We start from the raw sequence: 110,232 nt of genomic DNA, 5'->3' as shown, positions 1-110,232 counted from the left end.
TGGCGAATGTAGCTATTGCTGCTAAGTCCGCTGTTTTTCGCATGTCCGCGGGTTAAAGCGACCCCAAATAACATGATATTTAGCCCCTGGAATCCGAATTTTACCAGGGGAACCCTGCCAAAAACACGGGACTTGATTTTGTCCATCAGGAATTGATTGGATGATTGTGGTTTGCTATTGCTGTGATGTCATGTGAATGACAGCTTGTCCTGCCAGTAAACGTCATCAGAGAAAAGACGTCACTGTTTGAGGATAAATGAATTCCCCAAAAAATTATGTGCACGGATAAATCATTTATAATAAATGCAATATTTAATTTCAAAACAAGAATTGTCCATTTTAATATAATGGTGTCTTTAAGTTTTTTTATATTTTATTTTATTTCAGTTAAAAATGATTTTATTTTAAGTGACAAAAGTTTGTTTTTAATCATTTTAGTTAACTGATAACACTATCTACCCTGATTCTCCAGCTGAAACCTTGAGAGAGAAGAAATTGTGTGAATTTTCAACCAGATATATATCTGGGCCACCAGATGCTCAGTATCTGTGATGATCTAGCCCTTTTCTAACTTCAAGAAATAAATCTTTTCATCATCTGGTGAAGTATAATTGATCAGTTACAGTGTCCTTGTAAAGTTTCATTTGAAAAGAGCGTCTTCCACTTTTAGTACAGAGTCCCATTTCCTGCAGAGCCCAGGGGACAGTTATAATGGCAGGTAACTCATCATTAGGAGACACTTCTGCAATATGTTACAATACTTACGAGAAGCTGCTTAGATGCTTGTTTCCATTTTGCTCTCTCTCTCTGTATATATATATATTTTAAATTCTTATGAAATATAGTTTTTAAATGACTTTGCATTATGAATGCACAAAAGAACAGAAAAAAAGATAAGTTAAATTATGCATTTTATTAAAATGAACCACTATTTGCACTATTTCTTTCTAGAATTATGTGTAAAATATTTTTATAAATCAAATCGGCTATGTCACCTAACCCCAATATAAACTAAAATATTTCATTAAAAGCATCAGGAATGTGCCGCAGTGAAGGAAATTGAGAAAGATGTTGTCTGAAGTAATGGATAATCCACAAGGGGAAGCAAATGCAAGCCAGTCTGTCCTTTGAGCAGTTTAACTCTGGCCTCAAATAAAAACTAAATATTGAGAAAGTGAGACAAGCCATCTGGATGTCAAATCTTCAGCTATTCTAATAAATAATATCTCATCTTTCATCTTCTAGTCTTGGAATAATAAATCCAATCATGCAAATAAATAGATTCTTTAATTCCAAGTTCAATTTGCTTACGGATTAGAGGCTTTCTGAGCCGTCAGAGGGATTCTATACAATGTCCCTATTCACTGGATGTCACATTCATCATGGCTTTCATTACAGCTCGGCACAGGCTCAGCACTGAATGATGCGCAGGAAGTCGCTTTACACTGTCACTCCACAAAATCAAGGTGTTGTGATCATCCCTGCGTTGCTTTGACTTGTGCAACAAACACTGTCATGCCACTTTAGAAAGAATCAAACCAAGGTTTCTTTATTTATCCATGTGTTAAAGAATACAAAATATCCACTGTATAAAATACGGTGGCAATGTTTCAAGCATTACCGATGACATTTTGGTGCCTATTTTATGTTTCATAACCATAGGCTCATATTTCATTAACCAATATAATATTAATACACTAACCTTCTTAAAATACTAAAATCTGGTTTGTGCCATAATAAAATACTGATAACCACCATAATGTCAAATGTGGTAAAACAAAATTCCATGTGATGCATTCAGCATAATATCCCTTTCCATGAATAAGAGCTAATGCATTATTGCAAAATGCCATCAGTGTAACACATACAATGTAACATAACCAAAATGTGCATAACTGATAAAAAAAAATGTAACAATAATATTATTTAAATAAGATAATCAAATGATTTAATATTAAAGGGTTAGTTCACCCAAAATGTGTTATTAATTATTCACTCTCATGTCGTTCCACACCTGTAAGACCTCATCTTCATCTTCAGAACACAAATTAAGATATTTTTGATGAAATCCGATGGCTCAGTGAGTCCTCCATTGACAGCAAGATAATTAACACTTTCAGATGCCCAGAAAGCTACTAAAGACATATTTAAAACAGTTCATGTGACTACAGTGGTTCAACCTTTATGTTATGAAGCGACGAGAATACTTTTTGTGCGTCAAAAACCCCCCAAAAATAACGACTTTATTCAACAATATCTAGTGATGGGCGATTTCAAAACACTGCTTCATGAAGCTTTGAAGCTTTACGAATCTTTTGTTTCGAATCACTGGTTCGGAGCGTGTATCAAACTGCCAAAGTCATGTGATTTCAGTAAACGAGGCTTCGTTACGTCATAAATGTTTCGAAATTTCAATGGTTCACCACTGGGGTGTGTGACTTTGGCAGTTTGATCACTCTGAACCACTGATTCGAAACAAAAGATTCGTAAGGTTTCAAAGTTTTGCCTCTTTGTCGCCATCTCTGTTTGAAACCTGCAATTGCAGTTATTTGCAGAATTATTATCGTTATGTGCGTTGTGCATCGGCAGGACTCCTAAGTGCGGATGAATCTAATGTTTGCTGTCAGTCACCACACTGGTGTGGATACTGTACTTCAGAATCACAGATTCTACTTCTTGGAAGTATGACCAATATAAGGATTTTCACCGGAAAATGTCATCTGAACAAGTAAGTAGTTAAGTAATAGTTTTGAACACTGGCTGGTTATGTACTCACTCAAAAATTGATTTTAAAGAATTTTTAACCAAAATAAGTTATGGACTTTAACATAATATTTACATTGATGTTGCATGTATTGTCCTTGTTAAATCTAGTATAATTTTTATTGAATACAGTAAGGGGTACAGTATGATTTTCAGTTAACTAATTAACAGCTTTTTTACAATATCATTTTAAAAGTGCTAATATTTAACTGCATCTTCTGTATTAATATGCTAAATCAATAAATCTCATTATTTTGATTATTATAAATTCATTTACTCATGTTATTCAAAACCTCACACTCGTATGACTTCAAAAGACATGAACCTCAACACTAGATCAACATTCAGTTTCATTTGTATGGAAAACAGCAGCTTCCAAACAGGTTTGGAACGACATGACGGCGAGTAAATGATGACAGAATTTTCATTTTTTGGGGCAGCTATCCCTTTAAGTGGCTTCATTGGGACCATGATGTGATGCACAAAGGCATGTAATCATTATGTCCTGAGACAAAATGCCAATTTCCCACTAATGACTATCTTATTATAACATTTGTGTCATAATGACACCTGAATATTCTTGTGGGAAGATTCTCTACAGGCCCTAATCCTCTGACTCATCTCTTCACAGCCCATTGACCTGCTGTCTTCATTTAAACACAGCGTTGTGTCAGTTGTTGTAATGTGCACATAAGTGAGTAACAGCAGCTCTCCTGTGCTCAGTTTGCATGTGTTGTCAGGGAAGCTTTACTCCACAAACAGTGATGCCTTTACCAAGAAGCACCATGTGCCATATTTATTTTTTGACATATACAATTTTAATAGCATGGTATATGAATATGTCAATCCACGGTACCATCGCTGAATGTTGTATAGGGGTTTGTGAGAGGGTGCCCAGATGGCACAGCAGGTGCAGAGTCCCGCTCTGGGTGCATGGTTAGAATGTACCTGTCAAAAAACACCTTCCATCCTGGAATCCATACATCTCCCCCCTGTGTTTTCACTCACACAGCTGGAGGTGGCATCCCTGCAGCATCCAAGACATTTACAGTGCAGGCACGATATGGGAAGGTTGAATTCTCAGGAAATGGCAGGCAGCCTCCCCAAAAAGGCTAAATTATCTTTTGCTTAGCGGTCAGCCTTTTTGTCACTCCCTTGCTGTGTGACATTTACAGGCAAAATGACAGAACAGAAGCTATCAGACAAATAATGGTGTGTTTGTTGAGGTGGGCAGCATCACAGCTAACTAACACATCACAGTCGGGACACAAGATGGGCCTTGGCAAGTGCGTCACAACGTAGCACTCCACTGGTGACACCGGTCGAACTGCACTGCTTCTAAATGCAATTTCAATGAATACGGACTGAAGCTTTCAAGCTTAAAAGGACACAACAGCACCATTAAAGTAAATGCACTCTAAAAGTGAGCCATATTACTTGTGCACTGTTACATATTCTTTTGAAGCCATATGATACAATAGCTTTGTGTGTGAAAAAAAAGTATTATCAGTAACTAAAACTATTTAAAATAAAGCTGAAATTAAATTAAATTAAATCTATAAACTTATTTCAGTTAATTGCCAAAGAAACATTTTTTTAATTTAGTTTGAGTTGAAACTGGAAATAAATAAAAATTAAAACTGAAATAAAAATAATATTAATATTTTTTAAAATTATAATAAAATGACAGAAGCATAAAACTACTAAAATTAAACTAAAATGAACAAGAAAACTGAGAATATAAACATAACTTTTAATTCAAAATATTAATAAAAACTATAATAGTATATAAACAATACTAAAATAACTGGTGAGAATCGGGCTAAAAGTTAAGCTCTTAAATCATTTTTTTTTCTGCAGAATATTAATTAAAGGTGCTAAAGAGGATGTTTTGTTTTATACATTTTTGCAATATTACTTGAAACTGTCTTTACTAACTGATAAAAGACAATTTATTAGGTGCACTGAAATGAATAATATCAATATACATCATCTGTGCACGAGGTAGGGCCTTAAAAACATCAGCCAATCGTTTGTGTGATCATCGCGTAAACGATTGGCCCTCTGGCTTGTCAATCACTGCCATGACGTTCCTTGTGAGAGACGTACGCGGGTGCTCGCTCCAGTAACTTTCCACACTCCACAGGCGCCGCATGCAATGTTTTTGTCAGGAGTAACAACTGCAGATTATGAGTTACCTGCGGTGAGTCCGACATAATGAATCCACTAACACGACACAGCAAATGCCGGTAGTAAACACTCGTGTTCCAATACTCGTGCACGAGTTTTGGGAGGCGTTCCCTCGAAAGGAGGGGTGGTTGTTCTTACGCATGCGCTCATTTCAAAAACTCAGTAACATTCTTTGGTTTCTCAGTCGACGAAAAGATCCTCTGTAGCACCTTTAAGAAGCATATACAGAAGTAGTCCTTCATTAATTAAAAGAAATCTGTCAGTCATTATACTGAAACAAAACTTGCTTGATTTCAATACGGACATCATGAAAAATAATGATTAATTGCAGTTGAGTCAGATGATTCAGTAACCGCTTTGCCAGACTGATTTAAACAAGTCTTTTTGCAGCAGGTGCTTCAAAAACTTTTCATTAAAAGAAACAGTTCATAATGTCTTTAGCTATTGGTCGTGGCATATGTTTTTGATTCACTAAAAACCGGCTCATAGGAATCATTTATTTGCGAATTGAACTACACTGTTAAAAGGTTAGTTCACCCAAAAATGAAAATTCTGTCATTAATTACTCACCCTCATATCATTTTACACCCATAAGACCTTTGTTCATCTTCAGAACACAAATGAAGATATTTTTGATGAAATCCAAGAGGTATATGACAATATAACCACCACTTTCAAGGTCCAGAAAGGTACTAAAGACATTGTAAAAAAGTGTTGTGACTACAGTTGTTCAAACTTAATGTTATGAAGTGACAAGAATAGTTTTGTGCGCAAAAAAAAACACAAAAAAAAGAACTTTATTCAACAATCTCTTCTCTTCCCTGTCATTATCCTTACGTAGTTGCCGCAGTAAGCATGGTGAAGGCTTCCATGTTTACATCCGAATGCCGGCTCAGTATTGGCCAAAGCTGATCACATGAGCAGCACGACGCATGCATGTGATGCTGACGCAGGAGCCGGTCAATAACGAGTCTCCGTTCTGACGTACCTGGAAGTGGTGAACGTAAACAGCGTATGAGAATGACACAGAAGAGAAGATATTGTTGAATAAAGTCATTATTTTTGTTTTGTTTTTGCGCACAAGCGTCGCTTCATAACGTTAAGGTTGAACCACTGCAGTCACATCAACTGTTTTAACAATGTCTTTAGTACCTTTCTGGACCTTGAAAGTGTTGGTTATATTGCTGTCTCTGGGGGGGGGGTAAAAAAAACCTCTCGGATTTCATCAACAATATCTTAATTTGTGTTCTGAAGATGAACGAAGGTCTTACGGCTGTGGAACAACATGAGGGTGAGTAATTAATGACAGAAATTCAAACTAACACTTAAATGTTTTCTTCAGTCTGCTACACCAACTCAATATAAAAATGTTTCTTACCATTATTTGTCATTAAATAAAGTTTCACTGAATTACTGCCAATTTAGACTGCGTATTCACGGCACAACTAAGGTAAATAGGATATTATGGTGCTAAAGATTCAGCAGTGTATAGAAGCAACACAGTCTTCGAAATTTCTAAAGAAGAAAGAAAGTCATATGGGTTTGGAGCGACATGAGGGCAAGTAAACGATGACAGCACTTTCATTTTTGGAAAAGCTCTTCCTTTAAACGCATTTTGGAGATAATGGACGCCTTCACTATGTTTATGTGACTCTCCCCGTCAAGCTGTTGAAAGCTTTCAGAAATGTTCCAGACACTGTGAGAAATCCACATCGCTCATGGTCACTCACTCCAAACGCCGGGACAGAGAGCAGCTGGACTCCACACTTAATGGACCCTGTGCTGCAGCACAATCTCAGCTATCCTGCTGCTCTCCAGATGCTGTGATCTCCAGATGAAGGTCATCAATCAGTCTGTAAGGACATTGGGTGTAGAATGAAACTAATGAGCTCAGAGGGAACACTGAACCTCTTGGCCTCTCTGCCTGTCTCTGTTCATTTACTCAGGGTTGAATCAGTTGAATCAGTTATAGTGGATTGTGAAGTCCGCCGCATGTATAGAAAAAGTGCTAGTACCACAGGTAGAGGTGTTATACATTCAGTGCAGTGCCTGTGAATGCTGTGCGAAACTAAAAAGGCTATGGTGACTATGATGGATTAGATTCTTTTCAAGTTAGAAAGTGCAGAGCTGTGCGAGGCTTGATTGAACATCACAGTGGCCGTCTACCTGCCTGCAGGGAGCAGAAAGACAGTTTCCGCCCAAGTCTCTTGGCAGGCCTGGCACCGCAGGGCAGCTGAAAGGAAAAGAGGAACGAGGTTTACTTTTTCACATCCTGGCGTCAGTCGTCGGTGAGTGAACTCAGCTTTCAACACACAGTTTACAGGATAAAGCTCAGCGCTTCAGGTGTGTTTACAGTGGTCTGGACCATCTAATGCAAGAAGGTGAAGAACCTCCAGGCAGTTTGGGTGTTGACAGCTCCTTCTTCACTGTTTGTTCTCTTTAGGGGCACAGCGGCAGTGGGATGGGAGAGCTCCATCTGGGACTCCTTTTAGAATATTTGAGGCAGACCCGACGGATCTGGCAGGAACAGAGACCCTCAGCCCTCCAGGCAGCACAGATCAATGGCCTCCTCTGCCTCTCTTTGAGCAGATGAATGCATCGTATGTTAGCATGCAGCGAGAGCGCTCAGAACCTCAGTGTGTAGTTTCAGAGCATTCACTTCACATGCGCTCTTTTACACACACAAAAAAAGCATTAGACGAGATTTGATTATTCAAAACCATCCTAGCACTTTCCTGAGTGCAAACTGCTTATGCACTCGCACTCTCGGTTTGCATATTAAAAAAGCGTGCTTTGTTATTACTGGCAAAGGAGCTGTGCTGCAAGTACTTTCAGTTGATCTTGGTGGAGATGCTTTTGTCAGATTAATAACCAGATAGTGAGCAATTTGAGAACACAGCAGTCTTCTATCTGCTTCTTTATTATGAGGTAGTAAAAAGAAAATGTCTCGCAGAATCAAAACATTTGAAAAGGCACATAATGGAAATGAGAGAAAGAAAAAAAAAAGACGATGGAGACGGTTTTCATCATTCCCCATTCGGACTGTTAAGATGTGGAGTGAGAAGAATTGAATTTTGTTCTAAGCTAAGCATACATAAGCTAAACACAAAGAAGTCCTAGTCAATCAATCCATAAGTACCATAATCATGACAACACAGACAGAAAAAAAAAAAAAAAAAACATATATATATATATGTGTTTTGAAATCGCCCATCACTAGATATTGTTGAATAAAGTCATTATTTATTGGGGTTTTTTGGTGCACAAAAAGTATTCTCGTCGCTTCATAACATTAAGGTTGAACCACTGTAGTCACATGAACTGATTTAAATATGTCTTTAGTAGCTTTCTGGGCATTGAAAGTGTTAATTATCTTGCTCTCAATGGAGGCCTCACTGAGCCATCGGATTTCATCAAAAATATCTTATTTTGTGTTCTGAAGATGAATGAAGGTCTTACGGGTGTCGAACGACATGAGGGTGAGTAATTAATAACATAATTTTCATTTTTGGGTAAACTAACCCTTTAATAAATCTAATTCTGTGTGTGTGTGTTTGGGGGGTGGGACTAGTGGCCGTTTTCAAGTTTTTATTTATTTTTATTTTTTTATTGAAAGACACTACCTAAATAACTTCATAAAACTCCAAATGAGTTCCTGGGCCAAAATGAATTAAAATGATGGAGTGGGTCACATTAATCCTAATCTTGTTTGCAGTAAATCGGAATATTAATTACATTTTAATTGTGAGTTTTGCAGAATAAGGTTTACCAAATAATCATCACCAGATTGAAATCACAATCCCATGGATCCTAAAAGAAACCTGGCAGTGCTTTAAGACAGAATGTAATAGCATCCTAGCCTAGCTTTTGTGAGTTATTCTTCAGGAAAATAGCCAATGTATACTGGCAATTGCGCTGAGCTTCATTATGTCCTACCGTTTAAAACAGCGTCAGTAAATACGCCAAAATGTTCACTGGACTGATTGGAGATAACTTCATTTGAAGCGATTTCCTGTATAAAAACACTTAATTCCAGGCCAAGCTTTGACGGATGCCTTGAGAAACCAGCCCTTGATTGCATGGTTTGTGGAGTCTATTGAGGGCGAAAATTCTCCTCCAGCTGATTTTCTCCTCCTCAACAGCAAACCGAAGGGGCGTCACAGACATCACCCCCACCAATGTCAAGCCATTCTCTGCGACACAGAGCCTGAATTACTGTTAAATGGCCCTCTTCAAAAGACATTCATCCCAGGTGTGTGCGGCGTGCTCGTGGATCCTGTGGCCGCTAAATTCGCTCTGCTGGCAAAGGAACATGTAGGTGGCCTGTCGCTGATTATTGTTCGCCACAATCATCGCAGCTAGAGGAGGTGAGCAGCCTTTATTAACACCTCTGTCTATCAGCCCCACACCAGACCCAACTGCTAATTCCCGAATAGATCGGCAGTAATTTGTTACCGTTGACTTGATGGGAAGGCAGCAGAAAAAGCAACCCTCCCAGTGATAGATCTGCGCTTTTTCCCACCCAGCCTCCCCTCAGACCGTGCACTTTGGCAATCTTTGGGAAAAGTGCTCTGCAGGGTTTGAAGGTCCCATTTTGTCGAACATAATGGCTCTTGATCCAACCACTGCAATCACCCCCTCTCCTCTAAACCGCCTTTTGCTCACGTTGATTTCCGGTTGTCTGGTTCTCACTCACACACAGTCACCCTGAAAGAAAACGCTGAGCTGGAGCGTGGCTTTTCGCCTCCACAAGTCAACTTCGGCACACCTGCCCTGCAGTTTATTACCAGCGTAGCTGATGTTGTTGATGATGATGTTGTTGCAATCAATAGCAAAGCATGTGCAACTAGGTTGAATGCTGTGAAATCATTGACTTGAGTCGCATGCAAAGTTCATCATACAATATGCAACTCAGCAACAGATTGGCCAATAGAAAACCAAGAGGGAATGCTTGTGAACTGCATTTTACATTGGCCTTTAAATTGCCATGGAGCATATGCCGCCACTAGATAGCCAACGCGCACTCAAAGGCACCATCAGAGTAAATACATCTCCACACGTCAGCGCAGCTAAACAAACGCCCCTCTCCGATGAAGTACTGCGAAACAAATTGGAAGCGCTTGACTGCAGATTTCATTATGAAGTCTGGTAATAAGTTCAGTACTCTGAGGGCTGAATAACCCACAGATACTATGATTCACTTCCATCATGCAATTTCCCCATGTAATTGTACTTTAAAAAACACATGCAATTTCAGCCAGGCCCTTACAAGACAGCTTGTAATGTGCAAAAGCAAAATACAACTGGTCATTTATTGCTTTCCGTTACAAAAAAATACCATCTTTTCCCTGTAAATGATAACATTTCAAGCAAAATGACAGTGTGATATTACTATGGCTCTGGGTGTCTCTCTCTCTCCCCAGAATGGGAGCCCGGAGATTCGGTGACAGTCGGAATAGGGAGTCTGCCACTAATGTATCCACACAGCAGGATATTGGAACAACAAGGCAAATGGCTCTCCTGTGAGTAGCCGAGGTCCATTGCACACATTTTCTTGGTTTATTTCTAACAGGTGCACACACACGCATCGGCACTGAGTGTTGTTCTCTCATTTTGTCTTAATGCTGAAGCAGTGATTGCTATGCCCTGGAGATTACAATATGAATGTGGCCCTCCCTAAAGCGGTTTGTTCAGCCGAGAGTGCGGTCAGACATGCATCTCTTCGCTTCATACTGCCATAAATCCTGCTCCTGTTGAGCGGGAAGCAATTTGGTGGGGAGAGCGATATGGGCCATGACAGGACCGGGTCCTGGGCCTCAGAGCCGTGACAAAGGCCTCGTGGCCCCGAGCGATGCCGGTCGGCTTGTTTGCTGTCAGCACACGCTGTAATGAAGGAAGGCAGAGGCTCTGGACTGAGACTCCTTTCCATCCACAGACCCCAGAGGGTCAAAGCACTGTTTCGCTGAAATGAAGCCATTTTCTATACCCGGCAATCACTTCTGAATTATTCCACTTCCCCTTTTAAACTGATGGACTGAGACTGTGGGTAAATGTTTGTTTTTATACTGCAATCATTTTAATGGGTCATAAATGGTAAAACGCTCCCACAATATGGACGACCCTTGCTCCGAGGACCTTAATGTTTTAATGCAGTCCTAAAACGAATACTCAATCATATCTCCAGCCGAAGCAGTGAAAGGTAACAGTGAAAATCGGAGGCCATTTTATGGTGGCCTTGGTGATGTAAGACACAAAATGGACCCTGGATATTGAGGGGAAGTGTAAAAGGAAAAGTCAACCATTAGTGTGTAGAACTTCAAATGGCATCCCTGGTGAGAGATTGAGCTGCCGACGTCCTCTCCATCACAGTACGCTTCCATCGTTCGCCGTGCTTTAATTGTTCCACGCCTCAGTTCGTTAAATGAGCATTCCAGCTAAATGACTCCTGAATAGTTTATCATGATGGAGGGTATGAATATTGCATGGCTGCTTTCTGCTTTTTTGGTCTTATTAGCATAATGATTCTTTGCGTTGCGCAGTGGCCCCTTCTGACAGAGGATCATAGCTTGTCGAGAGAGAGGAAGGTGGCCTTTGCTGGGTTTATTGGAGGGTTTAATTGCTTTTATGAGCTTTGACAGCAGCGGTTGACTCCCGCAAGGCCGCAGCACTGCTCTTAAAAATACTCACAATGGCTTTTTTTTGCATCATATTAATGCGTGTAGCCATAGAGTATGAATGTGTCGAATCGCATCTCTTTGACTGTTGTCATTTTCACACACGGCGGGAGTCACCAATTACTCAGGGCACATTATTGAGCCGTAGCTGCATTTGCCCCAGAGCTCCTGTTCTCTCATTCATTTAAATGAAATTCCATGATAATTCAGAGGTGATGCACCTTTGAATATTCTTTAGTCGCATGTGAATTCTCTCATGCTAAAAGCACAAGCCGAAGTGTGTAAGGGCGAGTCATTAGTCTGTGATTTCTCATAGGACTGGATTCAGCACCCATACAAAAGACACAAAGATCGTTACTACACATCACAGGGTTCAAGTGCTACTCTTTTTTAAAGTTATTGTGTGCTCAAAGAGAAGCAGAGGTCGCTAAACAACTTTTTTTCTCATGTGATGCCTCTACTTAAGTGATTGATATAAAAACTGCCTGAGTTGACGACATCAAAGCAGCAGGTTCAAACATATCTTTAGCTTGAATGGATCACAGCACCACAATATGGTTGTGAATGACTTTACACTGGAGATATGGAGGGATTTGTTTCCCTTTGTGTTTATGAAAGTGATCCATGGACGGATCATGAAACCATGGCGAAGTACAGCGAACCCAAATCTGGGTATTTAAAGGATAGTTCGGTGCGAAATGAAAATTCATTCATCATTCATCCTCACACTTCATGTTATTCCAAACCTGAATTACATCTGTCTAATGCATAACATGAAAGATAAATTGTTTTTGTCAATACAATGGAAGCCAATAAACCCAACTAACTTTCAATGTATGGCCAAAAAGATGTACTTAAAGGGGTGGTTGATTATGTTTTCACTTTTTTAACTTTAGTTAGTGTGAATGTTGCTGTTGGAGCATAAACAATGTCTGCAAAGTTACGACGCTAAAAGTTCAGTGCAAAATGAGATATTTTCTTTAAAGAATTCTCTGTTTAAGGACTACAACAAACGGCTGGTAGGAAATACAACGAGCTTCTTCCCGGGTTCGTGACATCTCTAACCCTAAAATTTACATAAACCCCACCCCCGAGAACACAACAAAGGGTTGAGGCCATGTTATTGCAATACAGTATAAGACAAAGGCAATAGCATGTCATAAAAGCAAAATGACAAGAAGTTATACCATAATTAAAGCAAACTATACCTGTTCTGTTTTCATGCAGCATATATTCTCTGGCTCTGTACAACAACTCTCACATGAGCGATTTATAAATTATCATGATAGAATATGACTTACCTTAGTTTTCCTTACCTTAGTTACCTCCACATCAGCTACATAAATTCATCAACTAACCATTCAGAAACGTCCTGTTGCATTCTACATGTTGTCACTTCTTCTTGAGTCTCTCCATCATTGTCCGACTCCGGTTTGAACATAAAAGGCTGAGCAGTTTCTGACATTTTCAGTGAGTCTTCCAGAGGTAATCGGCGCTGCTAACACGAGCTCTTGAATTTGCATTTAAAGGGACACACACAAAAACTGAGCATTTTTGTTCACCCTCAAAAAGTGACAAATTTAACATGCTATAAAAATGATCTGTGTATTTTGAGCTAAAACTTCACATACACACTCTGGGGACATCAGAGACAGAAAATGTGCAAAAGTTTGAAATTACATGAGGGTGAGTATAATGCTGACAGAATTGTCAACTATCCCTTCAAGGTAAAATATTTCAGGTAATCCTCTTTTGCAGTCGTGTTCTAATCATAAACATTCTTTTTGCTTATTTTGAGCTTTAAAAAAAGAATGAGAATTCATGATGTATGCCTCAATAAGCAAGATGCATTTTGTCAGTAATAAAATTTAAGGAGCACTTCCATTAGATTGCATTATGCTAATTTTATGCCACTACAAGCAAAATCAAATACATGCATTTTCAAATCTCATCTGCTGTGTTAATGGAAATTGAGAAGTTGTGCTTTTGATGGATAAGAAATAAGCCAAGGGCTTTAAATTCAACATGATTTTTGAAACACAATGCAAGCATTCTTTCCCATTTCACCAGCACTTAAAAAGAAATCTCTTATTTAGACTAGGATGGTGAAACAGCAGCTCAGATGATTTTAAACAGCAAAGTCACAGTCTACTAGCCCACTTATAATAAGAGTTCCCTGTATAGCTCCATTTCTCCACAGTAGACCAAACCTCAGCATATACGCAAACATTTTTTGCCATTTTGGCTGGGAGGATGACTCATTTCCAGTTGAAAAACTAATTTATGAATGGTCAACAAAGCAAATACAATTCCCTTTAATTGCTCAGGAAACCATTTTTTTTCCATTTTTGTTGGCGAGTGGAGAATTCACTAAAGATATGTGCAAAGTGAGCTCAGCTTCAGTTGAATGCTATAACAACAGCCGCTATAAATTGTAAATTGTTCCAGGAAGCTCTAAAATGGCATCCTGATGAATTTGATTGCTCACGAGGGAGACTCAGAAACCACCTCTTGCCTAACAAAACACCCTGGTGACCTTTTGAATCTACTGCGCCACTGTGAACAGCGCAGAATGTGCAATGAATCATAACGCATGCTGAAAAAGCTCTTTCAGAAATGGGATTTTTTTTTTAAAAAAGGAAGTGGGGAAAACATTCCATTGCGAGTTAAATGGCTCAAGGACTACCATAACACAAATAACACTCATTCAATAGAGCGCCACAATATTTTCACAGAGGACAACATTCGTTTTCCTCATGGTTTTCCTCAGCGTGGACATCAATATGCAATTCAGCCAATCCCGTTTACAGCATTCATGTGGTCACATGACCGAAACTTCAGTATGATGGCGGTCATATGGAAGAGGGCGTGTTATGCCAAGTCATATTACTCGGTTCTCACACAGACATCTTAAAGAAGCACTTATACAGCAAATGACAGGAGCTTGTAATAAAAGTTCTCCTAAAAGGTTTGGGATCTGCTGATTTGTTCATCTGAACTAATACAGATTCAAATACAACACATATTATAGTTGCGATTCAGAGACACGCTCAATTACTGAAAAAAGAGACAAACACAATTCCATTTCATGACATTTATTGATGAACTAGAAAATACTGCAATACTAAAAGAATTGAAAAACACTGATAATGCTGGTTGCGTCTGTAAAAAAAAAAAAAAAAAAAAAAAAAAATTCCAATCCCATTAAGTTTACACACACACAAGTCAACAGCAATCTTTAATATAGGTTTCAGTTTTTAAAAAATTTATTTTGTAATTTTGTTTTTTTACAAGATTAAATGTGTGTACAAAGTATATCCATACTCATCTCCCCCTCTCATAAAGGATCATTTACAAAACCTTGATGCTTTAAAATTTCAAATAATAATTTCAAAACTATAGCTTTTTAAAATTTTATTATTATTTTTTTGTAACAGGACCATACCAATGCTGAAGGAACAGCAGATGAAGACCAGTGAAGGACCAGCCTCCAGTCCACACTAACTTTCTCTCTCTCGTCTCCCACATTCATGAACACGTTCCTTCCCTCACTAGCAGCTACCTCACAGAATCCAAATTCAGCAGTATTGCACATTAAGCATGGAGGACGATTGTTCAGAGAGGGGGAATGTCATAAAGAAAGAAAAAAAACGAAAAGGGTTGAACAGAATCATGCAAACAGTGGACTCTATTACGCTTCTACTCGGCTATACACCGTTTCCTAGTAAGCCAGTTAAACCTTATACATCATAAGATACACACTCAAACAGACCCTGGACGAGTAGCAGAGGACATGAGCGATTCATCCCACATGACTGCTGCCAGCAGAGGCCACTGTCTCATACAGTGACCCGAGGGGAAGGAATGGACTCCGACCTCCATTCACGTTACACTACGTCACAATAAGCAAAATATACTTTTGTTGATTGCTCTAATATTATTCCTAGAAGCATATAAGAGGTTTCTAAAACATGCAGGCAAAAATACTCTAAAAAGTGCTTTACAGCTTGACTCAAGCTCTGAGTAAACGTTTGTTTTGAGGGGCACTTAAAATGTACAACTCTCTAAAACAGGCAAAAACATTTGACACAAAAGACTGCGTCAAATCAAAAAGAGCTTGCTTAATGTTGCTTCAGATTCACTGTGCATTTGAAGATCATTTGGCATTTGAATTAGCTTTGGGTATGTGTAAAATCCTCAACCAAATTAGGTGACTTAGAAAAACAGTCCAAACCGGATTAGGCTGAATATCGTTTTAAGCCTCAAGACGACACACATACAATGATAAAACATGTTAAGAAATACAACCTATTGAATATCAACAAGATAATATCTCTTTAAGAGAGACTGGGCAATGTAATATGAAACGTACATGAAAAAAATATATATATTTCAGACATTTCAGACCGTTCTACTTATACGTAATAGTGTCAACATTTCTATAATATAAAGAAATTTCCAAAATACTGAATAGGCCAAATATTTTCCAATCACAAAGACTGGAAGGCTCTAGTGTCCATACCCTTCTTGATCTCACTATCCTCCCTCAAAAAACGGGGGAAAAAAAACAAAAAACAAAACAAAATGACAGAAAGAATCAATAAGTATCAAATCAACATCATTCACAGAGGATATTCATCATGGCAAAAGAATTAAAAACAGGCAATGATTTAAAAGCCCACGTGCAGTACGTGTAATAATACCACCAAGAGAAAATATCAAACAAAAACATGAAACCAATGTGGGAGGTAGAAAGAATTACAGTTAAAAAAAAAATTTGGCTAGGCAACTGCAGAAAAAAAAAACGTAGCCTCTAACCTCTAATCTTGGTAACCATAATTGTTTAAAAAAAAAAAAAAAAAGATTAGTACAGATCATCTAATTGTTTTTCTTTCATTACTTAAAAACATGTATACACAGACATGAGAAAATGGTTTCCTTTTAGCATCAAACACAACACGTGGACTAACCTTAAAACATTCATACCCCCTTTGAACCATAAAAACGAGGCACAAATAAGAACCATAATTACAATTAAGCAAATAAGGTGTTTGCTAGACTATTCATCCATGTACGGATGCCATAAATCAAATACATTTCACTGGTCTTGATTAGAGAAGCAGCGAATACATAGCCTGGTCCTAACAGCCTCTGATGACTGATGGCACTTTCTCCCGAGCACAATATCAATCAGTAGGACCTATTTTCAAAGACAACATTCAGACTTTGATTCTGCCGGTGCACGGCAGCTTTTAGGGACCAAGGTTAAGGCTATTAAGAACGAACCAGAAAATGGCTTGGAATAACGGAGAGTAAAAAGTCGACATGGAGAACAACGCAGACGTGAGAAAGGCAAAAAACAACTCGGCTTTCAACTTTCAGCGCTAACAGATAACGTCACCTGCACCGCTGCTATTTGTTTATTCGAAGAAAGTGCTTTCATGCGTGAGATGTAATTGCTTTCTGTGAGGGATAATTCTAGAAAAAAGGGAAAGTCGAGTAAAACGGACATGATAAGCAAGCGTAGCCTGATTATATGGTGCTTTTAAACTCTCCATCTCTCACTGACCCTGAGAAGCAATGAGAGAACTAAAACTGTTTTGCTTCACGTCCACCTGAACAGGGGATTGTCAAGGGAAGTCTGTCCTGTGTAAGAGCAAGGGCAGAATTTAAGTGCTTTTTGTTGTAAAACTGCATTATGGGACAACTGGCTTCGAACAGTGTCAAATCCTACAAACCATTTGTCCTGTAATAGTAGTTTTGATATCAAGATTACATTACGTCGTCAATGTAGTGGGCATCTGAGATTCCAGTAACGACTTACAAGATCTGTACTCTAAAACTAGTTCCTGATATTTGTTAACGTTTTAAATTTTATTCACAGTTTATTAAAGCTTTTTTTTTTTTTTTCATCTTTTGCTGCTTTAAAAAAATTACCGTCACATAAATCTATGGTACACGAAAATAAAATGTTTTTGTCCATATCATATATAGCTCGTATGCATGTATTTACAAACGGATGTCATCTGCATCTGTTTCCATCCTCTTCAAAGGTAAAAAGAAACCTTTCTGTCGCCGCGGCTGAGGGATGAGGATCGTATATAAATATTCGGATAGATCTTCTGGGCCGCTCGGTGGAAAAGTGACTCACACTTTCCTATTAATAAACAGTCCTTGCTGGCTCACAGACCACAGTTCAGTCCTTTCTTTTAAGTGCTTCTCACATGGGCCGCAGCTTTACGTCTGGTTTCATTTTACCCGTTTGAGTTCATTAGCCAGCCCTTGAAGATCTGGCAGGGTTCAACCAGTAGTAACTGGACAGCGGAGCATGTGGTGGGAACGGCTCTCTGGGCAGAAGTGTGACATGGCCTGTCAGCTTTAATTACTCCTTCCGTTGTTGGTCCCACGGCCAAGGAAGCTGGTTCCAAGCAGGCCTTCTCACCCGGAGAACGAGTCCTGCAGAATTGGTGTCACCTCCATTCCAGCCGCACCGGTGATGGCTGAGGCAAATGGGGCTCAGCGGCGCAGATGCAGTTGACCTTCGAGACATTTTTGACGTGCTTTCACTTTCTTTGACACGTTTTACTCTTCAGCTGGAGATTCCTGAACATCATTTGTCCACTGCAATCACTTCACTGGGTCAAACAAGGTGCTCCAATAACAGGCCAAACAACTGAATCTCTACTAACGCAATTTCACGATACCGACACTATCGACTTTACGTGTTTGAAATGATGTGCAAACATGACATCTGTTGAAGTAGTCTCTGATCTCAGCTGATGCTTGTGTCTTTGTCAGGACATTTCCATACTTTGGTTAAACCCAACACACATCTGTCTAGCCCTTGTATCTCATTGGTTCTGTTCCACATGTCTCACTTTGTTGATTCTCAGCAGATTACAGGAACCCCATCCGTGTTGAATATCATTCCAGTGGTGGGTTCATAAGTCCCGGCTAGGTAGTAGAGGTCTTCACTGTCTTGGTACTTCTTAGTTTTAATCATCTGCTCATATTGCTCAAGGCTGACCACCAGACATTTATGAGAAATGGTTTGGACGTCATTCTCATCAATGTGAGAGGACTGGTACAGTGCCCGCTGAAAAGAGAAAGCAGAGCGATCTATCAAGTCTGTTTTCACACGGAGGAAGATGATCAAACCATTTACTTGATTGGTTTTCTTACCTCCATGAAGTCTTTCCTCTGGTTGGAAGCCTGCAGAACAGCAGGAAGACTTTGGCCGGACATTTGATCCCAGTTCTGCCAAACAAAATTTGATTAGTTACAAACCCAGATTAAGGCAAGACTGGGACAGATCAAGTCCAAGTAAAGTACAAACACCATATTACCATGCCCACAAACCATTATTATTGTTTAGCAATGGGAGATGAAAGTAACCTTTCTGTCATGAAGTTTCTTTCCAGGGTTGGTTTCCTCAGGATGATAGAACCATTTGACACGGACCACCATGTTGTTTCCCCAGGACTCCCACATGCTCTGGATGTGTCCAATAAATGGGAGGTTGGGTCGTCCAGCAGACAGGAACACGGCACAGTCTCCAATACGGATCATTTCCTTCCCACGCATTATGGCTTTGTAGAAAAGCTTCTTTGCCTTCCCTTTCATTCCTCGCCTCTGTCAGAAGTTGAATGGAAAGTAAAAGGATATTTCTTCAGGCAATTTTATGTCCCAGGGGTTGATTTTTATTAAAACTAACAGATTTCAACATTTTCCTTTTAATATATGAAGGTCACATTAAAATCACCTTGGAAAAGTTTTACCAGGTCGTCATCATTTAAATTGGCAATTTTTAAAAAAAAAAATAAAAAAAAAATAAACAAAAGTTTTAATTTTTAAATATGACAAATATATAAATAGAGTAAAATTAACAGTAACCATTTTAATATTTGCGAGAAAATTATCTTTTTGTTATAATTTTTCACAACAACAAACATTTACACCAATAGTAAATGAGTCCAAAATGTGTCTACTTTTTTACCAATGAGACAAAGGTGTCCAATAACCCCTTTTACACATACAGTCTTTACTGGTAAATTACCGGTAAAGTACCAGTAAGAGATCATGTGTGAACAGGACCTTTTCAAAAATACCAGTAAATCAATTCTGGCAAGTAACTAGTAAGGGAAGTTGTAACATTACCAGTAAATAACCGGTATGATGCTGTGTGTGAACACAGAATGAAGATTACTGGTATGATCACGTACAAAGTCAGAATGTGCTTAAGACAGACGTCTGCTTTGGGCCAATCATAAAGTTCTTATGGAAATGACGTGATTACTCCGTGTTGTTTACAGCAAGCTCTGCTGCTTTTCTATTCTTTTCTATGTAAATATGTGCTAGATGGACATCTTGCACCACGTCTCGCAGCTTTTTCAGCATGTCGCACTCGTGACCCTGCTTTCTTTTCCATTCATCAGCGCTGCATCTCTGCAGGTGGATACTATTAGGCGCGACTCTTGTTTTTAAGAGCAAAAACGCATTCAGTTTGATCATTCCCTCATGCCTGTCACTCAGTCAAAAAATGTTGTCAAATTGAACAGATAGTGAAACTAAAGTGTTTCTTCTCATGCAGATGAATGAAGACAACCGCGTTTAAAGATCATTTCCATTGACTGATATCGCAGAATTTACCAGTATATTGGTGTTGATGTGTGAATGGTCTCTTAACGGAAAAAAGCATATCCACATGTTCACATATGTGTGAACAGCATATCTGTGTATTTACTGCTAAGGTCATTCTGGTAATTGCTGGGTGAAAGGGGCTAATGAGGAGCATGTTTGAGGTAAAATATGACGCGTGTGATATGTGAAGAAAATAAAAAGAAATCAAGGTAAATATAACTTCTAGAACATTATATTTTCAATATGTATCTGTCCATTTAAGCTGAAATTTTGTGCAATTATGCAAAAAGTGTGGAAATATTTGTGAATTTAGTATACATAAAATGCTAGCTTTAAAATTAACCTTTTCATTTTATTCTAAAAATACAATGTCCTTTCCACCACTGCCATTTCAGTCATGCCCAAATTATACTTTGGTTTTTATGCTTATTCTAGGATATGCGTACAGTGTGCACTTCACCAATACACTACACATGCATCCAGATTTTTCTAACCGCGGATACTCGGTACACTGAGCGCCCATATGCAGCTTGAAATTTTTTGCATTAATTCAGTAACTAGTAAGCTGGCCCAGCTTGTTGTTTCACAGTTGAAAAACAAAAAAAACAGGAGACAGAACAACAACAAACCTGGTCATAACTTCTGAAGAGAAATAGTACAGACACAGGACAACTAAGAAACCTTCTAGAGTTGAGCACCTGTGTTTGTGAACGCTACCAAATTAAGTATACTTTGAAAGGGCATGTATTTGGCTGTACACATTCCCTAAACGTTTGTGTCAAAAATAAAGTACACTTTAAACTTTATACTATGCCATTAAACACATTTGAGATGTGGTAGAAATGACACTGGTGGGACTTTCAGAAAGACTCAATCCTAAAATCCATGGGCTCACCTGAGTAGGCTTTCCAAACCACTTCCACAGCTGTCTGGCAGGAAGGAAAGCGGAGATCTTGGGCCTGTTCTCGACGGAGGGAAGCCTCTGTCTTTTTGCCAGCTCCTTAGTTGTTGGGAGGTGGATTCCCTCTCGCCTTTTGGGGCGACCAACACCCTGCTTCACCTTCTGCTCTCTCTGGGGCTTCTGCTGCTGAGTAGCAGATGCTTGCTGCTTCTGGAGCTTATGGATGCTGGCAGCAGGCCCCGTTTTCGCCTTGGCCTTCTCGTCTTCCTCCTCTTGAGGTGGTGCATGTTCTGCAGCAGGGGATGGTTGGGAACCAGTGACCGGTTCTTCATCTGAGCTACAGGAGGATTCTTCATCGCTTGTGGTGGATGATGATGAGGAGGAGGAAGAGGAGTGGGATCCAGCTGAAGATGAGGAACTGCTTGTGGATGAGCTGGAAGAGGTGGGACTTGATGCCCGAGAGCTATTGGAGCTGGTTGAGTCTTGTTTGGGCTTCTTTTCCTGCGAGGTCCCTTGCTCCTCCTCTCCATCTGACTCCGAGCTGCTGCTGCTACTGCTACTGCAGTTGGGACACTCCAGTTCCTCCTTGTCCTTCTCTCCAGAGTTGCTTACCTTGATCAGACCTTCGCTTCCGCTCCCCAGCTTACGAACGCTGTAGGTGGACACGTTCTTTGCAGTAGGTGGATCTGCCTCAACCGCCTTGTTTTTAGCCTTCAGTGTTTTGTCAGCAGTGGATATCGTAGTGTAGCTGACACCCATCACAGACTTATTCTCTCTTTTGGAGATGTTCTGGCCCTCCATCATCATCAGGGCTTTGGTCTTCTTGGTTTTGGGTGACATGACTCCCTCATGGTCCAGCTTGATAAGGATCTCAGTCTGAGGTTGCTTGCGCTGCATTTTCACACCAAACCCAGACGCCTCCTCTTCAGGTTTTCGCAAGCGTTTGACTGGCTTTCCTTTCCCTGCGGGACTCAGAGTCTCATTGTTGGATATAAAGGAGGCCAGAGAAGTGGAGGGCTCATTATAGAGATCCACAGACAGAACTTTTCCATAGAGTGGCTGCGAGTAGACAGACTGGGGCTGGGAATGCACTTTGGCTGGGGGCTTGATTCCCGTGGTTTTCTTCTGGCTTTCATTAGATACGGGGATGGAGGGGCTGGCTGTGCCGACTTGCTTAATTTTTCTACCTGGCCGTGGGCCGCTTTTCTGGCTGGACAGGGGCCTCTCAGGGACCTGCGTCAGGGTTGGTGTGTCAGGCTTTTCATGCTCCTTTGGAGCGACTTCAGGCTCTGGAAAGCAGCACAGGAGGGAAGGTTTTAATATGCCAGACCAAAAACACACTTACCTCTATAAAAATGCTGGGAGGCTAAAAGCTGTTCCTGTTCTGACAGTAAGCTCTTTCCAAGAAAAAGAAAGTGATTTACTATCTATGAAACCACCAATCCAGTCCACTTTTGTAAGATCACTGCATTTCTCATTTTCAGTAACACCAGTTCTGACTGCTTGATATTTAATCTGAACCAAAGCAATAACCGCTTTTACAAAAATATGTCTCTTCCATACTAGCCAAAATGTCAATGGTGGTAAATGTTTGGTTCAAAAGAAGTGGAAATTACCAGGCTTAGGTTTGGGTTTTCTTCCTCTGCCTCGGCTTTTTGGAGCAGACTCCTCTGTGTTTTTGGGTGGTGTCTCTTTGCCATCAGGTACATCCTTACTGCACTTCCTTCCTCGCCTTTTGGTACTGGCCACGAGGAGGGCAGGGGACGGTTCTGCACCTGTTCAGATAAATTCAGTGTAGAAAATATTAATAATAGATAATAGACATTTCTGTTTGACAATTGATAAAATAATAACAATACCAAAATATTGGAACATTCCCATGTGCTTTTGGCTTCATATATTTTGAAAATGATCAAACACTAACATTTTCACAGTTAAACACACATTAATATTTGCCCAGCACTCTTAAATACTACACACAAACCTTCAAAAATCTCAGTCTCGCCCTCAATCATATGCAACCCCCTGGAAACTAGTGAAAAAACATCTTTTACTGAATCCATCATCAAGCTTCAAGAGCAAAACCAAACAAAAATCAGTGGCTGCATGGACTCCAAATCAAACAGAGTACATATGGGCTGTTTACATAACTTGGACATTCAGGTAACGTTTCATGCGCTCCTTCATGCCTCGGCTTTTACTCCCTGCTTAGCTGAATACTCACACTGAATCTTGTAGTCTGCCGGCAGCAGTCTAATATGAGAGAGAGGGATTCGGCCAGTGTCTCCATCGTCAAACTCCACTGTAATCAAATCGTCCGTGTCTTCCATGTCTGGAGTCCCTGTGGACACGTAACAGGGTTGATGACTGACGCAAAAGAACACGCATCACCTCAATTTACATTTCCACTGAGTGAAACAGCAAATACTGCTGTGCGAAAAGAGCGACCGCATATTTCTCAGCGGTGCGGCAGCGGCTGCAGGGATTCATACAGGGCCTTTTCATTCTCATTGGTTGACAGCGCCAGTAGCAGCGACCTCCCTTTAAGAGTTTCTTGACAAGCCTCCAGCTCCCTCCTTCCTCAGCAGGAGGGAAAATAAATAATAATAGAGCAGAGCTCTGCATGTAGCTAACCACACCATCCTTCATTCCCCGGCTCGGTTTATCTGGCAGTGCTTATGGGCTTGGCTAAAAGATTTAGATTAAAGGAAATGAAACAACCCTGAAAGGTTCTCTTACTGCGCCTCTGCGCGGAGGACATTGGACATTTGTGCATATTTTTCCATTCCAGAGACTTAGATGCAGTAAAACGCGCAAGTTAATAGTCTGTAATAGCCAGTGAAAGGAGCTCAATTAAGCGTAAAAGGAAAGCTGTACCTCTGACGACCGTGCCAGGGTAGAGACAACGGTACTGCTGGCTCCAGTAGGCTGCGATCCGGGTCCCCTGGGGAAGGTATCTGACGGAGGGGGGTTTCACATCAATAATCTGTAAAACAAAAGGAAGTGTGGATCAGAGAGGATTATTAAATCAACACCTGTGTGCATTCAGACACTTCGCGGTCATCTATCTTCTAGCATGAATAACTAATGAATCATTTTCTGGCGAGGAAATGTATATTTTGTGTATATAATCCATCTTAGAGAGGCAGTAATGGCTAAGGTTGCTCTTGGCGGTGGTCCGCTTCCAACGGTACATTAGGAAGGAAAGGCGGTAGCCGCAAGAGCGTGTGCCTAAACCAACAGACAGAGGTACTGGAGCAAAACATGCCCTTAGCTTAATAGCAGGGGAAGGCGCTAAACAGCTTCTATATTACAGCGTGCCCCGGGCCTGTTAGCAGAGAGAGGAAACTGAGGAGTGTGCCCGGAGTAAAACACACAGGCCCGTTGTGGTGAGCCGTAACGTGTATGTGGGTCAACGAAAGGTGTAGGGCAGTGTGGCGTACTGACCGCCTCCTGTAGCAGCTGCTCCAGGCAGTAGATATGTGGCCTGTTCCCCCTCTCGCCCTCCACCACCACACTGTATCTGTAAGACAGGACACAGTCATGAGCGCAAAATAAAAATCTAGGGACTGTGCATCCTGATGTTAGGGTAATATTAACATCAATATGAAATTTGGAACCCATTTTACTTGCATAATGTGAATTATGAATCTGGATAGTCAATGGGGAAAAAAAAATGTTGATTGGATTTAGACAGATCTAAATATGAAATTGTACCCCTGGATAGAATAGCTAAAACAGAGTCATACAATAATTTAAAATTGCACAAAAGGCAGTTTTTATATTAACTTTTTAATTGTTTTTACTCCAGTTTGTTGCTGAAATATAAACATTTAAAAAGGACAATAAACTGTAATAACAATAAACGTGAAAATAACTTTTCATGACAGATTTATTCAAACACACATTATATAATCAAGACATTACTAACAGGTTATTTAGCAAAATGCTCTTCTCTAGAGTATTTGTTTTCTAGCTATTTTTTTCTAGCCTTAAAAGTAACAAAGCTTTTTGTGACTATTGGATGGCCGGCGCATTACGAATGTTTAGGGAAGTTTTGTTCAAGCTCCACATCAACAGAAAACAGCACAGACTAGAAGACTTTAGATTTAAGAAACGTCACTTTTTTTTTCCCGGGACAGTATTTTTAGTGTCCCAACTTAAGAAAAAAAATCATGTTTTGAACCGTATTTCATCGGTCCTAAAAATTCGTTATGACTGATAGAACGAGTAATAGTAGTGCTCTGTCATGCGAGAATATATTTGTCATTAATGTTAATCAAACAACAAAATATGTTAAATAAATGTATACCTGGCAAATAAACCTACTGTATCTGAAAAAGTTTATTTAATTTGTATCTCTATTGTATTTGTTGTGTTGTTTGTAAATTTATTTTTTATATATAACAATAATTATTGTGAAATACAATTTCTCATATTACAAATAAAATGGTCATACTGCCCACCCCTTGCTCACCCGTCCCGTATTCCACTATGAGAAATATGGTCACCCTATGCATTAACCATAACAACATCCCTAGCTGATGTCTGCAAGAAGTGAAAGTTGAGCAAGTTATTACAATGTGAAGAAAGATTAAGATGACCATTGTTTTGATTCTTTGGTATAACATACACAGATGAATCATTCACTAAAGAAACATGTAATAATGAAGTAAATGGGGTCAATTTGGTCAACTGTGGACAGAAGCTGTCTATACACAGTACATAATGGTTTTGTCTAAAATTATATACTTTAGTAGTAGGCTGCAGAGGGCAGATACAGAGGGTCTAAACCAAAAGACTGAGCAGCCCAAGAGCATGAAGACAGCTCTTTTGAGAAAAACACTGAGCTCTGAACCGGCCTTTAATTCACAATGCACAAAAGGAGCTTGGCTTTCTCTCCATCCACCCTCCCCTCCTTATTCATGCTCAACCTCAGGGACAAACTTTGGAGGGGCTTACCCTTTAAAATATAAATTTAAAAAAATCCTTGCCTGATAAATTTAGCCTTTTGCGGCATTTTTATTGTCTTTACTGTCAAGAAGTCAGAGCCGTGGGGATATGCAAGATAAGTCAAACAGTTTCTTGACATCACATGTGAGAGCCAAAATGAGCTCTGATGCAAATGGAAAAAAGGAATAAAAAGAGGCAGACAAGGCTAAGTCAGTGTGTAGGCGGAGCACAATCCAAGCATAGGTTTCTCTCTTGCAGATCTGGAATATTATTGGAAAATTATTTCTGGAAGTTGGCAGTTTTCGCCTTTGAAAAAAACTGCAACACCCACTTCCAACTAAAAAAAAAAAGTTTCCACTGCCAAAGTGAACCAATATGCAAACGTATCAATATTGTAAAAAAAAGAAAAAGAAGAAAAGACAGCTATTAAAGTTGTACTGGTTGTCTGAGAAAGAGAGAAACAACAATGACCGGATCTTTAAAGTGCATTTAAAGTGTATTTTTGGATGAGAGTACATGGGTGCATACATGTGTGACGTCCAAAATGGGGCTTCTGGGTATTAAAAAACAAAAAAAAAAAAAAAAAAAAAAAAAAAAAAAAAAAAAAAAACAGTTGGATGTTTGGCCTTTTTTTCATTTGGATTCATGAGGGTGCCTGCAGTTCAAGCATGGACCCAGAGCCAGGCTTCAGAGGTGTCCATCACAGAGTGGCAGCCTTATTACTGTGACATGGACCTGGGAGGTGATGTGGGACAGCCTCCCCCCAGATCACTTTCTCCTGGATCTGGCCTGAGGGGGAGGAATCTGCTGGCCAAACCTGATTGGTTCTGTCTGCAAAGCCTGGGATAAATTCACACCAGCTGCCTCAGGGGGGAGAAAGATTGACCGGCCGAGCAGGGTTAAATATCTGTCATGTTTGTGGATGGCTCACCTGACGTGGGCTTGGGACATGGGAAGGGTCGCCCTAAAATTTGCTTTTGTTTGTTAAGTGGAAGGGAAGGTATTTGGTAGTAAAGGTCAGTATGGAGTAATTTGTCATTGTAATACAATGTCCTTTGGGAAATATTTGATTTCGACTGGTCATTCTGCAGTTTGTATAATGACCGAAAAAAATGAAACTGTTTTCATAAATAGCTAGTATAATCTTTTATTACTCTGCATTGTGTTTCTTCTCACATAATAAAAATAATTTCAGCTTAGATCAATTTTTCCACATCCATTGATTTATTTTGGAAGCAGCCTTTTCTTGGTCGCCCCTGTGTGGGTTTATTTTGCTGTTGAATATCTTGAAACTGTACTTGATGAGTCACACACACTCTGCAAAACATCACTTCATATAAATAAATACTTCAGCATTTCAACAGAACAGCATAAAAAGGAGAAGGTTTAAAAATGACTGTTTACATGTCATTGGGAAAACCACTCAAAGAGAGTACCAAAAAAAAAAAATATATATATATATATATATATATATATATATATATATATATATATATATATATATATATATATATATATATATATATATATATATATATATATATTTCTCAGTCTTGTTTTCCAGTACAAATATTTACATTAGGGCTGGGCAATATATATATATATATAAAAAAAAAAAAATGTATCTCCTCGATATTGTCAAAATTTTTACGATATTCGATATATATCTCGGTATGTTTGCATTTGCTTTTAAATATTAAAAAACATGATTTTCTTTTGCCCTCATTAAAGAAAAACAATTTAGATAGAACAGCTATTGTTACAAAGTAAATACAAAATGTTTAGTGCAAATTTAAGCAGTTAAAAAAAAAAAAATCTACAACAAGTTATCACCTACTGCTTTTTATTAAATGAACACATGTAAATGAAACTGAACTGAAGTAGTGCAAAACAAGTACAGAAAATGTATTTCACAAGTGGATTTCAGCTCCCAGCCATTAATAAAATGAATGGTAAGACTGACGTAGGGTTCGCAGGTTCGGCTCGTCCATAGATCGGAAGTGGTCGCGAAGTGCATTATCTGAGAAAGCTTATGTGACAGCTGTTCGCGAACTTTAAAATACAGTTTCGGGAGCGCATCCTGGGCAAAGTATTGACGGCAAGGCAAATTGTATCGATTGTCTTTAGCAGCCGTTTGAAGCCAGGTTTTTCCACGGTACTGACAGGTAACATATCTTTGGCTACGTGAAACGTGACCGCCGATGTAATTTCTTCCCACTTTTTACTATTTCTCGCATATGGCACACCGCTAGAGGAGAATGAATCGACCAGCTTTATTTGTTTAGGGACGACATTCCTACCAGATTTTTCGGCAGATGAAGAAGCCGAGTCTAGTGACGGTGGCTCACGGAGTTTCATGCATTGCCCGTACTGCACAGCATGCTGCTTGAGGTGATGAAAGAGATTTGTGGTGCTACCACCCTTTGTAGCTATTATCTTGCACACCTTGCAAATGACGGTATTTTGATTGGTATCTGTTATCTGAAAACCAAACCACTCCCATATTACAGATTGTGCGTTCCTTTTGGAGACTAATTCATCATCTGTCTTGTCCATCGTCTCCATTTTGCTAATGTGTAAAAAAAATATAAATAAATAAATAAAAAAGACCCTCCCCCACCTCACATCTCTTGCGTGGTAATACGTAAGGGGACGTAATATTGGGAAAGTATGCTTGAATTTGAAATATTCGATATTCACAATATTTTCAAATTTTACATCGTCAAAATTACTGCGATATTATATCACCCAGACCTAATCTAAACATTCTTGAATCAAGACACATTTACTTGAGAAGCAAAATGACTTAAGATATTAAAACTTGTTTACTGAAAAATTTATCAAAATGGAGTTTATGCTTAAAAACAATTATTTTTTTCAGTGCAAAATGTGCAAAAATGATTATTTTTTTCAGAAAACAGTAAGTTATTTTGCTTCTCAAGTAAATTATCTTGATTTAAGAATTTTTAGATATTTTTAAAATGAAAAAGAGAAAAATACTAAGCAGGAAAAACTTTTTTTTTTTTTTTTCAGCGTAGATGTGTAGAGGCACAATACAATTTTCCATGTAATATTTCTCTGAGATGACGTTGACATTCAGAAATCTTCGATTATTGTTTGAGCAGTGAGACTGAAGGAAGTTTAGTTGTGAAAAAAAACACATTTCCCTCATCTTTACATCTCTAAAACAAAATTAAAGACACAACAGAGGGGAAAAAAAAATGGCGAGCCAGTGAAGGATGGAGTGAAAGCTTCAATTAGTTTTCCATTACCCATAAATAATGGGCCTTTGCCATTAGCATGGTCTTCACGTCGGAAAGTGTGACAATGGCTTTGCCAAAGGACTTTTCTGAGCAGAACACACAGGCTTCATGAAAGCCGAGGCTCAGGCTGAGAACAGACACTTTTCCTTACCCTAGATTTCAGTTCCAATTCAACACCGGCTGTGTGAGTTATTGACTGCACAATTAACCAGCCTGCTCTCATGGACTGCAAGTATGTTCATGCCTGCAGAAGCCCAGGCTCTCCACAACAGGCTCAGTTAATGAAGACAGGCGAGGCATATAAACAGCAGAGGCGGCGGCGACGGTGGCGGCATATAAACATCTGAGTGCACAAGCACGGATTTTCAATCTCTGGATGCGTTAAAAGGTGTTGTGTTGCACAAGCCGTCACAGAATTGCATTTCCAGAGGGCAGGGTGGACAACAAGCGATCTGTTGCAGTCAAGCCCTCCACACTAGCGCCTGCTCTCGTCATATTAAATCCTCTGGCAACCAGTTCTCACAGTCACACTGAACTACCCGCTTTGAAGAGCTGCAGTAACACAGTCCTGCACAAAGGCACCTTCCTTTCCTTGGCTGGAACGGGCTATTTTTAGTACAAGAGGCATATGCAGAGCGAGAGATAGAGGGAGAGATATTTCACTTCCAAAATATGACAAACATATCTCATTATGCCATGCAAACGTGCTGCAAATTAACAGATAAAGCACCACCTTTCTGCTCCCTTAATTTAGGAATACACGTTTAGTATTAAACAGGAACTAGCATTCAGATTTTCAGCATGCTGCCTGACCTCTGGCTCCCAGACCGCTGGAATTTGGTAGAAGGATTGTGACGGGAGTTTGGGGGATGGCTGCTCCTCGCTCTCAGACTGATAAGAGGAAGATGTGATTCTGTGCTGAATGCTAAACACAGTCATTGAGCAACCGTGGGTCGTCGCTCTAATGAAACTAAAATGGAGGACAACACATTTCACAGAGGGCAGAAATGCAACAGAGCCCCCCCTCATTACAGATCCCCCAACCAGATGCTGCACCAGTTTGACATTTTTCACCAAATGAGATTATCCTTTATAGGGATGACTTTGAGAGGAACTCTCTCGCCCCTCAATAGACTAAAACTTGTTCATCCAAGTGGATAATAGGCCATGGGAGACTACAGAAAGCATACAAAGTCCAAACAAAACTGCCCATTTCTGTCATCGTCTCCCTCAAGACACTTCACACCCCTTCTGTTTCCTGACCAAACAAAATGTTGCACTTCCAAATTTTTTAATGGAGAACTATGAACTGGACCTTACAATGGGAAAAACTTGGCGATATTTAATTCCCTGTCCACTAAGTGGCTCAAGTAAACAGTTCGGTACAAAGAATCTGTAAATGGCCAGGGAGCTACAGCTAAATAGAGCGCAGCCAACTTTTTTAGTGACCTTGGTTCTAAGCCTTGAACCAAACCAACCGGCTCTGAGGCTAATCAAAACATTACATTTGATTCAGAACAAAACTAGACAACTCTCCTCCCATACTGAGTACTGAGAATGATGCAATCAAATGAACATGGGATTCTGTGTCTTTGCAATGTATTTTTATACAATAAAAAAAACAGCTACTTTTGATCTTTAACGCATCAAATCATGAATTTAGGTAGCTAGATAATTTGACCTAGCTAACTTTACTGTGAGTTTCTCTGATTGGTGATCTCACTTTATAACTGAGAATGTTTCAATGGATTTGTCAGTTAAACATGTTGGGTTTTTTTAATAAATAAAAACACATCACACTAACCTATTGGGTCTACAGAAGAAAGTACCCTCTTTTATATTCCAAGACCATTCATTCATTAACATAAATGGGAGAAATCGCAACACACAATATGGCAGAATAAATCTGGCCTCCTAAATAAAAGAGCCAATTGCAAATTGGTAAAATCATTGCTTCACTGCAGCTGCTGTTAGAAGCTCTGGCTTTACCCAAGTAAAATTGGTATTTAAATGATTTGAGCATAATAAACAACATTATAAGGACAGTTTGTCCAATTCTGTTGCTGATATAAAATATTTTATTTAATATATTATCAAATACAGGTGCTGGTCATATAATTAGAATATTGTGAAAAAGTTAATTTTTTTTAATTGTAAATTATTTTTAAAAAATGAAACTTTCATTTATACTAGATTCCCTACATGTAAAGTAAAACATTTCAAAAGGTTTTTTTTTTTAATTTGTTGATTAGAACGTACAGCTAATGAAAGTCCAAAATCCAGTATCTCAAAATATTAGAATATTTACATTTGAGTTTCATTAAATGACCATCCCTACAGTATAAATTCCGGGTATCTCTTGTTCTTTGAAACCACACTAATGGGGAAGACTGCTGACTTGGCAATGGTCCAGGAGACAATCATTGACACCCTCCACAAAGAGAGTAAGTCACAGATGGTCATTACTGAATGTGGTGGCTGTTTACAGAGTGATGTATCAAAGCATATTAAATGCAAAGTTGACTAGAAGGAAGAAATTGGGTAGGCAAAGGTGCACAAGCAACAGGGATGACCACAAGCTTGAGAATACTGTCAAGTAAAGCCGATTCAAACACTTGGGAGAGCTTCACAATGAGTCGAATGAAGACGGAGTCAGCGCATCAAGAGTCACCACACTCAGACATCTTCAGGAAAAGGACTACCAAGCCACTTCTGAAACAGAAACAACGTCAGAAGCATCTTACCTGGGCTAAGGAGAAAAAGAACTGGACAGTGAACAGTGGTCGAAAGTCCTCTTTTCAGATAAAAGTAAATTTTGCATTTCATGTTGAAATCATGGTCCCAGAGTCTAAGGGAAGACTGGAGAGGCACAGAATCCAAGCTGCTTGAAGTCTAGTGGGAAGTTTCTGAAGTCAGTAATGATTTGGGGGGCCATGACATCTGCTGGTGTTGGTCCGTTGTGTTTTATCAAGTGCAAAGTCAATGCAGCCATCTTCCAGGAGATTTTTGAGCACTTTATGCTTCCATCTGCTGACAAGCTTTATGGAGATGCTGATTTCCTTTTCCAGCAGGACTTTAGCACCTGCCCACAGTGCAAAAACCACTTCCAAGTGGTTTGCTGACCATGATATTACTGTGCTTTATTGGCCAGCCAACATGCCTGACCTGAATCTATGGGATATTTTTAAGAGAAAGATGAGAAACAGTCGATCCAACAATATACAGATGATCTCAAGGCTCAATAGTGCCTCAGCAGTGCCACGGGCTGATCACCTTCATGCCACACTTCACTGATGCTGTAATTTGTGCTAGGAGCAAGTCATTTGCTGTAATATGTGCTGCCGACCAAGTATTGAGTGCACAAATGAACATACTTTAAAGAACTTGAACTTTTCTGTTTTGAAAATCCAAAAAACTTTTTCACGATATTCTAATTATAAGACCAGCACCTGTATATTATTTAAACGTCATTGGCAAGCAGTTTGAGATTTCAGTATTTCCCCATTCAGGTAACTAGGAGTTAGTCTTGCCAATTTTTTTTTTTTTTTACAGAAACCAAGCTATTGCAGCCCATAGTGACTCTTAATTATGTTGGGTACACACCACAAGACAATCAGGGTGATTTTGGGCCGATTTCTCCCCTTCCGACAATCCTAGGTAGTGTCCCGATTATCTTAATGGTTCTACAGATTATCTTATCAGATTTTCTTGTGGTGTGAGGTGCGTTAAGAGTGACTGAATCTGCTCGGAAGAACGTCGGAGGTGCCCCGATTGCAAATCGTAAATATTCAACATGTTAAATATTTCCGATCAGAAATCCTGATGTGTGGGGGGAACCCTGAAGACAAACGGGTGCACGCTCTGTAAATTATCACGTGAAACAAAACAATATCCAATCAGAAAGTGAGCTGACAGAAGACGGAAGCATAACAGATTTCTAACATGGCGCAGCACATGTTAGAAATCTGTTCATGTGTGTTGTGCTGTCTTTGTCATAACATGGCACACAACACACTATATAGGAGCAAAACAGATAAATCTAGGATTTTTTTGTCCTCATGTTTGTGGTCTCTCTTTTTAAGATTCTTTTAGTGTGTACCCAGCATTAGGCAAACAATTTGGAAGACACAGTAGAGGGTATCAAGAGAATGAACACAGTTCGGGTAGGGGGTCTCTTACATGTCAGGAGAGTGAACAGTGCTGACGTGGCCGGCATACAGGAGTTTGTCATCCATAGGGATGAGGACCCGTAATCCATCCTGCAGTTCATCTTTGTTAATGACACAATTCCGAGGGGCTGGGGGAAAAACAGAACAGAGGGAGATAAGAAGTGCTAGAGAGAGACATGTCAAAGCTTGTGCTTTTAAATAAAGTGAGAGATCTCATCGCCACCTTAAAGCTGCAAATGTTAGAGAAAATAGCTGTTTTAAAACACAGGAAGCTGCTTATGGATGCAGCATTTTAATATGAAGACTGATCCCAAAGGTAATTTAATTATGCTGCTTTCCAAGATACCTCATTTTAGCCAAATTCTAAGACAGCATCATGTGTTAGTTGTAGAGAAGTTAATCCCAGAATGCACAGCGACAAGGTCAGTGAAAAAAAACCTAATAAGGCAATTGAAATTAATGTCAATTATAAATATACTTCTAAAAAGGAAATCTTGAAGAAGGCATTATCAGACGCTCGGCTACATTCAAATAATTTCTTCCCGAAGATTGTTTCTGTAATTTTAGGTAGTTCTTATCACGTGGATGTATGTTCAAGTGTTAATTTTTCCAATAAGTTTGGATTGATTTGATGCAATAAAATTGCAGTGTAACGTCATGATTGACATCCGTGTTTGCAACTGTGTCTGTGGAAGCGGGCCTCTGAACGATGTAATCCACAATGACCGTAACTGGGATATCTTGGCTTCATTTTTCTACAATGGAAGTCCTTTTATCTTTACAGTCCATGTGTGGCGCACAGAGTTGCTGTCTACATACAATACATTCCAAATCCGTCACTTATGAGGTTTCATGGTGGTTACGATGCTGTCAATGTAGGTAGCAAGCAGCTCACGAGGTTTTGAAACAGAGCTAATGCATTCAATACCTCTCAAATCGTCCCATTAACGTATGAATGCAATCAGGCCGAATCAATTTTCTGATTTTTAATGCTGGATTAAGATAAGATACGCTGTGAAATGATCTCTCCCTCACGTCATTCAAAAGACATTCACATTTAATTGCATGCATGGACAAGAAAATGAAGTCTGATTTAGTCATAAAACAGCAATTATAAATGGGGAAGCAATGAAGGGAAAGAGCTCTGCGGCCTTGCTGACAAGAGGGAATGTGAAAAGAGTCTCACCAGGGGTGCATGGTCTTTCGGGCTGAGCGCTCACAGGGGGATTCTCATCCTCTGAGAAGCTGCTGTCCTGGTTGGGCTCAAAGTCCTCATCAGCAGCCATACTTTCCATCAGTTTACTGACAGCACCGCCCTTCCCTCGAGCCTGCTGGGGGAATTCAAGCACATTTTGCCCCAATTCCTGTGACAATATGAAATATTGAACACTGAGCCATTGTTGGTTCAGTTATAAAGATGAGACCCATGTGCTTACTAGAGGAGAATTGATTCAGTAAAACCCATTTAGATGAGTGACAAGCTCGGCTCGCGAGATGTAGGATTTCTTGATTTCGAATGCGGCAAATACCCAGAGGAGTTCCCGAGCTTCTGCACTGTGCATTATAACACGTGATTTATACATACAATGAAAAAATAGCAGTGGTGGAGAGTTTTAAAATGCAGTGGAGATTTATCTTGAGAAGAGAATATAAATTGTGCAGAAGGGGTGGAGAAATGGATGGAGCGAGATGTCGTTTGGTTAATTTCACTGCCTTCCCGCTGAGTGTGCAGTCTAATTAGGCTTGCTGCTCTACTGCACTCTCCCCTTTTCTCTCTCCCTCTCCTTCCCCATCTCACCCCCCCTCCCTTTGGTCATGGTGGGTACTGAGAGCAGGCCCATACAGACTGGGACAGGGGAGCAGGAAGGGGTGGCTCATTTAAATGCAAGGCTTCTCCCAACAGGCCTTGAGCCTGCCAGGTAAAATTATTCTAATCCCTTTTGGTGTTTCTCCTTAGCGTCACAGTGTAGCACAAAATGGCTGCTCAACACTAGGTCTGTTTCAAATATTTATTATGTGGCATGCTAAAAATGTGAGTTAATGCACAGTGCATCATGTTTTTTATGTAATGCAGAAAATGCAGAAAAATGCAAAAGATATTGTTTTCATCATTCGATGGTCTTTAATATAATATAATATAACAATACTTTTTCTATTTTTATTATATTTTAATAATAAATCATATTCTTTTGTACTGTATTCTATTTCTGTGAGGGCAGATCTAAATTTTCAGCATCATTACTCCAGTCTTCAGTGTCACATGATCCTTCAGAAATCATTCTAATATGATTTTCTGCTCAAGAAACATTATCATCAATGCTGAAAACAGTTGTGCTGCTTAATATTTTTGTGGAAACTGTGATACATTTACAAATGAAAAGCATTTACTTAAAACAGAAATATTTTGATACATTACAACGTGAATGTTTTTACTGTCACTTTTGACCCATTTAATGCATCCTTGTTGAATAAAAGTAAAAAAAAAAAAAAAAAAAAAAAAAAAAAATTGCTGATGGATGTTGATAGATCTTGGAATTTACTCAAGGGGTAACTATCATTTCCATTCATCAGCCAGAATATTGGAAAACATTGGAAAATTTATCACTAATTAGCGTTGCAATGTCAGCTGAGTTAGGCAATAGTTACCTCTCTGGCTTTAGGCTTCACCTTGCTCTTGCGGCCTGGGCTGACAGGCAGAGTGCCGGCACTTTCCGAGGGCGTGCTGGAGAGCTGGGGTGGGGGCAGACACAAGGGAGTCTCCTTAATCCTCTTCTTCTGGAAAATTCACACCAAATACAAAGCCAAACCATCAGCACAGACAAGAGTGAAAAGCCTCATACAAATGCATGACACAATCGTGCTCAGTTCTCCCAGACATTACAGCCATTCAACAACATTGGATAGACAAGTAAACATTAATAGGCAGTCATGTACTGAACACTATAAAAAAAAATAAAAAAAACAGGGGAGGGAGGAACGGTGATGGCTGGTAATTGTAGCCTGGCAAGCGGCAGCCATCCTTTTGTGTCCAACAACATGACACTCACAGCGGGAGGCCTTCTTGTCCGACAAATGTAGCAGGACACCAGCTGGTATCAAGCGCCCTTGTTGCTTCATTGGGGCTGGCACAGAGGACTCAATCTACATCAATAAAACAATGGCTTACCTTGTTGGGGTCTTTCACCTCCTTGGCTTTGGCCAGCTCCTTGGGGCTCTGCGGAGATGCTTTGGGGCCACGGGCAGGTTTGGGAGTGAGTGGAAGAGGAGTTTTGCTGGACGGGGAGATGGGGGTGGCTTGGGCAGCGTCATGGAGGAAGATGCGTTCACTCCTCCGCCGGGTCCATTGTTCGTCTTCGCTCCCATCGGCGGTAAGGTCGAAGCTGAACTCCCGGGGAGACTTGGGTTTCTTGGGTTTGCGTCCACGCTTGCTGGGGCTGGAGTCATCACGCATGACACTCGCGGGCGGCAGGAGAGGGAGCTCAGGAGCCGACCGCTTGCCGTGCAACAGTGAAGGAAACTTCTTTCTCATTTTAACATCGCTCTCCGAATCTGTAAACTCGAACTCTGTACCTTCAATCCAGAAGATACAACCTTCGGTTATTGCAAAGACATGCAAACGAAATGCACTCGCACAAACACAAATTGTCTTTGGCCATTTACACCTGATATTAGGATGCGTTTTGGTCGATCGGATCCCAAGTGGACGATGCCAAATACAGGTGTAAATGGGGTCTAAAACATTTTGAGCTTGTCCACTTTCGAGCACTTCCAGAGGTAGTTGAAAACGCATTTGACCTGGATTGCTTTCATAACGCAGACACTCATGTGGTCTAATGCATTCAAATAGCCAGAAAAGATTACCTTGCTCTCCGTCTGCTGACTTAACGCCTAAACATTATGGGAAGCGCGCTAGCTAGATGGGATTTAAACTTTGCTGGCTGAAGATTCAAGTTTAGTTTGAAGAAGAAAAACGCACCAACCACTCAATTCCTGATTTCTCACAGCATTTGCTGTGGTCTTGCGGCTGTTACAGCAGAAACGAAAGCTGACGCTCTCCGCTGTTTTTTCATCATCTCGGTGTGTGTTCATGTAAATTGTGCGAGCGTATTTCGCCCATTAGATCGAAAGATCTCAAAAAGCTCATACATTTACCCACCCATAGACCCTCCCTCGAAGAAATCGGGAAAGAAGTGGTCTAAAGTGGACAAAAGAGATTAATTAAAGCAAGTGTAAACGGGAATGTCTACTTGTAATCCGATTGGCCAAAACGCATCATAATACCAGGTGGAAACAGGGCCAAAGATGAAAAATACAACAAGTAACGTAAATACTAGGGCATCTGCCTTAATTTAAACCATCTACATGTGGTCAACTCATTTGCAAACGAAGAACGACAATATAATGTGCACATGTGAGAAATAAACAGGGCCAGATGTGGGAGCAGAATTAAGTCCGAACATTGTTGCAGGGCCTTGGAATAGCTAATGAAGGGGGCTGTTGGTCTCCGCTGACAGGCCTGTCGCGTGCGCTGCTGGGTACCCGCTCAGGATCACAGCCCAACCTCATCAAAGCAAGGCCTGTCAGCATCGCATTCTCAGCGAGTGCAAGCGGCGCAGCAAACGCACACAAATGTGGCTAGGGGATAATGACACTCCATTTTCAAGGTGGGGCTCAACTGATGGGTGTCTATATTGAATAACACCCCTACTGAGTGACTCCTCCAAGCACAATGTGTTTTCATCTGCCAGCACCTTTCAATTCTCTCACTCGCTGGTGCACATGCATGACACCGCTCAACAAAAGACAGCCAATAACAATGCATCACCTTGTCACCTGGGAATTCAAGTCCCAGCAGGATTGGAAAAGCAGCTGATGTCACAGAGAGATTACAGATGAATAGAAAAAGAGCAGAAAAAGTTGCAATCCATTCAGGAAAAGCACTTTCTTACCCAGTAGACACTGCCGTTCCTCTTTCTTCTTGGCTTTCTGTTTAGCTTCCAGTTGGACGATGGAGAGTGGATTGGTGACAATGGGGCTTGGGATAGCGCTGGCGGCAAAGCGGGCCAGAAGACCCAGCCCACTCTCTTCTACAGATGACGAACACAGGCCGTCGCTTTCATCAAGCTCATAATCATACCCATCTTCATCCTCGTCATCATCATCTTCATAATCATCGCGCTCGGTGAAATATTCTGTTAACAATGGGAAGACAAATCATTTAGGATGTTTGACAAAATATATGAGGCTAAGAAATGAATGAAGATGAAGCCTGTGACACAACCCATTATTTAAAGCAGGGCTCTTCAATTCCAGTCTTGGAGGACCAGTGTCCTATTGAGTTTAGCTTTATCCCTAATGAAAAACAGCCAAACATAAACTAATAAAGTCTTTCAGAACTACTTGTAAATTACACTCTTAAAATAAAAGGTTCCAAAAGTGTGTTTCAGGTTCTCCAAAGAACCTTTCAGTGAACAGTTTTTAAAAGATCCCATTTTTTCTTCGTGTGAAGAACATTTTGTGCAGTGGAAAGGTTCCATGGCTGCTTAAGTTTCAACATGGAACCACAAACGCCAATGAAGTACCTTTATTTTTAAGAGTGTACAGACAGGTAGGTTAAATAGGGATTGTTTCTTAAGTCTGCAGGACACTGGCCCTCCAGGACTGGAGTTGAAGAGCCCAGAAATAAAGGGATAGTTCACCCAAAAATTAAAATTCTGTCATCATTTAATCGCCCTCATGTCACTCCAAACCTGCATGGCTTACTTTTTAAGTTATATTTTGAAGTTTTTTTGGGGGGGTTTGGAATTCAACGGGGTCCCCAATGAATCTCACTGCATAGACAAAAAGTCTTATCATTCTTCAAAATATCTTCTTTTTGTGTTCTGCAGAAGAAAAAGTCATACAGGTTTGGAACAACATGAGGGTGAGTAAATGATTACATATTTTTTGTGTGTGTGTGTGTGTGTGTGTGTGTGTGTGTGTGTGTGTGTGTGTGTGTGAACTACTAATTTCAATCATCTCCTGTTAAAATTAAAGCCCTAATCCCATGCAATAAAAAAAAAAAAAAATCCAACATATAAAGACCATTTTCCCTGCAAGTTATGTTTGTAGAACAATAGACCCACAGAATTCAATCTGCATAGCTATGAATACTAGATGACTAGTCCTAATACATCATTCTGCCAGCAGTAGTGTTCTTTTCACTTTCACGTATCCATTGTAATCTAGCCCCGCAGAAGCAGACTTTCTCTAGATTAATGTGTTCTTGCTCAAATACTGCAGCCCACCCACCGCTACATAAGATTACTGGTGGGGGACAAAGCCTGGTTTCATGCGGGCAGCAAATACTAAGCTGGGTAGGCAGGATCTCGCAAGCATAGCTTTCAAACCTTCAGAGCTTTAGGGCAGGATTTAAAATCAGCATGGCTGCTGGCTCGCTCCAAATTGAGAGGGGCCGGGAATGCAAAAGCCCAAACCAAATAAGAGAAGCCAGTAAAGTGGCCTTGCCCAATGTGCTGAATGAGCTGAATCACTGAAGGAAAAAAGGGAATAGAATAAGTCACAAGCGCTGCAGAAAGTTAAGGTTGCTGGCAGAATCCCTGACTAAGAAAGTCATCAATTATTAAAAGTCTCTTCTGCTCGGAGCTTGTCTAAACTGATAAAGGAAAAAGAAAAAGAAAACTCAAGGACTAACTATAAGACAGTAGGTACCCACTTTAAGAAACACCCCATTCTCTGGAGGGTGAGGAGCAAGTTTGGTGATGGAAACAGACACACAGGATGCTTGAGTGCAGTTGTGAGTAGCCGAAGCCAGAGGTGAGTTTGTTAAAGACATGGACTTTGTAGCAGACAAGGACTTTGGTTATGTTGTGAACATAACTTTATAGATGCCACAGCATTAAAACCTGAAGCATGTATTACATGAACTGACAGCAAGCAGAGGATGTGTACAGGAAGAGGAGAGCTGAGAAAACACAAAGCAGGCTCTGTGAGGACAGTCCTCCATGGCTCCTGAGACTCTGGGTCTGGCATGGGCGCAACTCAGACCATCAACCACTTCAGCCATGGTTATGTTCAATCTCTTTCAATTCAATTCTCTTAATTCCTTAGCAGTAAATGATGAAAAATATTAAAACCAAAAACAATCAAAATAATTAAATCTTATATATAGAAACTTAATTATAACTGGTTTCAAGAAACATTAATCAGTTATGTATTGTACAACAATGGCAAATAAATAAACAAGCCACTGAATATCTTAAATTATTAATATGATCAAAATAATATTAATATGGCCAAAAAAAAAAAAAAAGAAAAGAAGGGGCAGAAGATACTTTTACCACCAAATACAAACATAACCATGGCTTGAGGGCATGTAACAGGAGGTGAGCATGTTAAAAAGGCATTTTCAACACCTCGTCTGTTATCCAGTCTTTTTTTGTTTGTGTTTTGGTTCTGTAACAGTGTAAGCACAAATTAGTAAAAAAATTATGGAGAAGTCACAGCAAAAGAGGATGGTGGCCTACTTACAGAACAATGCTCAAGGCTCAGGTGACATGGATAGTGACCTCACGCTGAACAGCTGGCTGCCCTACTCCCAGCCAACCCCTTTGCTTCTTATTTTGTTGCGGCGGGACAAGCAAATGCACAGACCGATAGACATTCAAAAGCATCATGGGTAGGAGAAGGGGTCAGAGGTGGAGGGGTGGCCAAGCAGCTGCAAGGAGAGAGCGAGCAGTCTAGAGAGGCTAGGTTATTCTTTTTTTTTTTTAGTAAATCAGGGAGCTCCCTATTTTCCAAATATCCCAGAATGCATTGCCTGTTCACACATTCATCATAGTGAAAAAAAAAACATTTCTGGAACTGAACTGATTATGCTTTAAATTTCTGGTTGTGTGCATGTCGATTTATTGACTTTAACTTAGTTAAATGGGTAGTATGCTCTACTGCCATTGGTTTCACATTTGTTTATGGCACCAATCAAAAATATAACGTAGACAATATTGCAGATAAACATTAGCCAACTTCCGTCTAATATCAATTGAACATTTTCTCATCTGTTAAATATCTGATCTCTTGGGAGAACCCAACAACAAGTTAGTTATGCTTCTCAAAGTCATTTGGTCTAATGAATCTCATCAGCACTGCTCAGGAGTGCTGAATTTATGCAGAGATCTCCTTCACTGATGAAAGGGATATTTGAACAACAGAGGAAATCAGGAGTGTGGAGCGTTGCAATCTAACACTCTACAGCAGGAGATGTAGCGAAAGAGACAGAGAACACTGCGTTTCTTTACTTTCAGTAAAAACGAAATCAGCATGTTTAATAAAGCTTGGGTACCAAACTGCAATACAATAAAGAACACAGCCACACACATTTTAATGCACAATGGCAAGACATTCCTATAAAAGTAAGCATTTAAAAGGGACTCTAACAAGAGCCAATTATATTATATACAGGATGTGAGGTAGCAAATTCTGACGCAAGCATCTTAAAATGGCTTCTCATGAAAAATGTCACCATGACCGATAGTCATGGTTAAAAATACAACACAGACCAAAAATAAAAAAAGCTAAAACCGAGCAGCTGCCATCTCGATTTTGTGCATAGTGAGGTATGCTTTATTAACCTTGGTCAAATGAGTCCTCGGAGGAGCTGACTCCTGCCTCCTGTAGCAATAAAGCAAAGTGCTTATGTTTCCTCTCTTTGGCTGCCTGCTTGGACTTGAGTGATGAAGACGAAGATGAAGAGGCTCTCTTGGACGATGAGCGCTTTTTCTTGGTTGGAGTGCTGCACAGACCGGGGAGCTGTGGACGTGACCCTGATCTCCCCAACATGGAGCTGGGAGGCCAGCCATCCTGTAGGGAATCGTCCTCTTCTGAATCGGTGTCTGGTAAAAATCACAAAACACTTCAACTCGGGATGGAGAATCAAAAGCATGATCAACTGAAAAACAATTATACTTAAATCAATGTATATGTATCTTCCTATGTTACTGTACATCATGGATCTATCAGGATGAATTTTTATTATTTACACAACAAAAATTCCTATATTGTGATAAATACTGTTATTGTGCATAGCAATTTATTACAGGTATTATCATAAACACATAATAGTAGGCAATAATCAACAAAAACTGTCCATCACCAAAGACAAAAACCCCCCCAAAACATTTAGCAGGAAATGCCCCTGTGGTTCAAGTAACCCGTTAACATGAGAAATAAAACACTGACAACAACAACAACAAAATACATCTAAAAAAGTCTGACTTACTGTTAGAAAAGCTGCTGATTTCTGACCTCATTGGAGAATAAGGTATTTTCCGCTGGCCTTTTCCCTTAAGGCATGGATCTGAAGGTTTCGTTTTGGCAGCCATTTTGCTTTTACCTCCTTTGGAAGACTTGTGAAAGATGCTGAGATCTTTTGACAGGCTGGATTTTCCCATCTTGGCTCTCATGTCTAAATCGGTGAGCATGGGGACTCTGCTTCCAGAGCTAGCCCTGGACTTTCCTGAGGAGCCCTCGATGAACTTACAAGAGGACTTGCTGAGTTTACTGAGCTTAGTGAGGGACAAGGCCTTGTCGAGTTTGGATGCCAACTGCTCCTGCTCGCTCACTCGGCTCTTCTTCACGGCCACTTTAGATGCCTGTTAAAAGAGATAAAAGCATTGAATGTATATTATTAAACAAATAGGACAGGGAATTGAAAAGAAAGAGCAGGAATGGGATCAGACACGCTGCAGGCCAGACTTGAGCTGTGGTGCGCATACAAGTGATGTGGGTTCAACATGTTTGGAGCATGTGCGCTTACCACTGCACCATTGTTCTGACTGGAACATGTCTGTGTAACGAAAACTCACATTTTCAGATATTTAGGAGCTTTTGTACAGCTCCAGTATAACAGAGACTGACCTCGTGAGAGTAGCTTGAAGATGCCTCCTGCTCGCCCCAGCTCTTTTTTTTCTTCTTCAATCTCAACGCACTGCTATCTTCCTCCTCCTCCTCATCTCTATTAGAGGCCCGAAAGCGCTTCCTCAGCACCTCCCCACTCTCCGAGTCCTCAGAGTACAGCACGCTTCTGCCCAACCTGCAAAACAACAGAGTGTTCAGCTGCAGGGCAGGCTGTGGTGAGCACAGCTGGGCCTTTTCGGTGCCTGAGCTACACACTCACTTTGCACACTTCGAATCCAGCTTGGTGGGGGGTGGAGACAGTGCGCACAGGCCATGTTTCCTCTTTCGGGGACGTCCCGGGCCCCTGCGGGCTAAACTTCTGTTCCTCTCCTGCTGCTGGATCTGTTGTTGTTGTTGCTGCTGTTGTTGTTGCTGTTGCTGCTGACGTTTCTCTCTGTGAATCGCAGGGATCATAAATTGCAGGTTATTTGATTGTTAGTGGGATAAAGTGAGGTACGTTGGCATTACTAGTCTTAATGAAGTGATGTTAAGGGATTTGATGTTAATTGAGAGACTCACTCTTTGTCTCTCCGTCTCTGCAGTTTGACAAGATCTCGCTGCTTTTCTTTGTAGCGCTGCTGCAGCTCAGCAAGTCTCACACGGTAGTCCACTTCTACAGCATCCATTCCCTCCAAAGAGGATTTGGAGAACATCTAAGAGAGAGGAAGCAAGATTAGCATCTGTGGTTTAACTTCTACAGATCTCTCAGCAGCTGTTAACACTGGCAATAGACATCTGGCCGAAATCAAGTGCACAGGCATCCGAGTGCTAAAAGGCTGGAAAGCTTAAGTATTATTAGCTAAAAGCTTTCTAGGAGATATCCCAACGCACGTGCAAATTCTGCTAAATGAAAAAAAAATTCAAATGCCACTGGAATTTGCAGAAACAGCTGTAAATGTAAAACATCAGATGTCACTAGCTGAAAACAGCTAAAATGTAAAAATTCAAATGCCACTGGAATTTGTAAACACTGTTTAAATGTAAAATGAAAACTAATAGTTAACTAATAAAATTGGGAGAAATTTACAAGCTGCTAGAAACTGAGACTACTTTAAATGTAAAAACTTTGAATGTCACTAGCTGTAAACACAGCTAAAAATCAATGCTGCTTTAATCTGTAAACACTGTTTAAATGTAAAAATTCAAATGCCACTAGTTGTAAACGCTTAATGTGAGCAATCCAAATGCTGTTGGAATTTGTAAACATGTCAGAATGTAAAAATGTTAACACTGCTTGTATTTAAAAATACAAACATCTCAGGCCCTGTTTACACCTGGTATTTTAATCTGTCTCTTTTGTCCACTTTCGACCACTTCTGTCCTGATGTTTTAAAAGTGAGGGTCTAAGGGCAGGTAAATGAATGTATGGGCTTTTTCAGATCTTTAAAAACGATAACAGAAATCTTAACTTCTTAAGCACAGGTTTAAAAGAGGGAGAAGAAAAGAAGTCATAAAAAGGCAAGCATACAGGTTCATCTTTCTTCTGTCTCCAGCTGTATTTCTTATTAGGGTTGAGCTCTCGGGGGAGGCGGATGATAACCTGAGGCTGACACTCGATGGCCTCAAGGAGGACCAGCCTGCCAGCTTCCAGCAGACTCTCCAGTCCACAGAGTATTACAGCTGCACACACAAACACACGATCGATACCAACATTAATTACCACTAGGGAGCATGGGACAGCCCCGCATTCTTCAATACATCAGTATAGGGGTGTTTCATGTGTCAGACTGCATTAAGGGATTTGACATTCAGATACATCAAAAATGGCAGGTAGTTGGATTTATTTATTATTTAAATGAATGTATTTACTCTAAAAGATTCACAGAAGAACAAGCAGCACTGGCAAAAATTCAGAATATACTCACTAGAGCTGAAACAATTCCTGAGCTCGTTTCAGCACATTTTACTTTACAGCACACTACAGTGAGCAAACCTCCCTCCCTAATAACCCCGCTTCCCTTAGAACTGCTGGAGCACACAAGATCAGATCCCACATCCTTCAGATTACAGTTCCTCTCTCTGAAATGAGACTCACCCTGTGTGTCATCTCTGGGTTGCCTCTCCATCTCCAGCTCTGCCATCTGGCTGAGCAGGGCCATGCCCTCCAGAGCAGTGGACTCTAGGGGACTGACGCCCTTACAGAGCTCAGACCTAGAGGTACACGCATCTGCCAGGATGGACACTGCTCCGGCCTGCGGAAGCTCGCTGGCCGTGACCAGGGCGAACATGCCTGCCATGGGGTCTTCAGGCAGGATGGCCACCGGTGCGGAAGAGGGCTGAAGGTGAGGAGGGCTGCTGTTAGGCAGGAAAAGATTGTCAAGTTTGGACTCCAGGTGTGAAGTGTCAGGATCTCTGAGGTCTACTGGGTTCAGGCTTTCAGAGAGATCGGAGGGTGGTTTTGTTGGCTGGATGTCACAAGCCACAAGGTGTGTGTCAGTGTAACCTGATGTAGATTTGTAGACTTGGTCTACCAGACCAATCGAGTCCTCTGCAGTTTCTGCTCTGGTCATTCTTTCAGCATCCGGCCTAGATGTCTCATACAGCCCTGTATGGCTTGAGGCGGCAGTTTCGATTTTGACAGCCTCCCCCTCTTCCTGGTCTGGTTCATCCTCTGGTGATGGTGTGGCTCTAGGGCAGGCCTCTGCCTCTGTGGGGGTGTTAGAGTCTTGCATGATGATGGGTGCAACCCTCAGGCTGTCCTGGCTCAGGATGTCTTTGCCGTCTTCCAGGTTTGGCTCTTTTTTGAACACAGTGCTGCCCTCATCCATGGACTCTGGCTCTCTGGATGCCTGAAGTGGCTCCACTACCACTGGAGAACACAAGTGCTGGGGTTTGACATCTGCGGCGGTCGCCAAGTGCTCGGATGTCTCAGCCGGCAATGGCACATCTGGTGCCAGGCCTTCAGCATCTGCGGCAGCGGCTGGCTGGAGGAGGTAGGGGTAATGGCTGCCGAATGGTGCCGTTATCGATTGGTATGGGTAGCCAGGAGGAATTTCTGCCAAAGAAACAGAAGAGAGAGCAATTTGAGGGGCTTGGAGTGCTTATGCAAAGAGTAGAGAGGCTTTGGTTCCCTGCGACAGAGTGACGAAGTGATTAATAACCCCACATGTTCTTCGGCACAAGGGCTTTATGAAACTTTCATGAACCAAATGGCCTCAGCACAAGCATCCCAAAAGCCCTTGTATACACATAGGCCTACACGTTCATGCATACACATGCATTCAGAATGCACCGTGAGCAGAAAATCTATTTATCCTGAGCATTGAACATTTTTAAAAGGGAAACCGCCAGGGGATATGGGTACAAAAGGGCTGCTGTCATAAGAAGTCTCTATTCCAGTGAAGAGACAGCTGGTAATCCCATATGTGGGGATATTTGCAGACTACTCATTAAGACTGCACTACCCTGCACATTCTGACATGAAGAATAGCGCACTGCATTTGATTGCTGTCCTGTGTGGATTCTCAGTCCCCTCTCAAACATATTTCCTTAAAAATAGCAATATGGTGATTAATGGACGTGCATTATTAAACAGCTTTCCTTTCATTTTTTTGATTAGGGTCCTTCTCATTTATTGTGCAATATGCAAATAAACAATAATTACTTTGTATGATCATGCAAATTCATAGTTGCAGCAATTTCATTTGGGAAAGCTTACCACGGTACATGGATGGGAATGGAGTAGAAGTTTGCTTCTTTAGACCGAGTGTTTCTTTCTCAGGCACTTCCACAGACTCCTCTTTGGTCTGGATGGGGGAGGTGGGAGGCGGCGATGCCGAAACGGGGCTGACTGAGTGAGGGACAGGAGACGACGGATGAGAGTAGGGCTGTTGAGGGAGGGACTTCTCCACTTTGGGTCTCTCCTCAGACTTCAGTGCGGTGACAGGCGAAGGCAACGGTGGGACGGGCAGTGGCGTCAGGGCTTTTCTATACGAGGTGGAGGGGGTTGGAGAGCGTGGGGGAGGCTTGCGTGAGTGCAGGGCTTGAGTGGGGATGCCTGAGAGACTGGATTTGGTCCCTTCAGCTCCTTTTTTGTCTGGTTTTTCATCCAAATCTGTCCTAGGTTGACTTGCATTTAATCTTTCCTGCATCAGAAAAAAAAAAATATATAAATAAATCAGAAATTAAACATCTGTTTTTCCCTTTAAAAAAAATACTAAATTACAAGCGTTTTCAAAAAGTATTGCAAATTAAAAGTATAAAATTAAAGAAAATAGAACATACAAAAATAAAAATACATAAAAATAAAAAAGGTCGAATTTTGCACTTCGAAAAAATGAGACCACAGTACAATATTTTGAACTTGATTCAAAGACTTAAATTTATGCATTTGGTTTTGGGCCTATTTTCCATGCTAAACATTCAAAGATGATGTAAATAGACCTTAAGGACTACAAAATGGGAAATACAGGAGTACCTCCCCACGATTATAATGACATTGACAAGAAGAGTCTCATACCACTAACTGTGCGTTCCTCTGCAGTTCCATGACCTGTGCTGTCTGGTGCTGGATCATGTAAAGCTCCTGTTGCCGTAGGAGCTGCTGGTGGGAGAGGAGCTGGAGCTGATGGGCATGTTGTAGAGAGCTTCCTGCTGGCGGGTACATGGCTGACCACAGTGGGGGGCCTCGCTCTAACATCTCAGCTTTTAAAAGAACAAGAAGAATATTTGAGCATCACAAAGTATATTTATTTTGCTACATGTCAGGGATATCACTCCCACTCACTTTTATAAATGCACATCTTACGCGTGTGTGAATGGGAAAGAAATTGTGGCGAATATATGGGACCTACCATAGTGTGGCAGATGCTCTGTCGGAATAACAACCACCTGCCCGGTCTGTGGATCTCGGGCAAACTGATAAGGTGGGGGGATGGAGCCTGTCAAGGCAGGAGGATATCCTGGAGGCAGCGCCTGATGAAGGGAAGGGGGACCCAGTCCTGTACAACAACAGAGGGACAAGAAATGGTTGGGTTCACCATATTTGTAGTTGATGGTCCATTTGCACTTGCTTTCTGGCAGCTTTGTGAACACTCAAGAGTTAATCCCCAAGAGAAACACCATTCCTACCATAATCTCACCCCTGTGCATGGAGCATGGACCTCGTTGAATTCCTGCCAAGATGCACAGCGCTTTAACTACATCTATTTTCTTAGGGGACATTGTTGTTTTTAAAGTAAAGTCTAGACAGAAACTCGAACGTCAGAGAACTGTGAACTGACCGTGCTGTTCGCTGTTATTCTTGGATGGAAGTTGTGGAGTGAGACTGATTGTTTCTAAGAATGTCTAAAACATTCAGCCTAGACAAAATGCTTGGGCCGTCTGGCAGGATCAACAGACTGCCTCGAGGAAATAATTCAGTGTCTAAATCCCATCACAACACAATCCCATCACAATTCAAGAGTTCATGAGCCTTTATCATTTATTATTCACTAAAATAAGAATAAATGCATGGCAAATGCTTGTTGACATAATTGACATAATTCATAATTCTAACATAATGACATAATTCTAACACTACAGCCATAGATGGAAAAAAAAGGTGGGTACCATATGGTGAGCCAGACAACCACATGGAGGGGGCTCCTGGGCGGGGCAGCCACGGGTGGGAGGCCAGGTGGGAGGCGGGGTCAGCAGGCCAGCGGCCCGCACCAGCCAGAGTCGGTCCACCAGTCACCATCAGGTTGGGGTTCAGTCCACTAGCAGACACCATAGGTGGATGCAACTGAGTGTAGTCTGCCAACTCTTTATTTTCTCTGTGAATGAAAAGAGACTTACTTAGTGGTTAACCAATCTATTGCAAAGTCAGTTAGTTTGCATTTCCTAATTGCACATTTGTGTAAATCTCCATTAAAGTTATTGTAATTAAGTCATGTTTGCTTTAAAAAAAAAAAAAGAAAAAATTGCAAAAGAAAACATGCATTTGTTGGGCAAAGATACATCATCCTCCTTTGCTATTCACCCTTAAAATCCTGATAAAAATATACTTATATTCTTATATTAGCCAAAAATGTTCTAATTTAATATATGAAGAGTTTGGTTCCAAAACGCGATAAACGCCATTTTCAAAAAATTGAGTTTCCGCCAAAATCAGTATTGTATCTGGTCGGTATTGAAAAGTCATTTATTAATTTTGCGCAAAATGCGATATCCGTCGTGTTATTCTGTCATGTTTTCTCCATTTCTTCCCAAAACGCGACAAACGCCAGTCTCCTTTTTCTGCAGAACGCGATATATCCGCTCTCCACCAATCACAGCGCACCATTCCACACACTGTAAACATTAAAGGCTTTTTTAAAAGCCGTTTTTAATACCAATGTACTTGGCAAATGTGTTTATTTAACCGTGCGGTGGCGCCAGATACTCTTTAATCGGTAATGACAAATAATTCATAACATTAACAAGATGACCATTGGAGCGACGGCTGAATGTATTTTTAGTAAATTGGCTGAATATAAGATAAATATTAGCAAAGTTTAGACTCTGTCATACATGTGAATCAACTTACTTTGTTGTGTATTTTCAATTTGAAAAATAACTTTTATATTGATGGATTAATTGCATTTTGAAAAAAAAAAGTGTCATGGATTTATTGCATTTTGGGGAAAAAATAATACGTTTTTATAATAAACTTTTTAAAATCAAAATGTAGATTTGAATTTTTTTATGTTTTTATATCCAAAAGATGCTATGTGAAAGTTTGAAACAGAAAATAGTGGTTTTCATCTTGCCAATGTTTTGGTAAAGAAAACACCTTTTTACTCAAAATAATCAAAATGGAGTTATTGCGTTTTGGAACCAAACTCTTCATATATTCTTGAAATGTTCTCCATTTAGTCATTCGACCCTTGGTGTTATGGTAGTAATGCTACCTGAATGAAGAAAGGTAATCACCGGAAAAAAAATAGAATTTGTTTAGTTATTCCCAACAAAGACTAACTTGGAGGAAAAAAAAAAAAAATCAGTTTTGGCTGTTTTTGGCCAAGGATGTTCAGTTTGGCACAACACTAATTATAACACACACACACACACACACACACACACACACACACACACACACACACACACACACATGTACAAGACTGTTGCTGTATGTTGAAATCTGAATTCTAAACAATAATAATAGTTCGCCCAAAAAGGAAAATATACAATTATTTTCTTATTCTTTCAAACTTTCAGGACTTTTTGTTTCATAAAGCTTTTAAGGTGCTTTTCTTATCTTTTTTAATCTCAATAACCACATTCATTATAGTGGCCAGAAAAGTCCTGTTTTTTGTGTTTGATAGAAGAAATAAGTCACACAGGTTTGGAACAATATGAGTGGGTAAATCATTTTCACTTTTGGCTTAATTGCCCAATATCCAGGTGTCCACATTTGATGACAATAAAAACGTATGATGCTTCTAGATTGCAAAATGCATGCTTATTTAAGACTAAAAGGAGGACTGGTGGCCATTTAGCCCCAACTGTGACACAAATTCCCCAGTCTATGACTTCTATTCTGCCTTACACTTAAGGACAGACACTGAGGGCGGAATCCTGCTGAGAGAGCCAGTCACTTTTATAAGCATCAATTTCCCCAGTGGGGAAGACTGACTTTTTCTACTCCTCGAAATGAGAGCCACACTTTGAAAATAGGCTCATATTTGCAGAGAACTGTTGCCATAAATCTGTCCACTAAGAAAACCATGCTGAGAGTGTGACCAATGAAAGTAAAATGTTGCTCCGTTTAGCCAGTGTGTGGAATCAAAGAAACAAGAATCCTTTCACATTGGCTGGATATGCTTAGTTCTTACTTATTAAGGCGAATTATTTTAATAAAAGGTTGCTTTAATTAACAGACTTTCATCCAGGAATCTGACATCTTTTTAGAGCCACCTGAACAAAGATGGCATCTATTTGGGACATATCACTGTCGCTAAATGCATGCTGAGATTTTAAACTAACTTCAGCCAAGGCAACAAAGAGTATCTTTAAAGATCCACAAATTCAAGCTGTCACTGATTTGTACTGAAGTGACTTTAATGAGTCACTTTCACAGGACACTTATGCATTAGCTGCCCCTATCACCGGCTTCCACACATCATTAAGGTGCAATAAATAAATAGCCAGCTTTCTTTTTTTTAGCTTAAACACTGTCCTTTTTTTTTTGTTGACAAAACTGTAAATACAACCTGATCCATTTTCCATCACATTTTGACAGTCAAAACTACCTATGAACCAACACAGTTGACACCCTATGTGTAACAAAAGAGCACAATATGGAAAGTACTCATATTTTAATGCTGGGATTCTAAAAGGTACCATCAGTCATTTTTATTCGTCTCGTGCTGGATGATATGGCAGTCAATTTAGGCTTATAATGACAGCTAGCAATGTGGATGCCACCAAAGCCACTGAAGAACTGCATTTGCAGTAGGCTTGCTGCGGTAGTCTGTGTTTACCGGTCTTACACTGTGTTCAGCCATACACCGATTACATTACTTTCTCACCGTGGCACTGGCAGTGTATGTAAACTTTTGAACAAGGTCATTTTTATAAATTCTGCTATTATTTTGTCTTGTGGACTACATATAAACATCTCTTATGTAAAATATTTTCAGGACAGTACTAAAAAAAACAACATGCATTTTTTATGATCCATTTTAATATGTAAAAAAAAAAATATTAATAACATTTTGCAGATTCTGCAAGGTGTATGTACACCTTCGACCACAATTGTGTTTATTTGTGTATGCACGTGTATATTATACTTCTATATAAACACACACACTAGGGCTGTCAAGCAATTAAAATTTCTCATCTAATTAATTACATGAAGTGGCAATTAATCTAAACAATTGCAAATTAATTGCACATCAAATTTGGCTGAGAAATTACCAAAAGATCATTTAAAGTCATTATTGTGTAAATCATCAAATGCATATGACAAAAAGTAGCTTCAGAAAGACCATGATGTTGAGCAAATGATGACTACATTTTTATTTTTGAATGAACCATTCCTTTAATGTTTTCTTTTTTTAATAATATGGAAATAAGAAGTTATTTTTAATGAAATTATACTCTAAGAAACGAAAACTGCCAGTAGGTGGCGGTAAATGTCTTAATGATTAAGTCATTCGTTCATTCGATTTGTTCAAGTGGCTGATTCATTCAGGAGTGAAGTAAATGGTTCTCTTTATGAATGGTCCATTGAATCATTGGTTCACCTCATTCATTCAAAATGCAGATTTAGAAAAGAAACATTGCTGTTTGTTGCTCGGAGACTGAAAAACAGCACTTGTGTGATACTGTGCTTGTTACTTGTGTGATATAGCTTACCTATATCTTATGACGTAAATATGAGACAAAAACTCAAAAAAAAATTTGCCCCCATATCTTGAATTTTAGGGACATTTTAACTGCATTCTATAGGCTCCATCGCGCTCCATTGCCCTGCAACAACTTGCAAGTATAAATGTATACTGTATGCAGAATTATTAGGAAAGTTGATTTTCTGATTTTTTTTTTTCCAAGCACATTTTTACCAATTACAAACCACATCAATCTTAATAACTACTAATAATTTTGCATTTAATCATTTATAAGCATATTATTTATAAGCCTGGAAAGTGGAAATGAAAAACGGAAGAACATTTGGAAGATAATTTTTAGACCATTTCTGCAAGACAGAATTCAGGGTAGATGAACTAAGTCCCAAAACTTACTGCCAGATTCTGGACAAGAGGATGTGGTGCTGGTCCTTCAAGAGTCACTCTCAATTTGTCTGTCTATAAAGCCTATAAAAATGTCTTCATGTATTTTACAACACTTCAGCTTGTGATTTTTATTAAGTGGGGGTCATTTTTTAGGATTCTTTACCTAACCTAAGTCTCTGGGATCCTGACACCTTGCACTTCTGGACAATGGTGGTGCTGAAGACTAAAGGGTTCCTGATTGTTTCACATTTAATTCTTCACCTTAATTCTTAATTTTTTTGCAGTTAACATGCGTCTTTTCTTCTCCACCTGTTTCTGTCTGACCCTGCTGACCCATTGAGCATTTTGCTGTCCAATGGTCATGCCTTAACTGCAATTTCTAGTATTGCATTAGTATTGCATCCTTCTCATGAGCATTTAATTTTTGACTTTTCAGTCTGAGCTAAATCTCTTTTTGGCTAATTTTGACTGTAAAAGAAAACTTGCCTAATAATTATGCACACCTGAATATGAGGTGTTTTTCATTTCCAGCCTTCATGAATGATTATATAACACTTATAAATGATTAAATACAAAATTAACAGTAGTTAAGATTGATGTGGTTTGGAATTGGTAAAATGTGCTTGGAAAAAATATGATTAATCAGCTAGCCTAATAATTCTGCACAGGGTGTATATGAAGGTATACACACTCATTGCAGACCAATTATATAATTACATAACTTTCTTTATATCTAGCTTACCACAAAAATGACCATAATCAATGTAATTTTAGCATTCAGTTTAGTTTAAAGCACCATGAACTGTCATCACACAGTTAAAATTTACAGCCAGTGAATCATAAATCATTATAAAATCACAAATGTAAAAAAATTTAAAAATTAACCTGAGAAATGACTTGTGACCTAAAACGGAGATGTTCACAGTCTTCAGATCTACTGAACTAATGCTTCTATAAAACTCCAAAAGCAGGATTGAATTAGCAGCTAGAATGATGCTTGGTACATTTCTGAGAGCTCACTTCAACATGCACTCAAAGTGTTTAGGGTGCTTTTTGTCAGCAGTTATGAACTCTCATCTTACCTTAACACTTTCTCCTGCTCGCGCTCCACACGTCCCGACAGCAGGCGCTCGTCACGGTGGCGCGTCCTTTCATCTCCTTGTTCTTCTTCTGTGTGGATTGGGCCTGCAAGGTTAGGACATTACACTAACTAAAGATGTTGGCAAACAGTTTTTAATGAATATGGTAATGTTGCCAGTGATATCTAATTTTTCACCATTTCAGACATGTGTGATCCCAATTTCCACATTTTCTGACATTCTTAGCTTAAAAACAAATTGAAACATTAGTAGTGTCTGCCAGTCTCGCAGAACTTAAATGTTACAGTTTTCTCTTTATAAATACACTGCTCCAGAAATAGCCCAAACTTATCAGTCCCAACACTCAGCACCAGTCATATTCAGTGTCTTACACATCTATGAGATTACAGACAGACTTTGCAGAGGAAAAAAAACACAGAAAGTATGCAAGTGTAACATATCACATTTACAAGAACCCACTGAGGCCCATCAATCACTTATCAATGTTTCAACACCACTGTGGCGTCATATACGGTTCAAATTGCTCTTCATAGAGAAGCAGCCATTTGGAGAATCATCATACAAAACAAGCAGCATTTCACATTCCGAACTAAACTAAAAGAGCCTTTGAAGTTTGTGTTCAAAATATCACAACACCACAGCCCTGTAAAAGATAAACGCGTAGAACGTATCCGAGCGGGATTTAGTTAGGAGTGTATTGAACCTTTCAGTACTGACAGACAGCGGCTGAGAAGGGATTGTGTTCTTTTAAACAGAGGAGGGGGACGAAAGTGCACACAGATCTCTGTCATGCTCCAGGGAAAAGGTTTCAGTCTGTTTCCAAGGTTACCAAAAGCCTGTCCGACATGCTATCCGTTTGCATCAAAAAGAGGGCAAATTAGTCAAGCAAAGCTCTGTCCCTAACACTTGTTTTAAATGTAAATTCAAACCTTCTCTCAGAGTGTGTAGACTAATGTTATTACTGCAATTTCCTTGCTCACAAGAGGACATAAATTAATGCCTTTCTCCCCACCTCTCTTTCTGTCCCTTTCCGAAGCTGATTCAATTGCTAAGCAACGAAACTAAAGTCATATTAGAATGCACTGCTTGTTTGCCACCTTTAGTAGAGCTCAGTAAATTATGTTTATAAGCAGTCGGGCATGCGGTGTCTTAAGAAAAGGCTTAACACACTCCCTATGCTAACAGGAAACACCGTGGGCCAAAGCAATAGCAAAGCTCATGCTGTTTAAGAAATAAAAACAAAAGAGGGAGTAACCTTGCAGCAGAGCATGCCCATGTAAATGGGCTGTAACAACGGAAAATAAGACCGGGTCAGCGTGTTGTACTTCAGATCCATTAAAGGTGTGAAAGCATGTACAAACAGTGGCCAGAAATGTACAATTTATGACACCTGTTCTTTTTTCTGAAGAACACAAAAGACATTTTGAAAAATGTCTCAACCGTTTTGCCCATACACTGAAAGTCAACAGTGCCCAAAACAACACTAAACCCCACTGACTTTCATTGTATGGACAAAAAAAACAAAACAAGGCATTTTGCAAAATATACCCTTTTGTGTTCCACAGAAGAAAAAAAAAAAAGTTGTACAGATTTAGAACAACTTGAGGGTGAGTAAATGAAGGAATTTTAATTTTAGGGTGAATTATCCCTTTAAAAACAATGCATGCAAAGATATGAGGCAACGCACCTTTGATGGCTCCTCCAATTGGCCTGTCTCTGTCCGATACCGAGCTGGGCTTGCTGCTGTTGTCCCTCTGACGGGCAACAGCCACCGCAATACCCACCGGGGGGTGACGAACCTCCGCTTCCCCCTGAGAAGAGCTTCCGTCTCTGCCAAAGGATTTAGCACTCTCTGGTCTCTCAGGTTCCTTCTTCAACTGCTTTCCAGGCTGCTGTGGTGGAAGGTGCTGAACTCTGGATACTCCGGGATAACCAGCCTCCAGTTTCATGCTGCCCAGTCCTCCAAATGGACTACGGCTATCGGATCCGTGCCTGGAGCCAGACTCGTTGGAAAAATTGCCACTGTACTTTATGAGGCTCTGCATGGCTGAAACCTCCCCGTGGCCCTCAGGACTTCTGCTGCTGCCTACCGGTCTGTGCAAGCCAGTAGTGTCTAGGTACATTCGCTTGCCCTCTTCCTCACCTCGGGGGCCATGGCTGTGTTGAGCCGCCAATGTGGCGATGTGACTGGTAGCATAATTGCCCATCTCAAAAGGCTTCCATTTGGGCTCAGCAGAACCCAAGCCCTTCAACGGATGCTGCTCTGAGTGAAGTGTACCTGAATCCATTCCAGAGAACGGATGGGCAGACCTTTGAACCCTATCCCGCTCTTGGCTGCGGGATTCATTCTCGAGTCCCGTTTTGATCACGTGTTTTGATGTAGTGTTAGTTAAGTCCCTGGCATCTGGGCTATTTCCAGATTTATTCATGCACATTTCCAAATGCAAGGGCTTTTTCATGGCCAAACCATTTGACCTAATTATCGAGCCTTCCTCTCGTAAAATGTCTCTCTTGACGTCCCCATGAGGGGGCGACTCACTCCTAACGGAGGACCGACCATGGTCCATATGTGTTCTCTCATTCCCCACCTGCAGGGCTGATCTGTGCGAGTCCCTCTCCCTGCTCTTGTCATTTTTATTATCTCGAGCTTGGGAGGCAATTTGAATTGGCCCTTTTCGCTCATCGTAAACCTCGACAGAAGGCACATAAGTAGGAGCTATCACTCTGTGTTCTTTGCCTGGCTCTTTCGCTGTAGAGTAGAGCGGGTACATGTTGGGTGGCATGTGGTGAGGGGGAGGGTAGGTGCCAGAGGACACCAGCCTGGGCGGGAGATGGGACGGGTTGGGCTGCAGGGAAGAGGGACTAGCATACGACACATGCAGCGTGCCAGCTGATGTAGCAACTGAATCGCATCTTTTCTGCTTGTCAGTGGAAAGGTGGCCCCCTGGCCGACTGGTTTCGTCATCCCGGTCCCTGTCCCTCCTGTCCTGTTCTGTACTAGGGTGTCTGGCTGGTGTGCCGCTACTTGTCCCACAGTTGCCATGTAAACTCTGGTGAGAGTGTTTGGGTTTAGTGTCCGTGGTGCTCAGAGCAGGCGAGTGCTGGTGAAAGAATGGCCGAGCGTGTTCCGTAGTTTTCGCAGACCTTTCTGAGTTGCCCGCTCTGCGCTCATCTTCTGCCTTGACATCCAAGGTGAGGTCCACCACACTGTGGGGCCGTGGCTCCTCTTTTGGCCTTTCTCGTTCCTTCCTTTGGAGGGAGTGGCCTAGGTCACTCTTACAGGGCTTTTCTTTTCCCAGATCTCTGCTTGAGTCTTTAGAGCTTTTGTGAGGAGGTAGGGCCTCCTTTTCCCTGGAGAAGGAGCAGGGCATGTGAGCCACTGGGCTCCTGGCCATTGCAGACTGGGAGTGCACTGAACCTGGCAGGTAAAACCCCTCTGAGAGAATAAGAACAAAGTAGAAAGAGTGAGTCCAACAAAGCTTAAGACATCTGGTGTAAAAGATAAGACTGCTCAAAGGCCCTGAAGTGCAGAAAGTATATAAAAAGATGGACCATAAACTAACTTGTTAAAACACTCTAAACAAGGCACTATCTGCAAGTACAGCAGAACAGAAATCAAAGAACTTGAAAAAGTTCATGCACTAGTTGGTGAATGCTAACAAAAACAAAGTGCTGTCCTTTTCCCTCAGCTCTGAGGCAGAATAAAGTCTAAAGTTTTACATGGTTATATTTTATTGTGACACAGGTAAATTACATAGGGTGTTAGACATAGAGCTATTTTTTAAAACCATGCAATTTTAGCAATTGCTTTAAGTTGCACATCTAGCATAATAGCTAGCAATCCATCAAACCACTCATCCATGCACTTTAGTTCTAAAGCTTAATTTCCATCTGTTAACATATTACAGAAAATAATAGAAAGAGAACATTCAAAAAGCCATACACATACTATTGGTATTTTCACAAAGATATGGCAAAATCAAAATAAGACTAAAAATAAGAAAACCCTTTCACAAAACACAAAATATAACTAAAATAAGAAAAATAATTATATTTTGCATTAATAGTAACTTTACACCGAACTATTAAATTCTGCATAAATTATTATTATTAATATTATTATTATGCATTACAGTTGGATACTTGCATATAAAGAGTCTTATAATATGCTTCATTTTCTTTGCACAATTTTTCCCCCTTTTTGATTTTGGGGTGAAACATGACCTGGCTATTTCTTCACAGTTTAGAGAGATTCACTTTATATACACTTTAGGCCTAAATGTTATAATAATAGTCATATACACACATAAATCACAGAGATAATGGTTAAACATGATTTTACAGATGTACACAGACCTTTTTGGGAGTCAAAGAGTGCATGTTGGCTGAGCTGTGGATGCTCAAGGTGGCCCAAGGGAATATAAGGGCTGGGGTATAAACTGCTTGGCAAGTGAGGAAAACCTAGAAAGGAGAGAGTACGGGCATGTCAGGTCTTATTATTCGAGAGAACTGTCAGTTCTACTTCCAGTATTTAATGCAGCATCTGTATCTGGCTATCATCAGGCAAAAGGAACGATAGTACAATAACCTTTGAATATAGTTTATGACAGTGGCACTTGAGTCATTGACTGTACATTGGTCCACAAGACCTTTCTCCAGCTGAACAAAAATCTTTCTGTGTCATTATTCAAAGCCAAATTATGCACATTTACAAACACATGGATTTGACGATTTATTATCTTATCAGTTCATGAATCTGCTTCATAGCCAGAGCAACAGCTCACCTCGACCCAATCATAAAATTGACTTATTACCACCACCCAAAGCAAAAGGAGAGAAATATTTCTCACATCTGACATCTGGTAACTGGGGAACGGCCATTCACACATGCAAAGTCATGAATTTCATCTAAGATTTCACCAAGGGCAAAGATACACAAATGCACATTCATAACCTCAATCACTACAAACAGCCATAAACAAAAGCACAAAGGCACGCACAAATAGTGCTGACACATAACATTATCCTTCCTTTAAAAAAAAAAAAAAAGCTTTAGTGAAAGACAAAAAGGTTGTCAGAGCCAAGAAAATAACAGCCCTCTAAAGATAGAAATGCTTGACATTCAAAGGGAAGGACAAAATATTTAGAGTATTATCCTCTGCAGTATAGGATCATGTAAGTGCATTCATCATTCCTAGCTGTAAAAGATTAAAAGATACGTTCAATTGGAGTGGATCACATCCTTCATTTAGAACCTCCATTGTGAGACTTTTATTGTGGGTGGGGCATGCTTGCATTTAAAACCAGCAAGACCCAAGGCGCATACGAGACCTGTTGCTGCTTTTACGGAGCGGCTTGGCAGGCCTGTACCACCCTGGCCCGCGGTGCATGCTGATCCAAAAGCGACTCTGCATTAGGACAGGTAAACGAAATGTTTGTTTTCAGACGGCCGCGTCTTAAAGCATGCAATTACTCAGAACACTATCGGCTGCGTCATGCAGGCTTGGAGGTTTGGCAAGAGGTCAGGTGGTGCTGGAATGACTCATAAGAACACCCTGAAGAAATGAGTAACCACTAAATCAAAGAGCGCAAAGTAAACGATGTGTTCGCGCTAAATGCTAGCTGCTGAAAAGAGACGAGAGCTGCTTCTGCTGCAAATGAATTGAGCGAAATGAAGCCAGAATGCACTTCTCCCATGCCTTTGGCAAAATCGCAACACAATCAGAGAGGCTTTGCTGGAGAAAGGTCAAGCAGCCATTATATTGGCCAAGCTAGCGGGGCACTGAAGCACTGTTTATGATTTCACAATAAATTTCTGCAACTGAAGAAGACCAGAAAGCAAAGTGTTAGGACTAATTTCCAAATAAATAGATTAAGGGAGAATATTTACAACACAGCTGTCCGTGCATAGCAAACTCTTCATTCTTGGCATTCAAATTTGCTGTTTAAACAGTGTGAACGGACCGGTCTCCTCTGTGTGAGGATATTGACAAGTTCAGTTTATGAACAACAGCAGGAGTGTCTTAGGTGTAATGGATTAGTTCTTACCGTCAATGCAATTTAAATCAGGTCACATCAACCATTATGGATTGACTTGCACGGGCCCGGAGTGGTCAGTTCTCCGAAGCAATGTTTAGAGAGGAGATAGCAGATACAGGGTGCTGGAGGGGCAGGTTCAAAGGTCGGCACCATTTCAGTGAGTGTTACCAGAGCTCTAAAGCAAGGTTTATTGGGGGCACATGGAAATTCATAGTCTCAAAGCCTCAAAAAAACAAAACCATGTCTTGGATCTCATATGCCATAGATTAAATTCCTCAGACAGAGCAGGCAGTGCTGCTTAAAACAGGTAGTGTCAACAGTACGCTAAATAAAGGACTGAATCAGCCCACAAAGCTAGTGTGGTAATATCTAGTCACAAGATTGCCAAAGTGCCAGTGGTTGAGATGTTTATTTATGCATCGTGCAAGTGGCAAAGACATTCTTTCGTCTATCTGTCTAAATAAGCTACATTCACATGGAAAGACTGCATTCATTTCTTTTATTTTAATTGGGAGTCAGAGACAAAACATTGCACATAAAACAACAGGGTTACTCAACATTTATCTACAATCACAGCCTCAGTCAAAGCAAAGTCTTCGTAATTAGAGATAACGGTAACATGAGAACATTAATGGTTATTGACAGTCCAAAAACAAAACGTCTACAAATACAACCTTGTTTTAAAGTGCACAGTGTGTTTAAGGCACTACAAGTAAGAAGACCGGTGGTTCAAAGGCTGTCACTTTATTTAGTACATCTCAGGCTCCGGGTAGTGCTATGCCGCTGATTGCATTCACACACCATGCCGAGAGATGATTGAAGGCGTCCTACTCTTAGCAACAGGGCTAGAACTGCAGCGCCACATTTATTTCTGTGTTCTTCTGCATGCCTCGTGAGGGGTGTGGTGGAGGCAGGAGTGCTCTCAATGTACGGCACATCTAATCTCAGTTAATCTCAGTTTCTCTAATGTAAAATAGAGAGAAAGTCTCAACCTACACAATATCTGCAGACTAATTAGTTTTGATTGCCACTGCCATTTCCTACAGTTCTGCACCACAATGTGCCTAATGCAGAGAAACTTCCTGACAAACCAGGAAACTAGATACAGGGATTCTACACATGTTGACCAATGAATTCTCAGTGCCCTTTCCATTTGCTCACGACTACTGGAAATTTTTTATTATTATTATTCCGAATCATTTTATATGGGTTGCTGGACAGAATACCTATTTGTATGCAAGGTCTGAATTTTTTTTTATTAATGGCTTAATTAACTTATTTAATTGTCAGTTTTTTGACTCTAATAAATATCTGGACATACACAATGGCTACGTCTGAAATCATGTGCTATTGAGTAGGTACTACATTTGAATTTAAATTTACTTCATGACCATTGTACATTCTATATAGTACGTGGCCTCATGGGATAGTAAAGTGTCCGTCGTATGCGCACTTCAGAATCTCACCGAAGTAGTAAGTCATCCGAGTACATTTTCACCTGCTGTTTGTCGAATACTATGAATTCGGACATACTACTCTGTTCGCATACTGTTTTTCCTATACTATATAGTAGAGAAGTATTTGATTTCGGACGCAGCTAATGTTTACAGCAGGCTTTTAGGCAAGTTTTCACTCTACCCAAACAAGCAATATCGAGCCACAAACTATAATAATATTTTTTTTCCCCCAAGGTATGAATTTAAGACTACTCATTTCCATGATGTTTCCAGTCAGTTTTAAAATTTCCTGATATTTCCAGGTTTTCCATAGTTGTAGGATTAATGTAGATAAGGGAACCTCCTAAAAATTCCTGAAGAAAAAAAAAAAAAAAAAAAAAAAAAGTGATATTCTCCCAAAACATTTGGTTTAGTGTGACTGTAAAGAGGAAAGATGTGTGTGTGTTTCTGGAGCACAGGAAGCATTTAACCTAGCTCATTCTTTAGGGATATATTACGAAGGACAGTGGAAGGTTACGTGTAAATGGGTTACGTGTGGAGAGGGAAATTTAGCTCAGAAAGGAAGTGTCAAAAAAGCAGGCCCATTAACATTCAAAAGCAAAGATGCAACGACATACCCTTGCTGACATAAAAAAGAAAAACTGTTCCCTGAGGTTCGGATTATATAAAAGTCATAGAAAAGGCTTTGAAGGAGAGGATGTGGTTCAAGACCTGTATTTAGACACAGAAGGGCTACAAAGGTCAGAAGAAACTGCACCAATTTCAACAAACCCATTTATGTGCACCAGAAAGAAGCACCTACCAGAATTTCTGTCAGTGTGCATCTGCCTCCACTTTCCCTCTTTTCATTATATTTATTATATATATATCTCCAATTTCACAAACACACCAGTATTCGAAACCGTCATCTGGACCCCAGGGACGCCACAGGAAGCGCAGCAGAACATCAAAGCGCTACCTGCGCCAGCAAATCCATCATCATAGTCAAAGAGGGGCATTCCTTTCTGAGCTGAGCCCAACGTGTGACAAGAGCAGCAGGCATGGACGCTCTATCAATCACAGAGCACCGCCCTGCAGCCGCCATCATCTCCTGCACAGTCCAAAGGTGAGCAGACCTCAGCAGCCATGCATCCGATTACAAACTGCTGCAGATAACAGACACAGACACTAGCTTGGACAAAACAAAACAAAACAAACAAAAAAAAAAAAAAACAGTGCAGCTGCAAAGCCACAGTGGCCCGTGAATTAAGACCAGGGAGGACACATTCCAGGAATACTCTGATTATTGTCTAATATAAACAGAGACGAGATCTGCACTCGCCCGATCCACACAAGGTCCACACACCCTTGTTGAGGAACGCCTTGAACTTTCAAAACTCTCATTAGCCTATACGCAGAAATTGTGTATTTTAAAGGTAACCGCCAATCAAGAGGTTATCGCGCAAAGACCTAGCGTGCATACAAGCCCCACGTCAAACAAACTAACATTTCACAGATCGCTGCAATTCATGTTTATTAATTTAACTTCAAAGATAAATCCGACAGCACGGCAGTGGTTTTCCCTTTGATTATGAAATATTTGCAATCCGCATTGGGGCGAGTGCGGCGTGCCTGATTGTTTCACACATTTCGTGTAAAAATAGCCAAATTCCACAGCTGCTACTTCGACTTCCTTCAGTTAATAAGATCCAGGTGCACCCTTCAGAATAAACAGGCATGTTCAAATATTTTCACAGGCTGCAGAGACAGAGTACACTTCAATGTCAGCTATTCATCGCAATTCTACGCAGGCAGTGTGAAGCAGGCTTACTATGATCTGTGCCAAGGTTTTAGACAATTCATCTGTACTTTCTCTGCAGGGACTAGAAACAAAGGCCTATGGGTACAAGGCCCTTCAACAAACCTTGTTAATAATCCACCCACACCCTTTTACAGAGCTAGCGTTGCTTTTCTTTCGATTGTTTGGCATACACGTGAACCATTTTGAGAGCTGAAATCTCTATCTTCTCAAAATGGCAGGGGTTGGAACGGCTTCAGTGCCGAATGAATCATCTTGTTTGAACATGCAAGTTTGAAGTTACAGCACAGATAAGGGCTTGACTTTATACACTAAGATGAGGAGGAGAGAATATGAAGGAAATGTGTAATGCAACTGCAGGGCAAAATAAAAAACTCAAAACTCTTCAGCGCTCAACAAGTATGGCTTGGTGGCCCACTGAATTTCAAGCAAGTTGATGTAAAATTCATTGGCACTGTTAATCTATTACTCCACTGACACTAAAGCTTACAGTGATTGATTATATTCATGTCTTGTGCAAACTGAAATAATATTTCATAATATTATCTATAAGGTAAAGTTATCTAGCTACCTAATGAGCCAGGTTTCATCCATATGTTTTTATGCGAATTTCAGGAAATGCTGGATATAAGCGAAATATGAATAAATTCTCAAATGTGTATAAATCTTTGCTTGTGGTGGATGAATTAGGAAATAAAAGTTGATTTATTCATTCAGTTTGTAAGACGGCATACACAAACTACCATGCTGCTTTATTATTTATGTTTTTAAGATAATCATTTTTTTTTGTTTTTTTTGTTTTTTTTACATGGATGGAAACTATTCGGTTGTTAAGTCTGACGTCACGCGGCAGCGCTTCCGGGTCCAAACGCTCTATCTCATACCACAAGAAAACAACAAATGGTGCTAATATACACACGCGATGTGGTGTAATACTACAAAAAAATTATAATCATAACCTTTATCTCCACACCAAAATTCCAGATGGCCAGACAATGATTCATCTTTTATAAATCGTTAAAATATTAATGTCTGTGACGCTGTGAGCACAGAGACTGTTGTGTAGACTGTAAGTATTTAAAATGTTTAACTTTTTTAAATGATTGATGTTTAATATGAATAAATAGCGCTCATAAACGGCTGTCGAGATGGCATTCTCAAGTGAAATGAGTCGAGGCTTGGACCCGGAAAGGGCGTTCCTTACGTCACGACTTAACAAGCGGATAGGTTTGGATGAGGTTTTAATAAAACACCAAAAATGATTTGTGATAGCCTTAGAAGCATCAGTTAAAATGGATCGGGAAAAAAACATGAATCATCATATGCCATTGGTGCCACAGAGTTGCAGTATACTTGTATAGTTACAGATTTTATTGCTATTTATAAACCTAAATTTAATGTTTTAAAAATGTACAACACTGTTGTTGTTTTTTAAAGAAATTAATACTTTTATTTGTTAAGGATGCATTCAATTGATTAAGTGATAGTAAAGACATTTATAATGTTACAAAATATGTTTTCCTTTCCTTTTTTAATGCCATCTATGGCTTCTATGGCTTACAAAAGATTTCTATTTCCAATAAATGCTGTTATTTTGAACTTTCTATTCAACAAAGAGTCATGAAAAAAAAAGCAATGCATCAGTTTCCACAAATATATTAAACAAAACAACTGTTTTCAACATTGATAATAATAAGAAATGTTTCGTGAGCAGCAAATCAGCATATTAGAATGATTTCTGAAGAATTTATTAGAATGATTTCTGAAGGATTATGTGACACTGAAAACTGGAATAATGGCGGCTGAAATTTCAGCATCATGGGAATAACATTTACATTTTTAAACTTTTAAATCATATTTTTGAGCCCTTAAAAGCTGCTAGAAATCAGTTACATCAGGCAATACAATATAATATAATATACATAGAACTGCTATACAAAGGACAGCGCTAATATCTGTCAAAGCTCTCGGATATCAACTATTGACTGCCACCAGCTATTTCAAGAAAGGAATTGTTTACAATTACGTTGCAGCAGAGTGACTGTCAGATGTGGCCTATTCTACATTAGGACTGCAGGGTCGAAATTGATTTTTTATTGTCTTTTCTACAGTCGTTGCACACCATTCACACAAATCTAGTTTATTGACTTCAAAAGAGAGAGAGAGAGGGGGGGGGGGGTTGGGGGGGTAATCCATCGCAGACATCAGACATGACTGCATATTACACATCACTGGCCGACAGCCTTAACCAGCCCCACACTCACTTATCAAAAACAATACTGCACCTTTATCTGCTTAAGCACAGTCCACACCACATGCTCATACTCCCAATACCAAGTCGATTTCCATTAACTTAAAATATAAAGCTGGCTAAAAGTCCCTGTGGGTCGTATCATAGAGGGTGTGTTTTTTCCATTAGCCCGTCCACCCAGCCCTGCCTGTCACCCAGACCTCTGACTACAGCCTTTGTCTGAGTTCACTGATCTGCCAACAAACCTAATCGTTAAACCCAATACGTTCAAGCTGCCATGTGCAAATGCAGGTCCCGCTTTGCTTTAAGCAGTGACATGCTTTGATGTAAAAAAAAAAAAAAAAAAAAAATGCAGTGATTCTTACCTTCATGAGGGTGAGAGGCCCAGAGCTGGGCCATTTGCAGGCTGGCTGAGTTGGGAGCTCGGAAGGCCGGATCCGACGACCCGTGAGCGCTGGAGGCGCTGACGTATCCGCCAAGGAATGGGCTTGAGGCACCTGGGAAGGCATCACCTGCGAAAGAGAGGATCAATCGTTTGCTTATGAAGTGCCAGAATAAAATGAGGCTGTAAAAAGAACGTAAGCGCTGTCATTTGATATGATGACATTCCACTCAGGAGAAAAGCCTTGGCAAAAGTGGAATGATTAGTCTGTGAAGCTCTGCGGTTTTCTTTTGAAATTCAGGAACCACAATCACAAACCTGTTCTGACTGCCGGACAGCCTTTTAATTCCCTTCAAAAGAAGAATGTTTACTGAGAGGCACAGAAAGACCACAAACACGAATTTCATTTGCTTGTAAACAACTGTCATGAATAATTATTACTCATCCTAAATGTTATGTTAACTGTCATTACAATAGCCACCAGATGTGCAGCTTCAAAAGGGGGAATGTCTAAATAAACGCACGTTTTCTTTTTGCCAGCTTTGACATTAGAGCAAGAGACGACGCAGAGACATGTATGGTATTCGGTCCGCCGCCTCCCTGGAGTTTTTAAAGTTGAATAGGTAACACCAACAGCGATAGCGCATGTGGTTTCTCCACAGAGATCTGCAGAAATGTTTACAAATGCTGTTCAAGTCCGTGACGACTCTGGACGGGTCACTAAAAATCCACTGGAATGGATTGAAGAGTCGCCCAAGTAGGGATATTGCTTGCATTTAAATGGAGAGTTCACCCAAAAATGAAAACTATCATCATTTACTCATCCTCATGTCACTGCAAATCCATAAGGTTAATCTTCAAAACACAAAACAGATATATCTTTTGAATTCATTTATTTTTATGATCATTCTATATGATGAACAGATTTGTTTAGATGTAAATGAAAGCCTAAATTAAATCCATTCATCATATCTTTGCATAAGACTTTTTAGTTTGGATCTTTAAAGTTTTGGTTACCTGAACATTTAAAGGAGGGACAATAAAAGGTTTCATTAAAAATATTTTAATTTGTTTCAAAGATTGGTTTGCATGACAATTTTTATTTTTGGGTGAACTATCCCTTTAACCCATACGGCACACTATTCAAGCATGACGTATAAACGGAGGGCAGTGGAAATTAATGAGCCCTTCCCCCAATTCCTCCAATACAACAGCTCTCCGTTCCCACATGCCTTTCCTCAATCCAGCGTAGGAGGGGCACTTCACACTTATTACTCAAACCAGAGATGGACTCGGACACACTTTCACAGATACACATACACACAGCATTTCCTCCTGTGCTGCAGACACCTTGGCACAATGGGTCCATTTTTTGCATGTGTAAATAGTGCATTAGCATGACAAGAGGAGGAGGAACAACAAGGCATCAACGGCAACATGAGCCTTTTGTCGGAGAGGTTAGCATGCGATTAACCTAGGAGGGAAGCAGTCTTGCTCTGCTGATGAACCGTTGGGCCATTGTATTGCACATCGCTAACAGCAGATGTGAACCTTTTAGACTGCATCTAAACATTAACCACAGGACAGATTACACCTCTGGATGGGGTGCAAATGGAGGAGAGGAGATAGTAGAGCAGGAGGGGATCCATATTTGCGAGATTGGGAAGGTTATAGTGCAGTATGCAAGACAAAAACCATTAGAGATCGACTGATATATCAATTTACCGATATTTTCCCCGATTTTTAAGCATTTTACCATAATCAGATATCGGTTTTGTAATATCGGATTTACCGATAAACGCCAGCATCTTGTGGGTGTTTTGAGAATTGCGCGCAGGATTGCCATTACAGCGCATTTGAGGGGAGACGAGACAACGGCGTGCACAGGTAAAGTAGCCTATACTTACCTGTGATTAGTGAAATTTATTTAACATAACAGCCATTAATGCACAAATTAGATGTGTTACATAAATGCCTGAAATGTAGCTAGTTTATGCAGCTTGTATCTAAGAAAGAGAGACAAGCTCATGGAGTCACATAAGATAATCTGTCAAGTCCTGTCCAACAAAGATGTGACTTTGCATGAATTAAATAATACAGCCATGAATGAGCACATGTTGGAAATAAAAGCACTGAATATAATTCTCTGTGTTGTCTATGCTTATCATTAGTCTCGTCAAGTCGTCTGCATTTCGCTGGTCAGCGGGTTGATGCTTAGGAAATGCTCCTCCAGCACGGCCATGGAACTTTTAACAAGATTCACTTGTTTAAAACACCGTAATTATATAAACATTTACTATATAACCATTAATTCGCTAATAAACATCCAAGTAAACGCAACTCTATGGAAATTAATTTATTATCTCCGCAAGTGATCGCAGTTTGAGTATAGTTGTGTGTAAATGCAGATAAACAGCGCTTTGTCAGCAGATATTTCATAATCTAAAACGACAAAAATTTATTAATAATTCTGATATAACATACCAGTTGAAAAATGCAATAAAATATGATGTTTTGTTTGTTATATTCCAATATTCCAGAGATTATTCAGTTATTTAACATTATCCAGCTAATTATTCTTCACTCTTTACTTTAGCCTATTAAACACCTTATAAATCTACTAAAACTGTAGTTTAAAATGAAGTATTACATTTCTGCAAAGTTGATATGACTCCTGTCTTTAATTTATTTACTCCATTTGAAAACATTACACATTCTACATTTATTTTGCTTATTGTTAACACTAGTGTTGCTGCTGATGCTTTATGTAAATAACATTATTTTTGTAATATGAAGATTAAAATTAACATGAAAGACTATTAATTTTCAACAAAAACAGTTTAGTAACTGCACTTTTTTTTTTCTTGCACTTTCAGACCCCTCTATTTCTTGGTGTATAAATAAGATTTGTTTTGTTTTCTATGCAAGGAGGGAGTGATTGTTATCAATAAAATGTAAAGAATGTTATGTAAAAAGAAATGTAAAAAAATTCAGTCCAGTGGTGTTGTAATCGTGTCAAATACAGAGGTATAACAGTAAATATATATCGGTTCTGCATAAATAAATAAAAAAAAAAATATCGGTTCTGCATCGGTTATCGGGCACATAAACACAAATTATCGGTACTGGTTCTAATTAAAAAAAAACAAAAAACAAAACATAACTTATAGCGTTTCCAATAACACACTTATTGCTTTGTAAAGAAAAAAAAAAAAAAAAAGTCATTTATTCCAAAAAGTTCTTCTAAATGCAGGATTGCACACTACTGGGTGCATTTCAGACTTGTAAGCCTTTTCTTCAAACACACAGCAAGGGCACCGCTTTATTCATTCAAACAGAAGATCTAGACTATGGCAGAGGTCACGTGACAAGAAGTCAATGTTTTTTTGTTTATCCATTTGAGTCCAGTACTGTTATGCAAAGAATGAGAGAGGAGTCGTTTACGAGACACTTCTAATCCAAAGCAAAGAATGGTACATTTTTACTACAGGGTCATCCTCTCCTCAAGAGTGCAATAGTTACTGGGTAACTCAGCAACTGTCCAGTTTACAGTTCACTCCTTATGTGGTTTGAATAAAGAACCTTTAGGGTTACTCTTTAACCACTACACCAACACTCCTTTGAGGATTTTCAAAAGTATTCAAAAGTATATATAAAAAGGTACTTGTTCAAACATATTGTTTAAAATACAAGCATTGATAATGAGTAATGGAAATCTGAAATTAAGTCATGGTTCAATCTGTTTTGGAAAAGCTTCATATTTACTTCTAAAGATATGCTGTATACGAATATTTGCACTATAGTTAAATATTAATAAAATACATAAGGCTATATATTTAGTCTCACAAACTGAATTTCATATGAGAAATTCCATGTACATTTATTACTGATCCAATTGAAAAAGGATAACAAGAAGTTTGCAAACTAACACAAACAGATGCTTAGTAGATCATTAAATATGCATGACAGATTTGCATATAATGTACTGAACCAATAATATCAAGCAGGGTTATAGAACTAACTATAAATTATTGGATCAATGTAACAAAATTAACAAATCATCATCACACAAGACATGCATAAATGGTATTTTCTAAGTATATTCTCCAAATTTTCCACAAACATGCATAATTAATAAAATCACAATGCATTTTTGCATGCCCAGGTTCTATTTATGACTAAAGTTTTGCACTAGATGTTGGAATGGAATTTGATTCCATTCAGCTCAATAACATTAATGTCAGGCATTGATATGGAGCAGTCATGCTACGTGGCATTCTGCTTATCCCTAAGGTGTTCATTTCAATGCTCTGTGCAGGTCAATCAAGTTATTCAATTCCCATCTCAACCATTCCTGCATTGACTATGTTTTGTAAATGTGTGTATTGACATTAAATCAGAAAAAGGCCTTGCCTATTTCAAAAAGTCTAAAACATCTTTGTATTTCAATGAGAGCATGAGTATCAACTGAAATGTGATGAACTTGATGACATTTTAAAGAGGTGGCATCCAATGAAGTCTCTTTGTCTAAAGTTGGGAATCCTTAAAAACCAAGAAACAAACACACAAAATTGATTCTGCCTTACGATTCCAGTTCAATTAACTATTTTTAATCAAAAATAAATCAAATGATTTTCATAGAACTTTAACATCAATTAATTCAACATATACACTGTAAACCCTAATGTTCAAAATAATCACTGAAATAATTTGTTTGAGTAGGGCAAACTTAAAAAAAACAAATTAGTTCAAACAAATTAACCTGAGTATTTAGAACTTTGCTTTTCTTTCACAAAACTGACACATTTTAAGTAATCAAAATTGTTTAATTGTTTTGAGTTTAATGAACTTGATACTTTTAACTTAGACAAACTTAAATTTAACTGAAACTGGGCTGGGATTTCTATTTCCCAGTAGGGCTGGACGATTAATCGAAAAGTAATCGAAACCGAAATTCAGAACCTCTAACCGACCTAATTTTCCCATGTCGATTATTTCAGTTTTTTTAATCCTGTTAATACTTCCCCCTTAAAAACATAACTGCGTGTGTAGCCACGTGACTCCGCCCAGTCCAGTCAGTGGCATAAAAGCAAAACACGGAGGTGACCGCCGGTTCAACACATAGTGATGGCGCGCGAGCGGTGAGCCTTGCGTCTTGACTAAACTTTGTCAGTTGTATTTGTTTTATGGTTTGGACATTCAAGCGATTAGACGATCGGATGTGTATTATTATATCGAGCTACCGCGCTCACATAGATATATACATATATCTATGCCGCGCTCGCGCAGCTGCATGTGGCACGAACACTCATACAAACAGCTGCGCAAAACGTGAAAATCGCGCGCACACAGAGGAACGCAGAAACTTGTTGTCAGCTCTGTCCTGTGATTTATCACTAAAATAGCTTAGAAACTCAAAAGTTATAGCATCTATTTTTTCTACTTTTGAAGGAACTATTTACAACCCACAGCTTCACAATTAATAGAGAGACGGTATGACTAATTCACACACGCAATCACTACTGGTACTGTGCTAATTTATCTTTATCTGATTTACAACGAGCAGAAACCTGTAAGAAATGTTACAAACCATAGATAAAATAACTGCTGATAGTGAGCTATGGTGTCAGATCACTCTTTCAACAGGAAAAAAAATATCCCACCTTAATAGTCAATCATAGGCTATTTACAGTACAAACCTTGTCAGTGAACTATAAGAAAAAAAAAAAAAAAAAAAAATCAGAAATAAAATAATCGTTCATTAATCGTAATCGAGGTAAAATGTTCAATTAATCGAGGTTTTGATTTTAGGCCATAATCGTTCCCAGCCCTATTTCCCAGTATGCTTTGCTATGGCACTCGAAAGAGTAAATGCTCAAATTAAGTGTTATATAATGTTTTTTTGAGCAAGATTAATGTTAAGTAGAGGTGTTTAATGTTTTGCTATGCTAATTTAGAAGTTTCTGTAATGTTGGGAGGGTTTACCATCATATGAGTGAAGCATGAGCTTAGTTTGAGAACAGGTAGGCTGTATATGTTAAAATGTTCTATATTGCTTTGCTCATTCAGAAATTGCTATGCTAATCAAAAAACTAGGGCCGGGAGAATAAGTCGATTTGTGGATCGATTCTGAGATTTTCCGGATGCATCACGATTCTCTCTTGAAATGATTCTGAGCTTAGGTTAACAGCAGATGGTTCTCTAGGCTACTTTTTAACTGCACGCTCAAATGCTGATGAAGAAGAACTTGTGTGTTCGGCTACGTACTTGCACCACAGAATGCTTTTATGATGCGAGATTAATGTAAACAACTTGTGTAAACGGTGTGTGTATCAATATCAAGTAGGGCTGTTTCTAAAGCATGCAGTGCCATCTGCTTTTAAAAACTAAGCACAGAATCGATCAAGAATCATTTCTCGATTCACAATACAAAGATTTATTGTTCCCAGCCCGACAATACACTTACCAATTTACAAGTTAGCATTTACTGAATTAGCTAGTTATAGCTAGATGTGTTTCCACTACTAAAAATATTAAGTTGAGATTACATGATAATTTTAAGTTAAATGTATGAGTTGACTTACTCAAATATTTCAAGTTAGGAGCAATTAAAATGTACAGTACAAAATAAAAATCTACCAGTTATGCTTACTTAAAATTTTAATCTTAAAAAAAAAAAATGTGAGGTAACTGATTACCTCCATTTTTTTAAGGTTTTTTTTTTTTTAATAGTATTTTACCATTTTTGCAAAACTAAATTTTTCTGAAGAAAATTTAACACTTGTCTAACCTTTGTATGATGACATGACTGTCCTGTAACTATGCATGTCTACTATCTGCTATCCCGTCTGTCTGTCCGTTCACCCCATCCACGTCACATCCTAAAGTCTTTCAGTATGGTCCATTTTACTGCCAATGTTTGTCTATGGTTGTGTACTTCACTGCTGGGTGCGGCTGGATTGACTGAATCACAAGTTTGTCCAGACTTTTGGCCATGCACAGCATACATTTTTGCAAACTGAGTTTTGACTGAGTACAAGTATCCTTTAAGTTTCTGTAGGGTGAATGCTCCACTCAAAAGGAATCACAGTTATGTCTGAGCCACAGCCTGTAACATAAGCAGCAGCAGCTCCTGTCAAATAAATAAAACTAAACCTCAAAGCCAGCATCATTGCTGTGTGCAATTTCCGGGCACAGTGAGAGAACCACAACACAACAGCAACCATAAAACTGTTGCCCTGATCAGTGCCGCAAGATCATTTACCTAGAAGTGAGTCCAAGAAGGTCTCAATGGGAATTTACAAAGTCAGTTGTTTCGCATTATCTCTTAAATATTCATATCCCATCTGCAAACATTTCCCAGTGCCATATAATCTCTCTGAACCCAGAGTTTGCAGGGCACGTTAATTGTTTCCAATCACTCAGCTTTATAGCGCTCAGTCGTCATCCAAGATGCATGAAGAAAAACACAAGGAGTTCAGTAGGTCAGAAATAGTTCAGTTCCTTAACACGAGAGAAGGGTTCAACTATTTTCCTCCTCCAAACGAAATGGCCACTGTCAGAAACCAGCTGAATAGGACACAGGAATTTCCTAATTGCTTATGTTGCACAACTCAACTGCAACCCAACAGGCCTTGCGCTGAGCTTTCGCAATTCCCCAACCAACACCCCTTATAATTAAAGCCAGACCCTTAAAAACAATTCAGAAAGAGCTGTTGTAAATTAGAAAAAAGAGAGACACTAATTAGAATAAGGTCTTAAACTGAGGCAAAGAAAACGGGACCATTAAAATACTCAGAGCCACTCTTAACTGGTCCTTCAAAGCCCACCACCTGCTCTGAAAAACATAAAGAGCACTCCCACACGACAATAGACGACATTATGATAGACATTACAATGCTGTAGACAAAGCATGCTCAGCCGACCAATTCACACATCAAGGGGAAACTGGATTTAGTGTCATTTAAAGCAAAGACCATGACGGAATTACACAAGAACGCAAAACATTTGAATGGTGAAGTGCATATTTAAGTTAAAATAATTTCTTTCCTAAATCTATTTTTTCCTAGTCATTATAAAAATCTAAAGTTACCCTATTTATACAAGGCCCTGCCCTACCTTTTTTGTAGTTTGATAGCAGTTTCACACAGACATTTGTTAAAATATGGAAGTTGGTCTCAATGTCCATTTCATTAAAGTGCTGACTTTAATATGCAGACACAACTAGAAGTATATAAAAAAAAATAATCAAGTAATTAAGTACAACATCATGCAATCATTAGTCCAACACAGCAACATTATCTCAAACAATGTAAAAATCTTTTTGTTGGCCAATAGCAGGTCCAATAGTGTACCTTAAATTATATTTTTATCATATACACACACACACACTACACCCTAACATCTTATAATATCATCTTCCACTCAGGCATGTAGCCTTTTAAAACATGGTTATTTCTTTGATACCCAAATGCATAACAGAAGAGCAAAAACCGTCACACAAAATCAAAACAGCGATCTAACAAACTCCTCGCTAGTTTTGTTTTTAAAAAGAAAAATGTTGACATGCCAGTTCCTTTTATCTAACCCCACTGGTAGCCCAATGATTATGGTGGAAAACAGCTGTTCAACTTTTACTACTAGCCTACTATTAAGAATTAAACACCACCCTTGTTGAGCAACACCAACATTCACTTGGAAAAAGTATACATTTAAGATGTTTTGAAGAGTTATTTTCGTAAGCATTCCTATCCGTTAAGTTCTGCGTATTTTTATGGCCCGATGGAAAACGAGTAATTTGGGATTCTATCTCAGCTCGATGCATCACCTGCAAGGAAACAAAAACATGTCCAAATGTACCAGTTCTAACAAGTAAACCTGGATCTTGTACAATATATACACTGAATTCCTGCATCTCACTCACACCGCAGGGCTCAAACTGAAATTTTTGTTCAGATGTTTTGACAAGACAAGAGTGACAAAATAATTGCTCCCTATAGTGGTAAATCCAACATACTGAGGTAATCTTTGTCTAATAAACTAGCTTCTAAGCGTCAAGTTTAGGCGTCACTGCCTATTCAACTACCAAGCCTACAACTGTGTTAAACAATGTGTCTGGGCAGCAATTCATCCTAGAAAATGGCAAGGATTATACATGGCCCTTTGTTGTATACAATAGTGAATGTTTAGTTTTGCATGCAGAAATTGTCCTTTAGTTTGAGCAGAATAATATGTAGTCAAAAAGCACATGGGAAATAAATATGATTCAGGACAAAAGGTACTTTTCTTTCCTATTTAAGTACAAAGACTCCAAGTAAATAAACTTAAGAAAAAGTATGCGTTCTATTGCTGTCAAAGGATTTGCCTTTGAGCTCCACCCAACGCCTGATTGGTTACCAGGAGAGGCAGGAACATGAGCCAGCAATAGAAAGGTCAAGCACATTTGTGACCATCAGCATTCAATCCTTCCTTTCAAGACAGAGTGCTGTTAAAGTTACAAAAGTAAAATTTGTTCACAGCGTGTCCGCCAGAGAACAGAGCCGTGACCTTGTGGCCGAGGAACGATGTGCGCATGCGATGAAATTCTTTGCAATTTCTTTGCAATTACTTGCCCACAATGAAACATGAAAAAACAGCAGAAAAACCCCACAGAAGCAGCTCTGTAGTACGGGACAGCTTTCTCATCATATCTACTTCAAACAGCTGTGCGATGTGACGCACTGCCCTTCTAACATTAATATCTGCACTGAAGAAAAGCTGCTCATCACCTTTTCATTACACAAGAGCAACATTGTACATCAGCGACATGGAAAAGAAGGCTTTGTGTCCAAATTCAAGATCCCACCATTCCAGATATTACACAGGGAGCTGTGATTTCACCTGACCCTTTCATCTTTCCTCAGACAAATTAGCACATGATGGCACATGCCTGAGGAGAAGAAAAAAAATCTGAGTAAACAAAGGGTACTGTTAAGAATTATTTTTATTCACTATCCTTATTAATCATAGTGAATAAAATAAATAGAAAAGGGAAAATAGCACATTGCTACAAAAGATGATCACATTTAAAAATACATTTAAAAAACAAATAAAAATGACAATTTACAGTAAGTAACAGGAAAACATTCTGGAAGTTCTAGTTTAACAAGATCCAATTCAGAATCAGATGGTATTTATTTTCCTCAACCTTCACAGCTGATCAGAAGCCTAGTAACTAATAAATAACACTAAGAAATGGATTGTTTACCAAGATTACTCCTAACGTAAAAGTAGTTACTTAACCCAAAACTGCACATTTAAAGAACATAAAGCAACAAATAATGAAACAACAGTATGCATTTGGTAAATTTTTGCCAGAGCTGGGCAAGCTAAAATAGTACAAGCGTCTTCAGCACTTTATTCCAGGCACTGTAACTGGAGTCAGTGATATGAGAGCAGGGCTGCAGTGCTGGCTTTCATTTCACATCCTTTGTTAGCTTTTCAGAGGCAAGGCCTAATCCCAGGTCAGGTCACTGCTACCCTGCGTGGCCCTTCCCCCGACACAAACTACCCCATCCTCATGCAGGCCGGTCTCAACACCACCCTCACTGCCCTTCGGCCCATCCTTCAGACACGTGTGCACATGCAGCCTCAGCAACTTCAGACGAGAACACTAATTATTACTGCAAGTGACTCAATGAACTGTAAATGTCATTATCAGCCTATAAAATCATTTTTAGATACCAATTTATAAAAGTACTTCCAGCAACGCAATCACTGGGGCAAAGGTTTGAAAATCAACCCTTCACAAAATAAATAAAAAATAAAGAAATTACAGACCCACTTTATATTAAGTGGCCTTAACTACTATGTACTTACATTTAAATTACTCATTTGATACAATGCACTTATTGTGAACATACATGTTTTTACATTGTAGTTATATTTTTAAAACACTTGCATGTAATTACATCTGTAATTAATTTCTGTAATTACATTTATAATTACACTGTTGACCCATCCCTTAACCCTTACCCCTACCCTTAAACCTACCCATACCACCAAAGCTTTCCCTAACCTTACCCGTATCCCACCTCAATAGCAGCAAATGTGTTTTGCAATTCAATATGAACCCAATAAGTACATTGTACTTATTTTTTGATGTAAGTACATAGTAGTTAAGGCCACTTAATATAAAGTGGGACCGAAATCACAATATAACCCTACCAATATATAGTAGTCAACATTTGAAGTAGATCAAAACCTTTCATCAAAGTTGTCCTAAAACCCTTCTTCTTAGGACAACTTTGATTAACTTTTTTGATCCACTTCAAATGTTGACTACTGTATATATGTAATGCAAAATTTATTATAATATAATATGCAATAAAATGTAAAAAACAACAAAAAAAAAACAATACCAATTAATGAGAAGAGTGAGCAAACCTAAATGTGGCATAAATCAGCAAGCTATTTCTGCTTTGTCCTTTAGCAAAGACATCCAAATTAAACAATAGACATGGTGTGGTTTTTCTAGGCCATAAGGGTCTGCAACAAAGAAACTTGATCTAATCATTCTCCCAATCACTTAGTCAAATTACATTTTAATAACATTTTTCCCCTCTAACACTTCTTGCAGATGTTAAATCAGGGATGTTCCATTTCCCACTCTTGCTGTAAGGGAATTCTGCATTAGTTCCTGGCACTTCCCAGGTTTTTTTTTTCCTCTTTCAGGCAGCATTATGAAGCAAGATCAAACACTCAGGGAGAAGAGCTTCAAATGAGGAAAAAAAGAATCATCCGGACACTTAAAACAAAAAAATAAAGCTGCAAACACACTCCAGTGAGACCTCAGCACTCCTCATAAAACACGTTCATGTGAGCATGTCTAACAGCCGGGGCATTTTATTTCAAATATGTGCATCGCCTAACCCATGTAGGATGAGCAAATGGGGTCTACACGGCAGGACACTAAACACTTTATGTTTAATTCAGAGGAAAGTCAAGGCTGCAGGACGTTTACACACATCCTCCCCCCTTGCTCTCTTTCCGTCAGTCCCTTCTCTCCTTCCATACCACTCAGGACGAGAGGGGGTTGGACTCCTGCATTTTACCATTCACCCTTTCAGCTGAGCTCCTCGCCTGTCACAGTAGATCACAATGAGGGACAGGTCTCATACTGTCTACTACGGCCCGCTCGGCCCACGCTGCAGGCAGACCACAGAGTAAGTCCCACTGCCGTGATAGAACCAGACAGCACCGAGGACGGTCACACATTAATTCGACTCTCGCCACATCCCGTTGCTAAATAAACGGCAACAAATCACTGGTTTAGCTCCTTCCCCCTCTCTGCACTTTATAGGAAGGTTTCTGTAACCTTGAAACCTCAGCATACAGAACGGGAAAGGATAACACCTGGATGGCAAAGGCCATTTTTACAAGTGGTTTTCCCCCCTAAAAACACCCTTCAAGGTATAAATGCGGGTTTGTTCCCTTCCTGATTAAGGCAGCGCAGCCATTTCTGGAGAAGTCATCAAAACGATGGTATAATGTATAGCTTATTAAACAGAAAAGGCTGAAATAACAAATGTAACACAACAGGAACGTTCATGCTCAGCTCTGGATACCCGCAAGCTAGTGTAACAACAGGAAAATGCTAAGATAGTTCTAAGATTCACAGAAAACTGAGCTGCCATTTGGGGTTTTTGCAAAAAAAAAAAAGGGTGCTCAAATGGAATCAATAAACCAAACCCCAAAATCTAGAGGGGAGTGAACCATGTGGAGGCAGTCATTCCTATCTTGAGGCCAAACACCAGGGTCCTCTATTAAAAACAGCCCATAAACCACCAGCAGGGCTGCAACTCCGGGATCCTCTGATGCGGCATATGAAAATCGATCAATCGTACATTCCAAAAGGCAGCGCACTTCAAAGGCATATCAAGCAAAGATTTGCATTTTCCCATGATGCTTCGGTAATTCAAAGTTTCACGGGAACCCAGTTAAAAGAGTGCACTGTGGAGTAGAAAGGCAGGTTTCATGCACTACATTTCATGTTCAGCATGTTGAACAAACATTAACATCCCCCTATTAGTAAGGCTATTACAATTGCTAAAGCTAGCATTACTAATATAAGACGAGGAAGTAAAAAAAAAAGTAATGGATGATTGTTTTAGTCTGAACAATAGACCACTACTGTCTCTAAGACAACGAGAAAGGAAAAACCATCAAGCAGAAAATGCAGGTCAAAACGAACTTAGTGAATCATTCTCTGGAGTTCAGAAAGCCAGATAATCTTCAGGTAGATTAATATCCTTTAACAATCCCTGAACATGTCAGTCATTACCAAGAAATTGAGTATTACACAATTAAAGCTTGCTCTCCTTCATCCTCCTTCCCAGCAACAGAAAACCATGTTAAAAGGTTTGTTCACCCATGAAGCTTCAAAGCTTTACGAATCATTTGTTTCAAATCAGTGGTGCAGAGCGCCAAAATCACATGATTTCAGTAAACGAGTCTTCGTTATGTCGTAAGTGTTTTGAAACTTATAGTTCACATGACTTTGGCAGTTTCAACCACTGATTCGAAATAAAAGATTCGTAAAGCTTCGAAGCTTCATGAAGCAGTGTTTTGAAATTGCCCATCACTAGATATTGTTGAATAAAGTCATTTTTTTTGTTATTTTTGGTGCACAAAAAGTATTCTTGTCGCTTTATAATATTAAGATTGAAACACTGTAGTCACATGAACTGTTTTAAATATGTTTTTAGTAGCTTTCTGAGCCTTGAAAAAAGGAGGGTTATTGTTGGCAACACAGAGCCTTACTAAGCCATCAGACTTTATCAAAAATATCTTAATTTGTGTTGCTAAGATGAATGAAGGTCTTACAGGTGTGGACCGACATGAGGGTGAGTAATAAATGACAGAATTTTCATTTTTGGGTGAACTAACCCTTTAATGCTACTGTCCCTAAACTACAGTATCATGTAGGTGAGTAAATCCACCTAGTTCCAATGTGTGTGCAAAAGTGTGCAAATCACTTTCAATTGCATTAATTACACTGTCATATAAATTGTATCATATATAAAATAAAGGGGACTCAAATGTAATGTAGTGCTATGCATTCCTCTTTCAGTGTTGTTCCTTGTTAAATGTGAAGACCAGCAGATGGGCAGGTTATATACCTATAAAACGCTCCAGGATTCATGTTTCTCAAACCATCACTTTAAGCTCTCAACATCCACTGCCATTTCCTACTAGACGCCCAAAAACAAAGCCCTTTGGGTGATGATTCATATAATTTATGCTGTGTTTACAGGTCAGTTTTAAATGGCTATACTTTATCAAGAGGTGTTCAAAACATATTTGAATCAGCTGATCTTCTTTAGAAGCAAATCAAATGAGTAGACAAATGTGAAAAGTTAAGAATCTAAACTGTAAAAATGAGAAAGCCATTACTCAAAGGAAAACATGTATAACATTAAATACAACATTTTCCCATTTATATACATATAAAAGAAAAGAAAATATCTGCAGTTCTATTAACATTATGATGATTTACAGTTCATGATGATTTACAGTTCATAAACAATGTGTTCATATAGGGCCCTTGTCAGACTGCATAAAATTGGTTGCTATTAGGACAAATTACAGATAAACCATGTGGAGGAAAAATGCATTTCCTATAGAAACACTCTGCAGCTACTTTTCAGTAAAAAGCTTTCCATAACAGCAATGTAAAGCATTAAAGTTAAGGGACAGAATGTTGTCACTTTGAAATCCAAGAATAACAGCCATCTGGCGAGTTGGATTCATGCGTGAAATTTTTGGAACGAGTGTTCAATGTTGTACATGTTTGCTTCACAAGCTGGTGCAAAAACTCCAAAAGGTCCACCCACCCCTTTCCAAAAACAGAGCGACACTTACATTTAATTTAGCTTGCTCAAACATCTACTTTCCTCGAGTAAGAATATTACAAACTAAATTACTCGTTTACACGGTTCTATCCTCTCCAGGACTAAGCTTTATTCTTTCTTCTGGACAATTCTACAAAGTCTTACAGAATCAAACAGAAGAGCATTAGTAATGCAGCATTACAAACAGTTGGGTTAAAACCAGTATACTTCTGAATCTGTTGGGAAGCACACATATGGCACAAAATGAGATTGCTTTCTTTCCACCACACAAGTACAAGGCCATGTATATTCAAAACTCAAATTACATATATTCCACATGAAACTTCAGGCATGAAGTTTTGCTCACATGCCCCTCAAGTCTTTCACCATGTGACTTGGTTTAAATCCAACAAACCAGAAGCCACCCTCCCTCGTAACCTAGCATTGAGACTGGGATTCAAAAGCAGCCTTCCTTTACAACTTCAACATGTCCGTGTATAAAGTGCTTGAAAATATCATTTAAAAACCTCACTTCCCGACATTGCGCACTGTACTGAACATTGAACAAATTTGAGTTATAGCATGCTTACATGCTGCTCTTAACTCTTCCATCTATCCTAATCAGTAACTAATGTATCTAGTCACAAAAAACAACATATTCCATAGAATCTGGTGAACAGCAGAACAAGAGACTGAAATCTGTTTTCTCTTTCAAACAGAGGAAATTTGGCTATTGAACAGTTATTATTGGAAAGAATGGAATGTTCGGGCAGTTCCCAGGAAACTGAGTCATTCCATAAACATATGATGTATCCGCCACTCATTACAACTACGTAAGAAGACCGTTTATGAAAAAAGTCATAAAATACAAACAAACATCTCAATGAGAAAGAAGTCAATGTGATGACCACTTGGATGGAGTACATTTTAAAATAAATGCTCTTATATAATGTCAAATTTGCATTTTTTTATACAGAATTACAATTACATCATTGTGTGGTAGGTTAGTGCCACATAAAATGTATTGGCAAGATCAAAAAAAACAAAATAATAAGAGCACAAATTTTGGCTCATGAGCAAAAAGCTCCACATGCCCTTTGAAGGCTTCTATTGATTCTTGTAACCAAGAAATTGCAAAAAAAAAAATATATGCATTTGTACACACACACACCGCAACAACAACAACAACAAAATGCATTTTTTAATTCTTTAAAGAACTAGATGACTCAAAGCTCAAGGCAATAATAATAAAACCATCATCTCGGAAAGTTAATCATCCAAGGGTAAGGTGCTGTCAGATGCAGTGATATAATTTATTACACACACTAGCCAAATCTTATCAGTATAAAGCATCCAATAACATGATGTAAAAATGTCACGGTAGTCGAAGGTTAGTGTGAGGGCGACTAAACTAACACAAAGCTCTCAGGTAGATGGGAAATATGCATGGTAAACTGCTGACATCTACACACCCCTAAACAAAGTGAAATCTCCTTTCTTCAGAGATCTAAAGGTTCTCTTTGACATCTGCAAGGTGTTACATCTAGTTAAAGGAGGAAAAGGAAAGAAAGTCTGAAACTTCATTAATCACTATATAAAGATTAATGAAATATCAGAGATACATTTTTAAATTAAAACCGGAACAGGACTGAATTTTTCTTCCACAAACCCAGCATTGTTGTCATTTGTGATAGCCTTTGATGCAGATAGTGGTTTCTTCTACATTTGTTACAAATAATTTGCACTGGGTCCAGCCCCAGGACACAAGGCAGCTATTCTATTTGGCATCATTAACGCTGTTCTGCAGTCATTTGGTTAATGACGACTTACAATTTAGAATTTTAACAACTACAACAATAAACAACAATAACTACTGAATTATTGTAGCAATACAAGCCGTAACACATTCATTTCAATTAGTGCACAAGACAGAAGCCACCATTTCAAAATAATGCACTGAGACAGTAACAGAAACTGAAATTAGCTGCAGAAATACATAATACACTAGGGGTTCTTTCTCTGACAATAAAGCCTTTTTTTGCATCCTAGAAGGGACATCACAACACAATGTTCTCCTTCAGCATCCAATTAAGTAAATTATGTCTATGCAGTACATATTTCCTGGAAAAGGGTCAAGTATGATAGTTTTAACCTCAAAAATAACTTGTAGAAAAGCAACTAGAAAATATATAATACAATATTAACACGTTACTACTGCAAATTCAGCTATTGCATCTGCATAAGATCATCATAACACTTAGCCTACAGTACAAAATGCATCTCAGCAAACACAATTCTCCTTTAATATGCAGTGTAGAGCATTTCTAAACACCATGGTCAGACACTGCGCCTTAAATGACTGACAGGGAAGGCAATAGTTCACTCGGGGAGAGCAATAATTGTAGTGTTTGCCCCAGCCAGAGGAGGGGGAACGATGGAAAACAAATGGGGCAATTTCAGTCATAAATCCATACTGTCGATTTTCAATAGATGCTAGTTAAAACATTTAGGTCTTTTGCCCAAAACACACCTCGTGCTTTACTCGAACAGCTGAATTTGAAGTCATGCAAAAACGCATTACTCTACACGGTTTTAGCATTTTTCTAATGTTGTTCGCGAGCGAACAGAGAAGAATTACACGCTTGATTTGAGCGCTGCTAGTCCACGGTTTTTCAAAAACAACTGTTCGCATAAATGTTTATAACGACAGCTGAACGCTAAAGTGAATGCGCGAGTATTGCTTTGTGAATATATTCATTATTACACGTATATATTTACACAAGTGTTAGCGCACATATACTACGTAAACTTAAAAGGATGCATTAATAATTATTAACACTATCAAACATTATTCATTCCTTCCCATATTTCTGTAAAGTCTTGCCATATAAAAATGCGCTGTACTGCAAATTGTTTACAAAAGTTAGAAAGCGACCTTATGTTTTACACTTTAAAAATATAAAATTAAATACTGAAAGGAGGAAAATTAAAACTGCACTTACTATGGTGAGAATGTAGGTTCATGGCCGATGAAAGAAATTTTCCAGTGTGTAGAGCCGCCGGGTGCCCCGCGCCCAGATGACCGGGAGACGGTGGTATTCTGCCGGCTGCAGCGGCCGCGCCGAGTCGGTGAGACTCCATGGGCAGCCCCGAGAGAAGGGGCGGCGGTACGTGAACAGATCTGGGGGGTCCGAAGTCTCGGCCATCCATCATCCACAATGACCCAACTTGATCAAAGAAACAGTCCGATCGGGTAAATCCGAATAAGCCAGTCTTAATGGCTATAATGTCCCTAGATTCCTAGGCAAATCAGTGTCCTTATCCGGCATTCTGCCGACCTACAAAAACAAAACAGAAGAAGAAGAAAATATTCTTGATAGATGCGGATCACTACTGAACAGAATCCAAAAATTACATGGAGATGAACACAAGCAGTGCTGTCATATAATGACGCAGTTTTAATCTCAACTAGATCGCTGGAAAAAGAGAGTAATCTTCTCAAGTGCGAGTGGTGAGGCTGCAAACAGACATCAAAACGTTTAATATCGCTCTCGAAAAGTCCGTTTTAGGATAAACAGACGGTAATCTGCAGTATATTGGGCGAAAATCCATCCTTTTGGAGGGGACTTGACCGATCATTCGCGCATTAAGTGACTCATTCAAACGTATTTATATTCTTCGAAGGCTGTATATATATAAACGGTCAAGAGCAGTCTGTTTATGTTTAAACGCGCGACGTGCACGAGACAGTAAAAACTAAATATTTCTAAAAAACGGACGTATGTAACAACCACCATTTGCGAATGACTGATATCGATTAAACATGTTAATGATTGAAAAACAATATTATTTTCTCTCTCTTTTTTTTGCTTCTTGTAGGCTACCTTTTAACGGACTGATATTGCCGAACCGTTTGTCTGAAAACAAACCCAGTTTATCCACTCCAAATGGGCTATAATAGGCTAAACATAATTCTGTAATATCTAAATAATGTCGGAAGCATCTCAGAAAACTAATAACCAGATCTGCATGCAGTTTGAATCATGTAATACCCTGCTGAACAGTTTGTCACTGCAGCCTCATATCGTTATATTGGGCGTTATTAACTTCAAACAGATGGTAATGTTACTGGACTATCATTTGTGCGGTTCCACTTCTTCCTTTTCAAATGGGATTTAACGCACTACTTTATCAAGTTGTTGTTGTTGTTATTATTATAATTTCAGGAATTTTAATAACGCCTTTTTCGACTGACCTTTACACACGGCAACTTTTAGTAGCTTGGATGTTGCCGCAAATGGCAAGGTTAAGTAATCCAACACGAATGAAAATAAGTTTAGATACGCGCATGTTATTCAGCCATGCTTCATGATGGCAACAGCAGCCCGATCGACAGACAGACAGCCACGTTTCAAACTTTCCCGTTTCCATTTCCAGCAACGAAACTTTTACGCCCAAACGTTAATGGCTCGAGCACAGCGTTCAGTGCGCTGCAGATAAAGCACTACTAAACCGTGTAAGTCAAACTATCCCCCGCCTTTTCATCGCGAAAGCAGCACATTCTTTCTAAAAGTGTCTCCGATTTTGCTTCCTAAACATCATGTTATTGTGTAACGGAGTGAAAGCTGGCGACGTCTTACTTGAAATGGCGACTCAGTTTATAAAATCCAGTTTCTTCGCAAAATCCGTGAGACGTGTGGTGGAAAATTTCTTAGACTCCATTTACAAACCATCCGCAGTTACGCAGAGCGAAAGCACATACGGGGGAAGGCCCTGTGTTCAAACCACTGTAGCTCTCGGTAAACTCTTCTGCAATGAAACAAGCATTGTTTAACAAGCTCCGCCTCCGCGAAGCTCACCCGACACGTTCTACAGCGAAGCACATGATTGGTCCACAGATGTGTCAATCAACTCCATGTAAACACTTTGGCTGCTCGCCAGCTCTATAAAACCAATTATGGAACAAGGAGGTTGAACTGTTTCAAGCTCCCCTTCCTTCAAGACTTCAATGATCAAAACAAGCGAAGAATTTTTGGAGGGCAGTTTCAAGGCCGCTCAAATTCGACTCATTAAAAAGACGGATGCGGACATGGTTATTTTAGCAAACTCAATGAACACACTCTATACATGAGTCCACTCTCTAAACTAAAGCATTCTTGGTATGAGCTGTAGGCCGACCTAGTAGTTCAGACCAAGGGTTTTCGTAGTTGGGTCCGGGTATCGCAAGGGGGCGCTTGACTTTCCGCGAAAAAATTGAGAGAAAATAGACGTTTTGTGGGGCTGCCAAAGTTATATATTAAAGGGTTAGTTCACCTAAAAATGACAATTCTGTCATTTATTACTCACCCTCATGTCGTTCCACACCCGTAAGACCTTTGTTCATCTTCAAAACACAAATTAAGATATTTTTGATGAAATCCGATGGCTCAGTGAGGCCTGCATTGACAGTAAGATAATTAACACTTTCAGATGCCCAGAAAGCTACTAAAGACATATTTAAAACAGTTCACGTGCCTACAGTGGTTGAACCTTAATGTTATTAAGCAATGAGAATACTTTTTGTGCACCAAAAAAAACAAGCTTCGAAGCTTTACGAATCTTTTGTTTCGAATCAGTGGTTCGGAGTGTGTATCACTGTCAACGTCACGCGATTTCAGTAAACGAGGCTTCTGCCTTGTCCAAATACCCACACTTGCGGTCTTTGGCCACTTGAGAGCTCGTGCATGTGACAGGAAGTAAGTGCGCAAGACTGTCCCGTGTCTTAAAAATGCCCAAATGCAGTGCCCTTAACGCACACTAAACCCACACTATTCAAGGCTAAGCGTATCCCATCATGCATTACGTGTAAGTTAAATTAATTATATATTACATATAATTTGGTGGTAAAATAGTGTTGTACATTTATTTTTTTATTTTTTAAAGATTTATTTTTGGCGTTTTTGCCTTTATTATGATAGGACAGTGATTAGACAGGAAGCAAAGTGGGAGGGGGGGGGGTTATTGGGAAAAGACCACGAGCCGGGGCTTGAACTCGGGTCACCCGAAGTGCATTAGCTCTACACGTTGCACGCTGCCCATGAGGTTGCATTTTATTGATGTAAAGATGAGTGGGCTATGTATATTTTGTACATCATTTTCAACTGCTTTTTATCACTTAAAGAAGCACCACAATTTTAAAATTGTGTCTTCTGTTAGTTACATAGCGACCACTGAACAGACATTTAGAAGTGTATTTTAAAATGCAAAGTATTGAAAATAATAATTTAAAAAATATCTGTAAACGCTTGCATTTTTTACAACACTATAAATGTGTCCCATCGGGTAATCAAAAGTTCTACAAACTCTTGCAGTCCTCACACCTACTTGAACACTTGAGCCAAATACAGGAAATATGTCATGTAAGTAGACAAGTGGTCAAGTGCAAAGACCGCAAGTGTGGGTATTTGGACAGGGCAATAGTTATGTCGTAAGTGTTTCGAAATTTCAATGGTTCACCACTGGGGGTGTGACTTTGGCAGTTTGAAACAAGCTCTGAAGTACTGATTCGAAACAAACGATTCGTAAAGCTTCGAAGCTTCATGAAGCAGTGTTTTGAAATCGCCCATCACTAGATATTGTTGAATAACGTCATTATTTTGTTTTTGGCACACAAAAAGTATTCTCGTCGCTTCATAACATTAAGGTTGAACCACTGTCTTTAGTAGCTTTCTTTTTAAAAGTGTAAATTAACTTGCTATCAATGCAGGCCTCACTGAGCCATTGGATTTCATCAAAAATATCTTAATTTGTGTTCTGAAGATGAACGAAGGTCTTACGGGTGTAGAACGACATAAGGGTGAGTAATAAATGACAGAAATTTTCATTTTTAGGTGAACTAACCCTTTAACTGTGTTCAACGCTTTATCTTTTATTATCTGATATTATTACAGTTCCATTCTGTTATTCATAAATCTCTAGATAAGCAAAAATATTTTATTTTACTGACAGCCTTAGTTTTTAACTGAATAAAATGAAGTTCGCATATTTATTTTAGTGACACAAACATTTAGGAATAGTTTGTTATAGGCCTATCTTTCTATATAGTTTATATTGTCGTCTCCAGGTGGCACACTGAATAGCTAATAAAAAAATAACCTGTCAAACTATAGATTCTCCAGGAAATATGTTATTGGTTTTGGCGTTTGTTGTTAAAAGCTTTGGCTTTTGTACAATAACCATAAAAATTTAATTATATAATTCAGGAAACAGAATGTTGTCTTATAATATCATTACATAGCTTAATATTTTTTTCACGCAGTATAAATGGGTTTTATACATGGAAATATAATCTTATTTGAAGGTTCTTCAAAAAGATTGAAAATTCCTGTGAACACATATGAGACTCTCTTAACCCACTTTACCAAAGGCGTATTACTTCTTTAGGCTAAATTTAATTAAATTTATCAACTGGATGTAAAGTTTTGCATATGTTTATGTTAAATATTGGGAAATTTCCCTGGTCTGTGATCTGCTTTCAAAATCACAGCCAAGCTCAAGAAATATCAGAGTTTATTTTTCCAGTTTTCGTAATCACTTCCAAAGTCAGTCACATCACGATTTCATCTGAACTTGAACTGCAAACTCTAGGCGATCAATCGATCAGTTCACGAGACCTTTCCACATTGGGAAAAAAGATGATTAGGAAAAAAACGGGTGCGGTTTCTAACCGCCCCTTAGCGCGCCTCTCTAGTGAAGCGGTTTCAAGGCGTCCTCGTGAAGGCAGTGGAAACGGGTCACACAGGAGGAAAAGACCTACGTGAATTGTCAGGTTTAAAAGAGCATACCTCAATTGCAACTCCTACCAAAATGACAACACTTTCGGGAAAAAGCAAAGCTTCAGGACAGGTCGTTTTCTCCAAGGACTCGCGGGAACAATAGCGCTGCTTTGCTATGGAAACCGTGTGGTGATCAGTGCAGCCCTACAGCTGAATTCATGGCTCTCCGAGCGCCTCTGCTATTAATGACCAGCCGAGCGGCAGCGAATGGCAGACGCAGTCGGGTTTGTTCGTGTTGGCAATTGTAACTGTACTGATTAAATACCTGTTTCCCTCTGGATGTTGTTGGTTGCATACGTGCGCCTTTCCCAATGCCTAAAACCAGCATGGATTGTAGATTTAGGATCCCTTCTTTCGTCCATTGTTCACGATGACCCTCATCTCGGTTGTTAAGGTGGGTGTTGAATGAATGCGTGTCGTGGAAATAAACATTTTATATATACCAGGCCTATGTTTTTAATTGTTCTGCCTTTATGACCATCATTGTTTACATGTTCAGGACTGAAATAAGCTGACTATTTAATGAATATTGATTTTTTTTTTTTTTATTAAGGAAACTTATACAATTGTAATTGATAAATATTTTTAAGCCTAAACGTTTATGGAGTAGTATACTACACAACATAATATGTATCACAGAAAAATATGTTGAGGGACTAGTGCATTAAACTCTCGTCTTTTATTGTATTTTACCCATTCTTTTATTGAACAAATGTTTCATGTTTATATTTAATCAGAATCTTTTACATGCCTCAAAGTGAAGTACAATGTATACAAACAAAAATGTATTAAATAAATTTAAAAATATATATAAAAGTCTGGTGTATTGGATGTACTACTTGCTAACTTGCAGTCAGTTTACAACCTTATGGTGTCTGTTGCTTCAGATGAGTGCAAAAATAAAATACAAAATTGAATCAAAATAATGTGGGGGGAAAAAAATCAAATGAGAATTGAATTCAATGTCAATTTATCATCTCCTGATAAGTCGAGTTAGTGTATTAAAATAAGTAAATTATTAAGTCTATACAGATCTCAGATAAAATAAGAATTGCAGGGCTTGATATGAAGACTTCGGAGCTATATGCAAATCTTTGTTTATTCAGACCAGAAGGGAACTAAATAATTTAATAATAAGCAAAGTACAGATGCAAACCAACACATTTTGCATGTGCGTAACAGGCCTTTTTCCTGAAATGTGCAAATATAAGCAACTAATGCCCTGAATTTGCAAGTCACACTGGTACAAGGAAATGGAAGGTAGACTAGATGTTTGTGTGTGTGTGTGTGTGTGTGTGTGTATATATATATATATATATATATATACACACACACACACACATTTGTGAATAAGCAAACATTATATCCAGCTTTAGTATTGAACACTATATGTGACCCTGGACCACAATAAGATTTATACATCATCTGAAAGCTGACTAAATATTCTGTCCATTGATGTATGGTTTGTTATGATAGGACAATATTTAGCCGATATATAACTATTTGAAAATCTGGAATCTCGAGGGTGCAAAAAAAAAAAGTTAAAGTTTAAAGTTGTCCAGATGAAGTCCTTAGCAATGCATATCCACTCACAAAAATACAGTTTTGATATATTTACGGTAAGAAATCTACAAAATATCTAAATGTAACATGATCTTTACTTTATATCCTAGTGATTTTTGGCATATAAGAAAAAGTGATAATTTTAACCCATACAATGTATTGTTGGCTATTGCTACAAATAAACCTGTGTGACTTATGACTGGTTTTGTGGTCCAGAGTCACATATTATTGACATCTTACTTGTATCATGTAGTTCATTTGAAATATGGTCTATTCAAAATTTCACAAAAATAAATGGAATAATAAATATGGAAACTGTTACTGCACAGAAGAAAGAATAAATAACTTGTATAATATATGATGCAAAAACTTGTGAAAATGAGATCCAGGCAGTAAATAAAGTTGGTGAAAAATTATTTATTCATTACAATTAAATTTCGCCTCACACGCAAACTTTAATCGATAATGAAAATACTTAGTAAAACCAAAAGGCAAGATAACCATCATAAAGGAGTAGTCAATAGTTAATAATAAATTTAGAGTATTGTAAAATTTAGAGTATTGTATCCAATAGATGAAGATCAAAAAGAGCAATAATTAAGACATTTGCAGATAAGAGACAAGAAGTAGGAGCAAAGGAGAGCAAAGGAGGGAAAAAGCTGAATTATCAATGACTTGGTCAGCTTTATACCATGAGCATATAGGTAAATTTACATCCCACACAAATTGATGTTTTTGTTCTAAAAGAAAAGGTTAATTCCACCCATTACGTCATCTACTGGTCCAGTGTCAAAAATAGTTGTTTTTATCCCCTATAGGGAATTTTGCAAATGTCAGCAGACATATTTTGATCAGATTCAAATGAGCAATAATTCTGAAAAACATCACTTCTGCTTGGCAGGCGTCCAATGTCTAACCACAAACGTGTCAGCGTGACCTGTCACACTGGAACACTTGAAGAACAATTGAACATAACAAGCATACTCTTAAATATAAAAATAACCATAAGGGTACAATAACAAGTAAATACTTGAAAATATGATAAGAATTAACATATAAAGTATTAGTACATAAATATATGAAAGCAAAATTAAAACTGATAAATCATAAGCCATAAACGATTAACATAAATATTAATAAAAGTGCAAGACTATGAATATTGACCATTTCGGATCCATCAATATATATGGCATTTTATCAAGAATCTAAGATTATGCATGTTAGGTAAACACACACTCATAGAATCTTGCCTGGGTAAACTTTTTTTTTTTTTGGGCATGCTGGGAAAACATCCCATAATCATGAGGGAATCAGTTTCCTAAAACAATAGACTTCGACTCTTTTCAGGGCACATGAACTCCTGACATTTCTAAACGTAACAATTTCAACATCACATTTATGTTCTTGGCAGACACATTTTTACCAAAAGAATTTCCAAAAGTAATAAAAGCCCTAACTTAGTGTAACCAAACATATGATAGTATAATGTTGCCTCTCTACCAGTTTAGAAAAAGGTCAATTCTATAAAATAAAGATATGACCTGCCTCCCACAGCCTCTGTTGCTTTTGAATCAGATGACTCATAGCAGCCACTGTGTGTGTGTGTGTGTGTGCGCGCGCATTTTTGTGATTTATGAGGACACAAATTTATATAATGACATGGGTATTACACTGGTATTACGACGTAAACATGAAATAAGAGGACATTTCATGAGTCCTCATATTTAAAATAGCTTTAAAAACATACTAAACAATGTAGTATGGCAGTGACAACTCATAAAACATACTAAACAATGTTTTATTAAAAATGTATTGTGTGATGGGTAGGGGTAGTGTAGGGGGATAGAAAATACAGTTTGTACAGTATAAAAACCATTATGTCTATGGAGAGTCCTCAAGATAGCAAAACAAACCTGTGTGTGTGTGTGTGTATATGTGTGTGTGTGTGTGTGTGTGTGTGAGAGAGAGAGAAACAAAAGATAAAAACTGTAGACTGTTGTGGCTTCCATTTGCTAACAATCTTAAACATATCTGATGCAGTGCATGTTTTGTTTTAAATGCCTTTTTAAAATCATGAATGGTTGGTTTGAGAAAAATGTAATATATGGATTTTTATAGAATGGCAGTGTTTGTTACACTATGTGTAAATTTAGTGTATAATTGTGTATAAAATGTTGTTAAAAATGGCAATGAATTGCTTATTCTAGCCTTAGTGAACACCTCATTGATAATGGACCAGGCTTGACCAACTCGAGGAGATTTCACCCTACCTGCTGTCATGCTGCATATTAAATTATAAATTCAGACTAAATTGTTGCGCTATTGTTATGCCACTAACTCGTTAATGATTACTGTGGATAAAATATGTCGTTTATTGGGATGAAAAGATCGTGATTCAACCCAAAAATATGAAAGCGTCATGAGAAACAGCGCCATCTAAAGGTCGCGGGCACACTGTGTAGTGTATGTCAGTGGGCTTCATTTCTCAAGGTCCTGAAAAGGGAGGAGGAAAAAGCTGACCCTAGCAAGCCATGTAATTTATTCTACTTGTATCTAACCTTGATATTTTAACAACTGGCTAAGCTCATTTATATAACTTATTACCCTATAATTTTCATACAATACATGCAACAGAAATTCACCTCTGTTTCAGTGCAGGTGTGACCCCTCCTCATAAAAGTGTGGAGGAAAAAAACAACAACATAAAAACAGACATAAACCAAAGCATCTGCTTTTGCACTAAGCACTAACTCTGAAGAGCTCGGTGTAGTGGATGTTAGCCAAGAGTGCAATCTCTTCTACTCCATCAGCAATAAAGATTACTGTTTATCATCAGATATAATTTACAGTCAAGGGCAAAGTAATGCTAGTGCTGTGCAGTAAGTGTAGTAAAGCTGTTGTGATAACCTTCAACATTTATTTCTTTATTTAAAAGCCATATTTTCACTAATACATTGGACAACTAAAGCCAGAAGTGTTTGAAATTATCGTAAAAAACACCAAATTTCAGATCTTCAGAAATCAAGAAATGTCACCATCATAACGGTGAAGTCATGACACGACGCCGGCAATTATTTCTGTGTGTGCGAGAGATGAAAATATACTCTTTAAATATAGTATGGTCGTATTTGCTGACAGCTAAACAACAATTTTCTGAGCTGGAAATTTAAGCAGAGACAGGCAGTGCAAGGGGAATGCCAGTGTGATATTTTAAGAGAGGTGTTTTTCTGTGGTTGTTTGACCACTTACATGTGGCAGAGCACAACCTATACAAATATATGTTCAAGAATCGGCATGCGCGAGTAAAAAACGATGCCCTTAAGTTCAGTCGCACCTATTTGATTTCAGTGGTTTTCCTATATCTGTGATTTCAGTCACACAAATGCTTTACATTGGTCGCCTGGGGCAGATGTAATCTACTTTACGGCTTTATCTGCACTTTATGAAGGCACAACTACTTACTGGGAAAATACTTCAGTGCATCAAAAGGTAAATAAACAGCTCTTCTGCAAAAAGAAAACCCTATTCTACATCACTTAACAAGAGAAAATCTGTTTGTCTTTTGAATAGCATTTATGTGAAATATCATATGTCTGGATACAGAATTTATTGCGCTTTACAGACTCGCATTTTTTGAGGGATCCTTGGTAGAAATCCTCAGGGAATGTAGCTCTCTGCCTTCCTGTGCCTTCGGTCTTATAGGCAGTGACAACTCAGCGCTTGACAGGCGAGTGAGACAACCTGCCACAGAGCTCAGAGACCTTCCCAGGATGTCGAACCCTTCTGGGGCTTAATCTCAGTGTGGTGGGCCGCTCCTATGACAGCTTTTAATTCTCTCTGGGCAACATTCATCATGCACTGTCTGCTATGGGCGCTGGATCAAATGTACCCCAGGATATTCACATTCCAGCCAGCGTGTCCCAACCCACTTTACACCGTCACATATATTCATGGCTCTTTTATTCATGAGTTTGTTTGCCTTTTGTTAGATTGCTCTCTCCCCTGTGCAGCGTCTGTCTGTGAGTGACAAGAGAGCGGCCGGTATAGACCAGACTGAAAAAAAAAGGATTACGCATCAAATGATACAGCGAGATGTGATGTTCATGGTGCATATTTCACTAGATCTAATAATAGTCTTCTTTTTTATTTTAAAGGGAAATCAATAAGTTCATTATTGATCAGACTACTTATATTTAACTGCCAATTTGTGGTTTAAGAAATGTGTCAAAAGCTGTACTTATAATAAGAATTTCATTATACTGAATTTGAACATTCATTCATTTATTAACAGTTGTTGGGTCAATTATAACAGTGGAAAAATAAATAGTAAAAAATGTAAAAATTATATATCCACTGTATCTGTATATACACTTGTAAGGGCTTACAATTTTTATACCATTTTTGAATGCATACTTTTTAATATTAGGGAAAAGTTTTTCCTTTCTACTATATGCTTTTATTTTTTTAGCTTTCAGGACTGATATGTGTTTAAAGCCAAAGTCTTTCAATTTAAACCAACATATTTTTTTTTTCTTTTTGAAAATATACTGTTTAATTTTCAAAATTATTGTATTTATTGTAAATTATTGTTTTTAATAACTAGCATTGTTTCTCCCCAACAGCCATGAAAAAAAAAAATTTAAATGACAGCTATTAATATCAGTCTTATGTTTTTGTGATGTCAGATGATTAATTGCAATTAATCGCATCCAAAATAAAAGTTTGTGTTTGCGTGTACTGTGTATATTTATTATGTATGTATAAATACACATATAGAGTCAAACCAAAAATTATTCAGACATTTTTTATATAATTTTACTAGTTGGTGCAGGATACTATAGTTCACTTAAGTGAGGATAGCAAAATAAAGTAAACTGTGACATATTATACCCCAAAATTCTTCATACAGTGGACTACCAGTAAAATTGATAACAATTTGGGACCAAAAATTATTCAGACACTTTGACCTGAACATGTTTTGCTTAAGTGTTATCTGACATGAATAAGATTAAATTTTTCTGACACAGTTTAACTCTGAGATCTTGTCATATTTTATTACCATTTTTAATGAGTAAACTGTATTAATGAATGAAATGTTCAAGGTGTCTGAATACATTTTGGTTTGACTGTATGTGTGTGTATTTATATATACATAATAAATATACACAGTACACACACGTATATTGTGTAAACAAACTTTTTTTTGGATCTGATTAATCGTTTGACAGCACTAAAAGTCATCAAAACTTTAGACTGCATTTTTTAGACATTCATACACGGACATTTTTTATTTTTATATAACTTTAGAAATTATAGAAGCACTCTGATAGAATATAATATAAAAAAAATCAAATATATAAAGAATGTAAAAACACACTATATCATGCTGTCTATTAAGAGAAAGAAGTTCTTCTTTAACTCTGAATTCTGATGACTTACTTTTCAAAATATTTCTTAGTTTCCAGTTTTTAATACAAGGACTACAGCAAATCCATTTGTAAACCTTAATCTTCCTCTGGAAGGAAACGTTGTGAATAAGAATGTTGTTGTGGCTTAAACATTTCCAGTGAAATCCAATCAGGGACTTAACACAAAGCGTCTATCAGACTCTGAGGGTCAGAGAGAGCTTTCAGGAAATTAAACTTATTTCAATGAAAAATTAAACGCAGTTCAAATCAGGCCCTATTGAAGGGGCGTTCAATGTGGGTGGGAGAGCGTTTGACATTTTTAATTAACTCAGGCTTTGTATTATCCCTGGGTTCATCACAAACCAGCAGTGTACCTCAGTAGTCGAGATGCAGACTTTCAAAAGGGCAGTGCTTCAGATGTTTCAGCCAGGGCCGAACTACGCACATACACGAGCTCTTCCCCAATAACCCTGCACGCCTGACCTCCCGTGACCTTCCCGCTCTCTTTTTCTGCCAGATTCAACTGACTTCTGGTCCTCAAGTGTCAGTCAGAATAGAATTTTGTTGCCAGAGCAGAATTTAAGTCCATCTTCTCCCCTAGAGCTTTGGCTGAGTTCGCACACACATGACACTGCGTCCTCAGCATGGGGAAATAAGGCCCTCATGCAACACTTCTGTCGTCTTGCCACAATGTTCACACCCCCCACTGTTTCAAGAGGCTGCGACATATCTGACCATCCATTATTCACAATAGAGCACGGAGCGTTTGAAGTCCCTTGACGTGCTTTGATTTAAGCTCTGTGATCACAAACATATCACGATGGTTTGGCTTTTTAAGCCATTTTTCCCCCTCTCGTAAGTGTGCTTGGGTTCTGATGCTTAATAGTGAGATTAAATGTACTCTTGCTGTAATGATGTTGTTTATGTGAGTTTGTGTTTTGTTATACGCAAATAATACTCTGATCTGATGCACATCAGAGCTGCAATTAAACCTTAATATCAAAAGAGTTCTTTAGGGCTTCGGAGTTGAGAATAATATCATTTTAAAGTCATTTCTTTATTTATTTAACAAACTCCACTGAAAGACTGGCTGATTATACGCATGCTGATGTGGATTATAGATGAGATTGTAGAATATAATCAGTGCATATTTATGTTCCTAGTGCTTCTGATTTCAATCTCTTTTATGCTATTGGATCTTTGAACGTCTGGACTGCATGTTTCCGTGATATGGGGAAATTATTTTGCTTTATCTGTGGTGATGGGAAAAAGTGTGCAGATCTTGTTACTTTTAAACAGCTGCAGGGAATATAATGAAAAGTACACAAAATCAGAATGTTCATGCATTTTGTTGCTCCCACCATCTTTAAATAGCACAAAACTGGCACTGTGTTCTGAGGACGACGATGGTTGAAAACTTGCTATTAAAAAGTCATGGGAACAACGTAACTGTAAATAGACGCATGCAATTCTGAAGAAAGAGGCTGATTTTCAGGGGAAAAACATGCTTTATCTCAGCTGCTTATCTATGGTGGAGTTTAAGTGGGTGTCACAGTCAATTAAGTGAACATGGCTGTTGAAATTAGTAATATTATTTGGGAAAAAATAGCTATAGCTATTTAAATAAATGCTATGAGCAATTCTGCCCATTTTCCATCAATTACCTCTTTAAAGGTATTAAATTGGGGAGACTGGAGAGTGTTGTAACATTATTTGTAACTCAGTTATTTTATTTTACTTTACTTTTTTAAATCTACAATTCAATTATAAAGAGTTGTGTTATACCAACCCCCATCAGGTTGGTTTAAACTTGAAAATACTGTCATTAAAGCTGCAGTTCGCAACTTTTTTTGTGTTAAATATTTACAAAAATTATATACAACATATATACAACAAATATACAACATGAATCAATTTTCCAAATCGTGTTTTTGTCTTATCCTGAATCATTATGGTACACTTATAATAAGTGTTTATATTCGGACTATTTCAGACCGGACTGGTAGGACTCGCCGCAGAGTATCACAGTAACTGCGTGACTCGCAGGTCATACACAGAGAAAAGTAGCTCCGGCTAGAATGTTCCTCCGCAAGACGCGTGCAGTTCTGTTTATTAACGGCTAGAGGGCCAAAAATCGCGGACAGCAGCTTTAAAGGTGTGTTCACGCGGCCTCGGAATTCCTGTAGATACAAGATTCGAGCTTGTAAAAAGCGTTCACGTCCTCGTAGAGCTCGTAATTACAGCTTGTAAGCTGGGAGTTTTCTGAAAGCTCCCAGATGTACCACGTGGCCGCTGTACCACCTGACCGCTGTAGATTGATTTTAGGCGTTGATAGTGGTGCCATGGAAACGCATAATTTCCAGTCCAAGGACCAAAAGGACGTGAACAGCTCCGAATATAACATCACGTGTTGTCATTTCAAGATTCCGGTAAATACGAGGTGACGTGAATGCAGCTCAATTACTCACCCTCTTGTCGTTTCACACCCGTAAGACTTTTGTTCGTCTTCAGAACACAAATTAAGATATTTTTAATGAAATCAGAGGGTTTTCTGTGCCTCCATTGACAGCCTATGCAACTACCAACTAGCCCCAGAAAGGTAGTAAAAACATCATAAGAGTAATCCGTGTGATTAGTGGTTTAACCTCATTTTTCTGAAGTCACGCGAGTGCTTTGTTTGTGCAAAAAACCAAAAAACTTTATTTTACAAAATATTAATCTCCAACACAACAATGTCTACTCGCGCGCCAACAACACGCATGTGTCTTGGCGTGTTCGTGAACAGTCGCGCATGCGTGTTGCGTTGGCGCGCGAGTCTGCTCTTGCTTCAACACAACACGCATGTGTTGTGGTGCTCTCGTGAACGCGAGTTGGAGATTAATCTTGTAAATAAAGTGGTAAATTATGTTCTTTTGTGCTAACAAAGGGTTTGGAAAGACATTAAGGTGAGTAACCAAAATAATGACAGATTTTTCATTTTAAAACAGCAAACAATATTACAACAGCAAACAAAGAATTGTTTTACATGAATTACATAAAACACTGAGGTAAAAATAAATGTTACATATTAAACAAGGGAACCTGCTGATGCTAGTTTTGTCATTTAATATGCATTAACCTGAAATTGAAATATTTCTTTAGTTTTTACCTACTTCCAGGCACTTCACCGGTTCACAAATACCCACAAGCTCTGCCATTGCTTCTTTTATTGTTTTTGTACAATAATATGAGGTTGGGAGTCATCTTATAATGTCTTATGATATTAATTAGATATGTTTATTTACATTTGTAGACCACCAGTTTATGATTCAGTTTACCACAAAAACATGTTATTGCCTTTAAACTGCTTTAACTTAATTGTGCATACATGCCAGTGTCATTGTTCAGTAAATAGCTTGCATGTCATCGCTAAAGCTTCCCACACACTGGATTTCAGACTTCTGACTGTAGCATTGACTGTGGTTGAAAAGGGGAACATTCTGTCAGCATAGAGACCCTAAAAAGGAGCATGAGATGCAATTAAAGTGTTCATCGGCTGGTAGCAGTCATCAGCAGTCCAAAGAAGATTTTATTTGGTTATGTAAGCCGTGACAAACAAGCGGTGGAACAAAACCCTCCTATGACATTTTCAGAATTCATTGTATGCCTATTGATCCATAGAAGAGGGACAAATGACAGTCATTTTCTGCTTTGTTACTGGACTCCATCAGTCTTGCTCATTTGCTCTCATTTTGCTTCATGTCATCAATCACATACAATAGAAATCATTTTGTTTGATGTATTTGCTTTGTGTGTCAATACACAGAAGATTAAAACTGCTGCAGAATGCAGCATGGTATTGTAAATAAACCGTTTATGGGAACCTAGTCACATTAAATGGCTAATTATAAATGCCAGTGCTTTGTAGTAATAAAAGAGCAGTACGTAAATCTAAATGAATAGATGTGGGCTTTTTTTAGTCATCCTCAAGCTACAATCGAAGATATAAAAAGGTAAACATACAGCACAAACATTGTTGTTTTCAAGTGATGCACTCAAAGACTGTGCCACAAATGAGTGTTTATCAAAAATGACATGTTTTAGAACAAAAACACGTTATTGATTTTGTGCTACCGTGATGCTTATCTTAGAGTCTAAATAGTCTTTATGTGCATGAAGGTGACTCAGAGCTGGGTGGTAAGTGTAGCTGGCCATGAATTCTGGGAAATACAATGTGATGTGCTTCAGCTGTTTGCCATTAACCCAGGCGCACCTACCTTGGAAGGTCATCTGACCTCTTCCGTGTTAAATAAAGGCCTGATGCTTTGAATAAATCGGTCAGATGAAGAGCAGGATTGCTGTGGCACAGCGTGAGCGTCACTGCATTGTGATACAATGACCCACGATGCCTGCGATTTATAGCACAGCTTTTTATTTAGTGATAAAAGCTGCTGTGATGGAAGGTGACAGCTTCTAGCACAGAAATAAATCACACAGAAAATGGAAGGCTTTCGCTTTGAGCCTGCATATAAAAAGTGTCATTTTGCATTATTGATCTCTTGGAAACTATGACCGGGATGATGGATGCCTAAATTTCTGTAAACCTGCATGGATTTGAAAAATATCAAGTGTATGCATTAGGGATAAAAAAAAAAAATAATATTTCATTGCTTCTGACCATGTTTTTTTGGTCTGGCAATTGTGTCGTGAAATATAAGGAAGCCATAAAGCTTGACAGAAATAGGATAATGGCTTAATGCAAGCAGGCAGTACAAAACCTTTAAAATCAGCAACAATTGATGTTTTACTCATTACTAAATCACAATAATCATCATGTTCAGCAGCTGCTGGAATAATAATAATAATAATAAAAAAAAAAAAATTATATATATATATTTTACAGGAACTTAGGTTTTATGCAATAAAACAAGTCATATGAGAATGTTAACAAAGTGCAATGTGCAACTGTACCCGTGTGCAAAAACCCAGCGTGGAAGTGGCTTTGAAGTTTGCTAGCGACTGTGCAAAAATAGCATAGCATGACAAAAACAAACTCCCGTTAATATGCACTGTCTCATTCTGAATGCACCCACACGCCATTTTCATCTACCCGTGTGTGGTTTGCGTAGTCGGTGAATCTGAGGCCTCTGGAGTGCGGGCGTCAGCCTCTATCAACCGCAACATGCAAGTCATTTCTGGGCATGAAAACCACAGCTCACCCCGGGAGCCGAGACTTAGCATGCCAAACAATACCTTACAGTTACACTCGGTCTTTTCAGCATTCTTTTAATCATGACATCATGAGTATCGGCTTCCTCCTCTGAAAAGGCGCCCAGATGCAGCTGCTCGTGTCACTCCACAAAGTAGACAAGTGCAAGCAGATGAGAGAGAAGCTTTGCCGCTTTGGCACAAAAGCAACTTCATATTACAAGAATGAGAGACAAATGTTTGAAAGACTTTAATGAAACTGTCACTGTCGATGATCTATATCCAGCTGACGGTGTCGTGCTAATGCTCAGGAAATATGTGCATGTTGCTAACAACATTTTCAGATGGTTTCCTGAATGAAGACATTGCTGTATGTCGAAATCGCGTTGCCTTTTATAAAGACTCTTGGGTCACATTACTCATGATATCTTCCATTTGATTAAGATATATAATAATACATTGTATTTTTTTGTTTCTTTAAAAGTGCTGATACAAACAGACCGAAATCACCAAGACTTTTCACTGTATTTTTTTCTGTGTGCACGATCCAGAAAAGCAGGGATTTTCTGTGATACTTTCTGCACATTGTACTTCATTATGTGGTGTCAAGTACCGTCTTCATGAACGAGTCATTACTGAATCACTCATTTAACAGGAGGATTCATTCAGGAGCTACAAAAGTGACAGACACACTGTAAAAATCAAGAATACTCAAAACATTTAAGTAAACTAACTCATTTTTTTAAAAGTTAGCAGAAGTTAACATTTTTGTGACAAGGGGGGTGAGGCCGAGAGCCATGGAAGAGGAACAAGGCCAATGTGGTGCACATGTGTTTCTCATTAACAATCACGGGCATCCCTTCACTCACACAGTTCTCAGCCTTGCCCCACTTTTTGCAAGTTTTGCAGCCCATCCTCAACTTAACCACAGGCTCTACTCTTCACCACAATGTTAACTCTACAAAACTAATATAACAGAACCCCCTGTAAATCCCAACATAACATTAAACACTAACGTATGTCTCCCTATGTTAATCTTGTGCGAAAACACTTAATTTCAATATTTATTTTCCTTATACAGTCTGATGCAAAGCATGCTGGGAATTAGAAAACTGCTGCAGCTCAGTCATTTTAAGTTCAGCTTACTACAATCAAAATTTGAGTTCATGCAACTTTTTTTCTATTTAGTACAATAAACATTCGTTATTTGAGTGAAAACCAACTCATTTCATTTAATTAATTTCACTGTTCGGTTTTACAATGCAGCGCATATACATCTCCAAAATATCTTTAAAAGAGTGCTTCATCTTGAAATCATCTGAGTTAACTCGGAACGTTTTGAGAGCTCTGACTTGTGCAACGTGACCGCTGTACCACCTGACCACTGCAGATTCATTTTGCAGTTGATCACGGTAAACCCTAATGCTCAAAATAATTAATTGGTTTGAGTAGGACAAACTTAAATTAAACAAATTAGTTCAGTCAAATGAACTTTTATGAGTATTTAGAACTTTCTTTTTCTTTCTAGTTCACAGAACTGAAATATTTCAAGTAAACTGAACTGTTTCATTGTTTTGAGTTTTATGAACTTATTTCTTTTAATTTAGACTAACTTAAATTTAACTGAAACTGGGCTGGGATTTCTATTTCCCAGCATGCTTTGCCCATGGCACTCGAAATGGAGAGTAAATGCTAAAATTAAGTGTTATATAATGTTTTTTTTGTGCAAGATTAGTATTAGGTGGGAGATTTAGTAGTGATTAATGTTTAGATATGCTTATTCAAAAATGTTTCTGTTAATGTGGGTTTTTGGAGAGTTACCATCATAGTGACAAGTGGCTTGGTTTGAGAGCAAGTATGTTAAATGCTTTATATTGCTGTACTCATTCAGTACAGTGCTAATATCATGTTATTGTTAACATTTTAACAAATTAGTAAGTTAGCATTTTCTTAATTAGCTTGTTATAGCTAGCTAATTTTACACTAATACAAATGTTTACATTGGGGTTACATGATAATTTTAAGTTAATTGTACGATTGTACTCAAACATTTCAAGTTAAGAACAATTAAAATGTATGAGTAGTACAAAATAAAAATCTGCCAGTTCTGCTTACTTAAACTTTGAATTTCTTGACTTAAAAATTTTGAGGCAATTGCTGATTGCCTCTATTTTTTTAGTTTTGCCAACTTATTCAGGTTTACGGTGTACTTAAATCATTCATGTTTTGATTTAAATGATTGTTTATTAGAAATTTACAGTTATTAAAAAAAAAACTAGCTATGCTTACTGATAATATTTAAGTTTGCAAACTTACAAAAATAGAGGCAATCAGTTGCTTCAAATATGTTTGAGTTAGTAGAACTTATCCAGGTTTACAGTGTAGTGTTGCCATAAAAAATAATAAGTCCAAGTGTTTTTATTCTGGTGTACCTATGCTATGTGTATGAGTGAGTCATTGAATCATTCACTGAAATCATTCAAAAACACTGGCTGTACCTGAATAGCCCCTATATACCATCATACATCATTCCATACGCTGCACTAGTTGACTGAATGACTGAATGAGTGAATGAAAACAAGTGAGCGAAATAGAACACTGAGTGTGTTGGAACTGCTGCAGATGCATCTTCTGGCAAGATGCAGGAATCCATTGGCCGTGACCCTTATATTGTACATTGGTTGAACTGTACTCTCGTCATTGAGGTGCATTATGGGATGGAATGAGTGTACTCGATAATATCCACTATGGATTCGGACACCACTACAAATGACTCTCCCCACAAATAGTGCACTATATAAGGGTATAGACTGTGATTTTGGACACAGCCACTGATTCATTTGGAAAAGAAATGCTACTGTGTGTCGCTCAGAGACTCAACAGTTCATTCTGTTGTAGCTTTGTTTGTAACTTTTATTAACAAAGCAAAAATACACTGTCAATATTGAGTCTGAAATTTAAGATACAATTCTAAAAAATGATTTTAATGGTAAAAGACTGTAAAAACGCTACAGTAAAAACCTGTTAACAGGATCTTACTCTATAACATTTCATGTAATTTTACAGTAAAATACATAAAATATGCAGTTTTTGGAAGTGAAAAAACAACTCTTATAATTTACAGGGAAAATCGTAAATTGATATTCACAGAAATTTTCTGTGACACTTCAAATCTGTTTCTTCTTAGTTTTTTATTATCAGTCATATGGTTTTATGTTGTTAAATGAATGATTATTGCATTATTTTAGTGTCATGTGTGTTACTATGATGGTGTTTTGTGTTTGTGTTTATGACACTGTGTGTCAGCTTATGTATTTACCTCAGCATGAGTAAAAGCTATTTATGATGAACTTTGATTCACCATGTGGATTTCTTATTACCACCTGTGTTATTAATGTTGGTTGTTGTCAATAAAGGTAAAAAAAACGGAATTTAGTAATATGGTACCTTAACATTACTTCATGTAATGAAATACATTTTTTTTTTTTATTAAAACCCTTTAACTGATTTCTCAACCGTACGGTAGACCTTACTTTGAGTGTGAAAAAAATCTGTCAAATGAAGGAGATGAGACAAAAATCTACCACAGCTCTATTGTCCCACCCCATTATTTGCTTTTGTCATGGATGGATGGGACTTTTCAATTTTCAGGTGACCGCATCAGTTTGCACACTTCAGTCGGTCACACGAAAGAATGAAGTTGCTGAACGGTCATCGAATAATAGGGTCAAACATGGTATCAGTTAAGGAGGGAATCAAACCACAATGTTGTAGTTAGTAGGGTAGAGTCTAAACAACAGAAATATGGCAAAATATAAGAGAAATACAGAAACACCTGTTTGCCATGACTTTCCAAAACTATGCGTGACCGTACGGTTGATATGTCTGTAAAGGGTAAAAATAGCCAGATGGTAGGAACTGAGGTGTGACAATAGGGTGATCTAAGAGTGGATTATGAGGATGTCCATGGGGATATTTTTTATTTTTTTCCTCAAGCAGACATAGTAAAAACTTAATGGAATATAAAATACAATTTCATAAATGTTACTCACACATACATTTATGCAGTATTTTATTTTGCGTATAGTGGAAAGGAACTGATCGGGTAATGAAAAGTGAGTGTTACATACATACAAAGACACTTTACATTCCCATGAGGCCTTGGAAGAGGAAAATTGCATGGAAGCAACACAATTTACATTGCAATGCCAAAAAAGGCAGATATAGCATGTTTGGATTGCATTCATATAGAACAGGGGTGGGCAAACTCGGTCCTGGAGGGCCACTGCCCTGCAGAGTTTAGCTCCAACCCTAATCAAACACACCTGAACCAGCTAATCAATGCCTTCAGGATTACTAGAAAACTACAGGCAGGTGAGTTTTATCAGGGTTGGAGAGCTAAACTATATGCAGGGCAGTGGCCCTCCAGAGTTTGCCCACTATATAGAACATATTTTTATATTAGTGGCGAACTAAATTCTTCTTCAATTTTAGTACTTTGACAGAGATTTTGCAAGTTTTTAGAGAAAACTGATGAAGAAGAAGACTATTATGGCAACAGCAATAATGTCCATTTTGCAAATATTGGTAATTCATTTCACAATGTGTGAAATCAAGCAAGTAGCTAGTATTTGCATTCACACTTCTACATATGGTATGATTTTTTTTCAAACCGCAAGCTTCAGCAGAGCATTAGAGAGTGCTTATAAAGTAAAACAACCAACCATTTCAGAGTGCTTTTATACATGTACCTGTCAACCAAACCAAAAAATTAGAAAAACTCTGGTTTGAACATTCAGGAGCTCAAGTAAAATGACTAAAAATAGAATTTATGGACGATAAATAGACTTAGATATTTTACAAAACTTGCAGTATTCCTGTTGTGAAAAATGCTTTAAATTGCCATATTACCTGAATTTACTGAAATTTGCTGAATTTATTGAAATGGTTATGAATTAAATTCACTGAAAATGGTCTGGATATTATATTGACAACCATAAGACAATACGTAATGTATAATTGTTTTTTTTTTTTAAATAAACTTAATTTCATGTGAACCCTGATAATTATGGAAGGTATCTAAGACATATTAACACTGTTACAGGTATGTTTATTATTCAGAAAAGCCCACAAATGAAAAAAAAAAATAGTACCACAAATGTAAAAAATGTGGTAAAAATATTTACCATAAACTGACATCTCAACCGTACGGTAGAGTTTTATATCTTTTAGATAAAAACATAAATTGACAAAAAAAAACTGCTTGAGCTCATTTTTTATATGTTCAATAATAAGAAATTTAAGAAAAATAATTTTTTCATTGGCTCTATCTAGGGGTGAAAGTTAAAGGGTTAAGGTCAATCTGTAAAACATAAAATGTTGCTGGCAACCACAGCTGCCATTTTTTAATATAAATTTCACAGATTGTTTTTACAGTGTACTCAGTATTAACTTGTAGTTTCCTAGTTTGTAGAACAAAAGCATTATCACACTCATAATTGTTTTGCTGAGCTGCAGTAGTAAATATGTCAGCTGGATAATAATGTTCTCGCTTAAAATGTAGCATGTGTGGTGAACGCAAACCACAAATTTCAACGACCTTCGGCATTGTGTAGTTCAAATCTCGAGCAACACATTATATAATTGCAGCTCATGTCTGCAGGGATTGACTGTCAAACACATTTACTACAGCATCATGAAGCAGCCCTTGCCATGTTTGAAGCCTACATGCAAGCAGTGTTTTTCCTCCAAGGATGTAATGTCTCTAAAATGTTACTCATACCACATGGGTGGAAACCTTCATTACTCATTTTGCCTTATGAGTTTTCTGGCTCAGACCAAATAAGCTGTTACCAGCACCCCTTCTCCAAAACGAGATACCCAGCTGTGTAGGAAGAATAAAATTATAAAACCTGAATAAAAGATTGGTAGGAAGGAGCAGTAAAAAAAAGTATGCTATTTCAAGCCCAGCAAGGCTGATCGCACTTTGTTTCCTTTTAATTTCTAATGGCTTCATCTCCTGTGCTCTCTGGGGTGTGTCCAATGCATAGAAACAGCTGTCTGCAAATCTGGGTCATACCAGCCCAGCCTTCATGGCCTTTAACAAAGCAGAAGCCAGGGAGCATGGCAAACAGAAGCCATCCCATCTTCTGTAAGAGCTTGGAATGTTTTTTATAATTTTGCACAGATTCAATCAACATGTTTTATTACAAAAACCTGCACCCATGTCCTTGCTGTCAAACCGTTTTTCCTGGATTTGTGATTGCTTGAGCGGAGCATTGACGGATGCAATTTTTTACAGGCATCCTAGACATCCTTGGGGGTGCTTTATAGTGACAGTAAATGTGGCTTGGATATTGAAACGCACCCTGCAATTCACATGACAAGATCCAAAGCTTTCTGAATCGCTGTGCCTTATAGCTGTATTCAGTGAAACAACATTATCTAAATAGTCCTATGACTTGTATGTCTTATTTTGAACAGAGCGTTTGTCAAGATTCAAGTCATTGTTTAAAGCATCCCTACGGTCAAAAAAAAAAAAAAAAAAAATTCCTAAGGACTTTTATCAAAATCTTAAAGGATCAAATCAAATGTCATCTACTGAATATACAGGTTTATTTGATTTATATATTACTCTTAAAGAGTTCTTTTTGGATATTGTGTCATCTTTATCAAAACTTTTCTAGTATGAATATTCAGGTATTGTATTCAGGATACTTAAAAGGAAAATATATGAGCTTTAAAATCCTGAAAAGATTTCATTGAAATTCCTATTGATGGTGTATAGAGCAGTTGTTGTCAACCAGGGGGCCGGGACTGAGCCTCAGTAAACTTCCAAGGGGGACTCAAGATAACTTAAAAAGATTTTGAAAAAATGAAATTTCTGTCATTAATTACTCACCCTCATGTCGTTCCACACCCGTAAGACCTTCATTCATCTTCAGAACACAAATTAAGAACAAATACATTTTTATCCTCAATAGAAAGCAAAGAAATTCCCACATTCAAGGTCCAGAAAAGTAGTAAAAACATTGATAAAATAGTTAATGTGACTGCAGTGGTTCAACCTTAATGTTATGAAGCGAAGAGAATACTTTTTGTGCGCAAAAACAAAACAAAAATAACAACTTTATTCAACAAATTCATCTCTACCCTGTCAGACTCATAAGCAGTTGACGCAATGAACACAGTTCAGCACTTCTGTGTTTACGTCCGAACGCGACTCATTATTGGCCATCTCCTGCGTCAGCATCACACACATGCATCGTGATGCTCACGTGAACAGCGTCAGCCAACACTGAGCCGGTGTTCTGACGTAGAACCTGGAAGCGCTGCAACGTAAATAGCGTAGGAGAATGACAGGGTAGAGACGAATTTGTTGAATAAAGGTTGAACCAATGAAGTCACATTGAATGATGTTTTTACTACCTTGAATGTTGTATTTTCATTGCTTTCTATTGCGGATTTCATCAAAAATATCTTAATTCAATGACAGAAATTTCATTTTTGGGTGAAATAACACTTTAAATCTTATACAGTAGATCATGAACATCTGAAAAAAATCATGGGGCCTTTGAATATTATTGTTGCTAGATGGGTCTTGGTGTCAAAAAGGTTGAGAACCACTGGCATAGAGGCATTTTATCCAGAGAATCTGTGTTCTAAAATATCTAGGTTTTAATTTTGTGTTATGCTGTAAAGGCCGAATTGGTGTGATGAAAAACAGGCCAAGCGAAGTTAATTTTGGGAGTTTGGAACAGCTTGCCAAAGTGAACTTTCGGGAAAAATTCACTCTGTCTGGTAAATACCGAACAGTTCTGGGCTGCAAACAGGGCTGTCCTTAGGGAGGTGCAACCGCTCCAAACCACAACGTGAAAGGACACAGAGGAGGAACCCCCCCCCCATTCTTGGGATGGCCCTGGCTGCATGTATTTTGACTGTTTTTACCCCCAAGCAAGGAACGAAAAAGAACTTTTATATCAGGGCCTTATATAAGATAAATCCCATTAGAAAATCTTAGATTTGGTTCCAAATTATGGCAGAAATTTGATTTATATATATAATTATGACAGAAATTATGGCTTTTTTGACTAAAGGGAAAGTTGAATTAATCTAAAACTATAAATATACATTTTATAAATATTATAATGTAAAATATTGCATGTAGGAGCAGTATCCAGATCATTTTCCTTTTGTACGCGGAATTGTTTCTAATAACAAAACTGCCCAATTGTTACCTTAGCAGCTCAAGTTTTTCACTGACTCATTCAATAGAAATTAAATACGAGTTTTCCTACAGTACATAGTGCATTGTGAAAACCTTTAGTGGAACAGGAGAACAGTGGTTGTCCTGACAAACCAGGTTTATAGAACAATAAAACGCACTTGTACTCAACTGTGAAGCCTGACTGGAGAAGAGTTACAGCACAGCTTCAATTCATAAAATGACTTTCACTGAATGCTGGCTTACCAAAAGTGACGTCACAAGGTTTATATGCTCTCTTTTTCGACACAATGCAGTAATCCTACCAGCAGCCATTTCAGTGGAGTCCTGCTGGGCAGCTGTAAAATGGAGAACGACCATATATTGAGAGCTGATGGGAAACCAATTTTCTTTTTCTCTAGGGAACATATTTCACATGGTTCTGGTTCCACAAAATGCTTTGAAAATTGTACTGAAAATAGTAAGTACCAATAGCAGATAAAAAAAAAAGTTGGCCTAGAGAAAGTGAGGGATCAATGGACATGCTCTGCGGACACCAGCGCTTTCATTCAACATGGCAGACACTCCCTGGCCCAGATTAGCAAAAAGCTCCCTGTGTAACACCTGATCTGAAATTCAATCCCATATTGAGTGCATGTGTGAGTGAAAATTGAGGTCATACTAATCTGTACCTCTGTCTCTTCCTGTCAAATCATAATCCAATCCATAACCTGCCACTGAAGCCATACAAAAGTGAATGCCTAATCCCTTATAAGCCTGGTTTTCACCAAAAGCCCGTAAACTACAGCTAATGCCTTGTGTGTTATAAAAAAAGAGGTTAATAAATGATATCCCAAATCAAGTTTGTACCACACTTTTAACCGTAAAAGAGGTTTAGCACATGAATACATGAATGGAACCTGAAGTATTATCATGACACTCGATTTGTATTCAG

At 38.7% G+C, this 110,232-nt stretch overlaps 1 protein-coding gene across 6 annotated transcripts; it reads right to left on the bottom strand.

Annotated features, from left to right (window-relative positions):
* Positions 1-14,871: 14,871 nt before the first annotated feature.
* tnrc18 (trinucleotide repeat containing 18) lies at positions 14,872-89,286 on the bottom strand. Of its 6 annotated transcripts, none has more exons than XM_048192404.1 (30): positions 89,182-89,286; positions 84,105-84,440; positions 66,216-66,362; positions 58,662-58,766; positions 55,993-57,741; positions 54,288-54,390; positions 49,058-49,263; positions 48,301-48,447; positions 47,967-48,151; positions 47,166-47,592; positions 45,543-46,502; positions 44,976-45,127; positions 44,027-44,160; positions 43,728-43,901; positions 43,469-43,643; positions 42,831-43,203; positions 42,184-42,444; positions 38,503-38,745; positions 36,720-37,123; positions 36,200-36,328; positions 34,740-34,917; positions 33,564-33,681; positions 24,616-24,691; positions 24,046-24,154; positions 23,393-23,509; positions 22,785-22,943; positions 21,163-22,457; positions 19,023-19,259; positions 18,810-18,884; positions 14,872-18,723 (listed from the first exon to the last, which is right to left on the bottom strand). In XM_048192404.1, the coding sequence occupies exons 2-30, from the start codon at positions 84,313-84,315 to the stop codon at positions 18,517-18,519; spliced, it is 8,856 nt and encodes a 2,951-aa protein (XP_048048361.1). In that variant the 5' UTR covers positions 84,316-84,440; positions 89,182-89,286; the 3' UTR covers positions 14,872-18,516. The 6 variants fall into 6 exon arrangements, with proteins under 6 accessions (XP_048048361.1, XP_048048355.1, XP_048048351.1 ...); XM_048192398.1 differs by lacking the exon at positions 89,182-89,286 and adding an exon at positions 88,926-89,039; XM_048192394.1 differs by lacking the exon at positions 89,182-89,286 and adding an exon at positions 85,743-85,970.
* Between the last annotated feature and the right edge of the window lie 20,946 nt (positions 89,287-110,232).

The sequence above is a fragment of the Megalobrama amblycephala genome, linkage group LG1 (genome assembly GCF_018812025.1).
Source record: "Megalobrama amblycephala isolate DHTTF-2021 linkage group LG1, ASM1881202v1, whole genome shotgun sequence".
Lineage (NCBI taxonomy): Eukaryota > Metazoa > Chordata > Actinopteri > Cypriniformes > Xenocyprididae > Megalobrama > Megalobrama amblycephala.
Note: the sequence above shows the minus strand (reverse complement) of the source record. Positions and strands in the feature narration are given on the sequence as shown.

Excerpts from the sequence above, each read along its gene's own strand:
- tnrc18 (XM_048192404.1), bottom strand. The coding sequence starts at position 84,315 with ATGATGGATGGCCGAGACTTCGGACCCCCCAGATCTGTTCACGTACCG. Across the intron at positions 47,593-47,966 it reads AGAGGAACGCACAGTTAGTG|GAAAGATTAAATGCAAGTCA; the intron begins GTATGAGACTCT and ends TTTCTGATGCAG. Across the intron at positions 23,510-24,045 it reads CCCTGGCACGGTCGTCAGAG|GGACTCCAGACATGGAAGAC; the intron begins GTACAGCTTTCC and ends ACGTGTCCACAG.